The 144,179-nt window shown below is 44.8% G+C and overlaps 2 protein-coding genes and 1 non-coding gene across 6 annotated transcripts; all 3 read left to right on the top strand.

Moving 5' to 3' along the window:
* Window positions 1-28,114: 28,114 nt before the first annotated feature.
* LOC135400279 (syntaxin-binding protein 5-like) lies at window positions 28,115-108,414 on the top strand. Of its 4 annotated transcripts, none has more exons than XM_064632069.1 (29): window positions 28,115-28,417; window positions 38,872-38,969; window positions 40,223-40,304; window positions 41,247-41,347; window positions 41,422-41,556; window positions 42,797-42,860; window positions 43,982-44,065; window positions 45,006-45,129; window positions 45,220-45,295; window positions 48,451-48,605; window positions 52,552-52,624; window positions 55,074-55,224; window positions 55,661-55,728; window positions 57,677-57,717; window positions 61,109-61,314; window positions 62,136-62,258; window positions 62,604-62,758; window positions 66,936-67,024; window positions 69,098-69,213; window positions 76,869-77,019; window positions 80,615-80,683; window positions 84,621-84,737; window positions 86,936-87,052; window positions 90,029-90,358; window positions 93,518-93,626; window positions 94,666-94,761; window positions 94,844-94,968; window positions 98,308-98,432; window positions 102,548-108,414. In XM_064632069.1, exons 1-29 carry the CDS (start codon window positions 28,280-28,282, stop codon window positions 102,683-102,685), a joined length of 3,456 nt encoding a protein of 1,151 aa, XP_064488139.1. In that variant the 5' UTR covers window positions 28,115-28,279; the 3' UTR covers window positions 102,686-108,414. The 4 variants fall into 4 exon arrangements, with proteins under 4 accessions (XP_064488139.1, XP_064488140.1, XP_064488141.1 ...); XM_064632072.1 differs by lacking the exon at window positions 28,115-28,417 and adding an exon at window positions 28,483-28,569; XM_064632070.1 differs by lacking the exon at window positions 80,615-80,683 and having other exon boundaries at window positions 28,117-28,417.
* A 945-nt stretch (window positions 108,415-109,359) lies between these two features.
* On the top strand, window positions 109,360-140,687 carry LOC135400278 (molybdenum cofactor biosynthesis protein 1-like). Its single transcript, XM_064632068.1, has 9 exons — window positions 109,360-109,654; window positions 110,985-111,075; window positions 113,420-113,587; window positions 118,107-118,199; window positions 118,551-118,684; window positions 130,981-131,052; window positions 131,233-131,385; window positions 133,376-133,486; window positions 138,274-140,687. Exons 1-9 carry the CDS (start codon window positions 109,547-109,549, stop codon window positions 138,448-138,450), a joined length of 1,107 nt encoding a protein of 368 aa, XP_064488138.1. The 5' UTR covers window positions 109,360-109,546; the 3' UTR covers window positions 138,451-140,687.
* Window positions 119,814-119,885, top strand: Trnas-gga (transfer RNA serine (anticodon GGA)). The gene has a single exon. It is a non-coding gene; the product is annotated as a tRNA-Ser (tRNA).
* Window positions 140,688-144,179: the final 3,492 nt, after the last annotated feature.

Here is a 144,179-nt window from a genome sequence, read left to right as displayed (position 1 = left end):
TTCGTCTTGTTTTTATGACTTGTGTCTGACTCGGACACACGTCGGGCCTCGGGTCGTGCGGGCCCCTGAAGAGGCCCGGGGCTCTATCCTAGGCTGACCCGCCTCTCTAGCTGGCCCTGGCTAAAGCCCCCTGACTGCCCGCAAGGAGGGACGCTTCCTCGGGTTGCCAAACTGTAGGGATTGTACCGGACGTGTACCTACCTTCGTACGTCACGCCCTCTGCTCAGCATTATGCCGTGGGTCAAGTTGGTTGGAAAAAACGACAGAGAAATTAAAAAAAAGAGCTTCGAGGATTCTTCTAGATGTAAACAGGCAATAGCGCTGTGAGTTGCAGATTGCGAGAAAACCGTTACGAAATGTACCTGAATTTTATAATTAAGACCCACGAAACAACACTGTGCTGGAAGGGAAAGAAAGAACGAGTAAGCGACTGTAACGAGTAACCAATTTTCAATTCTCAGCTTACATTCCAGACTTGCTTCTTTCAAGGGATTGATGGTTCCCAAAGGACGTGCGACGTGACGGATGTCAAGTTCGCCCGGACAATGGACCTTCGCCACCGCCTTAGGGCCATCATAGGCATTTTTCGATGTTAAATTGGAGTTTTAGGCATCTACGCAAAAATAGGCAGTAACGCCGGAGTAGGCATGTATATAGGCACTATCAAATCGATACAGGAAGTTCCCTAGCGCCCAGTTCGTGCTCCTGAATTCAAAAAGCACTATTAGAACGACGCGAAAAAAAAATAGGCATTTGCCTAGGAATCCGCGCTCTAAGTATAACACTCTATTGAAGCCACTGACATATATCTGACATATATAAACTAACGCGTACAGCGCGTTGCACAGTTCGCGCGACGCCAAGCTTCCGATGGAAGTTCTAGTGCGAGGGCTTCCGATAGAGTAGTTATCGTCTGCTTCCTCGGGACGAAAAGTGCGTGCGGACACAGTGACGGGCACTACAGCTGCGGAGAAACAAAAAAACAGACGCACTGCACGGCAAAATATAATGGAGTGGAACCCTACAATGGAACCTCAAAATGGGAAATGCAGCCCCATTCTTCATTGCTGAAAACTGCAATTACAAGATCCCGTGCAAGCTAGCGCCAGCAGCCACGAAGCCAGAGCATGCGTAACCGGGATGTGACGTCACTCTGTTCTTGACCAATTGGAGAAAATGACTTCAGAACTTCTCTCCTCACAGCAGAGCATTGTTTCCGGAGTCTACGTTTCTACGGCTACGTGTCGAAGCCTACGTGTTTTGTCGTGAACGCCGCCATATTAAAAGCGCAGCGCCCTCTCACCGGGGAACACCTTGAGAATAGTTTATCGCACAAGCCAGAGAGAAGGAAAGCACACTGGCCGTGTGCCCCCTCACTGGTTGTGAGCTTTCCTGGTCTCTGGCTTGGCTGCAGAAGCGATTGGTGTGATCTTGGCTGGAAAACGGTGTCGCAACCGACTGAAGTGGTCCCATTACACTTCTTCTTTCCTGAACCCAAACCTTCCCAGCATGCGCAACATGGAATTTGTCCCCCCCCCCCCACACACACACACTTTCGAACGTGGAGCGTTGCAGAACCACAGCATTGCATGTTCAGTTTGACTGGTCATGGGTGTCTCATTCGCCTAGAAACATCCTTCAATTGCAGTTTCAGTTTGTCTGGTCTTGGGTGTCTTAGGTGTCGTGGATGTAGAAAAAAATATTAATTGTAGGCTTTTAGCGTTCTCTGGTAGGTGTCCCAGATGTCGTCCACTTAACGCTGGCTAACGTCGTCTGTGCTCTTCGAAGAAACGCATGGCTGTTCTAGTTTTAGTCCTAGTTTGTTGAGACAGCTATATGGGAGCCAGTCTATGTAACTGGACTTCCGCTTCGTCGCCAATACATACTAGGACTGTACAAAGGGGACTACCTCCATAGGTAGCTCTCCTGCTTGATGACAATACACACTATTGCAAAAAGGTCTATTGCAGTTCGCACATCTAGAAAAAATCTTAATTGTAGGCTCTTAGCGTCCTCTGGCAGGTGTCCCAGATGTCGTCGATGTCGTCGAAAGCTTTAAAGCTCAGCTCCGCCGATTTTCGACTGCGACAGAATGGAGCCATGCTTGGGCTGTGCGTTCGTTTCCGCACAGGGAGCATACATGTGAAAAATTTTCACCCATTTGTTTGTAGTTTTTAAGAAAATAATTTTTTAACTTTCCCTGGCACGGCGGTCCTGTGGTCGGCAAACCGTGACGGCTTCGTCCTGGCTTAGCCGCGCTCGTGGCTTGGCTAACGCCAAATCGTCGATGCGATGGCGGAGATCTATGGGCGAAGGTGAATGTTTTGGGTGTGTTCCGTGATAATTGCTGTCGTTAATAGCCTCAAAGATAGTTTTGCCGGTCTTCTCTAACAAGCCTTACAGGATGGCCTCGTTGTGCAACGACGGCCGTCGTGAGCGGACATTCTGTGCCCGCACTGTGCTTCATGCTACCAACAAGACCTAACACCTAACGTGTGACGTACAGTTACGCATTCTCAATAGCTTTGGCAGCGCACTATGCGCGGACTTGCTGCGCGTGCAGAAAGCACCACCAAAGCTATTGAGAACGAGAACGTGCTCGAAGACGAAGTATTCCTTATAAGAAACATGATAAAACGGTGCGGTGGTCCCCGATAGCTCGTGACAGCTATTTCAGCACGATACAGCGGCCATGACGGAGTGTAAACACAAACTGGTTGCCAGGCAGAGCTGGCTAGGTGTGGCTATCCAATCCGCGCAGTTCCAAGTATGACGTCAGAAGTGGAACCGCCGCCCGGTAGTTTTTCTCAAATTTCTCACGAAGGAGTATGGAAATTTGGAAAGTAATGTGCGTTTATGAATGAAGTTGGGACCACGGTTCTGAATATCACAACGTCTTCATACTTTCGGAACAGCAGCGGAGCTGCACTGCAGTCGATTTTAGAAAGACGAGCGCGCCACCAAACGCGCGGCGCAAAACGGCATGGGAAATTTGAGGGACACTGCTTCGTCGTCTGTTCAGGTAATGGTTTACCCCATCTCACGCTGCTGCTGCGCACTCCGGGAATGTTGTTCTTCTTCTACCTCCGCTTCTGGCCGTCTCGGTGGTGGTGGTGATGGTGAAAGGGCTTGCCGTTGTCGGCCTCACGTATGTGGGCAACGTCACGACTGACGCCCTGGGGAAATGTGCGTCCTGGGCCGACTTCATCTGGCCGTCTCGTAATGCTCAAAGGCGCTCTAATGACCACTTGCGTCTTGTTATCTAGCTTATACGACTATCTCCATAGATAGCTCTCTGGCTTGATGACAATACACACTTTTGTAAAAGAGGTCTATTGCAGTTCGTACATCTAGAAAAAATATTAATTGTATGTTCTTAGCGTCCTCTGGTAGGTGTCCCAGATGTCGTCGACTTATAGAAATACTGTAAATTGCAGTGTCAGTTTGACCGATCGTGGATGTCTCAGGTTGTAGTCCGCGTAGAAAAAATGTTCAATTGCAGTTTCAGTTTTTCAGGTCGTGGGTGTATCAGGTGTCGTGGATCCAGAAAAAAAAAAACTTAATTGTAAGTTCTTAGCGTCCTCTGGTAGGTGTCCAAGATGTCGTCCACGTATGCGACACCTTTATAAAGAGGTCTATTGCAGTTCGTACATCTAGGAATAATCTTAATTGTAGGTTCTTACCGTCCTCTGGTAGGTGTCCCAGTTGTCGTCGACTTCTAGGACTACCTCGATACGTAGCTCTCCTGCTTGGTGACAATACACACTTTTGTAAAAAGGTCCATTGCAGTTCGTACACCTAGGAAAAAACCTTCATTGTAGGTTATTAGCGTCCTCTGGTAGGTTTCCCAGATGTCGTCGACTTCTAGGACTACCTCGATACGTAGCTCTCCTGCTTGGTGACAATACACACTTTTGTAAAAAGGTCCATTGCAGTTCGTACACCTAGGAAAAAACCTTCATTGTAGGTTCTTTGCGTCCTCTGGTAGGTTTCCCAGATGTCGTCGACTTATAGAAATACAGTAAATTGCAGTTTCAGTTTGACCGGTCATGGGTGTCTCAGGTTGTCCTCACGCTCTGGGGAATGTGCGTCCTGGACCGAATTTTAAGGTAACTGCGTCGACATATGTCTGACGAAAAACTCAGGAATAGATGGTGGCAGTGGTGGTGACGAAAACCGGCTTGCCTTCCCTGGAACAGGAACAGGACTTCGCAGCATAGCACGCTCCTAGCCAACATCATCCCGAACGGCATCGTTCTCCTCCCTGATTTGTTGAAAACGGGAAGCGTACGCCCTTTTTGTTTTGACAATTAAGTACCGCGTTGCTTATGTGCCCCTTTAAACTGCAGGTGAATTTTGGTCGCCATTAGTGTCCTACGGGTCGTGGATGTCTCATGCGTCGTTGGTCTGAAACAACGATTAAATTGAAGGTGAACTTCGCTGGTTGTATATGCATTGCATTGTGGAATAGGATGGTGGTATAGGAAAACCTTTGATTGCAGAAGGTCATGGGTGTCTCAGGTATCGTAAGTCCAGAATAACTCTTAACTTGAAAAAAGGATATCGCTGGTCGGTTGTTATTGTGGGTATTGTGGGTCTAGAAAAACCTTAAATTACAGGTGGGCGGTCTGGTCGTGGTGTGTGCAGGTGTCATGGTCTATAAAAAGATCTTAAATTGCAGGTACATTTTTTCTTCTCGTATGTATCATAGGTGTGGTGGGTCTAACAAAAATCTTAGCAATTTTGCTGGCCGTGGATGTCTCCAGCGTTGTGATTCTAAAACAACTCTGAAGCTGTGGTTGACGTTGCTGACCGTGGGAGCCCCATGTGTCGTTGTTAGAGCACTGCACGAGCCGCGTTGTTAGGCCCAAGCCATCCTGCTGTCGAATGCTCCCGCCCAGCCCGGTGGCTCCGTACCGGGCCCCAGTCCGGGCCGGAGGAATACTAGATTTCCTGGCGAACGTACGGCTCACGCAATTTCTAGGCTGTCCGTGTCGGTTCGTCAACTACGAGTAGCGGGCAAAAAAAGTTGACTGCGGTTGAAGTTGAATAGATTAAAAGTTGAACAGAGTCGTAGCACGGGTCAGGGTCAGATCTCGGCCAGTCAATGTATGGCCACTGGCGCTCTTCAAGTACACAATGCCAATCCCGTGTCCGACTCAGGTCCGACAAAAGAAGGTTTTACACTGCCGGACTCGGTCCTCGTGTAAACCCGAGCCCCGTGCAGTGCTCTATCGCGGCCTTCAAAAAACTGAAGGAGACTTTGCTAATCATGGGTGGCCAGGATGAAGAGGTTCATGAGATTGCGTGTACAGCTGCGCATAATGTAACTCGCGCCCACACTCTTAAAAATGAATTTCACCACATAGCACGCTCCTAGCCAACCATCATCCCGAATGACAACGTTCTCGTCTCTGATTTGTTGAAAACGGGAGGAGGATCCTATTTTGTGCCGTGCATAATGGAACAAAATAGGCTCCTCCTCCCGTTTTCAACAAATCTAGGGCGAGAAAGTTGTCATTCGGGGTGATGGTTGGCTAGGAGCGTGCTATGTGGTGAAGTTCATTTTTAAGAGTGCACCCAGCCCTGTGTGCAAAGAATACAGACTACATTCAAACCTTTGTTCCAACCCATACTAAGTAAGCCCATTTTGCGTAACAACATTAAGCGTGACGTCACAGCTAATTCTGCAACTCTTCTTAAAACCGAGAAATAATCAAATTTCCACGTTCTGCAAGAAGCAACCTTCAACGAAAAGACCATTACAGCTATCTCTTGTGTTGTCAGACCTTATCATACCAATTTATATCTCTCAGAAAACGAAAAGTGCGTGATATATTGCATTCCCGCCACTTTAGCCCCTCCGCCATTTGTCGAACTTGATCGGTCACACTGGATTTCACACGTTCTCAATTAAATTTGCTGCAAAAGACCACAAGCAGGTCACCCGCTATCGTAATTGTCAACGAAAATTACTCTTGACAAAAAATCGTCCCCCTGGATGTATTAATCCCCGTCGCTCCCTCAGTCCAACTCGATAAGGGCAACTCTGAAGAGCTACTGGCGGACGTCGGGTCTTCCCGTTCACAAAGATATTTCTCGTATCGTCAGACATGAAAGAGCTTAATTGTTCCTCAACGCCCTAAGTCGCTTCAAAAGGATTTAGATACTTCTCAGACCAACGCAAGTATCTCGTTTTCCTCGTTTCTGGAATTAGGTAGTATTGGGCAAAGTACCAGGAAAAGTACTTCAAGCAAAACATTAAGTACTTGAAAAATATGTACTTTAAATACAGTAAAGAGTCCTGCCGGCGCCAAACACTTTAAGTAATTAAAGCACAAGATAGTGAGAAATGTACTTGGAGTAATTTTCTAAGTACCCTCAAAACCAACACGCTGTCTTCATGCCACGCCTTTTAGCAGAGTTCGAGGTAACTCGATACAAGTAACTCGTTACTGTAACGAAGTTCCTTTTTTGGTAACTTGTAACTTAACTCGGTACTTTTGCGCCGTCGTAACTTTCAGGGGAACTCGTTCCTTTTTTCAGCTAACTTTGCCAAAGTAACTGAAGTTAAGTTCCAAGTTACTTTTAACTCGCTTTTCGGTCACGTCAACATGTTTTCTTGCTTTCTCTCCGGTTCTTACGTGGCATTTTTTGTCATAAAACGTGATATTCAATCGATGACAGTATTTTATTCAGGAAGTAAGAACCGCTGCCATTGAAATGAAGCTGAACCATTGTGCGCCCACAGGAAGTAAGATGCAAAGTGTTCGAATATACCTCTACCAGAGAAACGTCACCATTGCATTGGTAGACAGACTGAAACCGAAACAAATCGGAGGGAAAGGGCTGCGTTCCACGAACGGGCACTTGTTCGCCGCCTCCCACTGAAAAAAAAAAGCAGGACCGAGGGTCGCGTCCCTTTAAGATACCATATCGTAATCCCCTCAAGACCGTGGCTTTAGGGCGCGAGCTTCTTCACCTCGAGCTTCGAGCGTAGTTCAATTCTACCAAATTTGTGGCGCTGTCACTATGACGTTATTTGTCTACAAACAGGGATAGGTCTATTGTTGGACATAAACGAAAACGATCTAAGCGTGTTGCATTCTTCCGCAGGCAATTCAAGGTCTAGCTCAACTGCTCACGCGCGCTGCACCTGCGTAATGCTATTTTGTGTCCGAAGTAACTTGGAAGTAACTCGTTCTTTTTTCTTAAGTAACTCAGTAACTGCGAGTTACATTTCAGGCTGAAGAACTTCGTTATTAACTTCGTTACATTTTGCACACGGTAACTTAACTTGTAACGAGTTCTTTTTGACCGGTAACTTCTCAATCTATGCCTTTCAGCCGTTGCACATACATACGTTCAGGTGTAACCTCTTAGACAAACCACGCACGGACGCTACACGCATGAGCAAACTAGAGTCACTAAATACGCTACGCTTCAGAGTATCGACACTTAGGCAAAAGGGCGAGTTGGAGCCGCCATGAAAGATGAAAGTCTCCGAAAAGGTAGGACAGCTGTAGGACTCGAACCCACATCTTCTGGATTGCCGGTCCAGGGCTCTACCAACTGAGCTAAGCTAAAGGGCGACCTCCATGGAGCGAATGTACAGCGAAAAAGCTGCGAACTTCGCTCAGCGTCGGACGCCTTGCGCGAGGCGTCAAAAACGTGAGCGTCCGCCGCCGATCTGTCCATGCTAGATATTTTCGCCCAGCGTCTGCGATTCCGGAAGCGTCAACTGCAGATGAACCAATCAAAGTGCTCTTCCGCTACGAATATACGCCAGATCGTCTGCACGTGGTTGTCTGCTCTCGTGAATCATCGTCATCCTCCTCTTCTTGCAACTGGGTGCTGTCGTCTGCTCGCGCTTTCGCCAACTGCAGCGCTAGAACTTGAGGCATTCTCTGACAAGAAGCATATTTTCCTTACGCAGTAGTGAATATGCCTTTCGGTACGTTACTGGGCGCATCTTTTCAGACAGTTGTTGTATTTAGTTGCAAAATTTGTGACATTAAATGCAATTTTTCGAGCAACTGATTTCACTAAGCTTTCACCTTATACCCTGGCAACAGTGACATCACAGCATGACTTCCCGACGCCGTCCGCTGGTTTTTCGCCCCATGGAGGTGGTGCCGGCGAACAACTGGCGGCGGAATGCGCGTGGCAGTCTGCCGCGCGAACTTCGTTGCAAAAATTCGCTCCATGGAGGTTGCCCTCGCCTTCTCAGCGACTTCCAGGGTGCGTCATCTGAAGGGACAAACCAGCCACTTTCTCTCACTCATCCTCCTTTCACTCTTACATTTTTGCTCACTCATACACACATTCATACGACGGGGTCAACGCAGGCGGCAACTGTTGAACATGAAAGAATTGATGTTCTGAGGCCTTGTATGTATTTGTTCCTTCTATGTTGTTCCAGCCTCAGAACATCAATTCTTTCATGGGGCCGCCATGTTGTTCCCGCTTGACCTCCAGCCCCACCTCTACTTGGGCAGTACAAGTAGATGAAGATGAAGCTAGGCAGTGGAAGAAGACAAGACTTCAAACAGAGCTTCGTGGGTTGCGTTGGAGGTCAAACGGGAACAACATGGCGGCTCCAACTCGCCCTTTTGCCTCAGTGTCGGTACTCTGAAGCATAGCTTATTTAGTGACTCTAGAGCAAACAAATCGTGAGACAACTTTGAGGCGTGCCAATTCATCGGCCCCGACAGGATTGCGAACTGGCTAAAATAGGCCGAGGTGCAGTGCTGTGAAACACCACAATGAACACTGCGGTATGGGTGCCGCCGACAGCTGTCATGCAACGAGCTGGCAAGGCTCACAGAAGGATAGGGTAAGGTGGTGCAAGATGAGACAGAAACTTGGAATTGAATGTGAAATTTGTATTTTTCGTGTTAAAAAAAAAGAACTAGCCGTAGGCACGTTCTCAGGGGTCTAGAGCTTCTGACCGGTAAATGCTGAGCGGACGTAGCCGGTCTAAAATAAACACAGAACCAGAAATTCAAAAATGCAGATTGTCTCATCTTGCCCCAACCCTCGGGGCAAGCCTGACTTTGTAATGTCACTACTTTTCGTAGTAATTGTAATGTAATTTCATTACGTTTCAGTTGCAGTAATGAGTAAAGTAATTTAATTCTAACTGGAGTAATGTAATTTAATTACAATTTAGAAGTAATTTACCCAGGTATGGTGGAGAGCAGTACCAGCCTGTGACTGCCTGGAACCTCGCGCCGACGCTATAAGGAGAACGCTCGCTGACTGGTCCAGAGCAATTTGTCTGCTACTCGGCTGTTCGGGGTTCTGAAAAAGCATTGCTCTTGGCTCGGTCATTATTCGGCCGCTCCTTCTATCCCCAATTCTCCGGGGGAACTGGCAAAACTGGTTTACGGCGGCAAAAGGACAGAGCGCTGACCCCCACTGACCAGCGAACCAGAACGAGCTGCCCCTGTAACGTCATCGGTGACGTGGCATCATGCCTTCTCCTCCTCGTTATACCTGGAGTGGCGAGTTAAGGGTGAACGCCCGGAGCCATGTTTATGTGAGTTCTTTTCTTGGAAACAAATTACACGCTTCAAAACCTTTCGCGCTAATCAGTAAAATGACACACACACTTTCATCGGACGTCTTAATCTGATTTCTTTTTCGATGGCCCTCTGTACCCCTTTAAGTACTACATAAGTATCGAGTACTTCAAGTACTACCCATCACTGCGCTGTACCCAGTCCATAGGGGTTGTTATAGGCTCTTCTACTGCCCCCCCCCCCATCTATCTTTCTATCAGTCACGACAGCGACACCAACGGCAGTTTGTGGTACTAACCGGCGTGACTATACGCTGCCCACTACAGGCATTCTCAAATGGACCTGCGCGTCAGCAGTGGCGACCGGGGTAATTACGAGGGAAATATCAACGATGTGGAACCTTTTAGGGGCGCGAATGAAGAGAAAGGAGGCAAACCGCGCAAGAAGGCAACCGTGTTATCTGATGGCGCATAACAAGATCAAGGTACACTATGTATATACAGACTCTTATGTCGGACTGTGTAGAAACCTGTACGAGACCAGTAGAGAGGATGATTCTCACATTAGGCACTTATTCCATGTATCACATAGTCCTAATTTGCTAACAATGGTGAGACACATTATTTTCTCGGACCCGTTTCCCCTCGCACTTTGGTTTCACTGTGCCATCATGTTTTTGGCTAAGTTTCGTATTCGTCCAGCCCGCTTTGCAAATTACCATGCACATTGCTTCGTCAGCGACCGAGGACGATGACCAAAAGCCTTTGGCCTTCTTTCTTGTTTGCTCTGAAGTCGACCTTATTTTACCGTGTGGTCATTAATAAATGCTCCAATTTTGTCAAATATGCATTCAATGCATTGCACTCATACCGAAAACACTAAAAAAATTGCATATATTCAGGGGTTTTAGTGCATATTTCGAAGATTTTTAGTGCATAGTTGCATGCGTATTTCAAGATCTTTTAGTGCATATTTACGCGCGCTCTGGTCATAACACGTTATCTATAACGTGTGTACTGAACGTGTGCTGCAGTATAAGGCTAACTGCTCAAACGTACCCAAAGAAGCAAATACACAGACGGGTGCTAGAGCACAAATATGAAACTCACCATTGGCAGTCGGAGTTTTTGTCCTCGGCTACCGCAGTCAGCTTGCGGTATATAGACTCTAAACGCTGTACCTCTTTAAAAAAAAATCTTTTAAGAGGTGTGTAAATGTAGGTAAAAGTAATAAGAAGTAAATATACCTTTTATTTTATACCGTACAGGAAATCTTATAAGGTGCAGCACTTACTACAAGGTACCCCGCTATAAGGTACAGCCCTTATAAGGCACAACTGTATCAAATACAGCCTATATCAGAAAACCGCCTATATACTAGAAACAGCCTATATATTAGAAAACCGCCGCTGCCTAGTCGGCTATACCTGTGTTTCAGCTCCTTTCCGTCAGATGGAGAAACGGTCGAACGCGGCATTGCAGACGACATCGAAATCTGAACAAGTGGAACTGAATGCAGAATCGTACCCTGCAACGCCGCGTTCGACCGTTTCGCCATCTGGCGAAAGAAGCTGAAACACAGGTATAGCCGTTTAGGCAGCGGCGATTTTTTAATTTTCACAATTTATCCGCAGAGAAACAGACCAAGCGGCGTTATCGACATAAACGTTTGGGGCATAATACGGCTTCTAACATCTACTTTGGCTTTCCGACACTGTTCTAATTTGTTTTATCTTCGTTACAAACCGCGAAGTTTATCTTGGCGAACCCTGTACATCAGTGCATGTGGGTTAATAAATGAATGGGATGACGATGAAAAAAATGAGACATACACGCACACACACATATGGCAGAACGCATCGCAAATGAGAGACTATACGTATAAGGGGGCGTCGTGACTGGCGATGTTAGCTGTTCGTGCATTTGGTCACATGTGATGTAGTGCGATGAGGTTAAACGCGATCAAGCAGGCCGGTAGACGTCAAGTATTGGAACACACACAAAGTCAACACTTCAGACTGTTGCAACTGAAAAGGTAAGTGGAAGCATGCTGTGAGTGTACTCAAACGTTTTATTATTTTTAATGGAACCAAAATGGTATCAAAAGCGAAAAGAATCGTATTGTCCTTGAATAAGAGACAAGTAAGCGGTGCATTCGTGCATTACATAAATACTCCGACCTTTCTGGACCATATTTGAACAAAAGTAGTGCTGATAGCAGAAGGGTGCAACAAAGGCCACACAAAGTTGCGCGTATATAACAGGTTCAGTTGTATACGGCACACCCACACGTTACTTTAAGAAAAGACTACCATGTACCTTATAATTTTCCTTGTACCTTATATATACGAGGCGGTCGGCTTTGTTGAGACCTGTAATGTAGTTGGGTAAAAAATCACCGGCGCACCTTATATTCATCGGGTACAGCTTGATATAAGGACCATGATATTTATGTATGTAAGTATGCGAGTATATGTACGTACACACTTTAGAGTGACGACGGTGAAATGAATAGGTCGGTGTATATGACGATGCAGGATTCACCAGAGGATCACCATTAAGAAAATCGCTAGAGCAAATTCTTGACCATTTCGTAACTCGTCATTGTGTCTAGTCGAAACTAAAAGAAACGCTATAAACCATAAAGTAAGGTCATAAATAGTCAATCCGACTATTTATGATAACGTTGTGCACATGCACCGTTATGAGGCGCCAAACCTGCCAACAAAGACCTACACTCTTAAAAATGAACTTCACCGCATAGCACGCTCCTAGCCAACCATAATCGCAAATGATATCGTTATCTGCCCTGGTTCGTTAAAAACGGGAGGCGTAAGCCTTTTTTGTGACAATTATGAACCGCATAAGTGTCACAAAAAAGGCGTACGCCTCCCGTTTTTAACAAATCAGGGCAGTAAACGATATCATTTGAGATAGTGGTTGGCTAGGAGCGTGCTATGAGGTGAAGTTCATTTTTAAGAGTGTACTTTATGCGACATACGCTGCGCATCCAGTGCTCCACACTCTTAAAAATGAACTTCACCGCATAGCACGCTCCTAGCCAACCATAATCTCGAATGATATCGTTATCTGCAGTGATTTGTTGAAAACGGGAGGCGTACGCCTTTTCTGTGACACTTATGCTGTTCATAATTGTCACAGAAAAGGCGTACGCCTCCCGTTTTCAACAAATCAGGGGTGTGAGCGATGTCACTCGGGATGATGGTTGGCTAGGAGCGTGCAATGAGGTGAAGTTCATTTTTAAGAGTGCAGTGGAGGTCGCATCGCGGGGGTACGCCTTGTCTCACGTTCCCAATAACCCATTACATTAGAGATATTTTCATCCTTGCGTAGATTCTGATTCTTTAGTTAGCTCGATAATCAGGCTCGACGCACTTGCACAGACCTGGTTTTCACGTCAAAAGAGCCCTCTTATGGCTCTCTCTTTCTCTCTCTCTCTGTTTCCTGGACGTAACGTTCTTCCCCGAGCCCAATCGTAAACCTTTGTTGGGAATACGATGGGCCTCATGCAAAACCCATTCTCTCGCGTCACAGTTGCCACCCTAAATGCGTTAAGTGCGGTATCGTAAAACGTGGCTCATCCTGAGTCATAAATAAATCATGCGGCCACATCACCTCTTTCGCTGTTTCACGTCGAATTCTCCGAATTAAAGGTCTTTTGAAACTATTTCCAAACTTTTGAAGAAATAATGTTCTAAATATGGATTTACGTCTAACACAGAGTTACTCGACAAAAGGAACTCGTTACCAGTTAAGTTACTGTACTAAAGTGTAACTAAGTTACAGGTAATAAAAATGAAATAGAGGTTCCTAAGCTATTTTGGAAAAGTGACGAGTTACTTTCAAGTTACTTGCTACCTAATATACACTCTTTAGTTCTTGACTTTGCTACAATGGGCGGAGCAAGACGTTTTATAATAGTTTTGATATACGAAAACTATATCAATATCTGATATGACGAAAGAAGCCTAGCTTTATGCGCTTCTTTAGGGAGGGATTTGAACATTTTGATCTGGTAATAAGGTTCTTGAACGGAGCGCAAAGCAGGCATTTAAAGTTTAGGTTCCTTGAGTTGTCCACACATTGTCTCCACACATGTCGTAGAACCGCGCCAAGTTTTAATCCTGCTACCACAGTGCCCTCTGTCATTATAAATACTCTGCTCTTCGCTATGACGAACATCACAAGCCTCCTATAACGTGTGCGGCCAAAACGGAATTTATAACGTGTACACCGCGTAACAACACGGGAGTCACACGCGGCGTGCACGCACTCTTAATTTTTTTACACCCTTTAGGGTGTATAAAGGGTGTAATCCAAAAGTGCGATAACTCCCTCCCTTTAGGGTGTAATATAACACCCTTTTCGACTGACTACACCCTCCAAAAAGAGTGTAGCCAGTGGAAAAGGGTGTTATATTACACCCTAAAGGGAGGGAGTTATCGCACTTTTGGATTACACCCTTTATACACCCTAAAGGGTGTAAAAAAATTAAGAGTGCGTGGTTGTCGTCTCACTAGGGAGAGTGGACGCAGCTCGCGATGTTTTTAGACGAGAATCGAACAAAAGGAACTTGGGTCTTTCCCCAATTTACTTGACAAAGCGATGAAAGATGGAGGTCACTGAAAAGGTTAACCAGCTGTATAGGACTCGATCCCACATTTTCTGGATTACGATGGGTTCTGAGTTCGAGTCCTACAGCTGGCTAACCTTTTCAGTGACTTCCATCTTTCATCATTACTTTTTTAGGCACTTGAGGCTTCGTAAGTATTTGTCCTTTCAATGTGTTCCAGCCTCAGAACATGAATTGTCTCATGTTACTTGACAAAGCTAGCTATAAAAGAAGAGAGTTCCACAAGGAGCTACAGGAGCTCAAAGGCAACGAGTTAAGTTAAATGTTACCGAAAAAAAAATGCTTAGTTACAGGAACGAGTTACTTGTCATGAGTTACACCCCAACACTGAGTAAACATGCACATCAAGACGCTCCGAACGTCGCGCGTACGGGCGAGCTCCTTCGTCGCTCTCAACTCTTCGCCTCCTCGCCTGTTTTTGGAGTGACGTTTTATCGTGGAGAAAGGAAGTGCATATTTTTCCCTTTCCTTGACGGCGCAGGCGGTTGTGAACAGGAGCCGGCCGTGCATGGATAAAACATCACTTCCCGTTTGACTGCCATGGTCCCTTAGCACTATAGGCGCCACCGTCGACGGTGGTTTAAAAAAAAAAACTCTTTTTTAAAAACCCAACAGTTAAAAAACTGCTCAAATGAGGAATGTGGGACTGTGCGTGTCGAATCCATGGACGCCAACGTACACCCTTAAAAAAAAGTGTGTACTTTACCTCCTTTTTTGCCACATATATAACACCCTTTTGGAGAGTACAATTACGCTCAAAAGGGTGTCTCCTCATTCCCTCAAGGGAGTAGCATAACACCTTTCTCCCTACTGGAGAGTAATATTACTCCCCGGCAGGGAGAAGGTGTTATGCTACTCCCTTGAGGGAGTGAGGAGACACCATTTTGATTATAATTGTACTCTCCAAGAGGGTGTTATATATGTGGCAAGGAAAGGAGTTAGAGTACATCCTTTTTTTTAAGAGTGTATGAAACGGAGCCATGGGAGCGGTGGATTGCATGTGGTTTCTCAAGCCCCCCAAAGAGAGACTCCGCACCAAAAACGTGTTGAGGTTATACAGTGCGACATCAATCCGTGCCGTATGATATTTCAGTGAATACAATTTCTCATCCCCAAGTGGCACAGATAATTAGACGAGGAATATTTCGCTTTGATTGATTAGGGGGCTCCTCCACGGAAAAGCAGTCCAGCAACACTGGGACTCACCTCACCGGTATTCCTCGTGTACGGCTTTCTGTATAGGTTTTGCCTTTACTGCTGGCGAATATTTTCGAACCAAATCGAGGAAGCAGATGACTGGTCATCCATGTGGCACGAAGAAGTTACAAAGCCCATGTCGGAAAAACAGTCGGTGGCCCACACGTGACTACTGGTGACGTCATGTAGGAGAGGGAACCTTCAAAGTTTCGGTTTCGTTGAGCTTCCCAGCTCTTTTTGCAACTAACGAGTCTCCGACTGCCAATCCAACTCTTTATTTCTCATTTCGGAAGAATATATTCCACTTATTTACACAGCCATTAATTTCGGATTGTCCCGGAGAAGCGGGCTGCCACATCCAAACCATGTACACTCTTATCTCGAGCATCATCTCGAATGATATGATTATCTGCCTTGATTTGTTGAAAACGGGACGCGTACGCCTTTTTGTGACACTTATGCTGTTCATAATTGTCACAAAAAAGGCGTACGCCTCCCGTTTTCAGCAAATCTGGGCAGATAACGATATCATTCGAGATTATGGTTGGCTAGGAGCGTGCTTTGCGGTGAGGTTCATTTCTAAGAGTGTAGGAGCGTGATATGTGGTGAAGCTCTCTCTTTCAACACCTCAATTTTCTTCCCCCCTTTTTTTGCTGTAGTCATGACGATGCCCACTCGTGTGCGGCCAACAACGGCAAGCTATTTCGGCATCACTCTCTCTCTCTCTGTCTTTCTTGTGTACACTCTTAAAAATGAACTTCGCCATATAGCACGCTCCTAGCCAACCACCATCCCGAATGATAACGTTCTCGCCCCTGATTTGTTGAAAACGGGAGGAGGAGCCTATTTTGTGCCATTATGCACGACACAAAATAGGCTCCTCCTCCCGTTTTCAACAAATCAGGGGCGAGAACGTTATCATTCGGGATGGTGGTTGGCTAGGAGCGTGCTATGTGGTGAAGTTCATTTTTAAGAGTGTAGGCAGCTTGAGGCTTCTGTTGTGTTTGTCTACACTCTAAAAACTGGACTTCACCACATAGCACGCTCTGCGCCAACCATTCCCGCGAATGATATGGTTATCGCTTCTGATTCGAAGAGAGAGGGGGGCGTACGCCTTTTTGTGTCAATTATCCTATATCGAAATTGACACAAAAAGGCGTACGCCCCCCTCTCTCTTCGAAACAGAAGCGATAACCCTATCATTCGTGGCAATGGTTGGCGTAGAGCGTGCTATGCGGTGAAGTTCAGTTTTTAGAGCGTACCTGTATGTTCCGGCCTCAGAACAATTACTTTCCGTCTTATCCTATCTTGATCGTTGAACACCACCTGCGAAATCTCCCTAATAACCCATAAGGTTGCGACGACCATTCGATTCCACGCGGTGATATTTAGGCCAAAAAAGGGCCCGAACGCTGGATGTACCGTGATCATTTTTCTGATCACCGTCTCCAATGCAAAATCGATGCGAGGTTGACGACACGCGCCGGTGAGTGCCGTGCATGGAAACGGCCCGATCATTTAGGTATGAAAAGCAGGTCCACTGAGCAGCCGTTCTAGTCCGCTGCTTTTGCGGACCCCGTGCACGCTCTTGAAACTATAGGCGATCAGCCGGAAGTGTCGAGCATCGGCCTATTAGAGTAAATGAATTAAATGGCTCGCAATGCGCAACAACGTTTGCGCTTCAACGAACGCTTCCGCGCGTTCAGGGCGCTCTGCAGAGAAGTGAGGTATATTTTTTCATTCTTTGATTCTTTTTCTTTGGGGCATTTTTAATACAATTATAACGTCGCATTTCTAATTAGCGATATTAATGAAAAGCCGTGTGCTACTGTTAGTCGTCTGTTCTAGTATTTCAACCTTCGGAATTATTGCGAGCTAATGCGACGTATTGTCACGAAATATACAAAATAATTGTCCCAAAGTATGTACGTGTGTTGAAAATGTAAGGCCCTTTTTTTTGTGAGCACAGCAGTACATATACTGGTTGCGCCACGGTTGTTTGGAATCTCCTGTCAGTAGTTCTGCAGCCCATATTTCCTTGGTTGCCCTCGGAAATGTTGCTCCAACATTGTACTAAAAAAAGACCATATGCTGCACGTGTTTGTTACTCAAAATAAATGATCTTGCAACACCTGGAGATTTGAGATGGGATAAAGCACGTGGTGCTGATTTCAGAAAATCGTGTCGCAAGCAGTACTTCATGTTTGCCTCTAAGGCCCTTTTGTGTATCTGTCTGTGTGTATGTGCGTGTTTCTTTTCTCTATTTTTTTGTTTTCTTTTTCCCTTTCGTTTTCTTTCCTTTTGGTTTTCTTTCCTTTTGTCGTTCTCTTTCGTTTTCTTTCCTGTTTTTTCGTTTTCTTTCCTTTTTTTCGTTTTATTTCTTTTTTTCGTTTCCTTTCTTTTTTTCTTTTTTTTTTTGTTTCTTTCCTTTTTTCGTTTTCTTTCTATCTTTTCGTTCCCTTTCCTCTTTTTTGTCGTCCCTTTTTATGAAAGGAATAGCAAGTCGGTCTTTGCCTGACTAACCTTTCCTTGCTTTTTTGTTTCTCTCAATAAACATATCCCCCCCCCCCCCCTGAAACACTTCGAAACTATTTTGTTCCTCTCAAGCCAGCCAGATTGGTACTCACGCGGAAACCAGTCCGTTTTGTTACTCCAATGCTTCGCGGCATGCTGGCCCCATTGTTTGCCTAAGGGGGACTCTTTTTTATCATTTGCAGATTTCTTACTGAAAAATCTGAGAGTAGCATCTGTAGTCGTTTTTGCAATCTAGTTATGGGCATCTTCTTGAAGAGAGTACGTAACTACAAGTTGACTGATTACCTAAAATTCATTAACTTTTCATTAGAGGATTTCTGCAAAAACAAGAGATCAAAATGGGAGACAACTCTCATTGAAAGCCATTCTATCGTTTTTAAGATCCTGAAACGAGCTCGTGCCGTGAAATATCCATCTCCGAATTAGGCTATGCAAATGAGCCGAAACCAGAACTGTCGCCTCAGGTGCGGAAAGGTTAGTCAGACGTACGCCGACTTGCTATTCCTTTAAAAAAGGAGAGAACAAAAACGAACAAAAAAAAACACACACACGTACACACAAAGGGCTGGTCTAGAGGCCGGAGGCATCAAGAAAGCTCAAGAGGGCAATCGTAACCGCTCCCTGGTTGTGCAGGACTGGGCCGAGCAGAGTGACCAGGGTACCCAAGTTGTCGCAAGTGGCGTTGGAGGACGAGTCGTTGAGAGAGATACCGGATGCAGTATAAGAGATGTCGCCCAATGCCGGCTTCCACGTGTAGAGGAGGTGGTGTCCCTCTACATGAGTCCTGACCGGCGATGATGGAATGTCCCAGCGGGCAGATGGACGTGTGGCCTCACGCTAGGACGGTGCAGGTAGAACTGGCTCGCAGGCGCAGTGGCGCGCGCCAGCAGAGGCAGGTCGTTGTCATCGTCGTCCACGGGCCGCCACATCACTCCCCCCCTCAGACGCGGAGCGGTGCGCAACAAGTTGTGCAATTGGGGGAATTCGTCTGGCACATTTTATACAGGAGTGGGGGTGTGAGGCTTACCTGGATCATAAAGCGGTTGATCTGGCCAGCAGGTCAGCACCTATGGGTTGTTTTCAAGTTGATGAGTGGCGCTTCGCGTGCTTGGACTTGGAACTTCCGGTCCGAAATTGCGCTCAATTGGAACAAAGCAAAACTTATAAGATCTGGATTAAACGACAACCAAGATGAGTTCGCCTGGGAACGCCTGCCCCCAAAGAAGTAACGTACTTTAAAAAATACTTTCACACGTACTTTTCATACGAGAAAGATAAGATTTCGTGACACGTCGTGCATCTTTCGGTTTCGTTTGGCGTGGGCTTTAAAATCGCGATCTTCTGGTGTGCGAAATGTTCAGTTACACTTTGACTATTCAAATAACAAAGATAACGAGCAACATTTTAAACATGGCATACCAAAATCTACAGGCAGTATTTCACGCCTGCAACCTTCGGCACTCTGACGATAGTACGCATATAGTCGTTTCCTTCTAGCTTTTTACGAAGCTGTGACTTCAGTGATAATCTTTTCAAATTTTGACTTGATAAAGTTATCACAGCCACACACAATTCAACATGATCAGTACACAGCACGACATTTGATGACAAATGCCTACACCCCGCGTTCCCCCCCCCCCCCCCCACACACACACCCCAGCTCAATTTTCCTTTGCGCAGATAACATTTTTCCAAAGGCCAGATCCAATTGTACGCGATACATAGTGCAGTTAAGTCCTGAACATCCGCTTATTTTTACGTTGAACACACGCTTACTCTATACGACTCAAGCAGAACTTCGGACCGGAAGCATAAATCCACGTGACATTCAACTTCTCTTACGTCATTTTGACACAAAGTTGCAAGCCACCCATTCCAATAATCTCCACCAGCGGCATGGCCGAGTGGGCTAAGGCGTCCGCTCTTTGTGGTAACTAAGGTCGTGCTGAAGACTGGGAGGTGGTGTGTTCGAATCCTACCTCCGGCTGTGCTGTTTGAGGTTTTCCCTGGGCTTTCCGAAGGCTGTCCAGACGAATGTCGGCACAGTTCCCCCTGAAGTCGGCCCAGGACGCATACTAATCCCCCTGTCCCCCACTCCTTCCTGCTGCTGTCCTCTCTCCGTCTGTCCACATCTGTACACTCTGACGTGGAATAAGCGCTGCGCTCCTTGCGCTCGCGATCGGCTCGGTTTCGGTTCCGGCTCATTTGCATAGCGAAATTCGACGATAGCGATAGGCATTCAACGCACGTGCGCATTACAGAATGAATGTATATAGAAATGAACTGGCTTCAAGCGAGTATTTTCTCCCATTCTGCTATCTTGTTTTTGGCCAAAATCCCCTAATTAAATAGCTAATTATTGAATTTTAGGTAATTAGTCATCGTGTAGTTACATACTCTCTTCAAGAGGATGTCCATCTGGCCGCATAACCCAAATCCCAACAACATCTATACTGCACTCATAGATATATTACAACAAAGAATATATACAGGGTGTCCCAGAAAACGTGTCATTGAATTATAATAAAAAAACTACGCAACCTAGAATCATGCGGTCAACAGCATTTGTTCTTATTAGGTTTTTGCCACCTCCTAATGTGAATGTCATGTACTCGAAGTTTAATTATGTAAATATTTGCGAACTGAACTCGGAAATTTGCCAAGTAAAGGTCACTTTTTTACCCCACCAATATGAAGAGCGTGCCGAATTCACTCAAATTCATGATAATTCACAGTGATATTCACGAGCTATCCCATCGAAAAAAATAGCCGAATATCATGCTTTTCGGAGCACCGGACCATAGCGCGAGATGACTTTTTGAGCGCAATCGCTCGCAGTGCGACGAAAGGAGGTTCCGAAGCCAGCCCACAGAGTGATAGTAGAAAAAGTAACAGTTCCTAAAATTGGGAGAGGGAAAGCATTATCCCAGCGAAAGTCGGACGTGATAAGCCGTGCTTGTTTTATCTCTTTCTGCGGTGTGGGGGAGGGCTGGGTTTCCAACCTCCTTTCGTCGGACTGACAAAGATTGCGCTGAAAAATTCATCGTGCGCTATTCTGTGCGACCTCCGTAGAGTATGATGTTCGGCTATTTTTTCCGATGGGATACCTCCTGAATATCCCTGTCAATTATCATTAATTTGACTAAATTAGACACGCTCTTCACATTGGTAGGGTAAAAAAGTGACCTTTACTAGGCAAATTTCCGACTTAAGCTCGCAAAAATTAACATAATTAAACTCACGTTACACGACATTCACATGAGGGGGTGGCAAAAAGCCAGTAAGAACAAATGTCATTTACCGCATGACTCTAGGTGGTGTAGTTTTTTTATTATAATTCAATGACACGTTTTCTGGGACACCCTGTAGAGGATAAAAGAAACGCCCTGTATACGTCCGTGTGTGCATGAGAGAGAGAGAGAGAGGGAGAGAGAGAGAGAACTGGGAGTGACGTCCATGGCCCTGAATACTGTTTCTTTTTTGTTTTCTTTTTGTTGGCATGTCATTGACCTTGTGGTCATCATCTTACTTTCAGACTCCCATTGATGATACGGTGCTTGTTGGAGTGGCCTTCCTATCACCGATATAGGACAATGTAGGGCTTCGTTCTTCTCGTTGAGTTTCATCATCATATTTTCACCCAATTACTTCCGAAAGCAATCAGGTATCGCCTGTCGCGGTAAAACAGCCTGATCATCATAATAAAAATAAGTGTCGTTCTCCGTCGGAGGCACCGCTGCCGAAGGGAGGTTCTTACTTCTCGGATCGCTGGGGAAGAATTTGTTGGGACCACAGAGCAGGAATAGGAGTGGGGAGAATCAACGGTCGACGCTGGTGCTGGCCAGTGTGTAAAGGCAGCTGAGCTGATGTCCAGATGAGGCGGCATTCGTAGGACATGTCCGCACCCGTGTATTCACAACAATCGTATTTACCAGAATACACCAGAGGAAGATGCGAAAAACGTCACAGCTTTTTGCTGTCACGTGACGCGAGCGCTTAACTTCTTGACGCGCGTCTTGACGTGCACCGTTAACCGTGGGGAATATCCTAGACACACGCAGAATATATTCTCTAGCAGACGACAGGAAAAGACGCTCGCGGTGTCATCTGCTAAGTGTCGTCTGCTAAGTGCGCAGTACACCATCCCAGATATTCCGGCACCTTGTGAACGCTCAACATAACACGGGGTGGAACTTCGGCTTCGTGAGCAAATTTTTTTTTCTTCTTCTTCTTTCACTAGAATCTTCCGTGAGGATGTTACTCGTGTGAATACACGGTACGTGTGTTGTCGGACGTACACCAATGCAGCAATATCACGTGTGCTCCCCAAGATAGCCGAGAAGAGACATCCTGGTTGGTCGCTTCTCCTGCGTACATCGCGGTAGTGCAGAGAAAGCACGCTTTACAGGAGACCACCACGGAGATCACTCTGCATTCTGCATGAAAAGGAGGGGGAGGGAAACTCGGTGAATTACGCTATACGAGTGGATCAGGGGGCTGCGCGTCTCTCAACCTTCCCCATAAAGGCCGCGCTCTCATTGGTTAGACTTTAGGCGAAAACAAGTTTGAGGTGGACCACTTGACGTTGCCCACCTCTATGAGGCCCACAACGGCGAGCCCTTTCACCATCACCACCACCACCGCGGTTGACCACTCCACTTCTGTTAACTTGCACTCATGCAGAGAGTCGTAACGCATGCGCATGAACACATTACATTATCACATTATAGCGTGAACATCCAATGCCTCGTATTTCAAGGTTGTACCTTTCTTTATACCAAGAAGAGCCAGGGGTGACCGTTTGATCACATCCCCTTCCGTGATATCTTAATTCTCAGGGTAGCCGGAGGGCCTCGAGTCTCAGTGTACGCACCTTTTGTCCACTCCCCATCTTGTTTTTTTTTTTTTAATCCCACGTCAGTGCCACGAAGCAATTGTGGCTATGGAGAGAAGACACCAGGGAGGAGTGGGAAACAGGGCGTTTAGTGTGTGCCCTGGGACGACTTCGATGGAGCCTGTGCCGACATTCATCTCGGAAACCTGCCAGGAAACCGAGGGTAAACCTCAAACCACACCTCCTCTTCCGTCTCCCTTCCCTCAAGAAGACCTCCATCTTCCCCCGGGGATCCAGGGCACCAGTGCCGTGTATGGGCAAAGGGGGTCTGGCCATTAGGAGGAGCCTAAAAAAGAGGCTCGACCCGTCAATCAAACTTAGGCGCATTTCATTGGTTACCGTCTTCCACGGGAGCTGCCATGACACCAAATTTTCTCCAAGATGGAGGATGGTGCTTGGAATGGCAAAGCGGAGATTTCGTGACAAAACATTTTCACGGACTACTTTAATTTCATACTGTGCGTATATATCCTTATGTACGCATCTGCAAAATCAGCTTCAACTTTCGCTCCGCCATCATCATATACGCGAAAATGGGATGTTTCGTCGCTAACGTTAGGCCTAGTTAAGACCGCGATACCAAGAAAATAGCAAGAAGGACGACCCTTATACGTAGGATTTTGCATTATATAATTGCATTTTATTTGTACATACATCTTTGCTCATTTTTGGTTCGATCTACTTACATTAGGTGATTTAAAACTTCATAGCGGCAGTCGTCTGCTACGAAGAAGCGGTTGTACCGCTCTCCTGGCCAATCACTTCTGCCAGCAACCAGTTCTGCAATTCTGAACCTTCCCAAACATGCCTCTCTCCATGCAGATGGCGTTGATAAAAGTGGGCGCAAAATCCGTCGTTCTGGTCTCTCACCGGTGGTATCCGTTTCAATCCGAATCAATCGAGTTTCTCCAAAATGGTGGCACCCAGTACATAAGGGTGAGGTGTAGGTGCTGGATGGATGTAATAATAGACAACTGTATTTCGACCTGTGATTGGCTAGATACGTTAAAAAGTGGGTGGAGCCTCAGCTATAGGCAGGTCCCATTAATGGCCAGACTCCCTTTGGCGTACACGGCACTGCAGGGCACGCAGTGGCAACGCCACCTAGGTACGCAAGGTTTCCTTAAAGGAGCAATGAGGTGACATTTAACGTCGCTCGAAATCCTGCCTCATCTGCCAAACTGTCCACCAGGAGTCACCATGCAAAATATTTTCGCTCTGCGGTGCGTTATAGCTGTGCAATCGAACTTACAAAAAACAGTGGGAGAAAGCAGCCGCAGACGGCCGACACGATTCTCGCGTGACGTATTGGAGGCTCTGTGCCTTGTTTCTTTGTTTTTCCTTCGCAGCACACGCGCCGCTTATACATGCTTAACAAACTGGAAATGATTCAGAATAGAGCAGCAAGGTTCGCAGTACGGGACTATTCCATGAAAACTAGCGTCGGTGAAGTAAAAAGTAGACTACACCTCTATTACTACGTATAGAAAAGCAGATGGGGTTTGTTTTTCTTTAAATTATTTCACCAGGCTGATCTCGGTCCTCGGTACTGCCTGTTTGTAGATACGAATAGATCGTCCTATCGAACTCGACATACTATCGCCTCTTGCGTCCTGGTAAAAGATTAAAAGAAAACAGAAAATGCAACCCAAGATAAGGGCAGTACCGATAGAGTAACCGGTACATTTGTGTTTTTGTTTTGTTTCCGCAAGTTAAAGCTCACCTTCGAAGCATGAGGCGGCATTGTGCTCTTTCACCCTCTCAGATTGGGGGTGAAGGAAAGACGCGTCTCCGAAGATGCGCAATGAACAACATAAAGAGAAAAAAAAGGTGTTCCTTCACGAATTTTTGGCAGACGACCTATCGAACGAATTTTTGTTCTGAAAACGGCTCCAGTGTCGGGTGACAGAAGGAACTAGATGTTCTCATTGGGACAACTTCGTAGCTTTTATAATTAAAAAGTTAATTAAGACATTGCCTTAGGAGTTTGCTAATGCCCTCTAAGGAGTGCCCTTCAGCATATGCTATATTGCAATTAATTTCATCTCGGAAAAAGTGATATATATATTTAAAAAAATATATGTTCGTATTTAGCTGGGACACGCTGTATATTAGACGAAACTAATATGGATACATTTCGTGGAAAGTGTGAAATACATGTCGCACGATACAGTTGGCTCTTGGTCTACTTTAATGAATTTACGTATATAGTTCATTTTAAATTCATATGTATAAGTGCACAATATACAGGGTGTTTCAAAAAACGTGTCATTCGGACTTTATAAAAAGACGGGGCGACGGAAAAATACGGGGTAAAGGGCACTTGTGTGGCAACTGAATTTGCCATCTTGCAAAGATATTTTAATTTGATTTTAATTAAAATAAATTGAATTTCTTTAATTGAACTCCAAAATTTCCCAAGTCAACCTAACGTTTTTTTTACAGAATTTGAGAGCCCGTAGCGAACTTAGTCAGATCCACCAAGAAATCGCTCGATATTGCAAATGGAACTGCCGAAAAAAAGTCCCGAAGTTGAGGCTTCAGAGTTTCGGGTATTCAACAGCGCACCAAATCAGTAGCAAAGATGCGCAAAGGGCAGGACATGTTCCTGCCCCCATGGAGCTAGAACAGTTTATCGCCGGACTGGCGTGCAGCACAAGACACACCGATAACAAGGCGGGTGACATTCCACCATACGTTGATAAGCGGCAAACAAAAATGATTCCGCCTCTTTTTTCCCGCCCTGCGTTTTTTTCGACCTTCTATCTTTCATGTGGGCAGGAGCAAGTCCTCCTCTCCACGAATCTTTGCGTCTGATTTCGTGCGCCGTTGAATACCCGAAACTCTGAAGCCTCAACTTCGGGACTTTTTTGGGGCAGTTCCCTTTGCAATATCGAGCGGATTTCTTGGTGGATATGACTAAGTTCGCTACGGGCTCTCTAATTCTGTAAAAAAAAAAAAAAAAAAGGCTAGGTTCACTTGGGAAATTTTGGAGTTCAATTAAAGAAATTCAATTTATTTGAATTAAAATCAGATGAAAATATTTTTGTAAGATGGCAAATTCAGTTGCCACACAAGTGCCGTTTACGCCGTATTTTTCCGTCGCCCAGTTTTTTTATAAAGTCCGAATGACACGTTTTTTGAAACACCCTGTATGTGTATAATGTAATACCCCGCAAGGGGTGCTTAAGGTAATAAAAATGAAATGAAACTCCGCATATATAGCTGTCGCTGTAAAAGACGTTCTTCTGCAAAATGGTGCTTGCAGTGACGAAAGCTTCGTTGCTTAAATTGAATTTTATTTGAATTGATAAATAGATATCACTGTCATCTGTTGAAGCTATAGGCGACGAAAATTGTGGAACGATTGCGCACGTATTTTAGATTTGGCGCCTTTTAGTGGCTTTTTAAACATAATTTGGCAAGTTCACGTCGAGAAACAGTGGCAAAACTGTGTGGTGGGCTTTATACGTCACGGGGTCACGTGAGCATCCATTCACTTACGATTATGAGCTCCTTAAAGCAGGGACGGGTTTATTTACCCTCACTTCTACACCTTCTGCATGACAGATATTTTTCCCGAGTCCTTTCAAGGCGTACAGTATGGTTCCTACGAAAACGGCATCGTGAATACTAAAACCCATCCAGCTGGAACATCACGCAGGCTTCTCTGCGAGTGGAGCCGCAGGGAGGTCACGTGTTTACGAGAACCAATAAGAACGGCCGAAGCTCTGGTCCCTCTGATGTCAGCGCTCGAGGGAGCGTCCTCAAGGGTTTCAATATCGACACACAGAAAAATAATTTTCTCCTTGTGCAGCACAACGCGTCGATGATGTAATGTAACGTAACGCATATATTCGATTGCCACAACTCGTTTAAGCAGGAATGTTCCCTGGAAATTTCATTTCCACGGGGTGTCAGCTGCTCTACCTCTAGATTCCGTGTTAGCACCGCGAAGCGGCTGTGGCTATGAGCTGCGTACAGATGTGGACAGCTGGAAGGAGTGGGGTAGGTGGGGAATAGTATGCGTCCTGGGCCGACTTCAAGGGGAACTGTGTCGACATTCATCTGGAAAGTCTTCGGAAAATCCAGGGAAAAACTCAGAGAGCACAGCCGGTGTTGTATCCCAGCTTTTCGGTATTGATATTCATGTGTGAACACAGTATACTGTGTGCCAGTGGTTTATCCAGAATCCCGAGCACGGGAGCATGTTGCAAAAAAAAAAAAAAAAAGAATGTTGAGGAGGGGTCATTATTTAAAAAGTCCTAACTTGACGTATCATTGCTAACATATGCCGAAAGCTGATATAGCGAGCCCCCCCCCCGGGAAGGGGCTGCACAGGTAAGAAAGTTGGGGGGGGATTTCGGGGGGGGGGGGGTCTGGATAAATCAGTGCTTGCGCCGATAGGTGGAGCACAGGAGGCAGTTTCTGTATATATATATCTGAAATTTCCGGCAGGAAATATCAGCCTTTTCTTGCAAATGCCGATAACGAGCAATCCTATTCATCCCGCACAGCAACAGCGGGTGCAAACGGCGCTTATTCTTGTGGAAATTACACATGCGAAGCACGTATACTTTATTTGATGAACATGAAAACAGGCAAACGGGTCACTGACTGCCAGCTAAGTTAACGAGAACCATAAACTGCAGTGGCAAACCCAGGTTGAATCAGTGAGTGACCGGGTACACCCCTGGTAAACACGATAGAGGTACTGGATAGCGAGGAATAGGAATTTGTCGGGTTCGAGAGAAATGCACTGAACGACACTCGTCGTCAGGGTACTTTCGAAGGATACCCTTTGCCTACAATCAGAAATTCCGAAATTGGACACAGTATGATGAGAGTTCTAAAACAGCTGCAGATCGCAAAATCACACTGATCGCGGAAACACAAGCCCATGCACTCACTTCCCAGATTGATACCGACTTTTTAAATACAATATTAAACGGCTGCTCTGGGTAGCGCATAATTAGAACACACGTCACGCCAGGAAACACGTATACACCATTACAATTGATGAGCAACGAAGAGGATCAAGTAAAACATTGAAAAACTATGTGCACTTCCCGTGGTCTCCACTGCAGCTCAATCCGTTTTCGAACACGCGGTTGACCTCCACATAACCACCTCAACACAAGATTACGGAATGGCAACACAGAACGAAACGCGAACGCACACATTGCACTTGACGAGAGCCGACGACAACGACACCATGTCACGTGATAAAAATCCGGGCACTTCGAGCTGGCCGACGATTGGTGGAAGCAGTTCTAGCAGCTGCCGGAACGAGCTCCCTCTGCCAGCGCTGCCGGGGGCCGATGTTATTTTTTTTTTTTTTTTTAGTAGCTGACGATACAGTGGGAGTTGTGATTGTGCACACATAGTACTTTTTTTGGAAACATTGCTAAAGCATGCGTTAAATACAGTGTACCGATGTCTCCAATAGGATAACAAAAGCGGCTTGTCGTCGGGGATGCCTCGATCGGATACGAAGAAGTCGGGATTTTTTAAGGGTGTGCTAGATGGACTACGGTCGTCGGTATCCCAGCCCGTCAAAGCAGAAGCCGACGTCGAGGAAGGTCTACGGCCGGACCACTTTCAGGTTGCCAAGGTAGGAAACCTGCTGCAGCTGGGAAGCAGCAATGTGTTGTGCAGTCACTTGCTTTTAGCAGTGGTTGAGTGCTGCATCTGCAAGCAAAAGGGGGTGTGATTTGTGTTACCTCAGCAGTCGCCATGTATGCTGCCTAACTTGGGCATTTTTGCGTACGTATGGAATCATGTTCAAAGTGAAATAATACCTCGAGCAACACAAGTGTGCGTTTACACAAGAGGCTCGTGTGGATTTTAAGCAATGTGTTCGCGCGGAGTTGTCCTAGGTTTCGTGGCGCGACATTGGCGAGCATATGACGGGCTCCGTTTACTCGTTCAGTGTGCCCGTCTTTAGTCACGTTTTACTCAGCTGGTGGGTTCACGGTTGTACTATGTAACCACGAGTTCATGCTATTCTGTTCGTCTCGGTGGTGGCACCGCCTATTATTCCGGCATGTAGCGTAGCGATCGATAAGGTAACAAAAATTAGACGCGCGTTGAAACGAAATCAAGGTGGTTATGACATATGCGTGTCGGTGTTTATAACTGACGCAGCAGGGCCTGAACTTAGTCGGCAGAGCGCACATGTCGTAAGAATGGAAGTAACACGTCTGCTGCAGTATCGTTCGACGTTGTAACAGCTTTCTGATAGCGCATCTTTCGGATCCACTAGACCTTATTCTGAACGTTACGGCTCGCGTTTATTTTATTTTATTTATTTTCACGTCGTACATACGCTTTGCGAATCGTATTTTACGAACACACGTCTATTACGCAAACGTGAAAGTGCGTTGTTCCCAGCCTGAACGCTATTATCGTTTCCAAAGCGGTTCGCACGATGCAGATAACGCGAACGTTTTATTTGGCCGGTATCGTTTCCGTGTGTTCCGGTTGTGAAACGCGCTGTCGCTGGCTGCTGTTGACGTGTTGCATTTGGAATGCGCCTGTTAAAGCTGCGTACGTACTGCAGAAATATTGCACTGTTACCGGCTTGGTTAGTGGCGGTCCCCCCCCCCCCTTTTTTTCGCTCTTTTTGTTTTCTTATTCCCCTTCACTCGTCCTTCGAGTAAAAAATCAAATATGAACCGGTGTCACAACACCAAACATATATATAAGCATAACAATAATAAAGAACGTCGTATATTTAATCTCAGTTCCAGTTCTCTCATTGTGCCGAAGAACAACGTGTAGAACTTGCTCAAGCGACTTCAGTTTGAAATTACTTCTGTGATGGTACAGCAAAGTTTGGTGGCTCGGGCTATGAACTGCAGCCAGGTAGAGAACATGAAAGATATCCAAATAATTTACAGGGGGGCCAGTGTTACTTCATTGCTGATTTTCATACGTCTTTACGTGCAACAAAAACGACCAGAACAAAAGACGTGCAAAAAATATGTTTTGGATTTCACTCCTATATGCTCCGTGGTACTTTTTCTTAGAAGCAGAACTTATCAGGGCACCCTCGTACAAAACGTTGAACGTGAATGTGCAGAGTTATTGGTATAGTCCCTGTGCTGCTCGCAGGAGTAATTCCCATGTTTCAGACTCGGGTGAGACCTCGTGAATAATAAACATCTACGTAACAGTACAGCAGAAATGTTTTCTACGAATGAAAGGAGCGTCACCTGCACCTGTTGCACCACATTGTAGACAACTGCGAGACTGGAAGTAATCGCGCAGGGTGGTTATAATTAAACATGCACTATGTAACAGACTGTTCACGGACGAATATTCATTGTGTACATAACAGGCTTGGTGCGCCTCGTGTGTAGACTACGACCTACTAGATTACACCAGCCATGTCATAGTATACGTAGGGCCTGACTTTTTCGGGTTTTATTTTTGGCCAAATTCGGGGGGTAAATATCGGGTGATATTTTTTATTTGAAAATTCGGGTGTATTCGGGTTAAATCACGTTACGGCATATTCTGTCGTCAGGAATTCGGGTGTATTCGGGTGATTTTTTTTGTTTAATAAAAATCTGTCTTAACATGGAACTAATGTTTAGCAATGTTATCAAACTTTATTTTAATGCACGCTTATGAGTGTGCCACGCGACCCGGATGTTTTCGTGTAGATTCGGGTTAAACCCGAATTTTACAGATTTCGTTCGGAGGGTAAATATCGGGCGGATACGGGTTTAACCCTAAAAAGTCGGGCCCTAAGTATACGAGACTCCAATAGCGGTTCTCGTCTGCATGACCCGCAGTTGAAATTTGAATTTTAAATGGTAGAAGCAGGTACACTGTCGTAGCAGACGACAGCGACGGTACAACTGCCAACAAAGTACGCAGAATGATGATGATGATTACAAGTTATAACTAACTGACCCCTGTGGGACATGCACTGCTCTTGGAAAATCCTAATGTAAGCTTGAGTACAAGGTATAGCAATTGAAGAAGCACTAAATGAGTCAATGACTAGCACTGCCACTAGCTTCGAAATTGCTGCGCTGGGGTGGGATGCAAGCGACATGGTTACTGTAGGTAGTGATCGTGGTGTAGACACCACACTCCATAGCCATGCAACTGTTTTTTTTAAATTTTTTTTTTATTGAACTGACAACATCGTAATGTACACGGTAAGGCACTGTAAACCAGTCGGATCATAGCTACAAGCTAGTGCGATCCGATGATATTTTTCAACATTTACTTGTTCAAAACGCGGCAGTTACATTAAGAAAGAGAATGGATGAGGAAACATAATTTATACAAGCGCTAAGATTACACAATAACAGCAATATAAGTATCGAAATATAAAAATTCCAAGGCTTATCATCAGTTTTTTTTTTCGTTTTTTTTTCACTTTCAAATGGAAAAACGTTACTGAGGGGAGTTGCCCCGGTGATTTAAAAATTGTGAAGAAATGAAAATGCAGCTAAAAGATGTCAGGATGGTTGGGAGCTTCAAAGGAATGTGATGCTACAGCTCTTAGCTCTTTCCTGTGTACGAAGAAGACTTCCAAAAATGTTTTGGACAATAGAAGTGTGCTGGGCTAGGTGTGGTTTCTGAAGGGAAATGCCGCAATTGAGCCTCTGTATGCAATAAGGGGATAAGTCGGAAAATCCCAAACCGAGAAAACTGCGAGTGAATATTTGGTCAAGTAATTGCAGATAAGTTTCCTCGAATAACACAAATGCAAAATGTGTAACACATATGCATGTGTCTACTCTACATGCATGTCCCATTCGCATCATTTCTGTGTGTGTGATTTAGCAGAAATTGAACAATATCCAGGAGCATGACATATCCCCTTTTTCTGTATAACAACGCACGCGCAGGGTTTTCGTGCAGGAAAAAAACAGTTTTCACCGGTCAGACTTTCATGGTGACGTCAGGATGGCCGAAGTTACCTTTGTGCAGTAGAGTAGCTTAGATTTTGATTATCGTGTTGCTGAATGAGCACAATCTTGAAAATAACGTTCTGCATGGCCAGCAAAATATGACTTATTAGCACAGTGTGCACGTTTTGGTAGTATACTGCTGGGCAAGAGTTTGCGGAGTATGTTCCGGCGCATTCCTTCCTCAGGGCGACACGCTACGAATGGTGAATGGTACCATACGGACTTGCAAACAGGAGGCTGGGTAAGGGGCGTACGCCATTTTTGTGGCATCGTGCAGTTCATCAGTGATGGCCAGTAGTTAACTACATGTAGTTAAACTACCAGATTGTAGTTAAAAAGTAGTTATCAACTACTTGCAGAAATGTAGTGGCAACTACTAGTTAAACTACTATTTTAAGTAGTTAACTACAGTAGTTAGGTTACTGAAGGCGCCAACTACTTCCGATTTTGCCGCAAGCTTTACGGCACGATTGTGCTTCCGACTTTTACCTCGAGCTACTTGTTTGATGAGAACGGAGGTGCAGAGCAATTGTGTCGTGCACGTGTACTAAATCTTCACTTTTAATGCTTGTCCAGTGAAGCCTCATTTGCTGTGAAGTAATTCTGCAACTTAGTTTGTCGCGTAGGCACAGAAAGAATCCCGCCGCAAGCTTTGTATTTGACTGCCGTAGCAGTGGCTTGAGCCAATGTTTATCATTCCGTGTGATTCATATTTAGGTGTCCAAGAACACTACAAGGGATTGGTGTTGATGGACAACGTTAAGTAGTTATAGATGTAGTTAAACCACATTGCAGTAGTTAAAGAAGTAGTTTTAACTACTCACCTGCAAAGTAGTTGAACTACTAGTTAAACTACTCCATCGTGAAGTAGTTAGTAGTTATGGTTAAACTACTGTAGAAGTAGTTAGTGGCCATCACTGCAGATCATAATTGCCACAAAAGTGGCATACACCCCTTACCTAGGCACACGTCTAAGTCTGTATGGTCCCATTCGCTGCTGGTCTGTCACTCTGAGGAAGGAATGCACCTGAGCATGTTCCGTAAACTTTTATCCAGGACTGCACGTTATACCTGTTTACTTAGGTTACGGATCAGGACATGTGCAATGGAAGGTTTAGGTCTGGGGCGACTCCTAGCATTCTGTGCTTGTGGAAATGTACCGTAATTTCACACGTATAAGCCGCACCGCAGATAAGCCGCAGGACGCGTTTTTAGGGACGTTATGAAAATTTTCTGGCAGATAAGCCGCACCCGCAGATAAGCCGCGGGCAATACGAGACGACTGATTTGTGCGACAAAGGAGACCATAGAGAAGGCCATAAACCCTGTGGTCCATACTCCGGGATCGGCACAGTGTACAACAGAGGAGGTCAGTTCTGGAGTTCTACCAAGATCGGATTGTGCCCTTGTCGGGTGTTTTTCGTGGACTGATAGGTCAGTGATCTTCCAGAAGACGTGAATCACTGTCACCACTTTCCTTAAAGCTGCTTGGGGGAATGCACCAGGAAGATCAATCTACTCGAATGTGAACCCGTCCCTGTCACGCACTGTTCGTGCATCGGCAGGGCAGTGCTGTTCCAGAGACACTGTCGGCCCTTTCGTTAAAATCGGCGTATGGGGAAAATACCAAGAAAGAATAGTCATCAGATAAGCCGCACCGGTGGATAAGCCGCAGGGCGCCCGTGAGAAAAAAAAATCGCGCATAAGCCGCGGCTAATACGCGTGAAAATACGGTAAATACTCATATTGGCATTAGTACCAGAACTGCTGTGATTCAGTTGCCCCACCTGCTGTTGTAGTATTTTATGACAACTGCTTATAATGGTGCCCTACAGTAGTTGAAGCAGAAATGGCTGCCCATCAACATCGGACAGAAGCAGTGTTGGCGTGTAATGTATTTATGTAGTTGAGCCAGGCATACATGCAAGGTCATGAGAAGGTACATCATATTTGCTTATAGCCGATCGGAACCCATACTGTTTCGGGACGCTGTGTTGTTGAACACATAGACCTGAAAGCACGCTTTACGAAGGGAGTTACCTCAAGACGAGAGCCGCCGATATTTCGAAGAGAGACTGTTCTTCTACTGGGCACCGTCCTCACCATTGGCACGGTATTTAAAGGGTTAGTAATGATGCGTTAAAGGTTCATGCGAATTGTGGGTCAACAGCCCGGAGGGAACAAAGGGCCCGTACAGGCTTTTATGGCCGGAGTGAATGGCCGCTTTGTTAGAGGGTGTAGAGGATTATGTGAATGGAGTGAGCTTGGCTCCAGATTGGTTACAGAAATGGGAGGTTCACGAACAAGGGGACGAAACGGGACAACAGGCAGGAATTGAACCTCCCATTTCTGTAACCGGTCTAGAGCCAAGATCACTTCATTCACATAATCCCCTTCACACTCTAACAAAGCAGCCATTCACTCCGGCCGTAAAAGCCCGTACGGACCCTTTCTTCCCTCCCGGCTGTTGACCCACAATTCGCGTGAACCTTTAACACGTCATTACTAACCCTTTACATACCGTGCCAATGATGAAGACGGTGCCCAGAAGAAGAACAGTCTCTGTTCAAAATGGGTCTTCCAGAAATGTTAACCGTAAAATGCATAGTTACATTGTTTGTCCCTAGATGTAGCTTACCGCTGCTCGTTTGCCAATCTTTTATACATTAACTCGTGTAATTTACCGTTCATGGAAGTTAATTATATCAAACTAGTAACTTTGTACATGTTGAAGGGGTTCAAGACAAAGGGGAAGGATAATTCCAGTAGTTCCAGTCTCGCCAAAAGAAAGATGCCAATGTTAGGGACAATGCAGGTATTGTAGACATACCGCATGTATGCTGACATGGTGCATGTATGCATGTATGACTGACATAATGTACAGTCAAACTCCTTTACAACGAACGCCTTTATAACGAAAAGGCCGTTATAACGAACGTTTTTTGCGGCCTGGTCAGGTGCCCATAGGATTCAATGAATACTTCGGACATTTATAACGAATTCCTTTATAACTAATATATACCGAAATAACGAGGGGGGGTAAAAAGGTCAAAACAGAGATAAGGTTCCATGTGTACTCTAGGTATTAGGTCTGAGGTGCGTTTTGATCAGAAACAAGTTGAAAGAAGACTAAGGCATTTTTCATTTGAAACATCCGTTTTAACGAAGTTACCTTTACAACGAAGATTTTCCGCGGTCTCCTGAAGTTCGTTATAAAGGAGTTTGACTGTATATATTTTGCTCTAAGCAGTCAACCCTCAATATACGAACCGTTAATGTTCCTGGAAAAATATGTTCATGAATCGAGGCTTGAAATGAGGAAGGGGAGGTGTCTTGCCCCAGAGGGGGACACTGTTTGCATAGTCAGGGAATTCGTAATGCGAGGGTCGACTGTAGTTTATTTTAAAGGAACAGTGAAAGCCCATCAATTATCTCTTCGTATTATCCCTCCATAAATTAGCAAGAGGGAGGTCGTCGATCTGCACGCCTTCGGAGGGCCCACAATTGAATGAATGCCATAGATGTCACTTTGTGATGTACAGGGCGCGCTCCAAGCAGTGTCGTACCACGTTCGTAGCAAACAAATTTTCAGTTGGAAATAATGACAGGTGATTCAGCGTCCTCCAACGTCACACTGCATCCATGGATGTTTTTCCCGGGTGTTTTTGTAAATGAATTTACAGGCACAACATACCATTGCATGGTGGATGCTGATGGTCTGACTCATTAATGCAATCTGATCTCAAGCAACGCTAAGGGTCGTTTCATTGCTCTCTTGAGAGCAAACAGGGATTGTTGTCGACTGCTGTCCTGTCCGTGTCAATGTACGTGTATAACTTGATTGCGACGAAAGAGTCGTGAACTGCTCCTTTACGGAGACACGCCTTTATACCCCTCGCACGGCAAATTGAATGTCATTCCCAGCTAATGACGTTCTCACTGAATGACATTCGTTCCATGTCACACGGTGAAAGCGAATGGCAATACATGCGAATGGCACTCGCAAAGCGAATCTGTTTGAGGAACTCATTCGCTCTTCCCTCTCTTACCGACTGCGTACCCTCATCAGTAGAGAGGCAGCAAAAAACAACAATGATAAACCGTTCAGAAAAATTAAACGTGAATGAAAAACTGTCCAGAGAAATTAAACATGGATGAAAAGTTGCACTACATTTTTTGTCACATTTAATTTCGTTTGACACGAAGGAAGGAAGGCTTAACACTTTTTCAGAGGACTACTCCCGTTCTCAGTCGACTCCCACGCCTGCATGATTGACACTTGTCTTGGCTTGTGACACTTTGCCAACTAAGCGTTGTCCAAAACGCAACGGTTCTGTCGAATAATGTAATGTGTCTGTAGTGTCGAGACGAAGAAACAAGAATATAACTAATGTACCTGTGTGTAATAGCGCCATATGTTCGGCCCTAGTGTCTGAATCGTCGACAGTGATGTAACTTGCGAATGACATTATGCGTCTTTGTTGTGTAGCTTGAAGCAATGCAAACAAATTATGTTCTGTGCGAATGTCATTTGCTGGGAATACCATTCAATATGTCGTGTGACAGGGATATTACTTTCTTGCGTTATGTTCGTTTCAGCCTACTTGGAAACACACAAAAAAAGAAAAACAAAAGTGGGATCTTACGCTGTTTTGTCATTTAGATACAAATTGTAGACATGACACCTTGGTCAAGATATTGCCGTTTCTTTGTTAGTCATTTTCAAACTTTAATGGGCCTACTAGAGATCTTCCAAAACATGTATCTCCTTGTCTGGTGGTCTGGTCATTTCCCCACCTGCAGGCATTTCCAACAGCGAAGGCGTAAGCCAGCCCTTGCCTTGTCCTTGCTGTTCTTTCTGTTCTGAGTAAATTGAGGTGTGGCTGACAGTTTATTTTGAAGTAGTTTATTATATTGAGGATGCATTGCATAAGCTCATGGGTAAACACATAATTGCACGTCCTGCTTCCAAATACTCGTAGTCTTCGACATTGCTAAGATATTCTGTAATGTCTGAGGAATTCAGTGTTCAAGTATGTCATGCGACAATTTTCCCTGCAACGAAATCACATTTTTTTGCGCAACTCGTTGCACAGCGAAAGAAAGAAAGAAAGGAAAAACTGAAAGAAATTAGATTGTATAAAAGCATATTTCTTTCTGGCTCAATACAATGCTGCAGCATTCAGACACTGCCCTAGCATGTGTAGTGCATTTCGATTCCACAGCTCTGTCATGGTTGTTCAGCATGCAGTGTGGCTGCTGTTCAAACAACACACTGACCAACAATACGCAGCAACACTACATCTGTGTTGCACACTTGTGGTATGGTCAGTTTATGCTCAAATCGCAGGAGTCTGACAATGCACAGTGCAGTATTTGGTGTAAGTGCAAGATAGTTGTACTGTACATTGATTACAAGCAAGGGGATCATGCAACAGGCATGTGTGAAAAGAGCTGTCGTTCTGTTCAAATCACGTACACATAAGACCCTGATAGTCTTGAGTCTGTGCAGAACATACAAACACAGTAAACAAACAGATCAAGTGTCTTGGCACTATTTGGCCTTAGTCACTCTTGTGCCATAAAGCACCAAAACAGGCATGTGAAATCTTCTAAGATGTAAGGTATTAAACAACTTTTCATTTTTAACTATCAAATCCATTCGGCATGCCACATTTGCAAACCCTACAGCTTCAATGAAGCAAGTGTGCGGAAAGGCAGCACAACGTCCTGAGAAGTACCGCAAGCCACAGGAATAGCAGAGAAAATATTTGCATCGTGGCTCTTCAGTGTTGAAAATGTAGTGCATCGACATGGGCCATTTTTAAATAGTGCGAAGACAGCTCCTAATGCCTATATCTGATTTTGTGTGGAATCATTCACTGGAAAATGGACTTCCGAATAATAAATTGTTGGTACATACAATAGCAGCTCATAAATATACATTTTAAGAGCAAACCACAAAAAAAGTAACTAAATTGGAAGATAAGTGTCGTTTCAATGTTCATGCATTATCGAACTTATGCTGTTTCCCCCACTACAATTAAATGGTGGCAGTTGAAGAAAAGGGTCATTCAGAGATGCTACCAATTACATCATGCTAGCCACCCCTCTCTTCAACGTACCAAGCCACGCTAGGAAACACGGTGTCACGCACTCACCCCTCGACACATTCTCTCTTACATTGTTGCCAGACACTCCCACATTCGCACAGACGGACACATTCGTGGTGTGCGGCATCTTGCAATGTTTCTCAAGAGAAAGATGCCACTCGCCACGAATGTGTTCATCTGTGTGAATGTATTGCCTTCCCATTGGTAGTTGTGAGCACCTGACCTTTCTCTCGCTGCCTCCCTGGGAGAGACGCCGGCATCGATGTCGCCTTAAAACTTTGAACGCAGGTTCACGTTGCTGCAGCGAGTTTTCTTTCACGTTTATTCGGTATTACGTGTGACAACGCGTTGCATCCTCCTGAACACACAGCCCTTGGTGTAGTGTGAGTTAGTGACGTAGCAGTTACAAAAATAATATGCTATGCACGTAGGTCAGCTGCCTGAGCAGCTCCCAAGTTTCCCTCTCTCCCTTATTGTCTGTGAAGCGACCTCATTGGTACATCTCCTGAGTGAGGGGGCAGCAGCTCAAGGTTGGGTGCACATGGTTTCTTCTGTGAACCCAAACGCAGTAACGTGCCAGACTATAGCTGCGTTTACATGAATGCGACCAAAGCGTATTGTATCGACTTGTTGCAACAAATCCTCTCCGACAGGGCCACGTTAACCAGTCCACCGGTCGGGATAGTTGCGAGGAGGTGCGATAAGTCGATATGATACGCTTATGTCATATTCATGTAACCGTGGCTTATGAACGCCCTCTTATTGCTCCCTTATCAGTGGACAGACACACTGTCACATGGTATCCCCAAGCTTTACCCTTTCCCCTGTGCAGAGACAAACTGTCGTAGTGTATTACTTGCATCTGCACCCACTTGAAACATATTTTGGATTTCATGTGGGGAGAGAGGTGAACCTGTGCTTGCTTTCTTACACTGCTATTTGAAGGTGCATTCGTAGTTGTCCATGAGATGGTTTGGTGTGCAATTCTGTGCTACAGTGTGCTGTTTGTTTTCTTGCAGACTGTGCGGCATGGCTTCCCTTTCCAACCAACGGCATTGGCCTTTGACCCTGTGCAGAGGGTGCTGGCCATCGGGACAAAGAATGGCTCCATGCGACTGTATCCTTTCTTCGAATGGGGCTGCAGTGCTATGATGAGTAACAGACATAAGTAGTGATGTACAATACAAAGAGAAAGGAAGGCCTGCCAGTCTCAGGCCAGCGTGGAGGCCATCCTATAGCTTGCATGTGTACAGTGAACCCTCGTTAATATGACCCCCGATAATCTGACATACGCGCTTTACGACCATACTCCTGGGGAACGATGCAGTGAAGCCACTGCAAACATCCCCCGTTAATATGACAGTTCCGCATTATGACCAAAATTTTCGGGAACGACCATGGTCATAATAACGAGGGTTCACTGTATACACTATTTATAAAGATGGAGACATATTGCCAGTTAGTGACATTGATTGTTGTAGTGCTGACCACATATCACTTGCATGCGACAAGTACTGAGATGAAGTGATTGGCACTCTTAAAGATACGTGGCAGTATACACTACATGGGGCGCTATGGTGGATGTTCTTGTGCTATCCGTTGAACGGCTTCAAGTGCAGCCAGTATTGCTACTGTTGTCTGGTACAAAGGGCGTTATCACAATGCAGGACCTGTGAGAAGGAATAACACTGATGTCCATGGCAATCTGAATTCATAGTGTAAAATCCTTTACTATCTGAATTCCTAAGGTTTTTGATAATCGTGTTTGTTCATTAGTACCACGTCTATTGTGGTGTTGCCTATTTTTTAGTTTTTGAGGAAAATTATACCAATACTTTGTAGAGTGATTATATTTTACACTTGCCTCGATGTTAGAGAGAGTGGTTCTGCTGTATTTCATCGGATTAAATATTTGTGCAACAGTTGCAATGCTTTTCCTACTTTCGGGGTAGAACATCGCCTGCCGCGATGAAGCAGCCCACTCGTCATCATAAAAATATCATAGTGTCAATTTATCAATACTACCCCCGTCATCAAATAATGTTGTTCCCGCTCATTCATTTCCTGCGTGCAACATATCCCTGTTTTCTGCGAATGTCCGAAAGGTTACCGCCATGTATCTAATTGTACCACATGACCTTCTGTATTGAACCCTGCACCAGCAAATCGTATATTCCTTGGCAGCACACTGGGCATGATTCAAGGAAAGTATACACCAAAAACTTTGTCAGCTTAGCGAAGCCCAGAAACATAATAGTGAATATGTGTGAAGTGTTGAGGCAGTGTCTTGTCTTTGCGTAAAGTTGAACACTTCATTTCGTTGGTTTTCATCTTCAAGTATTGTTTTTTAACCTTGACTGTGAGCCACAGTATTGGTAGGCCTGGGGTAGAATGCACAGTACAACATGTGCTGGAATATGCTGTGATACAGATTATGTTTCTAGTGAATGAGGTAAGACAAACACCATTGTTATGTGTGAACTATATGTGAGGAACAGTGTGCTTTGTTGCTTAGTAGCACAAATCTACGATCAGGTACATAAAATGTACACACTCATGTTTGTAGTCATACAATTCATAGTCATTCGAAGTCGTACAATCTTTAGTTCAAAAAGAAAAAAAAAAAACTTAGTGTCAAACAAACTAGTTATCTTTTACTCATTGCCACACACCCACTTTACCTGACTGGTTAAGTAGAACCCTTGTAATGCTGAGGTTTGCAGCGCCACACGCTGGTGCTCTCTGACGGCGCTTGGTGAAGAATAGACCGAACGCCTTCAGTTCCAAGCTCTAGTGAGCATCACATGTACAGATGGGTTGAGGATACATCATGCCTGTCAAATCAAACCTTTATTTTACAAAAAACATCTGGTATTTCAGAACAAAACGCTGTTAACGCTGACATAGGCTTCCTTTGACAGTGAGTCGTAGATGACTAGAAGTATTGAGACAAAAAATGGAGTGTGTACATGTACAAACAAGTGCAGTACTCAACTGCACTAAGAAGCTAAAATAGTGGGAGCAAACTACCCCAATATAATATATGGATCTGACTCGGAGAACATACTAGGTAGCAGAAGGATACAGAAGTATCCTTACTCTTGTGTATGCCCGCACATCGGTACTTCAGTACAAATTCGTGGCTAATGCAGTAAGGATAGCAGATAGCAGTAAGGAAACCAGAAAGAGAGACAGAGTGGTTGATAACTAATTATTTGATAGCCATCTTTAGTCCTGGCATTCAAATGGAGTTCTGTGTTCGTTCAGCAGCATGGAACGAAATTTAGGATGTGAAGCTTATCGCTCAGTGTGGACTAAGATTATTGACTTGACAGGATTTTGTGCAGCTCCAGTTAAGAAAGGCAGTTCCCCTAATGATGTGCTCTCTTGTTAGGGCGCGTTAATCAGTGTGTGTGCGGATGATACTCTTCATCTATGGAACTTGAGGCAGAAGAGGCCTGAAATAGTGCATACCCTAAAGTTTCAGAAAGAAAGGTGAGAGTCTTAAAAGTGGCAAAGTAGTAGCATGCTGTATGTGGCATTGTATGCTACGTGCTCTTCTCTTGCAGAATCACCTATTGCCACCTCCCATTCCAAAGCAAGTGGTTGTACATTGGGACGGAACGGGGAAACTTGCATGTAGTCAACATAGAAACATTTTCAGTGTCTGGTTATATAATCAACTGGAACAAGGCAATTGAGTTGTGAGTATTGCATATTTGCATCCATTGGCTCCATAATGAAGGTTTCCTGAGCGACGGGCAGAAGGCAGAGAAAACACAGCACGTAACGCTCAATCACCTTCATTATTAGAGCCCGAAGTTTCAGGGTTTAACCCGATTCTTCCCCGAATTTGCACCCCGAATTGAAGGTTGCCGATTTAGGGTGAAACCCGATTTTTACCCAGCAAATTGCCTTCGCTGGGACGTCTGTAGGAATGCACACTAACTTGTTTAGAAGGAAATGCAGTTACATCCAGTGATGGCCAGTAGTTAACTACATGTCGTTAAACTACTAGTTAAACTACTTGATTGTAGTTAAAAAGTAGTTATCAACTACTTGCAGAAATGTAGTGACAACTACTAGTTAAACTACTATTTCGAGTAGTTAACTACAGTAGTTAGGTTACTGCAGGCGCCAACTACGTCCGATTTTGCCGCAAGCTTTACGGCACGATTGTGCTTCGGACTTTTTCCTTGAGCTACTTGTTTGATGAGAACGGAGGTGCAGAGCAATTGTGTCGTGCATGTGTACTAAATCTTCATTTTTATCGCTGTTGTGATTCATATTTAGGTGTCCAAGAACACTATAGAATGTGATTGGTGTGAATCGACAATGTTAAGTTGTTATAGATACATATAGTTAAAATAGTAGATAGTTAATAGATAGTTAAAATACATTGCAGTAGTTAAAGAAGTAGTGTTAACTACCTCCCCTGAAAAGTAGTTGAACTACTAGTTAAACTACTTCATCGCGAAGTAGTTAGTAGTTATAGTTAAACTAATGTAGAAGTAGTTAGTGGCCATCACTGGTTACATCACTGTTTGTACCAAACCAGTACAGTTAGTTTGAGTAACTCAGCCCGATTTCTTCCCGAATTTAGCATACTGGAAGCTTTTCCACCCGAATTTGCACGAATTTAGAGCGCATGTTTATTTACCCGATTTTTACCCTCCGAATTTAGAAAAAAATAAAAATATTTCCCCGAAAACTTCAGGCTCAATTCATTATGGAGTTCATCCACCAGCTAGCCTGTGTCTACGCCATTTTATCTATTGGCTTCCATATTCTGGCGGAACACGTTGGCTTTTCTTCAGTGCTCGTCTTGCCATAGTGGTGACAACCTGTATGCCCATGGAGATGTTTTATTCACGCAACTAACTCTGTTTTTTTCTTTGTTTTTATTTTTTATTTTTTTTAATTTTTATTTTGTGTGTGTCGTAGGTCTCGGAAAACACACCCTGGAGCTGTGGTGCACGTCAGCGACAATCCTGTCGACTCAAACAAGGTGAGGAGAAATAGAATTTGAAAATGTCTTTAGGCTGGTACAACATAATTTTTTTCACTAGTTACTTAGAGTTGGATAACCTCTTACTGCTGGGTGGACCACTTGTCGTTATCCTCGCTAGTCTAATTAATTAATTTTATTTATTTATTGGTTATTGTTATGAGTATTTGTTTCTGGTTGAGTATTTGTCAACAATTGGTCGACAGTACCTACTAATTGTCTATAAACCACCGGATAAAAACGTTACATTTTGGAAACCAAAGATTGACAAATGTATAATATTTCTGTAACTTTTTAAATAGTCTACCACAAAAGGTGACTTTGCTCACATTTTTTTTTTTGTTCACATGTATTTTAAATGTTTTATGTCTGGCACAGGGAAGTTGCATTGCTGAAATTTTGAACCTGAGGGGTGTTTAAGCACCCTTTCTGTTCGTGGGCTGCAGTCATTATTCAAGAGATGATGTATACACAATTAACTTTGGATAACATTATCTTAAACTAAACACCGTCCCACCTGTGTTGATCCTACAGGGGTAGCAATTTTGCAAAGCAGGCTTCACCTCATGCGTGGAAGCATCAGGTGGAGCCCACTTTCGGGGTGATGTCATCAATATTAGGGAGGGAGTTGAATATTCGTGAATCGAGTAGTTTGAGCGTTTGATATTAGATTCAAATTCGAATTTGATGATCACTGGATTTAAAGGCACCATTATATTATTCATATTCGATTTGAAAGGAAAATCACTGTTCACCCAGTCACCGTCAAGCGTGAACATCTTATGTATGCCCACTGACTGTTGCTGTAAACTGCATATCCTTTGTGTTTGTGAAAGGTATCAATTTCAGATTGGTCTTGCGAGAGAGTAATTTACTGTGAAGTTCCTGAAGTATGTATTTAGTGACACCTGCCATGTGTGCAAACATTCTCTTTGTTATCGGGAACCATGTAAGGATTACATTTGGCAAAACAACCAAGATACTTGTTGTTTTTAAACCTAGTCAACCTTAACGTGACTGAGGCTATGAAAAGAAATGCTGTCCACATCTTAGCATAAAGTCTTACTTTTGTTTGGATATGTTCAGACTTGACTAATGGTATATCATTTCTTCACCTGCAGCTGCTAATCGGCTTTGACACAGGGGCCATGGTCTTGTGGGACCTCCGTAGTCGAATGGCAGAGATGAGGTATCAACACTCAGAAGTAAGTAGAATGTCTTCTACAAACATGAAGTGTTGTATGGCTGTACAGAAAAAATAATGTATGCAGTTTTATAGGAGCCCAGAAGGCCATCTCAAAGATTTTCAGTTTCTGACGTGTTATGAAAGGATGTGACTTGACAGCGAACACAAAAAAATTTCTGTATGCAATATTTTATGCAACATGCAAAAAAAAAAAAAAATTAACGCACCCGAAGATCGATGCACACGTTCCCGCTCAACTCGCTCTGGAGGGCGAAACGCAGAGGAGGAAGAAAAACGTCACTGATGATGTCATTACGGTTACAAGAGTGACAGTGCTCTAATCGGGGGCGGCATTTTCCACACATTTTTTTAACAACGCACCAGACGACACATGTGGTGGATGACATTTCCCTAAGCCAATCAGCAAGCTGTACAGTAATGACGGCATGACGCTATCTTTGTGCATGATCTCTACTTTTAAAATATGATTCTGCTATATTTATGCGTATGTCAAGTGAATAGTGCATTTGAATAGGTAGGTTAATGACTTCATTTAAAGAAAGGGTAGTGACAAGTGCTTTCTGGTACAGTCGAGCCCGTTAATCACGATCTTTGGTATAAGGATAATGCTAATATCATGATCAAATTGCTAGTTCCCTTCAGCTCACCCATTGAAGTACATCAAGACACCGATATAACGATCGCCATGAAAGCGTTTGCTCACGTATAGCGATGTGTAAAATGTGTGAAATTGAGTCGAACGTGTGAAAATCGAGAAGCAAAATTCGATAGAGAAAATGCACGTAACATCACCCAGATATAGTATACAGTTCTCGCTTGAGACACCCTCGTCTGTCACTGTGTGGGTGGTTTCGGTGTCTGGCAAGAAATCGACGTATTTTTTTCTCATAGATCGTTGATCTTGTTTTTGTGTATTGACTCGGAGCTTTCGTTTCCAGCCCTTACACTCAGTAACGTGGCATCATGAAGGAAAGCAGTTCATGTGCAGTCATGCTGACGGTAGCTTAACAACGTGGAACATCCGTGGACCCAATAAACCGTGCAACGTCATGTTTCCACATGGTAAAGCTGTTTCTCTATGCTTGTCGTTGAAAGGTGGCTTGGTGGAAATGGTGGTGATAACAACCACGAACTCTACTTTTCTTTTTCCAGCAAGGACCACAAAGGACGGGAAGCCTGACCCTTGTAAATCAATCTACAAGGTTGAGTGGAAGACTATGAGAGGAACGTGAGTGCCGTGTTAACCATTCGTAGGGCCCTTTGTTTTGGGGGTTTTTATCTTTTTTCGAAAATCGGGGGAGGGAATCTGGTTTTATTTCAGGAGCGGTAAACCAGGTGAGATCTGGTGATATTGGTAGGGCCTGACTTTTTCGGGTTTTATTTTTGGCCAAATTCGGGGGGTAAATATCGGGTGATATTTTTCATTTGAAAATTCGGGTGTATTGGGGTTAAATCCCGTTACGGCATATTCTGTCGTCAGGAATTCGGGTGTATTCGGGTGATTTTTTTTTGTTTAATAAAAATTTGTCTTAACATGGAACTAATGTTTACCAATGTTATCAAACTTTATTTTAATGCACGCTTATGAGTGTGCCACGCGACCCGGATGTTTTCGGGTAGATTCGGGTTAAGCCCGAATTTTACAGATTTCGTTCGGGGGGTAAATATCGGGCGGATACGGGTTTAACCCTAAAAAGTCAGGCCCTAGATATTGGGTGCAAAAGTAGATTTTCTGGTGAAAAATAATAAAGGGCTCTGCTCGCATTCAGATCGACGTAAGAAGTGGAACAGCTGCTCTGAATGTCTAATGCGTAACGTTCGCCAGTGCCCATATGGGTGTCTGGATTGGCACTGTGCCAAGTTTGTTTTCAGGTTTTTTTCGTGTTTAAGTGATGCTGATGCAAATCGGGGGGTGGAAATGGGGCTGTTTACCCTTAAAAACACAGGGCCCTAAGCATTCATGAGCTGTAGTGCTAGTTAGAGTAACGTAGAGTGGAACCTCTTTATAGTAACTCCTCTTGTAGTAAAACTCTGCTTATAGTAAACGAGAACTGCGGTCCCGATAGAATCCCATACATTCAATGGCACACCTGATATTAAAACTCCTGATCTAGTAAAATTTCATCATGGTCCCAGAGAGTTTACTACAACAGGGTTCTACTGTAGTCACATTTTACATTGTCACATAGTCTCACATGAAGTCAAACTCCTTTATAACGAAATTAATGAGACCGCAAAAACACTTCATTTGTAACTGTAACTTCGTTAAACAAAATTTGCAACAGTTCCACATTGTACATAAACATGCACAGGGCAGAAACTATGTTACAGAGGTAGTCTCACCAAAGAGCATGGCTGCACACGAAGGCCGGAACACCGAATAAGGGACAACAACACACAAAGCCTCAAGTGCCTAAGAATAATGAAAGAAGGAAGTCACCCAGCTGCGGGGCTCAAATCCAGGGCTCTGTAATCCAGATGATGTGGGTTCGAGCCTTGCAGCTTGCTAAGCTTTGCAGTAATTTCCTTCTTTCACAGTTCCTATTACACCTGTATTGTGAACATAATTATTTTGTCTGAAAAGAAATTACTGCGTCTACAATGTATGAGAATTTGGGTAAATGACCTATTTCAACGTGTCTGTGCACGTGGTTTGTATTGCGCAATGCAGACGACGAGCGTGGGTTGTAAAGAGCATAACTGGGTTTAGCCTTATAGTACAAGGCTCTATACATAGAGCCTGAAGTTTTCGGGAAATATTTTTTTCTAAATACGGGGGGTAAAAATCGGGTAAATAAACATGTGCACTAAATTCATGCGAATTCATGTGCAAAAACTTCCAGTATGCTAAATTCGGGGAGAAATCGGGGCTCAGTTACTCAAACTAAATGTAGTGGTTTGGTACAAACAGTGATGTAACTGAATTTTTCTGGCAAACAAGTAAGTTAGTGCATTCCTACAGACATCCCAGTGAGGGGAATTTGCCGGGTAAAAATCTGGTTTCGCCCTAAAGAGTGAACCTTCAATTCGGGGTGCAAATTTGGGGAAGAATCGGGGTAAAAACCCTAAAACTTCAGGCTCTATCTATGCATAAATAGCAGTGCTGAACGACGCTGTGTTCACCTCGTCCCATATAGAGGCCGATATCTGCACAGTGGCGATTTTGGTTTTTGGAGTTTTCAAGGTTTTACCCGATGTAACGATGCAAAAAGGGGGGTGGGTGCTGGTAGGCGCAGGTTTTCCAGCGCAAAAGAAGGCTCTGTATGTGAGTAGTATTAATACTGAACACTGTGTTCACCAACACACATATGAACACCTGCGCCTGCACTTTGTTGAGTTCGGTTCCTGGGGCTTTCAGGAGTTTGCCCAAGGTGACGAAGATTCAAATCGGGGGTAAACGGGGGGCTCTGCGGAGTTTAATCCGGTTTGTCCTGAAAACAGAAGGCCATATCACATATTCAGTAGTTCTGGGGTCGGATTCACAAACGCGATCGTAAGTTACACTAAGATGCGCTAAGACGTCGTAGCCTGCGACGCGCGTACGACGGCGTCATAAGCGCGATTCACAAAGCTATCGTAGTGGAGAGGGTACACCCTTTGATGAGAAAGAGGAAATTGTCACATGCAACCAGGAGAGAAACACGCAACGGGTGCGAGACTATGTTTTCACTATGGTAACGATGACGAAAATTTGTAGTCGCACCAATAAGAGTCGTCCCGTTAGAAGAAGACGAAGTTGTTCGCCCCCAAATGTTTTGTTACTGCACGTGCTCTTGGTCCTTCGGTAGCCATAATGGATACCATGCAATCACAGGCGAAACGCGTTCGATGACACAGCAAATATATCCCCAGTATGTTCGTCTCGGGGAGGGGGTGGGTGAGGGTGTTTCGTAAGCGGTGTGTGGCACTAAGTTTTGCAGCTTTAATGGCTTCGTTTGCCTTTCTTGCAGACAATTTGGAGGGGTGTTGGGGGTGTCTTAGCGGGGTGTAGGTGATGCTTGAAAAATACCTGTGACCCGATTTTACGGAGCACAAAGTTGAAGCATTTGTTGAAGGTTACCAAGCGAAAAAGTGCCTCAATGTCACTTCGGGGATGGTCTCGAAGGTTCTGTGGCAAAGTGCAATGCGTCGACGCGTATTATGGAGTCTTTGTTTGCCATCTCCAAATCCACCGCTGCCAAATAACGCCGCCATTTTTCTTCGTAAAACCGCTCGGGAGCTCTCGCATGATTCCGCCGTAAGCTGCGAAGATTTTGCGACGCGCGCCCTTCATGAATCTACACTTCGTCGTAACTTTCCCGTACGACGGAGTTACGACAGATTCCGTCGCACGAGTTCTTTGTGAATCCGACCCCTGAATGCTGTTGCAACTTTTCATTCTAGGGATTCCTTCATAATTTTCTCTGGTGGTCTTCCTTACGACAAGAGTTCTCAGACGCAAGCTCTGACAGTGATTCATGCAAAAACCACGACCGTTCTCGAGATGGAGCACAACATTGTTGACTTTGTAACACTTTGCGAGACTCCCTTTCAGAGTGGTAAGTGCACTAACACTCTCTAGGGTACTGCCTCGATTACTTACTCTCTCTCCCTCTAAAGATGCAGTGTTTTCTAAGAAAAATCAGCGTACATCTTACCTATGCGTAGGGCCTGACTTTTTCGGGTTTTATTTTTGGCCAAATGTGGGGGGTAAATATTGAGTGATATTTTTCATTTGAAAATTCGGGTGTATTCGGGTTAAATCCCTGTTACAGCATATTGTGTCGTCATGAATTCGGGTGTATTCGGGTGATTTTTTTTTTGTTTAATAAAAATTTGTGGAACTAATGTTTAGCAATGTTATCAAACTTTATTTTAATGCACACTTATGAGTGTGCCACGCGACCCGGACGTTTTCGGGTAGATTCGGGTTAAACCGGAATTTTACAGATTTCGTTGGGGGGGTAAATATCGGGCAGATACGGGTTTAACCCTAAAAAGTCAGGCCCTACCTATGGGCAAACTAGATTCCTGCTGCAACATTCCGTGAGGGTCTGTGCCAGGCAGGCCGTTACTTGCCACCAGAAATGTAACCGCCGTTGCCCTCAGCACTATACAGAGCATTTGACTGGATAACCTGTAATGATGGCTACGTTTGAATTTTAAAATAAAAGAAAAGAAAATAAGAAATAAAAATACAGAAGAAAATGATGACTACCATCTCATGAACATGATGGAAAGTACTAACTGTTATGAGGCTGTAACATACAAACACAACACAAGCCACAAGTTTCCTGGCTACACTTCCTGGCTGAAGTGCATAATAATGTGTGGTTCAACTTCTGCCACATTCTAGCTTTTTTGATGGCCGCTGTACTTCTACCATCTCAGTTTGCCAATTTGAGGAATTACTTGAGAAGCTGGATTGCACTAGCACTGGACTCACTAGGATATCTGACCCCGTAATAACATGTAGCATCAGAGGCAAGAATAAATAATTAGCCTCAAATGTATGTCATATCCTGCTTGGAGACATGGGAAATGGCTCATGGTCTCTGTAACGTATTGATTAGTGTTGTGTGACAAGATCTTCAGGAGGATCTTTGCGCGTTTAACACAAGAGCTATAAATTACGTAATAGAAAAATTTTCTCATGATGTTGCTACCCATGGTTCCTTCTCATAAATGTGACAGCGCTGATGCTTCAAGGAATTGGCCCTCAGAGTCTGTTGTACAGCTTGGGACAAAAGTTCACGGAACACGGTACTGGTGTGTTTCTTTATTGGAGCAGCCTCCTGCTAGGTATCAGGAAGAGATGATTTAAGAAAGGGATGACTGTCTATTCTCTCCATCTCTCAGGATGTGTGTTCGCTCCTGCTTCCTGCCAGGGTGTCGCTCCAATGAAGAAATGTGACATCCCGGTGTTCCGTAAACTATTGTCCCAAGCCGTACTTGCCTTTTCCTGCTGTTATATTTTGTGCCAGTCACAGCCTGTCTGCGCTACTGGGATGTGGCCACGCGTGATAGCGTTAGAATACACAGTTGCGTCTTACCACATACAGTCGCCATCAGATTTTTCGGACTCGGTGGGGATCGCGCAAAAGTCCGAATAATCGATCAAAGGGAGGAAGAGGGGGAGTTGGTGATAGTTCATGTCGCTTCAATGCAGCACTGAGACGGGACGAAGGGCGGTTAAGACAAGGAGACAAACGTATCTGCAAACTCACAACTGACAGGAATTTATTTGCGCAGACAAATTTAAACAATCACGAAGGAAAATAGGTGGCGCACTAGCTACACAAAATTCTATGCCCCTAGTGTGGTCCACGTGGGCCCGCAAGGTCAACCCCACACTCCACGTTTAGACTCTTTTTCTAGGTCAGTCAACGCAAGGGACGGGGCACTGATACAATGTGTCCCTTTTCTGTGAATACAGAAGGCTTCAATTATCTCGCGTACAGTCTTATCAGAGTTCTTGCACAAAACAGATGTTTTATCGAAGCATGGTATGCACTCGCAGTCCCTACAGTGCAGGCCAAGGTGGCCTGATGGGGTGCGGCGTATAGTCGATGCATGTTCCATAAGTCGGACGTTCAAGCACCGCCCCGACTGACCAATATAACACGCACCACAATCTAGAGGAATAGAATATATGGTGCCTAAGTCGCAGGCAACAAAAGGCTTTTTGTGGCGAATGCCACACCCCCGAACACTACGCTCTTTATTAATGTGTGAGCAAAGGCTTTGCAACTTGCACGGAGCAGAGAATATAACCAGAATATTATTTGTCAATATCATCAAGGACATTTGTCATGCCCCTTGCCAGGCCAGTGGTCATACCCTATGTACATAGGGTATCTCACAATATAAAAAGAATTGCGGGCAGGTTTGATATTCCGGTTATATTCTCTGCTCCACACAAGTTGCAAAGTCTTTGCTCACACATTAATAAAGAGCGTAATGTTCGGGGGTGTGGCATTCGCCACAAAAAGCCTTTTGTTGCCTGCGACTTAGGCACCATATATTCTATTCCTCTAGATTGTGGTGCGTGTTATATTGGTCAGTCGGGGCGGTGCTTGAACGTCCGACTTATGGAACATGCATCGACTATACGCCGCACCCCATCAGGCCACCTTGGCCTGCACTGTAGGGACTGCGAGTGCATACCATGCTTCGATAAAACATCTGTTTTGTGCAAGAACTCTGATAAGACTGTACGCGAGATAATTGAAGCCTTCTGTATTCACAGAAAAGGGACACATTGTATCAGTGCCCCGTCCCTTGCGTTGACTGACCTAGAAAAAGAGTTTCTAAACGTGGAGTGTGGGGTTGACCTTGCGGGTCCACGTGGACCACACTAGGGGCATAGAATTTTGTGTAGCTAGTGCGCCACCTATTTTCCTTCGTGATTGTTTAAATTTGTCTGCGCAAATAAATTCCTGTCAGTTGTGAGTTTGCAGATACGTTTGTCTCCTTGTCTTAACCGCCCTTCGTCCCGTCTCAGTGCTGCATTGAAGCGACACGAATAATCGAGCAGTCCGAAAAAACGAATTTTGCTTCAAAATAAACTTTACTAAGCCCTAATAGGCTGGAAAATTTGTCGATGCTTTCCTAATGCGCTTCCAGCTCTTCCTGATGACATCAGCTTCTATTTTCCGAAGCGACATTTCGTCAATGTACACTGTCAGAGGCACCGCCGTCATCAAGTCGGCTTCACCTAACGCATGCGTGCTGTAGGTGAAGCTCGCTTTACAGCGCTGTCGCGAGACTCGCGGGCGGACAGCACGTGCTGGGCTGTTGGCCAAAAACGAACACGCAAAAGCGTTACGACAGACCTCTTCTACTAAGAGGAATGGAAAATGAACAATCAACACTGCCTATTTTTTTGACTCAATATTTTAGTTGGTTGATTTCTTTGGATACGAATTTCGGATGATGCCAATATTTTCCGTCACCCCAAGAGAGAAATTTGCTGGTTGGGCAAACAGAGTCCGAAATATCGAGCGACGGAGCTGCACGGCGTCGGAAAAATTGGACGTTCTTATACATGAACTCTATGGGACCCGCGGCCGTTCCACGAACGAGTCCGAACAATCGAGCATGTCCGAACAATCGAGCATGTCCGAACAATCGAGCATGTCCGAACAATCGAGCATGTCCGAACAATCGGGCATGTCCGAATAATCGAGCATGTCGGAAAAATCGGTCGGCGACTGTAATTCTTCATTTCTAAGATGTTATTGCCAAGGTTTATAAACACATTCGTAGGATTCTTGCAGTAGGGTAGCACGACCCTTTGATTCAGATTTTCGAACCATGTCGCACAGTATACAAAGCTATAAGATGCTGTGAAGATGACAGTGGAAAGTTTTTCCTGGTGGTCTACCGTTAAACATATTATATTAACATATTTGTGTTCTACTATACCGCCCTTTACATGTGTAGCCATGCCAGCTTCTCTCTCATGCCCGTAACTTTATCTATCTCGTATGTTCCTCTCATCAGATTTCCATGAACCCTATGCCATTGTGGTACTCCTGCAGAATGATTTGGTAGTTGTTGACCTAACAAGTCCAGGGTAAGTCTTCCGCTCCTTCTCTGCTGTGGGAGGGGAAAGGGAATCAGCCATTGCATACTTCACACATTCATAGACAACAGTCAAACTTGTTTATTGCGATCGAGGGAACAGTTTAGAGATCAGAGTTTAAGAAAGAATTGTTGCACTTACGGATATGCAGTTGACACTGGATGCTAGGCATGGTGTTTATGGCTTGACTTTGGACATTAAAATACAACAACACCTGATTAATTCAGATCTCGCCGGTCCTACGATCAACATCCGAATTATCCGAATGTTGAAATAACGAAAGGACACCAATACATCAGTTATATCTGCCTACGTGAATGCAGGTTTAGAGAAAAAATGCGCGAAAAGCTGGTTTAGAAAAAACTCGTTTGCCTCCGGGACAAAATCTGCGCGTTGAAAACACCTGTCACAGATAGGTGCTCATGCACCTGAACGCTGTCGGCTATGCCATTGCAAAAGTCCTTGAGGACAGCAAAAGCCTCTGCGGCTTCTTTGACGGTGCGATGGGGTGGAACGTTCTGTATCTCCCACTCACATTTGTCGTCCTATGCAGCACCTGACGCATTGATGCCCAGGGCGTCATCGATGATTTCGTCCTCCGTAAATAGTCCGGCTATGGTGACACCCTCGTCGATTGCAAAGTAGTCCCAAAGTAGTCCTATCAAAATGGTCGTGGCTATCGTTGTCCTCGTCCACGCTGGCCTTTTCGCCTCGCTGCTCACTTTGTACACAAAACCGCAGTGCCAAAAGTGTTCCACGAGACTGCAGAGACCAAACACGCAAAGACGTGCAAACACACGTTAATGGTCTTTACGCCGGAGGACAGACAGGATGTGACGCCAAGGATCATAGTGATGGCGATTGGTGCTCTGTTGGTTCACTCTGCTGCTGTTTACTGGTGCCACCACTTGAATAGCCTTGTCAGGTTTTGCGCAACTTGACTCTGTGGCCCCGTGAGCGAATGACGGGAGTGCCGAATTATCCATAATCGCTTGAAATGCTTCCGAATTAGCGAGTGTCCATTCCTATACTTTTGTATGAATGATTGCCGGCACCGCGCGGGCAGTCCGAATTTCCAAATTAATGGAGGTCGAAGTAACAAGGTTTTACTGGGTAACTACTTTTAGTGCAGAACTTTGAATTCTGGTGTTGTGCCCTCACTGGAATTTTTCCCATTGTCTGTTCAAAACCTCCGTGGACTGAACGGCACTTTGGATTTTTTAGTCAAATGCCTCGCAACATAGCACTGTCAAAGCCAATGCCACGTACTTCAATTATCGCAAGTCACTAGTGTGCATAAGAAGTGTGAGTGAGACACCGCAGCGGATGGCGAACCACACAAGGCTGACGACTTAAGCAATGATAATGGAGACTGTGCATTTAATGGGTGACACAGTCATGCTGTACAGCGATTGCAATACAGTGGCGTGGCGAAACGAGATAATGCATTCTGCGCTCACGCAGGTTATAGGGCCAACGGCTCTCTTCAAAAATTTTTAGGGGTGTGCGAATATTCGAATTCTGGAATCGAATCGAATATCAAACGCTCGAACTATTCGATTCGCGAATCGAATATTCAATATTCGATTTTTCGAATATTCGACTATTCCACGAATATGAACGACACAACCCGAAAGTGGGCTTCACCCGATGCTTCCGTGTATGAGGTGAAGCCTCCTTTACGAAACTGCATGCCCTTGCTGCATGACCAACACAGGCTGGACGGTATTTAGTTTAAGATAACGTTATCCAAAGTTAGTTTTGTAGACATTTTATGTGGAAAGGGCGGCGCCCCTCCCACATGCAGTTTAGCGGTGCCGACGCGGGACTTTGATTTGATGTCTGTGAGGTTGCCTTTAAAAAGTTAGGACTCTCGAATAATGACTACAGCCCATGAACAAGAAGGGTGTCTTAAAGGTGTCCTTTACATCTAAAATTTCAGTAGTGCAACTTCCTAGGACGAGTGCAAAGAAACTAAAGGGTGTTCATGGCAAAACTGAGGCAGGATGCCAATTCGTTTGTTTCACGAATGGCCTGTGGTTGTCTGAAACAATTACAGCCTCATCCGTATAACATGCTACTGCCTGACATAAAATTTTGAAATGAAGGTAACCACTCCAGTACTCCAGTAAGTGTAGGCTCACCTGAAAAGCAGGAAGCACTCTCATGTAAAATTAAGGAGTAGGGGCTTTAAACAGAAGAATTGCATGTCTCTCCCGTGACAGTTAATGCCAGAAAAATTACGCTAAAGCCATGGGCTACAAAATGGAAACTTTTAGTGCGAAAGTCACATATTGTAAATTTTGCACAAATATTCGATATTCGATTCGACTTGAAATATTCGGATTCGCACACCCCTAAAATTTTTTTCCGACATTTCTTCATTCTCTAGACACATGCTGATGCTGTTACTGACAAGAATTTTTCTGTGTGTCTTTAGATACCCCCTGTTCCAGAACCCATATCCCATGGACCTGCATGAGTCACCAGTTACATTCTGCACCTACCTGGCCGACTGCCCAACAGATCTCATCCCCGCGTTTTATTCCTGCGGCTGCAAGAGCAGCAAAAGGACAGGCTTTTCTGACAAGGCAAGTATCACCCATGTGTAGGGCCTGACTTTTTCGGGTTTTATTTTTGGCCAAATTCGGGGGGTAAATATCGGGTGATATTTTTTATTTGAAAATTCGGGTGTATTCGGGTTAAATCCCGTTACGGCACATTCTGTCGTCAGGAATTCGGGTGTATTCGGGTGATTTTTTTTGTTTAATAAAAATTTGTCTTAACATGGAACTAATGTTTAGCAATGTTATCAAACTTTATTTTAATGCACGCTTATGAGTGTGCCACGCGACCTGGATGTTTTCGGGTAGATTCGGGTTAAACCCGAATTTTACAGATTTCGTTCGGGGGATAAATATCGGGCGGATACGGGTTTAACCCTAAAAAGTCAGGCCCTACCCATGTGCATGCACATATTTCTGCTGCTTGTTTGTATCCTACTGTAATGTCCCGGAAACACTGCAGGAGTGGCCAATCAACGGTGGAGAGTGGGGCACCTCGACTGTTAGCTACCCTGAGATCATCCTGACTGGGTACGTACAGCAGTTTTTCTGCACTTGCTCAAGTGATGTGTTCACTAAAATATAGTCCAGTACAGTGGACTCGTTAATTCAAACTTCCTGTTAGTTCAAACACATTTGGAATTTTTCTTTTGGCCTGCTATGCTCGCAGTACTATATTGAAAAGCTGCTTAATTCAAACTGTTTACCCCATTTTAAAACATTCCTGACAGCATGAAACAGCCAACACAATGTTGTGTTCACTAAGCGGCACTGCATTGACACTAAACTCACAAAAAATGGGAAATTAGAAAATGCTGAAAAGGCACTCGTTCTGTGGCTACAGTGACTTCAGACAGTTTAAAACATCCATTAAGTGGCTCACTCTTGCAAGGAAAGTCAAAATGAGCTTTACGTTTTGGGGTAAAATGTCTTCATTCACAGTGACACTCCAGTTATCTGGTGTGAGTAACAGTATAGTTAGGGCCTGACTTTTTCGGGTTTTATTTTTGGCCAAATTCGGGGGGTAAATATCGGGTGATATTTTTCATTCGAAAATTCGGGTGTATTCGGGTTAAATCCCGTTACGGCATATTCTGTCGTCAGGAATTCGGGTGCATTCGGGTGATTTTTTTTTTGTTTAATAAAAATTTGTCTTAACATGGAACTAATGTTTAGCAATGTTATCAAACTTTATTTTAATGCACGCTTATGAGTGTGCCACGCGACCCGGATGTTTTCGGGTAGGTTCGGGTTAAACCCGAATTTTACAGATTTTGTTCGGGGGGTAAATATCGGGCGGATACGGGTTTAACCCTAAAAAGTCAGGCCCTAAGTATAGTCTAGTTTTAAAGGTGATCAACAGTGCCCATAAGCAATGTCCCTATCCTGCACTGTACAAGACTGTAGACCCTACCAGAAAATTATGCCACCATGACACAATATTCTCTTGTAGCATGCATTTAAATGCAGGTTTGATAATGTGAACGTCTGATAATTCAAAGGGAAATCACTGGTCCCCCAGAGCTTGAATTAATGACAGTCTACTGTACTTCAGTTAGTTCATTGTAGTTCAGTTTATAGTTTAATTCGATAGTTCAATCCATTAGTCCAGTGATTCTCAAATAGGGGTCTGCGAAGACATCTCTAGGGGTCCGTGAGACTCTTGCTCATCAGTGAAATGAATGCAACCAAAACATATATAATAAGCTGACCGCATGCGCGCAGAGTACGTACCAGCGGCCGCGTGTGAAGAGCAGTGGATGCATTGTCAGCATGTTAGAAGCAGAGGGGCAATCTCTAAAACGCCGTGATTGGTCATGGTTAAGGCCCCCTGGTTTTCTGCTGCGTCAAGTTCAAAATTCCGTGGCACTGACTTCTGAATTCCGCGATTTTCCGCGGCAAGGAGTCAATGGCTGCTTGAAGCGGGAAACACTATTTTCTTGGATGATGTGGGTGCAAAAAGTATTTATAAACTTCAGCATTACATGATACCTTGTGCTCTTCCCTGACAGCGAATGCTGTTGTCAGCTACAATCATTTTATACCTGCTGAAAGATATTTCAGCATCTGCAAAGTTTATAGGAATTGACAAATAATTGATCGAAATAGACGCTAAAATCGGAGCAAGCACCCGAGTTCCGATTTGGTGCATTCATGTTTCTCATAAATTCACATATCCCGCCCCCCGTCGCCTCTGTGGGCGTCCCCGACACATGCATTTGTGTTTCGGTTTGCGGCTTTCTGGTTCTTCGCAAAAGGGAGTTGCTTGCATGCTGAGTGGGTGTTAGAACACGTAATTCAGTAGTGGAGTGCTTGTTGCATACTGACTTTTATGGTCTGTACTGTGTATGGATGGAGATTAAGCTGGGGACACACCTAACTCATTATGTAAATGCTATCAAATGTATTTACACATGCTGATTTACATGCAGTTTTTACAGTAGAGTGGTACTCTATGTCATGCTCTGCTGGGTTTCAGACATGCGGATGGCTCTCTGAAATTCTGGGATGCTTCCTCTGGTGAGTTCACGATGTTCTTAGTGGAATACAGACAGTGTTTAGGATAACTGATTGCGGTCAGTTATTGGCTTCTCAGGCGCCTCCCTTTGTACCTGGTATATAGTGCAGGCCTGGGCAAAAGTTTACGGAACAGGGGAACTTTCTGCAGTGAAACACTCTTGGCGGCAGACAGAAGCGACGTGTTTTCCGTACATTTTTGTTAAAGTAGCACAGAACTCATTTTTAACACCCAGTTTTCTTCCTATAAAACTGTTAAGTAGGCCAGTAGGATGCACCATGCGAAGCAATTTACACCACAGAGTCATAATTATCGCAGAAATTGAATTTAAAATAAGCCGCAAAAAGCGACCGTGCGCAACGGTGGTGAAGAGCAGTACCAGCCTGTGATCTGCCTGGAACCTCGCGCTGACGCTATAAGAAGAACGCTCGCTGATTGGCCTAGAGAAATGTTGTCTGCTACTCCGCTGTCGTCTGCTACTCGGCTGTTCGGGGTTCTGATAAAGCCTTTCTCCTTGCTCGGTAATGCTTCGGCCGCTCCTTCTATCCCCAATTCTCCGGGAAAACTGGCAAAACAGGTTTACAGAGGCAAAGGGACAAGGCGCTGACCCCCACTGACCGGCAAACCAGAACGAGTCTCCTTATGCCGTCATCGGTGACGTGCCATCATACCTCCTCATCCTCGTTATAGCTGGAGTGGCGAGTTAAGGGTGAACGCGCGGAGCTACGTTTATGTGAGTTTTTTTCTGGGAAACAAATTGCACACATCAAAACCTTTCACGCTATTCTGTCACGCTATAATGACACACACACTTTCATCAGATGTCTTCATCTAAAATTTTTTTGGATGGCCCTCTGTACTCCTTTAAGGCCTGTACAGGTGGCCTCACTTATACTAAGAAAAAGCGAACTTTTTAGGGTTATACCCGATCACGCCTGATGTTCACACCACGATCAAGATGTCAAACCAAAAGCTTTTTCAATTCCGTATTTCGTTTCGGTTCAGAGAAAATGGCTCAGTTCCGATTCAGCTCTGTGGTGAAGAAAATAGTGTAGTTTCCAGAAATGCTTGCAACAGCAACACGCACGTGCTGCAAAGTTAAGGTCCAACAAAATATTCCCCAAATGTGCCGCCATCTGAATTTGCAAGTCATTAACGCTGCACAATTAATCGCTTTTACTTGTTGCTCCCTTGTCCTGTAGTTTCGTTTCAAGATGTCTCGTAGATTGCTTTAAAGGAGCTCTGAAAGCCATCTAAAAAATTTTCCGTTCCGAACGCGGAATTGTGGAAGCAGGTAACTTAACTTGATTATTGACACGAAAATTTTCTCTGTACGCGATGTTTTTCCTAGAAAAAAAGACACTTGAACATCGCCACGCGCGTTCCCACTCGACTCGCTCCTCAGGGTCAAACGAGGAGGAGAATGAAACAAACTTCATTGGTGACGTAATAAAAGTTGAAAACGGCGACCGCGCTTCTATCCGGGTCAGCGCTGACTGGTTTTCTTTTCTTTCTTTCCGTTTTCTTTCCCCCCTGCTCTCTCCCTGTCAAGGGATGAATAAGGGATGACCTCGATATTCCTGGTCGTGAAACCCCCGTTCTCGAAATTCATGTTCTGGAAACGAGGAAAACCAGGGGAAATGCTGCTTCGTAAGATGATATGCCGCGATTAAGAACATAACCTCGCTATTTAACCACTCAAATTCAGGGGTTTTCTATATGTGTCCAAGTCGTCTTAGCGAACGAAAGACACATTTTAGCAGCCATTTGGCTTGGCAAGGCGGCATGTTGGTTAGTTAGTTCTGTGCTTGCAGTATTATGGCTGTGTTAGTCACAGTTTGCCGTTGCCAGTTTTCCGTGTGCGACATGTGCATTTTATAGTTAGGGCCTGACTTTTTCGGGTTTTATTTTTGGCCAAATTCGGGGGTAAATATCGGGTGATATTTTTCATTTGAAAATTCGGGTGTATTCGGGTTAAATCCCGTTACGGCATATTCTGTCGTCAGGAATTCGGGTGTATTCGGGTGATTTTGTTTTGTTTAACAAAAATTTGTCTTAACATGGAACTAATGTTTAGCAATGTTATCAAACTTTATTTTAATGCACGCTTATGAGTGTGCCACGCGACCCGGATGTTTTCGGGTAGATTCGGGTTAAACCCAAATTTTACAGATTTCGTTCGGGGGGTAAATATCGGGCGGATACGGGTTTAACCCTAAAAAGTCAGGCCCTATTTATAGTCAGGTAAAATTTACGCTAGTCACGTGTTGTTTCAGTGCACGCCGATATGTCGGCTGACGTAAACTTAACCGGCGTTGTCGGTCACTATATGGTGACAAAACAAATGGCGCCGAGCACGGATGAACTCAGACTTGCCTGTCTGCATCGGCCAATTCTCGTTTAGCTCTATGATTGGTAAATTGTGGTGGTCTTATGACACTGCTTGGCTATGTTGGTGTCTAACTCAGGCAATGAATGTTCAACTCCCGATGGCACGATGTGCCGGCGACGGCATATTGCGATAGGCTTCACTGGATTGTATCTGACAATGTATGGGCAAGGACACTCGTCCAGCTAAATAAGGAGTTAACTGAATGGCTAACAAAGTTGCTAGTCGAGTTGAAGGGCACTAGTGATCATAGAGAATTAGCGATATAGCGAATATTGATATAGTGACATAGCGAACGGAATTAGTGGTCATAGCGATGCTGCGATCATTTTGAGGCGCGAACTGAAGCAGCGCTTAGTGCTGCACTGTGTTTATACGTATTTCCACCAACAACACAACAAGAAACAGTCACCACGATAACAAACATCATACAAAACACAGACAGACAGAACAGCGTTTAACTGGCACCGAAGTTTATTTTCATAATCCACCTACTCCGGAAGGTCGCTTTAGGGAAAGCAAGGTCAAGCGGGGAGAGGTTGACCGATTTTTGGTTGACTTCTCTCGGGGAGTTCAATGAGGATAGCCTCTACAATCTCACGTCCTAACCTTGAATAGTGTCTGTAGACCAATCTTCGTTTACTGTATCTGATAAACCAAAGAAAAAGGAAAAAGAAACTTCTTCCACCGTTGCAGTGGGGTTCCGAGTGAAAAATAGCAGACGACGTTCTTCGAAACCAATCAGCGGCTCCACTTTTCCAACGTCAAAATAACGCAAGCGGTTCGACGGCTCGTTCCGGGTATTGCCACCGTTGCGCATGGTCGCGATTTTCAAAATCGAATTCTGCGATACTTGTGCGCCTGTTGATAGAATTACTTCGCATGGTGCATTTTAATAAGCTTACGAACCACTTGGTTAAAAAAATTGTAGTGCCTAAAGTGCTCTCAGAGCTCCTTTAATAGAGTTTGTGATCTACAAGAAACGTACAATTTGCTATCTGCAGTGACGCTGCAAGTGCTGTACCGACTAAAGACATCGAAAGTGTTTGAGAAACCAAAGAGAAGCAGCCGAGAGATGGCAGATGACGACCCTTTTGCAGTTGAGAAAGTTGCCTTCTGTGCTGAGAGCCGTGTCCTGGTGGTTGCTGGCTCAAGCTTCTACGTTCTAGTTTTCAATTTCAAGAAGTCCGAAGCATCCATCGAGGTGGAGGTAAGAGGTGTTATTGTTGTGGTATGCATCGCAGGGAATCGGACTAAGGGCTAAGTTAGTAAGTGTCGGGGAAAAGTAAGCGGAACGTGCCTATTGGACAGCGACGACTGCAGTGCTCCCCGCTGACCAATAAACTCGTCAAGTATTTCGACACAGAGTGAATTTATCGCTTCCAGGAATTGTCAGGAAGGCCAGTGAACAGTTGGTTAGGTCAGCGTGATCGCACCTACAACGAATAGGTGCAAGGTGGACATCATTTGGAAGAGAGTATGTGACTACCAGGTGCTTGACTGTATATCCAGATTGCTGCAAAAGGCACATGCCTCCCATTCTCAACCAACCAACCAATCAAGAAAGAGAACGATGTTCCGAATGATGGTCGCTTCTGAGCGTGTTGTGCGGTGAAGTTTCGTTTTAGAGTGCACGGCTAGTCCTACTTATGTCTTTCTTTGTTTCTTTTCTGTTGTTTGTTTCTTTTTCCTGCACATATACTAAACAGGTTGCTCACCACCAATGTTTGTTTGCTTGCTTGCTTGAATGCTTGTTTTAAGACTCCTACAGCAAGCACTTCAGTGCATTTCCAAGGTTACTGACACTGTTTTTGTTTTTTTGTTTCGTGGCACTTCCAGTTCTATAGAATTCCCGCTTAAATAGTATTTTTTTCTGGTTCTGCTGAACTTGTGGTAACGAGGGTCCAGCGTATTTCTTCCACCCATTAAAACCTTCTTCGATGATCATTTGTGCAACACGCGAACATTTAAGTGCGAGATAGATGTGATATGAACTCAAGCCCGTGCAAACATTGCCACATCTTCTTGTAGGTCTTGGAGACTCCCATACTGTACGAGGTGGATGATGAGGGGGACTGCTCTCCTGAGTGTGAATACCGTCAGGCATCACAGCAAGGTTCCTGCCATAGTGCCTTGGATGAAGCAGCTAAAAAGGTGACGTCATCCACCTTATCAGATGGTGGCTTGCTCAGTGTTTGAAAATCTTGAGGTCATTCATACGCTAAAGAATGGTCAGAACGGCCAGGAACCGTCAGGGGGTTCCGATATTTTCTTATCCATTTATTTCACTTTGCGACACCTTGTGGGAAAGAAAGCAGCTATTTCTTTTCCTCTACATAATAGGATAAAGATTGTTTGTCTCTAAATATATCTCTCCATGCAATCTATGAACGTAAATTGAGCTTTTACACTTGGCTACATCTTACCTACCTCCAGAGCATATAAAAAAAAAAATATGTGTAAAATAATTTCTGAGCTGACTTCTTTGTGATTTTCTAGGCTGGTTCTGAGCATTACACTTCTTTGACTGTGAAGTCTGGTGCCCAGAAATGGAGTGCGGGTTTTCAACCCTCGCTGGCGTGTATGCTTCCTTGGGTCCGTGGAGAAACGCCTGGACACATCACCGCTCTCTGTGTCAACTCAACATACAATCTGTAAGCTATGGTGTTGATGTTGACGTTGATGATGGTGATCATGCCCGCAGTAAAGAGAGACATGTTATGTGTAGACCCTCGTGTTTTAATATCTTATGTGTTTACCAAGTCTGAGGGGATACACAAATCAATCCTTATTTGCCCAACGTTGTGTGAAAGAGGAGTTTTTTTTTCTTGGAAATATTGAGAAAGCCAGGGTATCTACCAGCCTGGAAAACTGGGAATTGTCAGGGAATTTTGATGCGACTTGGGAAGTCAGGGGATTGTCAGGGAAGTTGCCACAAAGCAACTGAAGTCGGGAAAAATTGCAGACAGGTGCAGTGACAATACACAGTGAATTGTGAGCGATGAGTGCGGTTGAGCGACCACACCGCAGCAACGTTGCTGCAAGCAACAGTTCACCAATATGACGACCCCTAGAGGCTGAAAAGTAGGGTAGCCTCACTAATTAACAGAGGTGTGCGAATATTCGAAGTTTCTGAATACAGTTGAACCTCTATATAACGAATTTGTAAATGCTGACTCTTTGTTTCGTTAAATCGAGATATTCGTTAAATGGAACACACCTAGTTAAACTTAGATGGCCGCCGCACTACCAGCGTCGCGCGTTCCGCAAAACGTCATTTGTCATGAAACAGGTACTAAGGTAAGAAGGGCACAAAATATCAAGCTTTATTCATTACATAATGCTAGGTAACACGTAATTTGTGCACAGTGTCGCTCTGAGCGTTCATTACCTTCGTAACTCCGGATGAACCTCGACTGCTTTTTCCTACGCGCTCGCGTATCGAAGTTTCTTTGGTTCACTTTCACTCATGACGTCCGGAAAGAACAATAGTACGCCGCCGAAAAGAACGAGAAATGGGTACATGTCGCGTAGACGCCTGCGCCGATGGAACGTTGAACGGCAGCGGCATCATGCCCATTTTACCACCGTCAGCATTAGCGGCGCGAACAAAAAAAAAGTAATGAAAAGGCACAAAACCACAATGTACTGTCGTCGTCATCAACACAAGCAGATAAGACTTCGCGAGGCGTGAGCAAAAAATGTCAGCAATGCGTGTTTTCTTGTCCGAAAACGGGTGCGAAGAGAGCCTCGCGCCGGCGCGACGCACCGTCGCGGCGCACAGCATCGGCGCACCGATTACCGGCAGAGGCGAAACACACGTCGGCACGTTCGCGCCCCCAGCACGTGACAACCGAAGTAACCAACGAAAACTCGCGTAAAACCAACGGAGAAGGAAAGTTTCTCCTCCTTTTCTTTGTGGTTAAGGGGTAAAGACACGCGCAGGAGAGCCCGGGGACTTCGTTAAATAGAGGTGACCAAACGAACGTATTTCATTAAGTCGAGCTCAAAAATACATTGGCGTCTATGGGGACACGCTCGTGCAACGGAAATTTTTCGTTAAACGGAGGATTTCGTTAAATGGACGTTCGTTATTGAGAGGTTCAACTGTATTTGGAAAAGTTCGAATATTAGATTTCTTTAGAATATCGTAGCTGCTTATTACAAAGCTGTTGCAGGCTGCTCGCAAGCGAGGGAGCGATTTTGAGGTGCGTGCACAGATTTTTGCCATGAAATGAAAGAAGCGCTGAACACGAAAGTTTGAAGTGAAGCTCTGAACACGAAGCTCCACCTTTCCACAAGCGCGTGTCATGTCGGAAATTGCAGTCATAGTCAGTATGAAATACAGTGGACTCCTCTTAAACGGAACTCCAAGGGAATGGAAATATCGTTCCATCTATCAGAAGTTTCATTTAGGCAAAGTACACGGATTTTATGAAATGCAACTTTGTTTCAAGGTAATCAGCATCCACTACTGCAGGTAACAAGGAAAAAAAGGACTAACAGCTGTTCTCTTCGCATTTTTCTATTTGTTTACAAAATATACCTGCATGCCTAAGGCTTGGAAAAAATTTCATGCACATCTTAATCGCCTACAATGAGGTTTATCATTCTGTTCTGCCGGGCAAACTGCGCATCCTCTTCCCGCATCAAGGTTTCCGATATTACCTGTCAGTATCATGTGGCATCATCCACATCACCTTTCAATGCATGGCCTGCTATGACGACATCGTTGACTTTGGCATATCAAATTTCACGGTTTCTATTTTTGATTTGCTCTCGCGATCATGTCCCCAAATTATCCGCAACATTGACGCAAGCGAAGCCCCTTCATGTGGCTGTTTCTAGACAGACTTCATGAAGACACATGGGACGCGAGCTACGCCCACGACCTACTAGATTATAACCACCATGTCACAATCAGCAACCCCTATGAGGAGCCTGTCCGCATGATTGGCCAGGGGGGCTTCTCATCGGCACGCCACAATTGTACGATGGAAATTTGAGTTCTGAACGCGCAGAAGCGTATGTACGACTACCGTAGCAGACGACAGCGATAGCTCCTATGAAAACGCGTAGAATTATGATGATAATCAACCTCTGAATGAAACATCTGTGGAACGCCCACCGCTTCTACAGAAATACTAAGGTAAGCTGAAGTACAAAGTATTGTAGAAGTTGAGGAAGCAATAACTGGGACGATGGGAAGCGCCACCGCTAGCTTCCAAAAATGCGGCGCTGGGAAGGGGTACGCACGACATGGTCGTTATAATCTAGTAGGTTGTGGCTACGCTTAACATTGTATGAGATTGACTGATGGATTGGATTGCACTGGCTATGACTTCCGCCCGGGTTGCCAGACGTGAATGGTAATCTTCTAGGTTCGGCGGCATCTTGGTACCCCCACTTTGTTCCGTTTACCCGAAGTACATAAAACGTGTTGTTACAATTATCCAAAGGTTTTTATCATTGTACAGTCGCCCTCCGATTTTTCGGACTCGGTGGGGATCGCGCAAGAGTCTGAATAATCGAGCAGTCCAAGAAAATGAATTTCGCTTCAAAATAAACTTTACTAAGCCCTAGTAGGCTGGAAAAATTTGTCGATGCTTTCCTAACGCGTCGATGCTTTCCAGCTCTGCCTGATAACATCAGCTTCTATTTCCGGAAGCGACATTCCGTCACTGTAACTACACTCACAGAGGCACCGCCGTCATCAAGTCCGCAAGCCGGCTTCACCTAACGCATGCGTGTTTTAGGTGAAGCTCCCTTTACAGCGTTGCCGCGCGACTCGCGGGCGGACAACACGTGCTGGGCCGTTCCCCAAAAACGAAGATGCAAAAGTGCTACGACAGACCTCTTCTACTCAGAGGAATGGAAAATCAACAATCATCACTGCCTATTTTTTGCCTCAATATTTTAGTTGGTTGATTTTTTTTAAATACGAATTTTAGATGATACCAATGTTTTCAGTCACCCCATGAGAGAAATTTGCGGGTTGGGCAAACAGAGTCCGAAATATCGAGCGACGGAGCTGCATGGTGTCCGAAATTTTGGATGTTCTTATACATCACCTCTATGGGACCCGCGGCCGTTCCGCGAACGAGTCTGAATAATCGAGCATGTCCGAAAAATCGGTCGGCAACTGTATATATAGGAAACCAACCAATGGTGACCCTATCGTTCCGTTTATCCGTAATTTCCGTTTAACCGAGTTTCGTTTAGTGGGAGTCCACTGTATGTGGCGTGTGTGCACGTTGTTTTATTTCTGGCGCTCTGGTGCTGCAAGTCCCAAAAATGCAGTTTTGAAATCGGAGGAATAATCAAGAAGGCCTTCAGAGGAACTGTCTCAATTATTGGACATGGAAATATGTTGATTCTATGCGACGTTTTACGGTGTCAACAGTTTTATCCAAAAAATGGAAAAGTCGGTTTTGTGTTTAGTCCGAATTATCGCTCGGCTACTGTAGTGCAGTCACAACACAACGGGCGATACAGGATAAGAGTGATGCAGAACCTTCAGATTTTTTATAATCCCCATGGACCATTGGGCATTTTGTTGTGGTGACCTTACTGACACTGTTGATGCTGAACTGGCAAACATTGAGGTTGCGGTAGACTCGATTGCAAGCAAAGTCATCGTCTGCACCTAGCACATTTACTGAAATAACTTCACCACTTGAGGCAGAAGCACAGTGTTATGATGTAAGGGAGGATATGAACGCTGTAGAATACACAGATATGCTTTTTCATTGTTTTACTTGTGCTCAGTTACGTGTAATGACAAGTAACAATCAGTTCTGTAATGCCTTTGCAACTGTTTCATACTTACAGATTAGCTTACGGAAATGAGTGTGGCCTAGTCATTGTAGATCTCACCATGAAGACTTGCGTGCTAAACCTTGGAACGCCAGATTTGTATGGTGAGTCTTTCCGATATAAAACCATCTACGGGGGAAACTTAACTTGAAGGAACTTCGAGAGGCATCATGAAAGTGTTCACTTAAAGGGACTATCGCATCCTGGGAACGTATGTATGGGACCGAGACGTTAAGTTTCGTTACCGCTTCACAGTCAACTTGGTCAACTCTTCCGAAAACAGCTTACATATTAAATAAACGAGTTTTAAAGATTCCTGCTCCCACTGCAGCTTAGACCATGATGATGTAAGCAAGGCACACGAATGGGAGTGCAGCACAACCGTTTGTCTCCAAGGTCGTCTGCTTGGCATTTGCATCACAATATACAGTCGAGCCCGTTTATAACGATAGTGACGGGAACGTGAAATCTGATCGTTATATCAGAGTATCGTTAGAAACGAGCTTTTGAGAAATTGCCGCTCGGGTTCGCGAAGTAGATCGCCACAAGTAGAACGCCGCTGAACATGCGCGTTTGTTTGGACCACAGAAGCATTTTATCTAGCTGACTCAGCTGTGCGTCGAAAGCTTTTGATAACACAACCGCCGATATCGTGTGAGGCGCCGCACCTTTTGAGATCGACGACCTCATCCATTGCTTGTCATCCAATGCCGTAGTCATCATCGTTCTCATGATCGGGACTGCGAGGTCCATCAGAACGCACCTCCGCCATGGGTAATCCGTCGACGCGTGTTTGGGTGGTGACACGCAACTGTCTGCCAATACACGTTTTCGAAGCCGCGGTACTTCGCAACGTAGTTTTGCACCAGTACGAAACCCGTAGAGCGCATGTAACTTAGGGTCGAGCCACGCGTCTTTCCTCATCAAAAAGCGTCTCGGAACCGCAGACGCCATCGTAGCAAGCACGCAGCAAAAGAAGATAAAAAGCTTGAAGATGAGAGAACGATGTGGAGAGGGAGCAACCTCCTCTACTTCTCGCGAGCTCCTTCCACCCTTTCGAAGTCGCATGCCTTGCAACGCACTCATCTAATCCCCGGCAGTCATGCGTGGATAAACGCACTGCATTCTCACTTTAGTGGGCACGGAGGCGAAGGCTCTTGAAAATGCCAATGTAATTTGTTTTCAGTGAAATGGTGCAATCTTGCTTTCTAATTTTTCCGCGTTTTACCGGCCGCCGGGACGATTCCGATCGCTATATGCGAGCAAGCGCTTTCGCGGCGATCGTTATATCGATGTTTTGTTTACACCTAGTTCAATGGGAGAGCTGACGGGAACCAACAATTCGATCGCAATATCGGAGTTATCGTTCTATCGAAGATAATAAAGAAGTAATAAACGGGCTCGACCGTCCTAAGTTAAAAGTCTGCAGTAAATACGCCGACTTTTGCTTACCAGTGTGAGTTCTGATGTGACAATGTTGCGTGGAACACTGTGTCACGCTCCTTGCTGTGCAAACATGTTTGACGCTAACCACAAACAACATTCTGCAAGCTGATCACACAGCAGACGTTGTCCCCCAGTATCCCCGCTCGCCCACAGGTCGGTCACCAAGGCTGCGAATGTTCCTCCAGCCACTCCCTGATTGGTCTCGTCTGCGCCAGAAGTCGCTCACTGATTGGCCTTGTCCTGGTAACGTTTCCATAGAGCGAATCCTAGAATACGCTCAATGGGTGTATCCCGTTTGAAACCCCTAAAAAATAACCTTTCAAGAATAAACTCATAAGTAACACTAGTCACTATTCACTAGTCACTAAACACAGTAGTCACTGTTGCGAATAAATCTCCCAGAATATATGCTTAAAAATCAACGCACAAGAATAATCGCTGAAATATCCCCGTGTAAGTAAAAATGCTAAGGAATTCCTTATTAAGAATATACTGTTAAAAATAAAGCATTTCAGAATCCCCCCCCCCCTCAAAATTCAACCTACGGTTGCTACAACCACATGGTATGGCCGTGAGGAAATGGACAATTACTAGCTTCAAGAAATAGTCCCAAGCTCGGTGAATTTCATTGGATGCCTATCATGAATAATCTTCGTACTTCGGTACTTCGTAAACCAGCATTCTATCACTTGAGCTTCACTGAGAAACTAAAAGGTGCAAATTTATTGCAGGTTCATCTGACCCATACCAGAGGGTGCCACGATCACCCAAACGCAATGCAATACTACAAGCAAACGACAGCACTGCTGTGGAACAGGAGAGGTGTCGATCTCCCAGCTCAGACCAGGTCAGGTCACTTCAAGTATTCTTGCACTCTCTTTTTTCAACTCTTTCTTGCTGACGTACAGACTCATGGCAGTGTTTGTTGGAAAATCCAGATTACCATACTGATACTAAAAATTTGAAGATGTCATGGAAAGTAAAAAAAGTTGTTGTTAATAATCATCATAGAAAGGTGTTTTTTTTTTTGGAATCTGAAGGCTAATGCCAACCAGTTTGGATATGATTTTGATGGCACAGCTCAGTGTGTCTTGTGAGAGTGCTTTTTTTGTGGAGCAAGTCAAGCAACCCTGCGGTTTACCGAATTGCTGGATTGCTTTACCCAGAGGAAGCAACTTTGAAGCATCTGCAAAAATACTGTGTTCTGTGTTCTTAATTTAATGTGTTTTCGTTTTGTTCGAGCTAACAAAGCATGCTTATACCTCGAATTTGTACTGTAAACTTCCGTTAATTCGACCCTGACGGGAACGCGAAATTTGATCGAATTAAAGAATAGGCGGAAAAATTTTAGAGGTCAATGGCACCTTTGTGCATTCCTCTGCCGTCGTTCGCGCTTGAAACGCGCATCTGGAAACATTGCACATAGAGCTTTCTCTCACGCGCTACAACATTGTTGTCGGACGCATCCTGCCCGCGCAATATGGCTGAAGCAAAACTGAAGACGATTTCGTGGAGAGCTCGCAGTGTGCGTGCATGCGTGCGCACACACACACACACACACACACACTGAATGCTCTTAGAGAAATCGTCTTCAGTTTCGCTTCCGCCATCTTACCCGGGCAGGACATGTCCGACAACGATGTTGTTAACTTCAACGAAGTCATCGAAACTCGCCGAGCGCACGTTGTGGATCGGACTTTTGTTGCACTGACAGTTCCCGAACGAAAGCCCAGTGAAATTATGAAACAAAAAAATACGGACAGAAAAAAAGGAGGCGTTTTCTCCTCGCCCGGCACTCGTCAGAACCGCGAACCACCACCAGGTGGACTGAGGTTTAGTGCATCGTACGCCATCGGCTTTGCGTGTGCAAGGGATGCGTGACTGTTCTGCACAATGCGCAAAGCTCTGTTTTGTGCGTGCGCAGAACTACAAACACAATCGCTTACGCATGCAAATACGATAACATACGGTGCACAAAAACTCGTGGTTATCATAACGGATCGATACTGTTCAGTCGCCATCTGTCAATGTACCACCTGAACTTTAGGGTGAACTTTCCGTTGTTATGTGCTGTGCGGGCGACGCTGGTGCCTGGTTTGCAGACGCATCGATCGAATTATACGATGTGCGCTGATTTCACGTTCGAAATAACAAACTTTTTTATCAATAGAAACATACGGGTATTTGACTGAACCTTCGAATTCGATCGAATTAAGCGGAAAAACGAATTATCGGAAGTCGCATGAACGGAAGTCTACCGTACACTTCAACTTGACTATGATCTTACAATTAATTAATTTACTGATCCTCGCACGTGAGAAATAAATAGGCAAAAATTGTGTCTGTACACTAACGTGTCATGACACCCGAAAGTTGTGCACGAGATTCGGTGTACAAAATTCACCGTAAAGCTGTGTGATCTCTAACACATCATGATCAACCAGCTAAGGAAATTTGTTGCTTGTGTGAAGATAACTTTATGTGCCTAATTTTCAGTATGCAGACGTACTTGCATTGAAGGTACATTGCCATCACAATAGAATAGATAGTATTTTAGATTCCATCACGGTGCACTTTCTTTTTTATTTTTGAATACTTTGTCACTTCTCAGACACTTGGCAGTACAGCTGCTTCTAAAAGCTAGTACAGGATGGCACATTCCTTCAGTGCAGATACATCTGTTCCCTACATCATCACGAGTGATTGCCAATGAGAGTCACTCATGCCTATATGTTTTACAAGTTTCATTCTCTTGCACACCAACAGTGACTCATCCAACACAACGAGTCATTAATAATGAGCGCATATTGAACATGACGAGTACTTTGCTTCAAACTTTATAGCACACCTGAAGTCTTGGGACAGCATAGCAACTTCAGCAATGACACACCAGGGCACAATACTTTTCAGAAAGCAATGTTGTAAAACCTCTTTCTTGGTCTCTGCATTATCATCTTTGTCTCCTACTAATGTGGTTGCGATGGAACGGCAGTTGGCAGTGGCATTTCTTAAAATCTAATGGTTAATACATAATTGTTACATAACCATATGATTAACAAAAGAGGATTTACAACATTACTTCGTATGGACGTTGCATCAAAGTTGGAGGGAGTCCCATGTGTTGGTGATTTGCTGGTGTTGGTAACACCCTTTCATACCCTTCCCCTTCCTGTCCCAATGCTGCATGCAGACACTGTTCTCACTCATGGCATCCTTTTGCATGCTCTGCTGAACATGCACGCTTTCTCTGCTTACCTGTGCCTTGAGAATGGCTTGAGCCTGGTATTTGATACGTTCCATAGAGGTTTTACACCGGGTGCCACTTTTAAAGACTAGTAAGCAACATTCTTTTGTAAGCACTGAATTGTGTGGAATATGCTCACAACACATATGTTAGTATTTGTGGCTTTTATTTAAGTGTGTAAACCTCACACCACTGGACCACACGTCTACGAACCCAACTGCCAGCATACCAGTCGTGCAAAGTTTATTTTAAAATGGCTGCACCTTAGCTGTAAGCTCTCACTGTTGTCACACCACCAAAACCGGTAAAGTAGTTATCACATTTTGAATCAACCTGTCTGATGAATTGGCTCACATTTCTTCTAAATTCGCTGCATGGTTGCTGCGAGTACCAGTGTTGCCATTGAACGCATGTGTCACTTCTGATGTTAAGGTAGTCACTGGATTGCTTTCGTGTTGTAGCATACGATGGAGTGATACCCCAAGCCCGATGCCTTTCACTGTGAGAACAAAAGCCTCTACCAGAGAGTAAACTTTTTCTTTATGAAACACTCAAATATGTTATTTATAAGTAGAGCCTGAAGTTTTCGGATAATATTTTTTTCTAAATTTTGGAGTAGAAATCGGGTAAATAAAAGTGTGCAATGAATTCATGCAAATTCGGGTGAAAAAACTTCCAGTGTGCTAAATTTGGGGAGAAATCGGGCTCAGTTACTCAAACTAACTGTGGTGGTTTGGTACAAACGGTGATGTAACTGAATTTTTCTGCCAAAAAAGTAAGTTAGTGCATTCCTACAGACATCCCAGTGAGGGCAATTTGCCGGGTAAAAATCTTGGTTTCACCCTAAAGAGGCAACCTTCAATTCGGGGTGCAAATTCGGGGAACAATTGGGTAAAACCCTAAAACTTCAGGCTCTATTTATAAGTAGACCCTGATGTTTTAAGGTTAAACCCGATTTTTCCCCGAATTTGCACCTCGAATTGAGGTTCACCTATCTAGGGTTAAACCCGATTTTTCCCCGAATTTGCACCCCGAATTGAGGTTCACCTATCTCGGGTTAAACCCGATTTCTACCTGCAAAACTGCACCTAGGCTAGGCACCTCAAGGCATTGACATACTAGTTTCTCACAAAATATGCGACTGCCCGTTACTTCTGGCACTCTGGATAAACGGTACAGTGAACGGTTATTCTACAATAATGCCCGATTTCTCCCCGAACTCAGTCTGATGGTAATTTTTCTGCCCGAATTTGCATGCATTTTCAACATCAATGTAATGACCCGATTTCTACCCCCCGAATTTGGAAAAATATAAAACCCGAAAACTTCGGGGTCTATTTATAAGTTATGATAAGATATGCGACGATCCTTGCCTAAGCGCATCATCCTTGGGATGTCACTCACTGTAGCGCACTCTTCACGGACTGCATGCCGTTCTTACTTCTCAATGTGTAGTTGAAGGGGACGAGAACTCTCTGGAAGAAACTTGTTTGCCGGAAAGTTTATGTGAGTAGCACCCAATTGGAGTTTGGTTGCTCGGGGTACTAACGTGTTCACACTAGAGTGCCACTAACGACCATGCGTGTTACCTATTGAAGAACATGATAACAATGTGACGAGATGTAAATGACAAAGTCAGCTACAGCTTTGCTGCGACTTTTTCTAAGGCTTAACTGCATTCTAGCGGTCTCACTTATGCTGCGCTACTTTCCAAATGAAGATTCACACGTTTAGGGTCGCTATGTCGACCGGTTTAGGGCAAACATCTACAATCAGTTTAAAAATGTCGTGGCTGGAAAGCATTTTTGCCAGCAAGAAAAAGTTTGTGTGACATCAAATCAGTTTGTTACAGTCAGTTGGTTTTTGTAGACAACATCAGTTTGATAAAGTTCAGGTGGCTGGGTGTTTTTCAGGCTTTCCCTGTTGTAATCTCCAGCGATTCCATAAATGAAGTTCGAGGCTACAAAAATTATGTGAGGCATGATCTTGGTAACATGTAACGCTGCACTATTGCCCAGTGTGGTCGACTTCGGTGCATGCACCAAATTCCAGTGCATCACAGGAGTGATATTGTTTGATAGTTTGATGGCATGACAGAACTTCTATGCCATGAAAGGCTTTCGACAACACTGAGGGACACATGGAAATGACATGTTCCATGTAATGCCTGAACATGTGAAACAAAGAATTCAGCACTTGCTTCGTAACACACATTATAATTAGACCCTGAAGTTTTCGGGTTTTATTTTTTTCTAAATTCGGAGGGTAAAAATCGGGTGAATAAACACGTGCACTAAATTCATGCGAATTCGGGTGAAAAAACTCCCAATATGTTAAATTCGGGGAGAAGGCTCAGCTACTCAAACTAACTATAGTGGTGTGGTACAAATGGTGATGTGACTGCATTTGCTGCCAAACAAGTAAGTTAGCGCATTCCTACAGACATCCCAGTAAGAGCAATTTGCGGGGTAAAAATCGGGTTTCACCCTTAAGAGGCAACCTTCAATTCGGGGTGCAAATTTGGGGAAGAATCGGGTAAAACCCTAAAACTTCAGGCTCTAATTATAATGCTCCCTAGCATTTTTGGGGTTAAAGCTTGATGCTGGGCCTGCTGGTACAGATTTGTAATTAAAGGCGCCAAATGAGACTAGAACAAACATGAAACAGATGCACCACATGCACCGTCATGTGTGGTGTGTCCTGTTGTGTGTCTTGGTGTGTCTTGTGTTTGTTTGGTGCTTTTAATTATGAATTTGTGTGGTGTAAGTTCAACCATAGGATGTGGGGTACTTTTGTAAAACTATCATACCATTTGCCACGCAAAGCTTGTTCTTCATAGAAAAAAAGGGTACTCGCGTCTTGAGGTGTAACGCCCTTCCCTTTTGTGAGGCGAAGGATCGTCGCAGTTTCGGATCGTACTGTGTACCGAAGTAAGCTTACCGTTGTGCATGCTGGCTGCTAAAGCATGATGTTTGGCTGGACTTCCTCTCACATGCATGTAAGGGGCACGGGGTACAGTTGCATGCCGTGATGGACAGCAGCACATGAAAACACTGGTTCCTTTGACTAGTAAGCATGACTCCACTTACTCTGTTCACAACAGAACATACGAAAAGCTTGTTTATGCTTCCACCCTGCAGACGGCATCCTCATAGCTGCACACTGCGTGCATCCAGAGTTTGCAGAGAAAGGGAACTTTGTGGCTCTGTGAGACAATGGTACAGTACCGATCCAGTCGTGGACCAGTACCTGTACCACCGGTACCAGTGCAATTGTCTGTACCGGTACCGTAATTGTGTGTACCAGTACCGGTTCAGTACACTGGTGAAGAAAGCTTTGTATGCGTAACAATGTGTAGCATTCACTTAAAGGTTCGACACCCTGTGGAACAATTGCTTCATTGGTTGCGGCCAACGAAGTTACTAGCCTACATGGGCACATTGTACTTTCCTTACGCAAATGCAAATTTTGCTATTCGCGCAGCTTTAATAAAATCGATCAGCTATGGTAGACGATTGAAAGAAAGCAGTATTGTTTGAATATATTAGGGTTCAGAATTCAGTTATATGTTTCTAGAAAGCTTGAGATTTTGGGGGATGCGTTTATGGTTTTCGAGAGCAACACGCCTTGAAATAAACTGGGTGCTTCGATTTTTTTAATTCCCTTTCTGTCTTACGAATCTTATAAATACAGGTGTCTCAAACAAGACTGATTAAATTTGTGTCAGGACGCCATCCAAGACCATTATTATGTACCTGTCTTGCAAATGTATCTATAACTTCCTTGTTTCCTTTTCCTTTTGCCCTTTACTTCGTCGTTATACTATGTCATAACGTGGCTTTTATAGTTACAGTTAAGTTTTATAGTTTATAGTTACACTCGAAAAGATGGATTGCACAAAGTACCGTAATTTACGTCTCACGAGCTCGCAAGCTCTCCGTCTTCGAAGAAACTCTGGGTGCACCGTCTGTCGATTCTGTTACTTATTCACTCATTCATTGAACCTTATGTTGCCCATTCCACCCCACGATTGTACTTACCCGTGTTTTTTTGTGTGTTTACCTTTTTCTCCCTCCCCTTCGAAAACAATTGAAAACAATGTCGCACCCTGCCCTGTTGTGCACACCTGCCTCCTGCCAACCCATCCACCCCATTGCTATTTGCATCTTCCCGTATTCCCCGGAGCAGAAGTCTGTAGGTAGGTAGCCAAAAAGTATTCTACATTCAGGAGGGCAATGTGTGACGTGAACTGCATGGCACTCGCTGGAAGCTGTTCTGATGGGTTCCTCTCGTGACACTGAAAGACATCTTCTATTCCGGGAAGCACGTTTCAAGATACAGTGTTTTTTTGCGAAATTCAATACATGTACCTTGTATTCACAAGAGCGACATTCCCCGGAATACTCCCTGAGAAGACGAGCAGAACATCATAACTAGGGCCTGACTTTTTAGGGTTAAACCCGTATCAGCCCGATATTTACCCCCCGAACGAAATCTGTAAAATTTGGGTTTAACCCGAATCTACCCGAAAACATCCGGGTCGCGTGGCACACTCATAAGCGTGCATTAAAATAAAGTTTGATAACATTGCTAAACATTAGTTCCATGTTAAGACAAATTTTTATTAAACAAGAAAAAATCACCCGAATACACCCGAATTCCTGACGACAGAATATGCCGTAACGGGATTTAACCCGAATACACCCGAATTTTCAAATGAAAAATATCACCCGATATTTATCCCCCGAATTTGGCCAGAAATAAAACCCGAAAAAGTCAGGCCCTAACATAACTTTCTGGCGCCACGCGAGACCCCCCAACGTCACGTCCTTTCGTGCTCTTGTAATCACGAGGAGCTTGCGGCGCATCCACAAGATCTTCTGTAGCAGACGACAGATCCGGTGTCGTCTGCTACGTGTGCAGTGCACTTCCTCTGATATTCTGGCGCCGTGCCAATGCTCAATTCGAGGCCTCGCAAACCTTCCGCCCCATGAGCAGTTTTCTTGCCTCTCGTCCACTAGAATGTTCCGTGAGGATGTTTCTCATGTGAATATATATGCTCACCACTTCCAAGTTTAATCTGAAGTCACATTCCATTCAGCATCCAGTTCGTGCCATGCTGTACACTGTACCTGTGCATACGTTATCTTGCGAGTGCAATGTGTGTGTGTATGTGCCACATGAAGGGGGGGGTGATCGTTTGGGTACATGGCAGATCTGTGGTGAGTGAGTTGACGCTCAGGTTTTATCCCCCTCAGATTAATGGTCTTTGCGTTAGTCCCACGACCGCTGCCCAGTCGGCACAGTCTCGGAAGCAGACAGAAACACGCCGCACTAAGACGCGCAAACTTCAGAAACTTCCCACCATGGTTTCCACAGATGAACCGCCCTGTTTCAACACTCTCCAAGGTGGCTGACACAACTCTCTTATGATCCACACACACGTTCCTTTTTTTTTCGTGCACACCCACATGCACATTGCGGCAGAAATCCCCCAAAAAGATTGCAGAAGCCCCGTAGCAAAAAATCCTTACTCGTGGCTCAAAAGTAGGGGGCTACACTAAACCTCACCTTATTTACTTTTATTTAGTATCAATTCCAGAAGGTTCGAGGTATAAAACTCGGTCCTTCCCCCCCGAGTCTGTTCCTCTTATTGCACATGACTCATGACGAGCAGAGGGAGAACGCTGGATGGCCAAGGATGCGTTTTCTGTCCATATCTGCGTCTTGTCACGTTTGTATGCGTGTGCCATTATTCGTGTTAAGCTGGAGCAGTGTGCATCCCCTGTCAACCAGGGAATGGTGGCCTTCTCAAAAATGGCAACTTGCATCTAGTAAAAGTGACCGGTTTATGAATGAAATCAAGGAATTGAATCTTTTTTTAATTTGAATCTTAGTAATGAAACATTCACTCGACCGTGACGCTTAGCTACATCTTGTGTTACGACTATTACTCCGTGGTCATGTCATATGCAGAGTGATCGGTGAGAAAGTGTTATTTAACTCTTAAAGAGAGGCTGCACTACATAAAAATTTGTAATCTCTTTGGTGATGCTTATAATAAATTTTCCCACATACTATGGTAGTTATTGTTAGCGTCATGCATTAATCAAGCTAATTTCGTTAATTGAACTCAAAGATTAACCACATACAGGTAGCACTAGTTAAAAACGATAAAACCCTCAGCCCAGCCCAAGTTTAACCCCTTTTTCAGGTAGCACTATTCTTTGTGAAGAAACATGCTTCTTTTGCTTGGCAAATTTTTGAGTTAATGAACAAAATTAGCTTAATTCATGTGTCGCAGAAACTGTCAGTGTGTGGCAAAATTTTTGTGTGCCTCCCAGTAGATTAGGAATTTTCACGTGATTTTATGAATTAAGAAATACCAAGGATTTTTTATTTTTAATAATTAACACTGTCTCACCGTACACCCTGTGCGTGCACAAGTAAGAAAATTTCATTTACCCTACAGCTTGTTCAAATTAATACATTGTGTAATTTAGTAACTGGTATATTCTTTATAACAACTCATAGGTTACATTTATTCACTTACACTGCTTGAAATTTTGAAGCCATCACTTGTTGCTGCATCCACCCACGCACACCTTGGAGGAAATGATACATGTACTCACATACCACTATGGCACATCTTGACGCTGCTATTGCTTAAAAACATGCCACCACACTGCTTCCTGCACTGAATCAGAAAATGTTAGGGTGCACTTTATGTGCTTAGATTAGAGAAAATTTCCATACCATTGGTGGAAATGGTGTAGCACTCTCCTGCTCAAGCATAAAGACAGTCTTGGGTAGTACTGATTAAGTTAGAAGCAGTTTGCAACTGTAACTAGTTACAGGTCTGTTAGGGCCTATGGGAAATCCTCTGTTTATAACATGGTATATCTATGCTTGCACAGTACAAATGCCAAAACAATTTTGTTTAGAGTTACATTTACTGAACCTTCTTTTTTCTTAAAATGCAACTATAAAGTAACTAAGTACACTTTAATGGTATAACTGTATCTGTAACTAGTTACATTTCAAAAGGAGTAGCCCTGTAACTCACTTAGGTACTATTTGTGCAGACTAACTGTAATGTATAGTTCGCTTTAGTTAATGTAGTTAGTTAATTAGTTAATGTGTAATGTAGTTACTGCAGTTACTTATAGTTACCTTTTTTGGTAACTTACCCACGACTGCATAAAGGTACCCTTGTGTTACGCCTTTAAAGGGACGGTCTCGTACACTCTGGCTGATTCCGAAGCCGAAGAGAACTTCCAAAAGGCCCCAGAGGTGTCTGTCGGTGAGCTTGATCATGCTGGATGTTAGTGCACTCACCAGATAACATCACACCTGCTCTGTTTACAAGTGTGATGTTATCTGGTGAGTACACTAATATGTGCATGATCGAGCTCACCGATACGCCATGTCGGCCTTCACGTGAGTTCGTAACAGGGCCCGAACTCACGCCTTATCAGATGGTTGTGATCGTGAGTTTCGAAGGCCTGAAACGCCGACGGAATGGTGTCTGGTATAACAGTTTTTCCCCCTATCTTTCCTTCGACTAGACCAGGTGATTTAGAGGATGTTTTGGCCAGTACAATTTCTAGTAAAACTGCTCAACTGTCAGTAATTTAACTCTTTATTTAATAATCCTGGCATCTGTGACAAAGTGGGCACACGCTGTTGTTGCATCGTCGACAACAGAGAATGGTAGGCGCAGTGATGGCCAGTAGTTAACTACATGTAGTTAAACTACTAGTTAAACTACCTGATTGTAGTTAAAAAGTAGTTATCAACTGCTTGCAGAAATGTAGTGGCAACTACTAGTTAAACTACTATTTCGAATAGTTAACTAGAGTAGTTAGGTTACTGCAGGCGCTAACTACTTCCAATTTTGCCGCAGGCTTTACGTCACGACTGTGCCTCCGACTTTTGTCTTGAGCTACTTGTTTGATGAGAACGGAGGTGCAGAGCGATTGTGCTGTGCATGCTTACTAAATCTTCACTTTTATCACTGCTTGTGATTCATATTTAGGTGTCCGAGAACACTAAAGAATGAGATTGGTGTTGATGGACAACGTTAATAAGTAGTTATAGATGTAGTTAAAATACATCGCAGTAGTTCCAGAAGTAGTTTTAACTACCTCAACTGAAAAGTAGTTGAACTACTAGTTAAACTACTCCATCATGAAGTAGTTAGTAGTTATAGTTAAACTACTGTAGAAGTAGTTGGTGGCCATCACTGGGTAGGCGTTTCGAGCAGGCCACAGTGTGGGAAGCCGACCCTTTCATGTGGAATGGTGACGCGTATTGAATGCGAAAAATAATGGAAGACTTCTCGGCAGCTTAAATATAGTACTTCAGCGCTCTACTGTGTAGTCGTGCATCATTATGTTATGGTACGCCTCGTAAGCGATGCTGAACTTTCTTGAGGTGCGTGCCGACTGTTTTAGCATACTTATTTTAGCTCCATCACAAACTTTTTCAGTGCGTGCTGTCGAAGTTGTAATCTTAAAAAATGAGTTTTCCGTTATTCATTGTTCCATTCGTCTAGCGGCAACCCTGTACAACCCTTCGATTGGCGAGTTCTGGGCCAATCCGTGCTTTTGTATGAATCAAAAATAACAAAGACGGTTAAGAGCATCAGCTGTTTACTATATACATTAAAAACAAGACTTTGGTGCAGTAGGCTGCACTTCTTCAGGTTTTTTCAGGTTTTTTCAGGTTTCGTTTTCAGGTAAACCTGAAGAAGTGCAGCCTACTGCACGAAAGTCTTGTTTTTAATGTATATAGTAAACAGCTGATGCTCTTAACCGTCTTTGTTATTTTTGATTCTGCATCGCCGGAAACTTGCACATTGTTTTTTCTTTTGTATGAATGCGGATAAACTGGCAAATTAACTGCCTCGGTTGAGAGAAGCATGGCCTGTAGTAGTCGTAGTCGTAGCTTTGGAGAGTGCCAAACAGCAAGACTCTAGTAGTCTGCATTGGTCTCTTGGTAGGAAACCCTCAAACACCTAGAAATGAACGACAAGGTCTCAAGTCTCCGAGCGTGGCTTACCAGCGAGATGGTATGCCTGCAGCTTGATGTTTGTCTGTGCCTTATACCCGTGCCACACAGACACGAAAAATGATATCGCCTGGTGTCATGCGGATCTCGATTATCTCGATCTCGCATTATCTACTCGGTTTGTGCCACACATTTTTTCTTGATGACACTTAATGATGATGTGGCCCACTGACACTGATAAAATGTGTGTGATACTAATTTTAAAATTTTTAATATTTTTTGTTTAATATTTTGAAATTAATATAATTAAGCTGATGCCTACGGGGATAAGTCTTAATAACCAGGTTTGGTTATCAGTTTCAACAGCCATTGTTTGAATAACCAGCCGCATTCATCATAGCTTGACAGCTCACAGTTTGTAACAGTTGCGTCTGCTTTTGGTGGTTGTGGTATGTCTTTTGGCTTTGTCGGTGAAAATTCCTATGAACTCGACTGTTGCTTTCGTGAAAGGATACCTTTTCATAAGCTTTCACGAAAAATGTAAGAAACTGTCTTGTTTTGAACAGTACAAACTGGTTGTATGCAACCTAATATTGTTACTCAGTCAAACAATGGGAGTTTTGTAAACAGTAGGCATTCCATGGGCAAATTTGGCAAACTCAGTAAACAAGAATAGGATTAATGCAGATTCTATTCCATGTGGCACCATACAAGTACTTTTAAAACTTAACTGTAATGCATGAAGCATTTTTTCGTGGCCATGTGGCAAGGGTATAAGAATATGTGAGGTACTGTTCTAGAAATCCCGGGCAGTGTTCAGTACCTCTGCTATTTCCCTGTGGCTGGGATTCCCAAAAAGTGTTGCCCAATCCGTCACTGCACGGCACTCCACAGGTGCGGCTGTGTCAAATAAGCATATACCTGTACTCGGCCTGGCTGGTATCTCGTGCTAGTGTACGCACGGACACTTAGGGCCCCCGAGAACGCTGTCTGCCCTCAATACACGAACAGACAAAATTTCTGAGAAATCATTCATACATCGGGGGTTTGCTCCATGGAACTTGGTAAGCTGCACATTCATTGTTATGCCATCGAGGAAACATGGGCTGAATTCAACGAAATGAGTGAGGATTAGTAAACAGAGCGTACTCTACCATTCCTAATAAGCTACAAACATGGTTCCCACTGGTCCTTCTCACCCCCGAGTACCCTGGAATTGGAACATGCTGTTTTCAAGGGCGGGAATAATCTGGAATTTTCCACGCTCCTTTGAAACGCTCGATTTTTCTTATTGTTGTAGAGTTGCAAGTGCAAATTCTGCTTATCCTGAAGTTTCGAAACCACAAGAATTAGCACTCGTTGCAATAGCAATCAGGAGCAGAAACCAGAAGTGAACAAGAAATGAACGGCACCCTTCGTTGTAATTCATTAACCTTTCTTTCGATCCTACGGTCTTTAAGATTCGGGAACCCTCAGTCATGTATTCGGTCATTCGATAAATGTAGCTCGTAAATATTTTCGTGAAATACTGAGGTCCCGGCAATAAACAGTGTTTTACATCCTCAGGCAAAGTGATGACCGAGCCTTATCAGGTCCTCGAAAGACCCTTGAATTCTTTTTCTGAAACTGAGTGGGAACCATGTAACCTTCGTAGGTTCATTCCAGCAGAACATGTTTGCCGTTTGGCGATTCAGAGTTCATAGAATGAGGGAGTTCATAAACCGTGGGTTGACCGTACCACTCCTTTGCAGTAAAAGAAAATAGGAACAGAGCTAATTAGTTGCGAGGCAGGTCAGCGCACGAGAAGCAACTGTAGCACTGCTCTTGCCACTGCAGCCCATCTGGCACTATGAAAAAGAGGAAGTACACTTTGTAATCATAAATGCGCACGGGTAGTTGCACCAATGACAAATTTAGCCTAGTGATGCTTTTCTCCTGCTGTGCAAATTACATGAAGCCAACACCATGCCAAATATTCTGGGAGACATTTTGAATGTAGCATAAATATAACCCAGTCAGTTTGTGCAAACCGTTGCCTTGTCCACTATCCGATTCCTTAATGTGAGGCTGTTTCAGCTAAGCTTCATAAATCTTGACTCAGCCATACTGGATTGCATGATCAACGATGTACCACACTGAAAACTTTGCACGCGCATCTGAGCTCGTCTCTGTGACATTAAGGTCTTTCCATATTCAGTGTGTGTGTACTAGGTTGCCTCTGATTTGCTCAGATCCCCCTCCGATACAGTTTGGGAGACCCTGCCTTGAGCTTTGTTGCTTATTATCCTACCGCAGGGTCCAGGCATTAGCACCACTCCAGAAAGTACTTCGCATGCTAAAGTGTTGGCAGAAATAAAAGTTATCATTCAGCATCGTCTAGACTAAGACACAGAGGTCTCACCTGGATCCTATGGTTTTTGCATGCTAGGTGTCTACCATGTACTGATGACACACATAGCATGTTGTGCAACAAAATTTCATTAAAGGGGCACTAAAATGCAAAAACAACTTGCTCTCAAATGAAAGTCCGTGTTTCAATTAGTATAATGCAAGCAAAATTAGTTCACACAGCGCTACCCTTTAGCAGAAAACCGCAATGAAATCAGGTGTCAACAAATCTTTGGCAGCAACGAATTGGATCCCCAGAAGGCAAAAATTGGCGGCATCCAACGAGACAGCAGGAGGAGCGCGCGCATACTTATAGTGACCGTGTGGATTTGAAATGGTGATCCAATCGTGGTGTTCCGTATATGCGCGGCATGATGCGCACTGCTGCATTGTTCAATACCGATTCACTGAATTGTAGCCCACAACAGTTCTCGCAAATGTTACACTGACAGCATTTACCTTCACGTCCTTTGGACAGCGACGCCAGCTTGCTTCGCAACGCGCACTATGTTTTTCACCGGAACTGCTCCATGACATGACACGCACGTGCACATGCAGCATGGACTAAAAAACAGCGATGCACGAGCTGAAACTATGTTCGCTGCTTAGTGCCTAAGCAAGAAAGAGTCCGGTATAGTTTCGATTGTAGCTCCGTAACGGAATCAAAGTTTGGAATTATGATAACAAGTACGAAATTAACTTAGCGTGTAACGTAATTTGAAGTGAACTTGTTTTTGCATTTTAGTGCCCCTTTAATATGTATGAAATTAAAGATGATATAGAGCCCCTCCTCTCTTTTTTGTGCATTTGCTTAACTGTGTTTTGCCAACAAAGGTGCACATAACACAAGGTACATTCCCCGCATAGTAGTAGTAGTAGTAGTATTAGTAGTAGTAATTATAGTCATGCACAATGCTGATTCAGAAATGGCATCATGTCCAGTACGCCACCTGCGTTCTTGTTCTACTAATTGCCTTTATCAAGCAACCTTGTCATTCTTGTACCTTTCCAATTGTAATTATCCCTGGTTCCCCACCAGTTAGTTAGTTGTTAATTCAGTTAAGCCAACCTGCTTTTTGACACAGCTTGTTTCAGAAGTAGCACTGTGTATTTGTATTATTTTACTTTGCTCGATATAGTAAATGGAACCAACGGCTGCGAGAGTAGTGTTCATACGTTGGATCTCATGAACACGTGCATATAACCTTGCACCAAAAGTGTAAACAGTATAATAATTTATGTACTCTTTTTCTTTATTATTACATCGTAGTGCTTGTGCCCATCTAGATATAAGCCACCACTTATGGTTTTAGGCATTGTTTCCGGCAACCTAAAACATATAAACCAAGTTGGAGTCTCTCCCAGTCTGGTTTAATGTCTGTATAAAATCTACATCAACATATGAAAAACAGTACAGGTGTGCACGTTCCCCTATTGAGTTCCCTCCACTGGCCTAGCCCCCATGGAGGGCATGACGCTTTCAGTTGAACTTGTTGTTGTGATGTCACTGTGCATGTCGTAATGTTGTGCAACACGTAGGTCTTATCCCAAGTTGTGTGGACCGTGTCTCATTGAACAGGGTGTAATGCTCGGGTCTTGGTGCCTTTCAGACAAGATCGACAGCTCCTTCTCACGTTCGAGAAGTTCAAGCATGTCTAGTTTAGACAACGTCAGCTCCGAGGCCATTCTCTGCTTGAGCTTCGCAGAAGCCTTCTGTAGGAAAAGTGGTGAGTAGCTTTCCATCGCAAGTGTCGACACGCTAGCTTCAAAGGTTTCCAAATTCATGGTCTAACCACCACCTGCAGTGTTTTCTGACATCACACGGAAGCGGGCAAAAGGTCTCCTTCACCCTGAATGCTTCTGCTTGTCCCTTCTGTCCAGACTTGCCATAGTCGCTTCATTTATGGCATAAAAGTATCAGGTGGACTACTACATATGCCACACCTTATACACATGTAACTTGTTCTAGATTTTGGTGGAATTCACTTTACTTTAAGGATGTAACAACGTTGTCAAGAAGTATGAGCGTAGAATGTGTTACACAAGTTGCTGTTGCAGGGAGATCAGTTAGATTCCTGTCCGGCCCCCTGTTTTAGGGTTAAACCTGGTAAAACCTGTTTTTACCACCGCATTACTGTCATCGTCATCACTTCAGGTGAACTCAGAAGGCGAGCTTGCTAAAGTACAATGTCTGCCACCAATACAGTCAGGAGAACAATGGAATGATTGATCAATGGAGAGCGATGTTCACTGCACATTGAGCACAGCTGCCAGTGCTCATCTGAAATGCGACACACGATTTTTTTACCCATTTGTTTGTTCATATCGCTATCGTCTGATTTTACCCAGTTTTGTAGCATCCTAAAGTAAAACCCAGTTTCTGTGCTCCAATTTTCAAAAAATCATAAATCCTGAAGATACAAGAGTTAATTTTCATTTAGAAAACTAAATTGCAGTCTCATATATTATCCGTAACCTATTGCAAAAATGAACCATATGCTTGTGTTTGCTCATCAAGAAGTAAATTCCATTTCTAACAAAAATTCGGCTTACATGCATCATAAGTTGAAATGCCCTAAAAGAAATTTAAAAAAACTAAAACCGTGTTTCCAACAACTCCACAAAAAATTGGTTTGGATTTAAATAATGACTGCCTCCAACTCTACCATCTCGCATTTGATTGAAATCCTGCAGTAAAAATGTTAGATATAATTAGTTCCTTAATAGTTAAATACTCGCTTGAACAGGGTGTCTGCCTGGCCATACCCACCTTCACAAACGGTACATGTACAGGGTGTGGGCAGAAGTAGTAGTAGTCCCACATTTTATGCACCTAGTGCGTTCCCTGCTTACTCACACACCCTGATGCACACACCCTGTACTGCTCTCATGGCTTTTTATTAGGGGTGTGCGAATCCGAATATTTTAAGTCGAATCGAATATCGAATCGAATGGGGGAAAAAATTCCGAATACCGAATCGAATATCGAATATTCGTGCAAAATTTACAATATGTGGCTTTCGCACTAACTTTTCCATTTTGTACCCCATGGTTTTAGTGTAATTTTTCTGGCATTAACTGTCACTACAGAGACATGCAATTCTTCTGTTTATAGCCCCTACTCTTTAATTTTACATGAGAGTGCTTCCTGCTTTTCAGGTGAGCCTACACTTACTGGAGTACTGGAGTGGTTACCTCCATTTCAAAATTTTATGTCAGGCAGTAGCATGTTAGATGGATGAGGCTGTAATTGTTTCAGACAACCACAGGCCATTTGTGAAACAAACGAATTGGCATCCTGCCTCAGCTTTGCCATGAACACCCTTTAGTTTCTTTGCACTCACCCTAGGAAGTTGCATTACTGAAATTTTAGACATAAAGGACATCTTTAAGACACCCTTCTTGTTCGTGGGCTGTAGTCATTATTCGAGAGTCCTAACTTTTTAAACCTCAACCTCACACACATCAAATAAAAGTCCCTCGTCGGCACCGCTAAACTGCATGCAGGAGGGGCGCCGCCACTTCCACAGACGGTGTCTACAAAACTAACTTAACTAACTTTGGATAACGTTATCTTAAACTAAACACCGTCCCGCCTGTGTTGGTCCTGCAGCAAGGGCAATTTCGTAAGCAGGCTTCACCTCATGCACGGAAGCATCAGGTGAAGCCCACTCTCGGGTTGTGTCGTTCATATTTGTGGAATAGTCGAATATTCGAAAAATCGAATATTGAATATTCGATTCGCGAATCGAATAGTTCGAGCGTTTGATATTCGATTCGAATTCGAGAATTCGAATATTCGCACACCCCTACTTTTTATGTCAAAATCTGTGCTCGTTAACGGGGGAGAGGGGGGGCTGTACATGTTTGATAAAATTCACTCTCGGGTTGCGTGAACCAACCTGCACGTGCATTCCTCTTTCAGACTCAATGACATTTCCCAGCCTGTGGGTTGGCACCAGTCTGGGATCAGTGCTCGCAGTTTCCCTCACTCTTCCAAGCGAGTCTCGGCAGTCTCAGCCTGTGATAGCCTCCCCAAGTGGTATGTCTTTGGCCCGAATCCCATAACAAGCGACACGCGGCAGATACACGCGAGAAGCGACAAAATCGACGTCACTGCCGCCACACGAGCGTCAAAAAAGCTTTGTCGCGGCTCAATATTTCTGCATCTACTCCCAGTAGATATTTGTAGCATGTCGCTGAGTTCGTTGCCTGTTGTTTGACAAAACCAGCTAGATTTGGCGGCGTGAAACAAGAACTGAACGTGTGGGCAGGGGAGAGGGTGGAGAGGGCAACCAACAAAACTAGCAGACGAAGAAGTGGGCGGGGCGTTGGGTACTTCAACCGCAGCGCCACTGCGTTACGGCGAATATTACATAGCAACTTCATTACAATTTCTCCTCGTTTTGACGAATGAAATACTATTTTTGGTATATTTATGGCAATTTACAACTTAGCTCGAATAAAATAAGCATTGATTCTCCAAAAAGCATCATTTCTCGGTGACGAAATGTCGCTGCTCAAATGGACCAGGAAGTCGCGCCATGACCAGACGCGACAGCGACAAATTCTGCAGCGCGTCGCGTGTCGCTTGTTATGGGGTCCGCGCTTTATATGAGAATTTTCCCGCATAGTTTTTCTACATGAATTTATGCTATCAGCATTCCCGCCGTAAAGATGTAAGATTCCTCTCGTGTGATGGCACTGTCCTTGTCGAGTTTTGAAATAACGCTCGTTGGGTGCTGTAAGTGACATTCACTCTCGTAACATGTCCCTTAGTTATGCCTGATTACAGGTAGAAGCGGCAGTAAAATAATGACAGTGGGACCAGGGTAGGACGAGAGCACCGTTTCAGATTATCCGTAATCCAGTATCCGTAAAATTATTATCCAGTTCAAATTAACGGGATTACACTGTGTAAGGATTGCATTCAATTAGAACCAAAACTGACCATTTTGGGGCTTAGGCACTGGATAAGTGCAAGTTATGCTGCACAAGCAAGTATACCTACTTGAGTGACTAACTAAAAAAAGAAAAAAGAGCAGATATCGGTAGAGTCCTACACCAGGGTCAGAGTTGTTTGACCTGCGTTCCATTACAAAATGAGAACCGCAACTGCAAACCAGCACAGTGCCGCCTCATGCGTCGAAGATTACCTTTAACTTGCGGAAACAAAACAAATGTGTCGGGTGACGCTATCTGAGCTGCCCTTATCTTATGTTGCATTTGCTGTTTTCTTTCAATCTTTTTCTGGGACGCAAGAGGCGATAGTGTGCTCTCACCCTCTCACATTGGGGGTGAAGGAAAGACGCGTCTCCAAAGATGCACAATTAACGAAATTGCGGACGATCTACCGAACGGATTTTTGTTCTGAAAATGGCTATGATATCAGGTCACTGAAAGGAACAGATGTTATCATTGGGACAACTTCGTAGCTTTTATGATTAAAAAGTTAATTAACGATTTTGGGCTAATTAGACATTTGACGGTAGAGCAACATATGGCCGAGAACGTCTGCCGGCCCAGAGATGATAAAAGTGAAAACAGCATGTCTATAGCCATTATAGTTTTTTAATGAAAAATCTGTATCGCCTAAAAAAAGACACCCTGTATATGCGCATGCTTGTTCACTGCGCTACAAACATTCTCTGATAGTTTATTTCTAAATGTGGGCCACAAAAGTAATGAAATGTGGTCCCCCATACCAAGTAAAAAACATTTTATTTTGGGTAAGTGTGCTTGGAAGGGGACGACAACTTGATTGCATTTATTCTGTTGGCAGTCTTGAGTAAAGGCATTGCTGCCCCAGTAGCATCAGTAAGGGAATCAACACTGCCAGAAAGAGCATCAGCAAAAACATCTGATGGATAGGGGGAGATTATAGAAGATCAGAAAGCACCGATCTTGCCTCCTATTGCAAGTTGTGTTAGTATTACAGAAATGCAACTACAGTAAATCTCGGTTATAACGAACTCGACGGTCGCGCGCAACCCGTTCATTATATCCGAAGTTCGCTATAAATGGAATGGGCAAAAAATTTGATCCAAGAGGCCAGCAGTGTAAGAAACATGAGTCATGTATGCCGTTCATTGAAAATACATCGTTTATGGCGCCTGTTTATACACAGTTGCGGAGATCACGGCGTTTTCTAAGTCATCAAGGTGGTCCAGGTGGGCCGCGGCGAGCGCCTTCGCGTACACAAAATCGCTGAGCGAAGCAACGTACTTGAGTGCCTCCGCTGTAGTTAAAATGTAAGGAGGGGAAGACACTGTGTCATCATCATCGTCATCGGAAAGTTCGTTTGGCGGCGGGCGCACGTCGGCAATGATGTCCGAATCACTGAAGTCCGCGACGGCCTGTGCGTCGTCATCTGCTGTCGCGAACTCCTCGAAAGACTGACAGCCGTCAGTCAGATTCGCAGCCGTTGCTCTGTCCCAAAGTTCTGTGTCGGTATCACGCACACCAAAGTCCACTTCACGATCGGCGTCTGTAGCCAGTGCCTGATGAACAAATCCAGCTTTTCTGAAGCAGTTTCGCAAAGTTTCCCGCTTCACCAGCATCCATGACGCCTTAATCATCGGCCAAACGGGTGCACGTGCAGCGCGCGCTGATGGTGACAGCGCTTTGGCTGCAAAGCGAGGTCACGTGCAAGCGGCGCCTGACAAATCCGCGGGCGTCTGACGTCGCGCGCTCGCCTTCTCCAGTGGTCGAGGGAGCTCTTTCGGTCGCAGTAACCGAAGGCTCCCCGGCAATTCGTTCATAATAGGGGGGGGGGGGGGCAATTTCCATAGACTCAATACAAATTTTGATGGTCGTTCGTGAGGCATTGGTTATAACCGAAGATTCGTTATAAGTGGGGCTGTTATAACCGAGATTTACTGTAACTACAATATGACTTTTGGCTGCACTACATATCCTTCCGTGTTTGTTGCAGCCGTCGTCGTCCTTCAATTCTGATTCTTATTTTTTATTTTTTTTTGTCATAACCGCAAGTGTAAGTATTTTCTGCATCCCACAGGCACCATATTCCGGCTGAAGGGATCAATCCTGTCCATCTCCTTCTTGGACGCCAATGGAGTTCTAATGCTGCCCCTCAGTGAGCAGTGGAAGGACCGAACAGACTCTCGCGAGCGAGACGACAGGCGCACTCGTTCGTACAGTGCTCGTGCACGGGTTTCTCCCACCACATCGTTGTCGTCTGAGCCCCGGGACGCCCAATTTGCTGTGCTGGCCAGCGAGAAGCAGGCACGCATCTTTGCTCTGCCATCACAGACCTGCCTCTCCAAAGCAACCCTCACAGAAACCTCCTTTGTTGTCTGTACAGAAGTCCTCTCCATCAGGACCGTTGGTGAGCAATCTCTCATTCATCTGTCCCGAGAGGGGGTGCACTTCTGTGACGCCACCCTTCCTGTGCTGCGAGAGAGAGCATGAAAGGACTGAGGTTCTGAGGCTGGAACAACATAGAAGGGACAAATACATACAAAGCCTCAATTTGCCTAAGAAATTAACGATGAAAGACAGAGAGAGCAAATTGCCGACTGTGAACTTCCTTGGGTCTGGTTCTTTGGGGTTTACACACTATTCACGGTGCCTGCCTGCCTGTTCTTTCCCAACAATTAAAAGCTTGATATTCCTTGCGTGCAGTAACAATGTTCGTGAGGTTATGCTCACAGCGATCTTCTGGATTTCAGCGAGTCAGTCTGGAGAATAGGTCAAAGGGATTGTGGCGCTTTGATATACTGTAAACGTATTTTTAATCGCGATGTATTAATTTTCGCACACTTCGCGACCGCTAAAAAATTGCGAAAAATTGTCAAGCTGTGTTCGCGAGTACAATTTTTCGCAATTTTTTAGCGGTCGCGAAGTTTGTGAAAATTAATACATCGCGAATAAAAATACGTTTACAGTATATGTGGTTCATTACGTCGTCTATGCATAGGGCCTTGTTAGAGCTATTTACATGCCAATTTGTATCATGGCCAATTTGGCTAAAGCCTGGATAACCCTGAGGCCTGAACCAGTCGAAGTGCAGACTCGACCACTCATACAGGCAGTAGAGGACGCTAAACCCTGCACATTGGTGCTCGACACTGCATGTTTGCCCTGAGCTCCTCAGCCCCTGAAATAACCCCTTTCCCTGAATTTGAGCAGAAAGAAGTAAATAAACCCTGCAAAGGAAAAAAATACAAGCTAAGTACAGTCAAACCTCCATGTAGCAGACTCTCCATATAGCGAATTTCTCGATGCAACAAAGTTTTCTAGCACCCACATTTTGCTTCCATTGAATGCCTTGTATAAAATTGATCCATATAGCGAAGTTGTTTTCTCTGAGCTCTCTCAACGAAGAATTCCGCATGGAACAAAAGCACGGAAACGTGCTGTTGCCGGCAGGGAGGGCAACACAGCGACCTCAGAAAATGAAGGAGGGGAAAGGAGGAGATCGCGCATGCTTTCCTGCCCTTCCTTTTCATGTCTGTCTCTCCTCCCACATCAGCTTCCTTTCGCCACATTTGCTTTGAGACACCGTGGCATCTGGATCTGCTTACCACATTCGGATTTGCAAGGCCCTCCATTGATGCAAAACGCTGTTGCTAACTGCGAAAAGAAGGACTTCGCAGCCAGATTTGGCACCCCCAGGGAATTCGTTATGAAGTTGAAAGAGAAGTTGAGAAGAAGTAGTTGAGTTATTCGTTCGTTGAGAAGTCAAAGGACGGAATCTTCGCAGCTGTTGCCACGTGAACTAGTGCCACACGAAAGCAGCTCAATCAGGCCGTTTACAGCGAGGTCGACAAAGTCACGTTCGCGTGGTTCATAGAAATGCTGTCGGTGAAAATTGCGATAACTGGAGCCTTTGTGCAGCACCAGGCAATCAGTTTCTCCAACATGCTGAGGTGTGACATCTTCAGAGCGAGCAGCAGCATGTTAGAGAAGCTCTGTGCTGACGGTTCGGGTGGGGTTGAACGCAATTGACGTTCGCCGTCGGTGCGCAGGGGACAACGAAAACTACGAGGCAGCACCAGAGGCCATCGTAGCATACGAATGGAATGCCGTGCCTACATTTCCCACTGAGCAAGAACAAATGAAACTCGCCGACCCTTTCAAGAAAAAACTAAAATTCTGATATCATTCATTATTTTCTGTCTTGTACGCGTACCTGGTCGTTTGGCAGATTAACAAAAGTGGTAAGCCACAGTGTGGTTGCTGACGATCGATACATAGAGCCTGAAGTTTTAGGGTCTAACCCGATCCTTCCCCGAATTTTCAACCCGAATTGCAGGTTGCGTCTTCGGGTTGAAACCCGATTTCTACCCGTTAAATTGCCCTCGCTGAGACGTCTTTAGGGATGCACGTTAACTTGTTTGGCAGAAAAAGCAGTTACATCACCGTTTGTACCAAACCAGTACAGTTAGTTGGAGTAACTGAGCCAGATTTCTCCACAAATATAGTGCACTGGAAGTTTTTCCCACCTGAATTCACATGAATTTAGAGCAAGTGTTTATTTACCCGATTTTTACCCCCCAAGTTTAGAAAAAATATTTCCCCCAAAACTTCAAGCTCTGTACAGCGAAGTTTTCCCTGATCGAAGTTTTGCAACGAGTTTATTGATTTTTTGTTATATGGAGGTTAGACTGTAAACACTAAACAGGTTTCATATCTGCTCCTGCAGAGAGGGCAAAGCTGCGTTGCCTTCCCATTCCTTGTCTGTTTACGTTATACAGTCAAACTCCTTTACAACGAAACTCAGGGGACAGCAAAAAAAAATTAGCAGTAGAGGTATTTTCGTTAAAAAGGATGTCCATTATTGGACCTATAGGGCTCAAGCGGGACCGCAAAAAAATTTGCTGTAGTGGTATTTTCGTTAAAAAGGTGTTCGCTATAAAGGAGTTTGACTGTATATTTGTACATGCTGTACAAATTTCAAATTAAAACTTTCATTGCTGGTTTGAGCCTTGTCTTGTGCTGCTCGTTTTGTGTTCTGTCTGTTAGTCTTTTCCCTAAGCACACTGGTGTGTATATCTACTTGCATATTACCGTACTTTTATGTTCAACTATGTGTATAATATACAAACAAACTTCAGCATTAAGTTCTGGTGTCAGAGGAGCTATGTAGAGTGTCGGCCATTCCTATTGGTTCTTGTAAGCACATGACCTCTCCTGTGGCTGCCTCTCTGGCAGAGGTTGGTTGTGTTTTGGCCTTTGTGGTGCCAATTTTCTCAGAATCTCTTGCCCTCTTTGCTGTAAAACATAAATGCTCATTCACATTGATGCAAATAACTATATCTTGTATTCGTGCAGCATAACTTCAGGGGATGGATTTTTATCTACATGAACTGACAACTTATTGAGCGTAGTTTTAAGTGCAAGTAACAGAATGCTATATCATCGTGGTGCATTTGTGACATGGTCTACCGATGTCGGAGTTGATGCCAGCACCCTGATTTTTGTGTTAGCTTGCGAGGCTTGTCCACTGTGATCCATTAACACCTGACCCCCTTTTCAATTGCAGACACTGCGTGCCTGGTGTGTTATATAGCGAATGGAAATATTGTTGTGTACAGCCTTCCAAGCCTTAAACCACTTTATGAAACCGACTTCCTGCCATTAGTAGATATGCGGTGGGTACTGCTTTCTTCTTTCTTTGAGCCAAAATAGGATGTAGTGTTATGCGGTAAGTGCTTTGGGGGGTACGTGACCACCACTTTCACAAGAGGATGTCATGTCATAAGAGGAAGAACGTAAGACTTACTTTGCGGGTAACCCATCACTGTAATATGCATTCATTGTTGAGAAACATTGAAGCCGAGTAAAGCCAGGTATTCTGGGATGCTGTTTTTGCGTACGTCCTCTGAGAACGAGCAGTGTCATAACTAAAGAGGAGAAGAAGAAATGGCAAGTACCGTAATTTCACGCGTATTAGCCGCTGCTGATGCGCGATTTTTTTTTTCTCACGGGCGCTCTGCGGCTTATCTGATGGCTATTTTGTCCTGGCATTTTTCCCACACGCCGGTTTTAACGAAAGGGCCGACAGTGTCTCTGGAACAGCACTGCCCTGCCGATGCACAAACAGTGCGTAACAGGGACGGGTCCACATTCGAGTAGATTGATCTTCTTGGGTCATTTCCCCAAGCAGCTTTAACGACAGTGGTGACAGTGATTCAAGTCTACTGGAAGAAGTCTACATCAATCCATGAAAAACGCCAAACAAGGGCACAATCCGATATTGGTAGAACTCTAGAGCTGACCTCCTTTGTTGTACACTATGCCGACCCCAGAGTATGGACTTATGGCCTTCTCTACGGTCTCCTTTGTCGCACAAATCAGTCGTCTCGTATTGCCCGCGGCTTATCTACCAGAAAATTTTCAAAACGTACGTTCCTAAAAATGCGTCCTGCGGCTTATCTGCGGTGCGGCTTATACGCGTGAAATTATGGTAGCTTTATGGCTACGTAGACAATGGTCCACAGGGTGTACCTGCTACAGCATAAGTAGTATGTTCACTGGAGCAGCTCACGACGTTGGAAGCGATTGTTGCTGCGACTTCCTAGCTATCTCCACCCTCTCCTGCCCTCAATACAGCGATTCAGTGTCTTCATTCTTACCATGCTGAACCTGACATGAGATTTCAATCATTGTTTTTCCTCCTCTTTTTTTCAGAATTGCCAGAACGTTTTGTTTTAGTAAAAATGGCCACGGCATGTTTTTGTGTTCCCCGTCTGAGCTGCAGAAATTCACCATTTCGTCTGATTTCTGGTACGTGCAGGCTGTGCTCTGTGTGAAGGCACATTGACATAATACGTAATCTTTCTCTCTCTCTCTTTTTCTGTCCCGATAGTGCCAATTTGCAGGAGATGCTGGGAACAATATTTTTAACAAAGGAAATGCCTGAGGCGCCCAAGCAGAGCTTCTTCCGTGGCTTGTTTGGAGGCGGTACTAGTGTTCTAGACCGCGAAGAACTTTGTAAGTTGAGGTTTCTCTGACTGACATAGGCTTAGCATGATGCTTATCATTGTGGTGTTCCAGGAGTAGCAACCGTGATACCTTATTTCTACTTATAGAGGCTTTTCAGTAGTAGAGTACTAGTTCAAAATCATCCCTGTGGATTATGCACCTCGTTCGCCCTTAGAAAACGAGCTTGCCAAGGCACAAATTCAGCCACCCATATGGGCACTGGAGAACGCATTCAGCACGGTTGCGAAAAAGAACTCCTTTTTTCATTTTCCACCCAATAACTCTATTTAACCGTATTTTAGAGCAGCTGAAATAAAACCTGATTTCTGCCCTCCCCCCCCCCCCCCCCCCCCCCCCCCCCACACACACATTTTTTTTTAAATCATGGAACCTGAAAACAGCAGGGTCTAATGATGAACGTGGTATATTCTCTTCAACCATAAGAGGTTTCGCCACATATTTCTGCACCCACGCGGTGAAGAATCCATTGTACAGCAGAAATTCTGTCTGCAGTGGGGCCAGCCATTACTTGCGCCAGCACCAAGACCCTTGTGGCCGTTCTTGGGCACAAAATGAGCAGCATACTGCCCCTGCAGTGTCCATTGATCTTATTATTCTTATTATTAGTCATTGATGATTGAAACCAATGTTCATTGAGCCAGTGCTATGTGTTAAAAGGGAGTCTGGCCATTAGGAGGAGCCTAAACAAGAGGCTCGAGCTGTCAGTCAAAGTTAAGCGCATTTCATTGGTTGCTGTTTTTCGATAGGGGCAGCCATGACACCAAAATTTCCTCAACATGGAGGGGTTGCTTTGAACAGTGAAGCAGGCATTTTGCGACAAAATTTTTGCATAACTAGTCTAATTTCATTCTGTAAGTATATATCCTCCTGTATCTACCTGCAAAATCAAGTTCAACTTTTGCTCCGCCATCATTATTTACACGAAACTGGCATTTCGTTGCCAACGTTAAGTCTAGTGGAGACGGCTAGCCCAAGAGAATGGCAGGAAAGATATCACTGATCCGTGAGATTTTTAATTATATAATTGAATTTTATTTATGCATGCATTTTTGTCCACTTTTGATCCCATCTGCTTATATTACGTGATTAAAAGCTCATACCGGCAGCCGTCCGTGTACGGTGGAACGGTCCTTCCCCTCTCCTGGTCAATCAGTTCTGCCAGCAACCATTTCTGCTACACTTATGCAGTTCTGAGTCTTCCCGACATGCCTCTCTCCATGCAGATGGCGTTGATAAAAGTGAGCGCAAAATCCATTGTTTGGGAACTCCCCAGGGATATCCGTTTCAATCCAAACCAATCCAGTTCCCCAACATGGTGGCCCCCAGTAAATAAGGGTGAGATGTAACTACTGGATGACCTGTAGTAATGGGAAACTGTATTTCGTTCTGTGATTGGCCACACAACTCAAAAACTGTGTGGAACTTCAGGTATATGCAGGTCCCATTAATGGCCAGACTCCCTATTAATACACAGCACAGCATCGAACATGTTTGTAATAGCATCAACCATGTAACATGGCAACTTCTCAAGGGGCATTGTATCCAATGCCCCCTGACAGGTTGATATGTTACATGCTTGGTGGCGCTACGCACATGTCATGTTCAATGGCCATTAGGTCCAATGATCGTTGACAGGGGTATATTTAGTAAGATGCTGAAGTGGGGTAGTTGGTATGACATGATGTAACAGATGCAGCCAAAATGACGACCAAGACGAGAGAATAGACACTGACAACGCTTGCAGTAGTATTGCCCGTGTCTATTCCCTTGTCTTAGTTGTCATATTGGCTGCGTATGTTACATCGTACTAGTAAGACTGCGCAATACTTGGCTGAAAGGAATGAAAATTTGTCTTGAAGTCAAAGCATGATCATAGCTGCACTGGAAATAGTCCCCGAGCACTGGAGGAATGCTTGGTGGGAGTGCGGGAAAAGTGCATAAAAAGTGGTAGTATGGCTTAACAGAAAGCAAGTAATACACACTCTTATATGTGTCCTCTACTACATATACACTACAGATATGCACGTGTGTCTGGGCACGTTTTACCACGACCTACTAGATTATAATTTATAATGACCATGTCGTAGGCACCCCTTCCCAGCGCCGCATTTTTGGAAGGCAGCGGTCAAGTTTGAGGGACTACTAGGGGTGTGCGAATGCTCGAATTCTCGAGTTAGGATCGAATATCAAACGCTCGAACTATTCGATTCGCGAATCGAATATCCAATATTCGATTTTTCGAATATTCGACTATTCCACGAATATGAACCCGAAAGTGGGCTTCACCTGATGCTTTCATGCATGAGGTGAAGCCTGCTTTACGAAATTGCCCTTGCTGCAGGACCAACACAGGCGGGACGGTGTTTAGTTTAAGATAACGTTATACAAAGTTAGTTTTGTAGACATCGTCTGTGGAAGGGGTGGTGCCACTCCCACATGCAGTTTAGCGGTGTCAATGAGGGACTTTGATTTGATGTCTGTGAGGTTGCCTTTAAAAAGTTAGGACTCTAGAATAATGACTACAGCCCACGAACAGGAAGAGTGTCTTCAAGATGTCCTTTACGTCTAAAATTTCAGTAGTGCAACTTCCTAGGGCGAGTGCAAAGAAACTAAAAGGTATTCATGGCAAAGCTGAGGCAGGATGCCAATTCGTTTGTTTCACAAATGGCCTGTGGTTGTCCGAAACAATTGCAGCCTCATCCGTATAACATGCTACTGCCTAGCATAAAATTTTGAAATGAAGGTAACCACTCCAGTAAGTGTAGGCTCACCTGAAAAGCAGGAAGCACTCTCATGTAAAATTAAAGAGTAGAGGCTTTAAACAGAAGAATTGCATGTCTCTCTTGTGACAGTTAATTCCAGAAAAATTACACTAAGGCCATGGGCTACAAAATGGAAACTTTTAGAGTTATCGAAGGGACCAAGTAATACCATCGGTGGGCAACTCTTCAAAAACTTTCAAAGACCATTGCCCGATTACACCTTCAGTAATTCATATTTAACTACGGTATGTTTATATGTAGTTTCTCCTTGCAAGCGCACCATGAGGAAACTTGAATACATATATACTACAAAAAATTCCTGTCTGTTGGATCCCTCAGATTTTGTTTTAGAGGAGCTTGACCATACAACAGAGTCCCCTATTGGTGCCAGAGCATTTTTCTGTACACCATCTTGTAATTTGGGAGACCATGTACTTGCGATTTCATTTCGGGTGAAATATCTGCAAAGTGAATGGAGTGTGAAGCATTTCATATGAGCTTTCGTTCCAGACAAGGGCCTTGAAGCCCTAAGATGTGCTACACTTGTTTGTGTTTGGCATTGTAGTTGGAGAAGCTAGCGGCAAAGCGTCTAAAGCCTTGGCCCGCCACATACCAGGCAATGCTGCAAATGTTGATGCAATCAGGGCTCAAGCTGGTACTCTAAGTGGTGAACTCCTGCGGGCACGACAGGTACGGTACAGTATCTTTCAGTGGATTCATGTGCTGTAGTGATGTAACCCTGCATGAAACAAGTCTTCTGGTTCGCAGAAACCTGTAGCTGTCAATGTGCAACAAATGCATATACAGTCGTGCCCGTTTATAACGATCTTCGATATGGCGGTAACGTCGATATTATGATCAACTTGCTGGTACCCATCAGCTCACTCATTGAAATACAGTTGAACCTCTATATAACGAATTTGTAAATGCTGGCTCTTTGTTTCGTTAAATCGAGATATTCGTTAAATGGAACACGCCAAGTTAAACAAAGATGGCCGCCGCACTACCAGCGCCGCGCGTACCGCAAAACGTCATTTGTCATAAAACAGGTACTAAGGTAAGAAGGGCACAAAATATCAAGCTTTATTCATTATATTTAGGGCCTGACTTTTTAGGGTTAAACCCGTATCCACCCGATATTTACCCCCCGAACGAAATCTGTAAAATTCGGGTTTAACCCGAATCTACCCGAAAACATCCGGGTCGCGTGGCACACTCATAAGCGTGCATTAAAATAAAGTTTGATAACATTGCTAAACATTAGTTCCATGTTAAGACAAATTTTTATTAAACAAAAAAAAATCACCCGAATTCCTGACGACAGAATATGCCGTAACGGGATTTAACCCGAATACACCCGAATTTGGCCAAAAATAAAACCCGAAAAAGTCAGGCCCTAATTATATTACGCTAGGTAACGCGTAATTTGTGCACAATATCGTTCTGAGCATTCATAACCTTCGTAACTCCGGATGACCTCGACTGCTTTCTCCTACGCGATCGCATATCGAAGTTTCTTGGTTGGTTCACTTGCACTCATGACGTCCGGAAAGAACAACCGTACACCGCCGAAAAGAACGAGAAACGGGTACATGCCACGTAGACGTCTGCGCCGATGGAACCTTGAACGGCAGCGTAATGAAAAGGCACAAAACCACAACGTACTGTCGTCTTCATCAACACAAGCAAATTAGACTTCGCGAGATGTCAGCAATGCGTGTTTTCTTGTCCGAAAACAGGTGCGAAGAGACCCTCGCGCCGGTTTCGAAACAGCGTCGGCGCAACGATTACCGGCGGCGGAGACGCACATGTCGGCACGCTCGTGCCTACAGCACGTGACAACCGAAGTAACCAATGAAAACTCGCGTAAGGACAACAGAGAGGGAAGGTTTCTCCTCCTTTTCTTCGTGGTGAAGGGGAAAGACACGCGCAGAAGAGCCCAGAGATTTCGTTAAATAGAGGTGACCAAACGAATGTATTTCGTTAAATCGAATGCAAAAATACATTGGCGTCTATAGGGATGCGTTCGTGCAACGGAAATTTTTCGTTAAACAGAGGATTTCGTTAAATCGACGTTCCTTATTGAGAGGTTCAACTGTACGTGTAAACAAACATGGAAGTGTTTGCTCGCGTATAGCGATCAGAACTTTCCTGGCAGCCAGTAAAACGCGTGAAAATCGAGAAGCAAGATTCCATTTTTACATTGAAAGCAAATATAGGTTGCATGTTCAAGAGCCTTAGCCTGCGTGAGCACGAAGTGAGAATGCGGTGCGTTTATCCACGCATAACAGACTGGGATTAGATGTGCACGTTGCAAGGTGTGCGACTTCAAAGGGGTGGAAGGGGCTTGTGGGGGGAGGGGAGAGGAAAGTTCTCTTTGATTTGCTGCGTGCGGCGGTGACTACGGCGCCGCATGACAAGCAATGGATAAAGCCGTCAATCACAAAGTGCAGAGCCTCTCATGGTATTGGCGGGGTATGTTGTCCTTGGAAAAGCTTTTTGCACTAAGCTGTGTCAATTTAGAGCTAGATAAAATGCTTTTATGCACCCAACAAAATTCCATGTTTCATGTTCAGCGGCGTTCTACTTCACTGACGCGATCCCGAGGGGCAATGTTGCAAAAGCTCGCGTATAACGGTAGCTCTCTTGTTCCGATTGGATTTCGCGTTCCCGTCAATATTGTTATAAATGGGCTCGACTGGATTTCCTAATCATCAATTGCACAAGTTGTAAAAGTGCCCTGTTTTCAAAAAGGAAATATAAGGCAAATGTAGACTGTAGGCTGGAGTCTGGCATTCCAATTCTTGCATACTTCAACAAGTGTTGCCAAGAGGTTGAAAATCTGCTCTCTGAATGTTTTCATTTTGCATTCTTCAACTTTTGATCTAGCATTGCATTAAGGCATGAATACTAAGAAAAGTGAAGCCATTAACTTTATGATGACAAAGGTAGAGTATGAACTATCAATATTCACCCAAAATATGTACCAGCTGGTACATATTTTGCATAGTAGCATAAGACAGCACTTGACTTGCAGGCATAATTAACACAACTGAGCTGTCATATTGTATCAGTTCTTTTTTGTGTGTTGCAAATGCTTCCTTACATTGCTTTACAGCAATCAACATTATCTGCTGTCTTACACATTGATGGTATGAGTACTAGGGTTGTATGAATAGTTATGTTGCATCCGAAACAAACGTAACTTAATCGAATACATATGCTACTGTGCAGCATATATACAGATATGCAACACATGTATGGCATGTATGTGTGGCACGTAGTATGCACTGATCTCCATATAAAGCCGCATTCACTTTGTTGGATACATTCCTGTAGAAATATTTGGGCTTATGCGTGCAGTTTCGGAACTATTAGAATACATGATACACGATTGTGAAAGATACGTCAGATACAAACTTCAAAGTCTATATTCAATTCAGAATTTTAATCTAATACACAGTTCTTTACTTCAGTATTTCAAAATCCTGAATATTTGCACACCCTTAAAGGGAGGCTTCGCAAGGATTTGAAAAAAAATTAGGTGAACCTCATACTGAACACGAACCACCCCCTCGATACTGAATACAACATTTGCATTCATTTTGCACGAGTAATTAATTCGTAAATGATGACAATAGCAAATCGAAACCAAATGCGACGAGCAGAAAACAGAGCTCCATACTACGGCAGTTCACCACCCGGAGGAGGATTCCGTGACGTAACCCAGCATCATCGTCTGCTTCCAAGCCTGCATTCTTTCTCCCTTGTCGTATGCTGGATGTCAGCAGTGTGTCGTTTTCAGCGCCCTCTCACTTCACAGGGGTGAAGCGCTCGCTTCCTAATGCTTCGTTCAAGTAAAATCTGCGCAGTTTTGGACAGAGATATTTCGTACGCATGTTCCTGACATCCCAAAGATTACGGATACAGTCAACCCTCAATTTATGAACCTTCAATTTATGAATTCCCTCGTTTTATGAACACGAGCACAGGAAACCAAACTTTTTCCATTCATTTTTCCCTCGTTTTATGAACCTCGATATTCGAATAATGAACGGAATTTCTGGGAACCAACTAGGAGTTGCCCAGCCAAAAGCCCTCAATTTATGAACGAATCGTTCCGAGGTCAACAGAACCCTTCAAAGGGATAATTCCGTGGTCTTATGAATGACGCCTGAACGGACAAAACGTTTTCCAGGTATTGCACCCTCGGTTCTTAATCCCTCGAAATCCGAACAACAAACTGGTTTTCCGGGGTCGCACAAGGTGCAACCAAGTGTTCCTGACCTCAGTTGATGAATAAGGTGGTCGCTGTCACCCGAAGATTAATAAACGGAGGTTAAAAATCCCGGAGGAAATCCGAGACCAGTCCAGTGCGAATGTGGTGACATCTCTTATTTCCAAGATTGACACAGCGGAAGGCATGGTCCAAAGCAAAATTAAACAATTTAGTATTGCATAGTAAACAGAGTGTGAATGCGCTAACGTCTGTTCTTTGTGAGATTGATACAGCAGAAGGCATGGTCAAAAGCAAAATTACACAATATATGGCATTATAAACACAATCCCAACTCGGAAATACTGTTGCATTTGCTCGATAGTACTCAGTTAACTGAATTTTCGATTTATGAATCCCTCGATTTATTAACGATTTTTCGGGGAACCGAGGGTGTTCATAAATCGAGGGCTGACTGTATATATATCACAACCTTTGTGGTGATTTTGTTGTGGAGTCCCACTTTGATGGCTTCTAAAGATAGTACAGGCAGACACTGGTTTGCATCATTTGATGTGGTTGTTTCTAGGGCCTAACGGAGCGTGGCGAAGCTCTGTCCCAACTGGAGGAGCGCACAGGACGAATGATGACAGAGGCGGAGAGCTTTGCCAACACCACCCACCAGCTCATGAATAAGTACAAGGATAAGAAGTGGTACCAGTTCTAGGAGATTCTCTGTTCGTCGTCGTGCCTCCACACTGTGATTCGCCCTCGTTTTTTTTTTTTTTTTTTTGCCATCCCTGATTTGTCTTGCATAGGAAGAAAAGCATCGATATTTGTCACACTGTTAAACCCTGTGTATATACATATATGTAGCATCAGAACACAGCTTGTCTCAGGACTCCCATGTTTTTGGCTGTTTCCTCTAATGTACTATCTTTGTAAAATGCTCAGAAGCCGTCAAGGCATTCCTCTGTTGACCAAAATCCCGGGCCTAAATTTGTTGCCTTGCCGGCTGGGATGTTTGGAATGCCTGTTGGTTTTTGCGGGAGGAATGATTGCATGTGTATCACTGTTTTAGCCACTAACTGTGCTTAGGAATATTTGTATAGCGTCGACCAGCATTTTTGCTGTCTCTATTTTGCTGCGTGATGTTGTCGAGGGCTAGCACTCTGTTTTCTCTCGTTACGGTAGATTCACGTGCGTATTTACGTCAAACTTTTGATGGGCAGCAAATTTTAGATATTTAATCTCCTTCTGAATTTCAACTCGCAGCTGCAGTTTGGATAGAGATCTTAAATGCATTCAGTACCAATGGTTATAGCTTCTGTTTCCTCTTTGCTGTTGAACCACAGAACCAACATCTGGGGCTGAATCCCAATGGGCGAAGTCCCAAGTTTCAATATAGAAGAATGTTTTGTAACATAACAGTATGAAACGGACAGTGAAATATCTCTGATTTCCGAGCATATTGTACCAGTCTAGTACAGAAAGCCGTTTTATGAGTAATTTGTCACGAGACCCATAGGATGACTAGTGTTTTGTAACAGCATCAATACACTATCTTACACTGTGTCAGTATGAAATGATGACGTCTGACTCACTGCAAACCATGCATTATGTGCTTAATTTTTTACCTTCTACTTTTTATCCTCTATGGTGGGTGGGACTTTTTCGGTGTGTATCTGGGCAGAGTTTAGAGCTTGTAGCATGTATGGTCTCAGCACACATGTACGAGAAGGATGTGCCTGGTCTTCAGAAGGAGTGCATTATGGTAGCTGTGTGCCACATTGGAGGGCAAGCTTAGTTTACGGGCACTATGAAAAGATGGGTTGAGTGCAATGTCAAGCGAACTGAGATTCACAGAAATAAAAAGGAAAATTAAAGCATAAAGACCCACCTCTCATCTTGGTTCCGTTGCTGCTCTTTCTGTTGCAGATTTGAGTTGACCTAACCCCTAGCAAAGACTCTCTAAACTACATTTCATGAATTGCACCGATGAAGTGTAGACTGCTACACGAAAGTCTCGCTCAAACAATTTTTTTAAAAGTGTTCCTAACCGTTACTAGTTCCTTCTAAACTAGTTAAGTTAACTTTATGTTTACAACATGTTCTTTTCTTGGCTCATATCAACTCTGCTTTTGGAAGCCGGTTCATCTGCCAGATGGACATGGACCAGCTGATTTTATTGAACCAGCCTCGATTTCACACAGCATCTGTTGAAATTACCCAAGCAGCGCAATGCCTTGGCCCAATATTGGCAGCACATCGGCAATCCCGGCCCAATATGGGACCAGTGTTGCCAATATCGAGCCAGCATTGGGTCAAGATGTTGTGCTGCCCAGGTAAAATGCATACATACATCTTGATGCACAGGGCCACACGTTAACATTTGTAGCTGGCAGGGCGACACACCCTTCCCTTTCTTTTTTCCCTCCATTTCTTTCTTTTTCTCCTTCGACCAGCGTTTTTGGGCTCTTTTTCTAGGACAGAGACCGTCGCAACCCACATATGCAATTTTGTTTGGGGTCTGTTCGTGCACCCAAGGCGTTCTGTTTCAACATGTAGACTACAAGGAAAGAACAGTTTTTAGAAGTCCTCAAACCACCACCACACGCACACACACACAAACACATAGAGATCTTCCACACGATGGGCGTTTTTCCACTGTTTACTCTTGAGTAGCTTGTTAGGTGTTTTTATGGTATTGTGAGTATCCCCCCGTTGAGCTGCGACTCCTTTGCAGACGAACAGATCGTGGTTGGATCGTATGTGCCATGGTGTGCATACTGTTGCTGGACACCCTGATTTGTAGCGACGTAAACGAGAAAAGAAAATAGTGTTCCTGCGATGGGTGGTGACATCAAGTACAATTGTAAATAAATGAGAGAAGGCTATACATATAGTATCTGTCGCATGAAACGCTGTCACCTGTGCAAAGAGGGTCACTCCTGTTGTTATGTCGATCTTTCGCTATATATTCTAAGTATAGAGACTATTTCTTCAAAGATTATGAAAAGTGGTTGATGCTCTTGAAGATGTTATGCAGGCTTTTGCTTTGAGCTGCACGTTATTTTTGTCAGGTTTGTAGCGTTAACCTGTATCGTGCACTACGCCCTTGGCCACCTACGTGCCCTTGGCAGTGTCCTAACAATGTGGAAAAAGTATGCACATGCGCGCAACTAGCAAAATACCAACAACGACACATATGTCTTATTCTTTTTTTTCTTCTTCTTCTTGGTGACTGTCAGGTCTGCGGAACTTGTGTGTAGTGTTGTTGGCCTGCTGATCTGAAACTGGCACGTTCCATTTCACTACAGTCGCAATGTTTATGCTTTGGACAACATCAGTGCAGACCGCTATAAATGTGAGGCACAATACATTCCAGTGCTCTTATATCGTTCAATTATATTTGAGCAGGAAGTATATATGCATGTTAAGGTGAGTTCCTTTTTTTCCAATTATATTACGTGAATAAATTATGCGATGCTGCTTGTTTTGTACTTATCACATGTTAAGAATATTGAGGTTTACACATTATTTTATTGCTGAAGTGGTAATACAAAAAGCTATCTGTGTACTCTTATGTAAAATGCTACGTGTAGTGTGTTCGTAAATGAGTTCCCATATGAGGCATGTAGGGTGTCCCACATGGAGCAGTCTACATGAATCAGAATAGAAACAGTGCAATATCCACCTTTCAATATTATGCTAATATAGCTTATAATTATACGAAACAGATATAGCTCTCTTCTTTTGATTTTGTACCTGTGTGGTCCCACTTAGTTGGCATTGTTCATGTACAGCAGAAACGAGTGATTAATCAATTGAATGATTAATTAATCAAATTATTATTTTACCCCAGTGTAGGATATTCACTTAAATTTTTCTTTTTTTTTAATATGTATAATATATTTTGAGACTTATTTTTGTACATATATTTAGTAAATCACTATAGAAGTGTTGTTTTTAATCCTTGCTGCAAAAAATCAAACTGTATCAGGAACTTCAGCTCATGACGGCAACGAGTGACTTTCTGTTATGTTCAGTTGTAGGTGCTCGAGAGTCTGTGGTACCTCAGCTTAGAGTATGAAAAGGGCTTTACACAAATTATCCGACATTTCTCAGCACAATTAATTAGTTTGCACCAATTAGTTACCTTACTTCTACTGAGTGGCACATGAGAAATTGATTCTTGGAAAGTCCTGTCGCTTTCGGTTGTGCAGACTGGATTAGCTCGATAGCTTAGTGTGCCCACTCTGCGGATGCTTATACCAAAGACGAGATACTGTGATACTTTATTTTTTTGCCCACATGGTTTGCTCGATATGGGGCATCCTGCATGCTATCATTATATCATCTGGAATCAAGAGATCATCTAAACAAATCCAGTCGTGATCAACTTTCTTCTGTCGAATCTGCTGTGGTAGCCATGATTTGCTCTGTCAAGCAAGTGCCAACAAGTGACGTACGTATGTTGCGGCTTTAAAGGAAAATTTTCCTTTTTTTTTTTCACCTTTTGATGTTTCACTGTTGGGTGTCATCGCTGTTGTCGTCATTGATGTACCACGTGTGTCAAAATTTGTGCGTTAGAGAACTTTGTAGGAGTGTTCCACATGCTAAAGGCTTTGTCTGCTGACACACAACAGCCGGAAAATTCTGAATCGGAAATGTGTGTCTGGTTTGTGGTCTGTTACTGTATGTGCTACCGTTTTTAGTGGCAGATGTAATAGATAGCTGGAGCCAGATGAGAAATTTACAGCGAGAGCTGCTGCAATAATCGAAGCTTTTTCTTAATTGCACACTCGGAAAAGTTGTTTTTTCTGTTTTGCTTGTTTGCTTTTTTTTTTCAGTGCAGTCGACAAGTCCAGTGTGGGCAGCCGAGCAACTGCATATTTTAATGAAAATTTTCAAAAACGAAAGTAATATGTGCAAACGATACAGGACATAAAAAAAAATCTTGGGTGAGCTATTCACAGTGTTGAACCATGGAAGATGATGGCGGAGAGACGGTGATTCATCTGGGTTTATGTATACGCTCCCAATACAGCTGTCTATAAAATTTAGGCAGATGGAAACAGAAATAGGCACGTAAATGTTATTTTGGATCGCTCCACGTTGATGATTTGTAACCATGATGCACCGTGTGTGCAAGGTGGAGAGGGGATTTGGATTTCCAGAATTCCTTTTGCTGCTGTGGCTTTTTTCGTAATTAAAAAAATATAATTTTTCGTGCTTCTTGACGACTGCCGTGATGTTTGCCAAGATAGCAGTTTGTGAGGACATTGGTCTACGCTGTGGTACGCTAAACAAGATCAAATTAGAGGGCATGGTCTATGAACACCTGCGGATTCAATTTAAGACCTATCATCAGACAACTAGATTCAAGAAAAGCAGTCGTGTGACCTTTTATCTAACATCGCCTACTTTTCGGAGTGAAAGTCTCTTTGTAATCAACATCCAATGTGTGTACTCAATTCGCAGTTAAAATTCGGGCTGGTTGGTACGACTTAAACGATTGTTCATCTATCCAGTACTGGCGGTCCTTATCGCTTTTGTTTGATTCACAGTGCATACTCATGTTTTGGTGCAAAATGACAATCCTCCCCTTGGTTTTGTGATTGAAACAGTTTAAGCTTGCCTTGTTAATTGTTACTGTAGCGAAAACTTTGTGTACATTAATGCATTGCCTCATCCGCTTGGCTTGCTTGGTTTTTGTGCCAACCTACTAATCTTTTGGTCTTGCACTTTTTTCTCAAAGTGGATGGCACAGGTTTAGCTTTTCATGCAGTCGTTGTTCAGTTTAATTACTCTGCAGAAAGCCTTTGTAGAAACAGTCCCTTAGCTCAATTAAACTAGACCACTTTTTATTGACAAATTGTACACCTTTCTTCATTCCTAGAAAGGTAACACTTATGTAGTCTGAAGCACAAATCTTCTACCAGACACTATATTACGAAGTGCAATGAATGACACCTTGCCTAGCGAACAATGTACTTCACTTTGTCTCGCTGTTAAAGTTTGAGATCGAGGATTCTGATGGTGTGAACATTGATACGCTTTTGTGTTCCTTGTGTGGAATTATTTGGTTGCTGTAGAACGAAAAAAAAATTTTTTTTTCACACCGGTGATTTGAAAGGGGAAATTTTCAACTGTTGCTTGACCAAGAATGTTCTTTAAGAAATATGTTATATTTTTCCTTCGTTTTGTATTTGAGTTTATACTGTAATATATATTTGTTATATTGACACTACAATGTTGTAAATAGTTGTGGAAACAAAGAGTGTATAAAAGCTGTACCCCCATGGTGTTTTGTTCACTAATGCACATTTACTGAAGCGACAAGCTCCGGAAAGCGGTGTGTTCTCTCTTAGAGATATTCCCTCACACGTGCAAATAACGGGAAAGATTCTGTACATTTGTTTCAGAATAAAATATCGGTGGCAGTAAAGCATACCAGTCCTTGTCCGCGTCTTGCTTTCACAATACATTCAAAGCTATAGATCACCCGTGAATCCGTAAAAGAGCCTGTAAATGTCAGCAAGGGTGCACAACTGTGGAAGGAGTTAGAGTAGTTACAGGAATCGTCAAGCTGTGCATCAGGAGCCCCCATGCAAAATGTTTACGCTCTGCGGTGTATTATAACTGTGCAATCAAATTTACTAATGCAGGCTGAGAAAACGACCGCGGACGGCCGACACGTACGGTCCCTGCATGACGTAGGGAAGTCCCCGTACCTTTTTCTTTGTTGCTTTCTTCTCAGCTGTGCCGTTTACGTCACGAGTCACGTGCCGGGGACCACGTTACGGCACGAACGGAGGTCTCGCGTGCCCTGTGGGTCATCTGCACGCGTCGTTCTTTCGCAGGAGCTCATTTTATTCGTTGTGGAGTACGCCGCACCAAAGAAAAAAGTGGGGTCGCCTCGCGCTCCTTTGAAGTGCCGTTCCGGACTAAAAAAAGTATATTCATCATTGCAGCAAGCCTGCAATTATTAGCATTTAGCGTCTTATACTAAATAGCTAATGAAACATATAAAAGATGCACTACAAATTGAACGTACGGTCAGTACTTCTGTGTAGAAAATGGGGAAATAAAGAGGCAAGCTTGAGCATCCCGGCGGTTCTCCAGTGTTCACACAGCAGCAAATTTTTCATCTTATGAAGCAACGAACTGTTATAAACTTCTGGTGAAACTGGGTTCAGGGGAAAACTGAACAAAAACATGCTCGTTGATACCATTCTTTGGAATTTGATCGACATATGAAGTTTTATTTTTATGTACCAAAATTTAGACCACTTGGAAGTGTGTTCCCCTCTGGCAAACTGAAACCGAAACCACAAAGAGCAACCTCAGAGCCATCTGGCCTTGTTTTCTTGAAACTGGCGTCGGCGTGTTGTGAAACTGGCAGACGCGACCGACACGCTTGCACACACACGTGCCTTTGATGTTGCGCCGTTATATCAGCACGTGGGTGTACTGATGCTTTCGGTCGCGTTGATGAACATTTATGAGTAAGTGAGACCTCCTCGACCTTCACGGTTCTTAATTCACGCATGACACGATTGTCAGAGGACAGGAGGTGAACGGTATGTATGTCAGTCAAGCTCTGCGTCGAAGTGTTCGTCTGCTCGCACGGGGCCGTTGCACACCGCAAGCGAGGAAGCTTCATGATTCAAAAGCTGCATTTGAAGTTGAGGTAAGTAGCTGTTTGTGTTGACACGATTATAATTTAAACACAGTCCAAGAGGTATATATATCAAGGGTAATCCAGCTTTCAAGTTCGTACATGTCTTCACGCATGATGTATCTAGACTAGTATCTGTTACTTTTCAGAGACTGGACAGGGGGACGCATTTGCCTTGCATGTTTTCTCCTCAGTCCTTACACATGATTTTGCACTTCCCACATATAGTGCATTCTGGAATAATATGCCCATGCAGTAGTGACGTAACCAAACAAACAACTTTATTTTTGGCTTTGGAGAGTGGGGAGGTTCATCGCTACAGGCGATACTCTACCGCATTGCTGGTGGGAACGTGGGAAATAAAATAACGAGCCCCTTCACAATAACGATCGAGGTCCGATGGTGTCCAGAAATGTCAGAAGAGCTTTGAGCGCAGAGCGTTGCTGGGCTGGATTAGGAGTCCAGAAGTAACCAGAGTAACCAGAAAACTATTTAAGTAAGGGTTCTGTGGGGGGCTTTCCATGGGGGAGGAGGATTTCACCTTCTCTTCCCTCTCCCAAATGGACTATCAAAGGATTAAAGGTACACCTTTTTTTTTTTTTTTGACAGGGGAAAAAGGTGGAACCGCCCCCCCCCCCTCCACTTTCCCATTCTTGCTATGCCACTGCCAGTGTGAAAAGCCAAGGAAGTGTTTGCACTGCAGGCCCCAGTTCCATTGAGCAACTTTTTCTCTTGCTAATAATAAAAATTAAAAAAAAGAAAGAAAAAGAAAATTACATCGTACATACTGGCTGTATCTTACAGACTCGTTCATTGCTCTGTTCTTTGTTACTAGCTCTGTCCTTTGTTACTTAGGCAAGCCATATCACTGCCTGCATGCCTTATAAGGGAGAGGGGACACCCCTGGTAAACACTTCTGCTATGTATGTACTATGGACCCTGCAGGAGGTGCAAGTACCACCTTTATCCTTCCAATGGGGAAAGGGGATGTTATAATGGGAGGAAGAGGGGTCATGCCTTCACCCTCCGACACTCCTAGTTTGCGGTGCCCACAAAACCTGCATGTGGTGGTGAACAGTTTTAGCTTGGTCCTTTGATGTCAAAGGACCGGGGTTTTAGTGTTGGGTACAAGCAGCGGCATAGCCAGAAAAATATTTCGTTAGGGGTTCCATGGGGGTGTTACATGGGAGAGGATGATTTCACCTCATTTCCCTCTCCCAAATGCAATACCAAAGGTGCCATTCAGAACACCATTGCACAACCAGAACCTCCCTCTGGCTATGCCAGTGGGTGTACACGATTAAGTTCACTCGTAAAATACATATGGTGTTGTATCCCTCAGGAATCACTTGAAAACCATCCACTTGTGGACACGTTTGGACGGCAACATACATATCTCAGAATTTCTCTGACCGAAAAGTGCAGTTTAAGATGTGAGTATATCGCATCCTCAATAAGGTTTGTGTCAGTTGTGTCATCCTTCAGATTCCTTTGCTTATACTTGGACAATGTGTGTGTATATTTCTCAAATTGTCACGAATAAATAAATAAACAAATTAATCGGGGCCCTGTAAGAACGTGTTTGGATATTAGCTTTGAGTTCGTTGACTGTGCCTGCTGTGTTGTATGGGGGGATATACGTTTATTTCGGAACGGTCAGCCTGACTGAAGGTCGGCTTGCTATTCCTATGGCTGTGTTGTATTTATGCAGATGTTCTACCAGCCAGTGATGGGCAAAGTACCGTACCTCTAAATTGTACTTAAAGTAAAGTACCAAGTACCTGGCATCATTAGTACTTCAAGTGCAGTACAAAGTACCCAATTCCAAATGTACTTCAAGTAAAGTACAAAGTCCTAGGCAAAGTACTTCAAGTACTCCATCAAGTACACTGCTAATTGAATTTGTATCACTTTGCATTTCACTGTTTAGTAGTCTCGCTTTTTTAGCCAGCATTCTTGACAAATGCTATGAAGCCATAAAGTCCTAGGTTAAGTGCTAAGCCGTGAATATGAACTTAATCAGGTGACATAATTTGCAGCTACATGTAGAGATGCAGTCAGTCAGCTGGGCTGTGATTATGAAAAATACTATTATACCTCTCTGACTGACCCAAGGTCACCCGCCTAGTGTGATGTTCCGGAACTAGTCTTCAGCTATACCAGGCTAGGAAAAATTCAGGGGAAAAGAGCACAAGCTAACAGAGGAGGAGGAGGAGGAGGAGGAGTGTCGTTGGGAGGAACCCGAGAGGTCTGCCTGCCTGATTAGGCGGCATGCTTCTCGGGAAGGGAAAGGTGGTGGAGAGGAGGAGAGGAAAGGGTGAAGTGGAAGACCGAGCGGAATCCGCTCGGGGGGAGGATAGCTGCGTCCATGGGTGAACTGTGCCGGCATACGCCTATTACACATCTGCGGGAAACCCAGGAAAAACCCCAGACGGCACAGCCGGCCCGCGGATTCGAACCGCGGACCTCCCAGTCTCCAAGCGCACGCGTTACCGCTGCGCCACCGGAGCTGGTCAAGCTAACAGAGATTACACATTTCTGGGCATTCCTTGCTACTTTCTGAAATACCACATATTTAAAAAAAAGGAAAGAACAAACGATGAAGCACAATGTAAGCCTTCATTTTTATATGGCTGTTGTCTGCGCAGCAGTGTAACCCATTTGACGAATTAAAGCAATGTAAAATGTAAAACTGAAAGCATGTGTGGCTTTGCAGGCTGTTACTTTACTTCATCATGTAATCCAATCATTTTATATCACACACTGTGATATAAAATGATTATTATAATGGCCAATGAGGGTAACAATATCAAAAAACACTAGAACCAAGCATTGGGAGAACTGAAATGACAATTGACCAAGTCATCGTGCTGCAAGTTTACATTGTCATAATGTGTGTGTGTATATTTGCATTCTATTCGTTTTACATAAACATGGAAGTGCTGGTACCTTTTCAACATTTCAAGCCTCTCAACAATGGATATGCTTCAACAAATATGCTCTTTCAAGGCACAAAAATCGTTTTTGGTAAAATGTTAGAATGGGACTGTTGGTACTGCGTCCCACTAAGAGCGCTAAAATGATGGCAAGAAGACGACAACACACATATCTGTGCGTTTTCGTTTTCGTGTTATTATTGTAGCACTATTAGTAGGGTGCACCTTTTATACTTTTTTGTGATTTTTCGTGTGGGGTCCAAGTTTGGGTACTTGAGTGCTTGGTGGGGAAGTACTGGGAGAAAGTACTTTATGTACAGTACAAAGTACTCAGAAATGTACTTGAAGTACTGCTTGGGTACTTGGTACTTCAAGTACTGCCCATCACTGCTACCAACAAAAATGAAATTTTGATGTTACATCTTGTCCCACCTAAAGTCGTGAAGCGCAATGTCCCGTCTCTAGCATGTTACATAATCGGGGCCACTAAATTGGAGGGTGTGACATTTTCTCTCCCATATATACAATATTAAAGCACAAAGACCTCATATTTATTTGTCAAACATATTCTACTGCATATTCAAACTGCTACCCCTTAAACACCATGCCAATGATGAGGACGGTGACCAGAAGAAGAACATTCTCTGTTCGAAATATTGTCAGCTCTTGTCCTGAGGCACTTCCCTACATATTCTACTGAAGGTTGATTACGTAGGTTTGTTGGACTACTGGCAAACATTTATACCTTTTTGCAAAAGTACTTGGGAAATACTGTACACTTTAGAATGTGAATAATAACTCAAAAGCAAGTAAAAAAGCAGTTTCGTGTTATTGCTTTCAGGTCTCTACTGCATGCCCGAGGAGGGTGTAGACTTGACACCAAAGCAGGAGCTGCTCACATCTGACGAGATTGTGCGATTAGCGCATCTTTTTGTCTCCAGTGGGGTGCGAAAGATTCGTCTAACGGGAGGTGAACCTCTTGTGAGACACGACACAGTCAACATTGTGGGTAAGTACCATTCCAGAGAGGTAACTGCATTGACAATCGCAGTTGGTAGAACTAGCAGAAGTGTAAGCAAAGATTTTCAGTCAATTCGAAACAAAGACAAATGTGGTAGTTCAATGGGATTTTGATTACTCCACAAATAAAAAAAATTGAGGCTGCCATTTGCCTTTGTACAAAAGCGTAGTTTCCAACACATGCATGTGCAAGAATTGCTGTTTTATACCTGGTGAATTCAAACGTGCAGAAATGTGCACAAGGGCAGTGTTCTTGACATAGCATCTTTGTCTTCCAACACCCCCACCAGTTTCAGTGTGTGTACCCAAAGATGACTAATTAGAAAGTGCCTCTTGCACATGGTACCAGGCATAATGAATGCTGACATCACGAGCATGCACTGCCCTTCACCACAGCTCTTATGCTGCAGACGCCTCTGTAGATGGTTTTCCTAGCATACAGCACTCTCACAACCTTCCGCTCCACAGCATGCTGGAAGAGACACTGAGTGGTTCCAACACCACCTGCAGTAAATAAATCCTAATTGCTGAAACAAAATGACACAGCCATTAAGTGTCTGCCAACCACGACACACTTTCAGTGGCCGTAGCCAGGAGATGAGCCGATGGTATCCACAGAAAGCCTGTGTTTGAAATCATCTGTAGCAATTGACTGAAGCAGACGACATCACGACTCGATATGTCCAAGTGCCGAAGGAGTGAGAGGAGGCATTAAGCAGACTTTGTATATCACGGTGGCATTGGTGGTACCCACTAAGACTACATGGCACGAAGTCCACGGCACGGTGACCCTGACCATACATCACATCACACTCAAATTGTATCACAGTCCTGTTAGAATGCATTCTACATTAAAATATGTGCATAAGGATGATGTGTTGTCCCATTTCATCCATGAGATATCTTGTTCATATCATATAACGGTGCTCAAAATAACTCGGGGGCAAACGTTTATTCTGCCGGTCTTTGCTAAAGGCATTTCTTCCATAAAGGTAGTGCCCGCAAAAAGAAAAGTTTTTCGAACTTTGCATGATGTTGACTTTGGAACGCTTTCCATCAACATAGAACAATCACAGCTACACACAATATGTTTGTGTTTCGTCATACAGACTTCTACTTCGGGTTCAAGCCATCTTCTCCCACTTCGCTTTTCCTGTGTCTTCCGGTGACGTCACCAGCATTTCGCTGTTCGTGGTTGGGATTGCCATTGGCTCACTGACATCGCCACATTCGAGAGCATTTCAAACTATGCCTATTTGGACATGCCTACTGGCTACAGGATATTGGCACCTCATTGCAAATTCAGTGAGGAAATTGCTATATCAGATGGACAGTCTTCTTACCATCTCAAAAAAATTTTTTTTTAAGGACAGGCAAAATTTCATTGTTTCAGTTCATGCAAGTAACAGGCTTGTGAGTGTTTGTCTCCCAGCCTTGGCACTGTTGTGGTGTGTCTCTTGCCACATATTGCTAGAAAAGGGGTAAATTGTGCACTCATTTATTTATTTATTTATTTCAATATACCTCCAGAGGTCCCTTGAGGGACATTACATGAGGGTGTGGGTTACAGCAGTAGTGTAATGCATCACGAGTCTACATAACTTCGAGTACAGAAAAATACAAAGCCATGATGACGTGACCTAATAAGGTATCATACAACAAACTTCATGCATAAATAATCAGTATTGTGGTACACCATCAGCTATGATATACTTTAATGGATGTGTAAGTGGTCCTAGACACAAGGATAACCCATATGAAGGTAATCAGATAGCGACTATGACAACACAACTAAGATGGCATGATGAAATTCTTGAGTTTGTATTATTGTAGTGATGTTGCTTGGAAGGTCATCCCATTCTAGGACGGTGCGAAAAAAAAAATATTTTGAAAAAAACATTATAATGACATAAAAAGCAGCCGATTTTATTTGTGTGATCAAGGCGGGGAAAGATAGCACTGGATCGGCGAATTGGACGCTGTTGAGAGAGAATGTGAAGTTGGAATTTATGAAAGAGAGATAGACATGAGATAAGACAGCGCTGTGTTATAATACATATATATGTTAATAAATAATGTTTATAAGTCCCAAACGTCGCCACACCAGCATTGGACAGCTGTTTCGGCCTTATTGGGCCTTCATCAGCAATGCTTAGGTGGGTGACGTTTGAGTGAGTGGCGTCGGAAGGTCACGTGGAACGTGATGTCCTCCCGTCAGGGTGAGTGACTCACCTCTGAAAGCCCAGTGCGAAGCCAGTAAAGTATTAAATGAAGAAAAATAGCATACGCTCTTTGGCTGCACGTTGAACATATGTTTATAAGTCCCAAACGTCGCCACACCAGCATTTGACAGCTGTTTCGGCCTTATTGGGCCTTCATCAGCAATGCTTAGGTGGGTGACGTTTGAGTGAGTGGCGTCGGAAGGTCACGTGGAACGTGATGTCCTCCCGTCAGGGTGAGTGACTCACCTCTGAAAGCCCAGTGCGAAGCCAGTAAAGTATTAAATGAAGAAAAATAGCATACGCTCTTTGGCTGCACGTTGAACATATGTTTATAAGTCCCAAACGTCGCCACACCAGCATTTGACAGCTGTTTCGGCCTTATTGGGCCTTCATCAGCAATGCTTAGGTGGGTGACGTTTGAGTGAGTGGCGTCGGAAGGTCACGTGGAACGTGATGTCCTCCCGTCAGGGTGAGTGACTCACCTCTGAAAGCCCAGTGCGAAGCCAGTAAAGTATTAAATGAAGAAAAATAGCATACGCTCTTTGGCTGCACGTTGAACATATGTTTATAAGTCCCAAACGTCGCCACACCAGCATTTGACAGCTGTTTCGGCCTTATTGGGCCTTCATCAGCAATGCTTAGGTGGGTGACGTTTGAGTGAGTGGCGTCGGAAGGTCACGTGGAACGTGATGTCCTCCCGTCAGGGTGAGTGACTCACCTCTGAAAGCCCAGTGCGAAGCCAGTAAAGTATTAAATGAAGAAAAATAGCATACGCTCTTTGGCTGCACGTTGAACATATGTTTATAAGTCCCAAACGTCGCCACACCAGCATTTGACAGCTGTTTCGGCCTTATTGGGCCTTCATCAGCAATGCTTAGGTGGGTGACGTTTGAGTGAGTGGCGTCGGAAGGTCACGTGGAACGTGATGTCCTCCCGTCAGGGTGAGTGACCCACCTCTGAAAGCCCAGTGCGAAGCCAGTAAAGTATTAAATGAAGAAAAATAGCATACGCTCTTTGGCTGCACGTTGAACATATGTTTATAAGTCCCAAACGTCGCCACACCAGCATTTGACAGCTGTTTCGGCCTTATTGGGCCTTCATCAGCAATGCTTAGGTGGGTGACGTTTGAGTGAGTGGCGTCGGAAGGTCACGTGGAACGTGATGTCCTCCCGTCAGGGTGAGTGACCCACCTCTGAAAGCCCAGTGCGAAGCCAGTAAAGTATTAAATGAAGAAAAATAGCATACGCTCTTTGGCTGCACGTTGAACATATGTTTATAAGTCCCAAACGTCGCCACACCAGCATTTGACAGCTGTTTCGGCCTTATTGGGCCTTCATCATACTGTTGTGAGGATGATGAGGAGCTACGGAAGATGATGAGCAACGCGCCCCGCGCGCCTGCCCCTTGCCGCAGAATAAACTAGTCACTGACCCGTGAACACGTATCTGCTTCCTTCGCGCTAACATAATTGGTGGAGGTGCGAGAGCTTTCTCCCGTCCCCGGCCGCTCTACGAAACTCCTCAGGAGATACATTGGACCCTACCGGGTAACACGCAGGCTCTCCGCTCTAAATTATGAAGTGTCGCCTCTCGTCCCACCGCCGGACCGCCGCTTCCGGGGAACGGAAGTCGTGCACGTACTCCGCATGAAACCGTTTGTTCGACCACCCACTCCCTTACCCACCCCTTCCGAAGGAGGGGGGTGATGTTGTGAAGATGATGAGGAGCTACGGAAGATGATGAGCAACGCGCCTCGCGCGCCTGCCCCTTGCCGCAGAATAAACTAGTCACTGACCCGTGAACACGTATCTGCTTCCTTCGCGCTAACAATACATATGTTATAATACTTCTCAAAATCCGAAACGAATCACACGTTACTTCCGAGTTACATGTAGAAACAATATTTTGTTTGAACACAATGTGGCATATGTTGGTTCCAAAAGCATAAAGTGGATAGAATTAGACAGAGGCAAGCCTCTGTCTAGAGTGGCACTCTAATGTCTTACTTCTTCCCATGTGTCTATATGGAGTGCTATAAGTATGTTACTGGCCACATAAATGAAACTGGCCATTAGAAAACCACAGGGAGTTAAATATGGCAAGAGAAGAAGAGAAATCCGAGCAGCTGGCTATCAAACTTTCTTATAAACCTGTAGGCTGAACAGAGATGATTTTGTTTGTACTTTATCATGCTTGACTGAAGATATGGCCGAACTTGGCGGTTGATAACTGCTTTCACTCTGTTTATGGTGGAGCTCTTTATGAATCTCTTATCTGATTTTGGCAGCCAGTTTATCGAAGATACCTGACCTGGAGGCTGTGGCTATGACAACGAATGGCCTGGTGCTGTCAAAAAAAATTGCGGCCTTGAAAACTGCAGGTATGAATTCATACGCACATATGTATGCATGTATTATGCTATAGAAAACTGAGCTTTTTTGCCAATATCTAATTCTACGATGTAAAGTTAACCGCTGATATATTCGCTGTTAGTGTTTCTGGAAGAATTATAAGTTGAGGTTTGGAAGAGTTTGAATGATTGGGAATGCACTGTGATGTAAGATTAAGTTTGTCTTTGAATACTTTGTAATACTGCCCTGCGCCGTAGTTTCTCCGACGTTGTTCAGGAGCAACATGCGTAATGTAGTGCTCGATGTTGCTCAATAATGTTGTGAATGCTCAACATCATTAGTTCTGTTATTAATGCGGGCATTGTATTGTCCTTTTTCAGGATTGACTCATTTGAACATCAGTTTGGACACTTTGGTTCCAGCAAAGTTTGAATTCATAACACGACGTCGGGGGTGGCATCTTGTACGAGACAGCATCGACAGAGCCCTGGAGGTGGGATTCGCAGCTGTCAAGGTTATTATAGCATATTTCATTCCATCTTACGTGTTCATTCAAGCCCGCGTTTAACATCACAGTGACCGCGTCAAGTGAAGCGGTAGTCAGCAAATCAACATACTGATCAGGAAATTAAGTTAGGAAGATCATTGACATAGATCGGATAGAGAAGCGGTCCAGTTAAGAGCAGCTCCTTGTGGCACACCAGATGTACCAGGTAGGTAGTTTGAGTCATGACCATTAACACTCACATAAGTACTGTGAGCAGCTACATACTTAGGAAGGATTTTAATCAGGTCAAATGTCCATGGTCGATGTTAAGGCTGTGTAGCCTCAGGAGAAGAACGAAATAACGTACTTTATCAAATGTTTTTGAGAAAAGTAAGAAAATTAGAGTCTGCCTGCGAACCATGATGTTGGGGTGGGGTATCTGTTTAATCGTATCTGTTTTACAGCCTTGGTCCACTAAATCTAAAACTTGTGTTATACCAAACCCTCGTGCTTCTGAAGCTTGAATAAGCTGCTTCTGTGTGGGACCCGGGACAGGCGACACTCATTGCTCAAATGGAAAGTGTACAAAACTGTGCGGCACGGTTCATTCTCGGTAATTATGCCAGGACAACCAGTGTTGTTACTCGTGTTTGTCTATTGCACAAAATTATTTATCACAAAGATTTTCCACCGACACTCTTTAATTAAAAACTACAAACTTGTGAGAGTTCTTTCAAAAACCTGTGGAAGCACGGGATGTTCAGTGTCGTCGTTTATGTCTTACGTAGCGAGTTTATAATGCGAAGCAAAATAAATATCAATCAAACCCAGTTGCAGCGAAACGCGATACAACGAAATTCATGATATAACGAAAAAAAAATTTTCCATAGCGTACAATGAGTAGAGTTCCAGGTCGAAATATCGATGCAACAAAAGAGAAGTTCCCGAAATAGCGAATGCAAACAACTCAGGGAAAAGAGGTGCTGACGCCAGGAATCGAACCTGGGTCTTCGTTGTTTACGTCGTTTACAATCGCCCTGCCTCGTGTCTGAATGAGAGGGTGAGTGAGAAAGATGTTAGAGAGAATGGGAATAGCGTGGTTGGTTGTCCGTCCCCCCCGTACTTGAGGCACTCAATGGCTCAAGGGAAACGGCGTGCTGGTGTGGTGTAGCGGTTAGCATATCTGACAGGAAATCAGAAGACCCAGGTTCGATTCCTGGCGTCAGCACCTCTTTTCCTTGAGTTGTTTGCATTCGTTAATTTCTGGGCGTTTGAGGCTTATTTGTCTGTGTCGTCCCTAATTGTTGGTCTGCCTCGGCCAAATCTCGTTGTTGTTCCCGAAATAGTGTTTGCTCAACACGTGCCCAAAGGTAGAAGAAAAGCAAATGTCACAGCGACAGGCGCGTGCCCCTTTGTGCCTTGCTTGTGTTCCGTCTCTCTCTCCTCGTACCATCTTTGTAGGCAAGGCAAAAACTCGTCGCCTGCGCTGATCGCAACTGATGGGGCTCGCGTTGCCCGCGCCTCGTGTCGTCGTCTAGTTAGGGGCTTTTGCCGGTTGTGGTGTACTCGAAGAGGGAGGCGACGGACTCCGAAGTTCCGAGTGACGCACAAGCGTATTCATAGCGACCTGGAAAAGCGTTCATACAACGTTTATTAGGGCGACTTTCGTAGCGATAGGCGCGCGCTGGCGTGACGAAGTTCTGACGCGCGCGCGCGCGCAGATTTTCGCCGCGTATCCGGTATCAAGGCGAGCTAGAAAAAAACGCTTGCCGTCGCGACGCTGCCGGAAGTTTGGCGTGACTTTCGCCAATGAGAACTAAGAGGGCGATCGTGAGAGCTTCCGTCTTTTCTGGTAGCCCTACCTGCACGTCGGTGATTGGGGACGAATGGATGGATATATGAAGAAAAACACGTCTGTTCTCGGCCGGCGATTGCGTTCCCTGTTCTTGTGTTTTTCTTCTTTATTCTCGTCGTGTCAAAACGAGTGGTAGGATATCGCGCAACGACAGACTACACCGCGTTCATGTGTCCATTCCAACGAGCACGAAAATGAGACCCAGGGACTTGGTCAGGCTTGGTTCATCCGTTGAACACGCCAGTCTACACTCCTTATTATGACATCCTCGCTTTGTGACTGTTTTTCCAAGGAACCGTATTATGTAAGCACCGTGTATTTGTCCCTAATTATTATGACAACTCGTTAATCGGCCTATGCGTCAACTTCTGAGGAGGGATCGCGTCGAACACGTGTATTCTGCCCCCGTTATTATGACCACCGACTGTTGACGCCACAGACTACGAAGGGAGTTTCGAGGACGAACGGCCACCCACCTTGCAACGCATCTGTTCCACAAAGTACAATGGCCGCTGGTGATGGATGTGTGGACGATGTCGTTCAAAGGACAACCCCGTTTTCAGGTGAATTCATTGGGAGTCATAGTTCTTGCACAGAAAGCAGTTCTTAAAAGGACAGCCACTAAATCCTCTGCTTCTCAGAACATGTAGTAGATTCACACGCGGTGTATGTGTGGGGGATGGGGATGGGGGGGGGGGGGGAGGAACGATGTTTTCCGGGTGTTTCTCGTTAGTATGGCAATTCGCTTTATGACCAAACCCGGCGGGAACGGACTGTGTCAAATTACCGAGTTTAGACGATATAAAGACACTGATGTTGTAGACGAGGTGGAGTTCCTCTACATGAGTCCCGACCGGCGATGATGGTATGCCACGGAGAGGCGATGACGGTGGCCTATCTCCATGGCCGCGCCGTTGGAACTGAGGCCAGTGCTCCAGGCGCGTGGCCATCTTCGTCGTCGTCCACGGCCCGCTACAGTGCTCCCCCCCCCCCCCCCTCAGACGCGGAGCGGCGATAAGAAAGATCGAAGAATCACGTCGACACAGGAGGGAGAGAGCAAGCGCGACCGCGGATGAGGCGCGCTAGTGTACATGTCCATGGCACGGCACAGCACCCGTGGCAGGAAGAGGTCGATGAGAGGCGAAGTCGTTGAAGTCGTGGACGGGCGCTGGAGTCGTCTGGGGTGCCGCGACCGGCACGGGAGCGAGAGCTCGTAGGGTCCCAGGAATGAGGCTGCGTAGCCGTGAGGAGTGCTGAGACGCCGGCTGTAGCGTGCCGTGGCGTCGGCTGCCGCGACTGCCGAAACCGGCAGGGGAGCACGTTGCTCAGGTGTCGCGGCCGGCAGCGGATGAGAGTTGAGATGCAGAAATGAATAAGAGGGTGGTGAGTGTGCCGGGGGCCGTGGACAGCGCAACAGCGCAAGTCGGTCCCTGGAAGCCGCGAAGCGATGGTCGGTGGGCGGATGCGATGAACAGCGAGCGGTCGGGTCGAGCGGTGCGGGTCGGTCGGGTCGGCAGCGGATCGAAAGCGTGGACGGGAGCGGTCGGCGTGTTAGTCGAGAGGCGAACAGCGGTCGTGATGTCGTCGTGATGAGTCGAGTAATGGCGGGGAGAGCGTGCCGTGGTAGTGCTAGTCGATGTTGTCGTCAGAAATTTGGGACGGTGAAGGGTCGAATCGCTCCGAACTTGATGTTCATTGTTCGGGTCACCAAATGTAGAGGAGGTGGAGTTCCTCTAAATGAGTCCCGACCGGCGATGATGGTATGCCACGGAGAGGCGATGACGGTGGCCTATCTCCATGGCCGCGCCGGTGGAACTGAGGCCGGTGCTCCAGGCGCGTGGCCATCTTCGTCGTTGTCCACGGCCCGCTACAATGTATAGCTCACTGAGACCCTAATAGTCAACCCCAAATTAGGTGATGAGTCGACTATCAAGTACAGTTCACTTCATTTCTTTAGCGATCGTCTTGTTATACTTACAGAAATAACATCGGTGCATACGGACGTCCCTGTGTTTGGACAGTTTCGCTCGCGTTGGATCGCGTGAGGTCATGCCGAGTCGTGCTTTCTGTGCAAAAATCGCTCCATGCGGGCCAGCCTTTAAGACCTGTTCCGACATATAGCGATTTGCTATAGTGCTAGAAAATAGCGCAATATTTTCCTCCTCGCTGTGTTTCAAACCGCTAAAAATTAGAGCTTGCTTGAATAAACCTCTACCCGAGAAACGTCATCATGACGTTGGTACTTGGTAGACAGACTGAAATCGAAACAAATCGCAATGGGAGGGCTGGGTTCCACGAATGGGCACTTGTTAGCTGCCTCCTTTTGAAACAAAAGTAGGACGGAAGGTCGCGTCCCTTTCAGGGGCCATCGTAGTCCTCAAGGCTATGGCTTTCGGGCGCGACCTTGTTCGCCGCAGGCACCAGCGGCATGGCCGAGTGGGCTCAGGCGTCCGCTTGTTGGTGGTAACCAAGGTCGTGCTGAAGACTGGGAGGTGGTGGGTTCGAATCCCACCTACGGCTGTGCTGTCTGAGGTTTTCCTTGGGTTTTCCGAAGACTTTCCAGACGAATGTCGGCACAGTTCCCCCTGAAGTCGGCCCAGGACGCATACTAATCCCGCTGTCCCCCACTCCTTCCTGCTGTCCTCTCTCCGTCCGTCCACATCTGTACGCCGCTCATAGCCACTGTTGCTTCGCGGCGCTAACACCCAATCAATAAAAAAAATAATAATTGTTCGCCGCTAGCTTCGAGCGTAGTTAAACTCTACCAAATTGGTGGCGCTGTCGAACACTGACGTCATTTATTTACAAGCAGGGAGGGGTCTATTGAGCCCGTGTCAACTTTTTCAGTGCTAATAATAGCATGCATACTGTCGAACTCCGGATGTGCCATGATGGGAGAGACCGGAACTGGGCACGGAACTTCCGCTAAATTATAGTGCTAGTGCCGTCTTGCAAGTGCGATACCAATGAGCGCTGTTTTGTAGCGCTATATTAGCGCCTGCTATAGCTGCATGCGCCTGTCGGAGCATGCCTTTACTCTTTCTCCAGTGCTCGGAGTTTCGTGCTCCTGGAGCAGCTATTAAACGGCACTTGAATGCTTGAACATGCTCGCTGTGCTACCTTTTCTCCCTTTCCTTTTCCCCCCTCTCTCTCTGCTTTGATGCCGTCCTGCGTTGTTTTTCTTCGCTTTCCTGGAGAGGAGGGAAGAGGTCACGTGACGGAGCATTCTACCTTTTTTCGTGCACCATACAAAAGCAGGCGCGTGAAGAACTACTACTTAACGCGCCGGAAGCGCGGACTTTAAAAAAATTCCGTGATCGTATAATCGCAATATTACTGCATGTACACGTTTACGTTGCTTGCCTCTTCACCGTTCGCGGGATATATCATTTTAGATTTCACCACCACCACCAACAACAACTTTATTGCGATATGATGAATGGGGAGTTCCAACGCCTGGGGCGACACTCTACCCCATTGCTGGTGGTGACGCGGAGAATGAAATAATGAGCCCCTTCATATAAATATCGAAGTCCTATGGTATCCAGAAAGGTGAAGAGAGCTTTGAGGGCAGAGCGCTGGTGGGCGGGATGTGGCCAGGGACCAAGCAATTTTGTGCTCGTTAGGGGATCCGGAGAGTACGGTTCGGGAAGGTTGGTAGTGTGGGCAATGGCGAAGAATGGGCTCTAAATCTTCAACAGCACCGCAGTGACTGCATCGGGGAGAGTCAACTTGCTTCAAGCGGTAGAGCTACTGCGCTGTAAAAGCCACATCGAATCACATTTGATGAACTAATGTGGCATCTTAGCGAGAGGTAGGTCGAGGATTTCTCCAATTTCGGTATAACGTAATATATTTAGCATGTTGTTCATCGACTGCAAGAAATGCATACATTCTCTAGTGTGCATTATTTTCATAAAACGAAGCACCATCACAAGCAAAACCAGGTTACTTTTAAAGGTACTGTAAAGCAGCAGAGGCAGGATTTCATTTAGCGTGGCTATTCGATAGTCCAAGCCATCAGTACAAAAACTGTGCAAATTTCATTCCAATCGGTGGTACAGTTAATTAGAAAATTAAAACCAAAGATTACGGGCAACACTGTACTAGTATTCGGAAGGGATCCGTACTCTCAGCCGCATACGGCGGCAACCATGTTGTATGCGCATAACACTGGGCCCGACAGCCGAACAGCACTGCGTTACTTTTTAATTTTATTTCTCAAAAAACACACCAAAAAGGGGTCTCTGCATTCCTATTGGAATATGATACGAAATAATATAGCCACCAAAAGAACAAAACGCGACAAAATAGTGCTGCATACATAATACATATTCGGCAGTGTTGCCCGCTGCACGGGGTGTCGTTCGACACCAGGCGTCGCGCCGCTGCACAATGCCGGATTTTTAATGATAAAGTAAAAATATTTAGAAAGCGTTGTCGGTCGTATGGTTCCGCATATGGGATTTACAAGCAACAAAGTCTCAAGCCACGTCGCCAGCATATCCTGCTTGTCTACTGCTTTACAGTACCTTTAAACTTTTAATGGAACAGTTCCTGCCTGAACTCTGTCAGTCCAGTGCAATGTAAACAAGAAAACATCTCTCGGCCAATGAGGCTTTCGGCGTTCTCCGGAAGCGCCATTTTGAAAAGGAAACAAACAAACGTGGTTGGCGGATTCGAAAGATTCGATTCACCGTTTCGGGCACTGGGATTCGGATTCGCGGATTCGGTTGACACATCCCTACTTGTAACACAGTTTCTCGTAAAAGTAGTACTTCTGCCAAAGAGGAGCAGGGAACGAATCACCATACTGGTATACGCGAGCGGCACGCGGTACGACACCGCTTACTCGTCGTCGGCAACACAAGCAAACCTCGTTGTTTTTTAGGGGATCGAGAGCCCCTCCTGCTGACTACAAAGCCAACAAAAAGGCAGCGTTCGGTATTTTGTCGAATTGGGTTGGCGATATTCGTGCACTGTAGTTTCGGAATCGACAGCGACGGATGCGATAGTCCGTTTAAAGGCGCACTAAAATGCAAAAACAAGTTCACTTAAAGTTACGTTACATATACTATGTTACTTTCGTATCTGTTATCGTAATGCAAAACTGATTCCGTTACGGAGCTACAATCGAAATTATACCGGACTCTTTCTTGGTTCGGCGCTAAGGAGTGAACGTCGTTTCAACCCGTGCATCGGTGTTTTCAGTCCATGCTGCGCGTGCCATGTCATGTAGCAGTCCAGGTGAAAACCATAGTGCAGTTGCGAAACCGACTGGCGTCGCTGTCCGAAGGACGTGAAGATAGATGTTGTTAGTGGAACATTCGCGAGAACTGTTATGGGCTACAATTCATTGGATCGGCATTGAAAAATGCAGCAGTACGCATCATGCCGCGCATATACGGTACGCTACTATCGGACCCGTTCCAAATCCACTCGGCCACGATAGGTACGCGCAGGCTTCTTCTGCTGTCTCATTGGGTGCCGCCAGTCTTTGCCTCCTGCCCATTCGTTACCGCCAAAGACGGCTCTGTTTTCATTGCGTTTTTCTTCGAAACTGTAGCGTTGTGTGAACTAATTTGTTTGGTTTGGTATGGGTTTGTCATAAACGCGCTTGCATTCATGCGGGGTACGCGACGCTTTCGATGCATCACACAGCCTCCCTTTCTCGCCTGCTCTCACTTGTGCACGAGGGCCAAAATCAGTGTCGTGTGGTCCACTCACTCCGCGAAGGGGGTCGTCTATATTTTTATGGGTCGCGGGGCGCCGCAGTTTGGGAACCACTGCCATTCGGACCAAACAGCCAAACACGGACGAAAACGGACAAGACACGCACAGATCCTCGGACACAGTAAATAAATTTATTAAGGCCCCTCCCTTGCTTGTCACTTTTTGCCTATGCCTCTTGGTTTTTCCTACGTCATCACGGCAGTACCTGTACTTGCCGCTGCACCCTATCTATACTCTTACGTGGTGAAGTGGTGACTCTTTGCATCATATAATGCATATAGTTTGGGATTCATTTAATGGCAGTACATAGGTTATCCGAGAAGATAGTTTTATTCTGTTGGTCTCTTTCGTCAAGACATGACATAATAACTGGATGACGCCGTTTTTTTTCTCTTTTTTTTGCATCGTCAACGTTCCTGAGAAATTTATGCGTTCCTCCTCTAGTGTGAGGCATGCGTGACTGTACGTCACAAATTCTCCCAGTGGTACAACGTACAGTATTGACATGCATTGTGACGTCATCAGATGGTAGGGTGCAGATTTCCGGCCCAGCCGTACGTTCACAGTGAGCCGGATAACGGAGACACTTCTTCGAGGACGCTTAGTTGACGTTAGCGAGTGCCGGGAATCGAACTCACAACTTTCTCATTGCCTGTCCGGTGTGCTGCCCAGTGATGGCCACTAACTACTTCTACTAGTAGTTTAACTATAACTACTAACCACTTCACGATGGAGTAGTTTAACTAGTAGTTCAACTACTTTTGAGGGGAGCAGTTAAAACTACTTCTCGAACTACTGCATGTAGTTTAACTGCATCTATAACTACTTAACGTTGTCCGTCAACACCAATCCCTTGTAGTGTTCTTGGACACCTAAATATGAATCACAAGCAGTGATAAAATATACTCTTGTGCCTACGTCGCTTAATTCACATACTGTCGTAAAATCCACTGCCTGTCTGTTGAATATTATGCGCTGACAAAAGAGCTTGCTGCGGAAATATTTTATATGGAGCGAAAGCTTCCGCTATAAAGGTATGTACAACATACGACAGACCATGTACGAGATTTACACTTGCTCCTTGGTCACAGATCAATGCGCCACGCACAAGTATTGTGGTGGGTGCCGATTGCGCCACTGTGGATCGTAAAATTTTTTCGCTTAGCCTCGATGACATAGCCATCCTGTAGGGTTATGTGCACACCAGTACGGTAACCAAGGTCGTCAAATACAAAGCTTGCGGTGGGATTCTTTCTGTGCCTACGTGATAAACCCAGTTGCAGAGTTATTTCACAGCAAATGAGGCTTCATTAAAAGTGAAGATTTAGTACACATGCACGGCACAATTTCTCTGCAATTCCGTTCTCACTCGGAAGCACAATTGTGCCGTAAAGCTTGCGGCAAAATCGGAAGTAGTTGGAGCCTGCAGTAACCTAACTACTGTAGTTAACTACTCGAAATAGTAGTTTAACTAGTAGTTGCCACTACATTTCAGCAAGTAGTTGATAACTACTTTTTAACTACAATCAGGTAGTTTAACTACATGTAGTTAACTACTTGCCGTCACTGGTGCTGCCATTACTTAAAGGGGCACTGGAGTGCAAACATTTATCCACGCGAAGTAAAAGATGCCGTTACGTTGACACCAACACAGAAGGAACGGGGTTAATCTCTACGTCGTTCGTGATTTATGAGTGAAAGGAACTGAAATGATACGCTTTTCCTCTCCCGCTCCTTCTCAAGAAGCCCGACAATGCAGAGAGCTCTCGGATTCGTCCCCTCGAACGGACTCTCGCGATGATTGGACAAATCGTTTGGAGGAGACCAATGAGAGCCCCTCGGTCTACCTGACAAGGAGACTGGAGAGTGTAAATCTGGCTTCTTTCGCTCATAAATCACAAGCGAAGCAACGTACTAGTTGCGTTCCTTTTGCATTTATGTGAGGGTAATGATATCTTTAATTCATTTAAGGAGAAAGTTTTGCGCTTTAATGTGTCTTTAAGTTAGACATACTAGCAATGCATTGCAGACGAGAACGCAAGGCAAGATAGAAGAACATCTTGCTGCTGTCTATCTTTCTTCAGTGGTGTTAGCGCTTGGATTACAGCACTCTCCGGGTCTCTTAATCATCTGGACTCTCGTCCGCCCTCTCACTCAGAATTGCTTGGTCCCTGGTCAAACCTAGCTCACCGACGCTCTGCCCTCAAAGCTCTTTTCACCTTTTTGGACACCATAGTATTTCGACAGGTCGTTATTTCATTCCCCACATCACCCCCAGCAATGGGGTAGCATTGTTCCGAGCAATGAAACTCCCCATTCATCATCTCAAAATAAAGTTGTTGGTAGCATTGTTCCGAGCAATGAAACTCCCCATTCATCATCTCAAAATAAAGTTGTTGGTGGTGGTGGTGCTGTTCCTTGTGTCTTCGTGTTTAGTGCGCTGCTATTGCGACGCAAGAGAGCTCCCTCAACGGGAGACGCACACTGCAAAAGTGCTTTTGTTGTTGTTTTTCTTTCTTTGTTTTTTTGTGGAAGGATTTTCCCCGTTTTTCACGAGCACAAAGAATTCGCGCATTTAAGTACCCGCGAAGTAAATACAGTGACGTCACCGAGAAACATGAGCCCGCGAATTTAAGTTTGCGCGTCAGCTATGACCTCCACCGAAACGCGCAAATATTTTCCACTCGAAATCAACGACTTTTACAGTACCCTTGTTCCCCAGTGACGCCACTGTGTGACAGTTGCACTGTCATTTTGGAAGACGATCTCTTCGTCCAGATACATTTGCTTCGCGGAGGGAATATTCCTGCTTCGAGTATTGTGATGTCCTTGGACGCATTAACCATTCCTTCAAGTTCAATACATCCAGCACAATCAGCTGACATACATTTCCGGACCATGACTTTTACTGGATTCTAAGAGCGATAATAACCCCGAGTGCGAGGGGACTACGAAATGGACAAAGGACGAGACCAACGCAGCACTGTAGCACAAACACAACACAGCTATCACTTTTAGAGTGGATCACCAACCCGCCCGGATTTTAACTTCATTTCAGTTTCCACTGGATGCTTCACAGTTAGGCTGTCATACTGTCAACAGAATTCGCAAGTTCCGCAGAGTCGTTTATAGGGAGAGTTTGGCCATTAGGAGGAGCCCAACGTGAAGCGCGTCATGCGACGTCACGGCTAAGTGACCTCCCTCTCCGTGCTCTATTGTTGTCCCGTCGTCAACCGGTCGCCGACGCCATATTGATGCTGATCGTTGTTTACGATGCAAGGCGGCAAGACACGTGCGTACATTGTCCTTCGAATGCCCTTCGTCCTTGAACTCTTTCCGTTTGGCAACAAAGCCCCCCTTATCACATAGGCGGCTGTGGGTCATAAGCCGGTTGTTCCTGTAGATTACATTCAACGCGACCATGAAGCTGTCGACCAGCTGGCAGACAGCATCAATATGGCGCGGACTAGATGGCTGAAAAGCGGATTCTGCTCGGATTCAGGCTTTTTGGGCGGTGCAACGACGACTCTGACGTCAAAATAAGCTCCTCCCATGAGGCGGCAAAAGATCAAAGAATGGCCAAACTCTCCCTATAAATGCCACCGATTCCGTAGACGCAGGCGCCGCATCGCGGCCAAAATGAAAAGCACTACAGATATTATCGCGGGCGCCTGCCCTGTTTGGTGGGAATCTGCGTAATCCATGTACGTGCATTCATCGTGTCTGTGAGTTTGTGTGCTCGTTGTTTCCGTTATTTCGATACGATGTGCAAACGATTTAAAAGCAATCGAACATCTCTCGGACAGCCATATTGTATTTCTAGGCGCGCCACCTATAAGCCGCGGAACTTGCGAATTGTTCGTGTGGTAGTTGCCCCGCATTTTGATTTTGTCTTATCGCCGTTAACGGCAGAAGTGACGTATGGCAGTAAAATGAGATTGCATAACTGTCAGTCCAGGATCGATGTTCCTTCACCCTGGTCACTCGATGAGTCATTTGAGGCTGTCAGCGGTGGCTGGCGTTCTTGTCGGCGTCCGCCCATTGATTCCAATCTCCTGAATACTTCTACGAACCGTTCGCGTTAACGCATTCGAAATATCCAAGTTTACTCTCACGGGCTATTCGGGATGTACGTCCTGAGACGTCAAGGGAGGATTCTTTAGGCGAACACACAGCAAGACTTGACGTGCCGACGTCGGCCTTGGCCTTTCAGTCCTGGTGACCAGCAGACCGGGTTCTCGTATGTCTTGCAAGTATATCTTGGTAGCGGTTTCTGCCTGTTAGAAATGTGCCTTGCAGAATACGCTTCTTCAGCTGCTACGATGGCTCGAACGTGATCATACTTGTCGACGGCAAAGGCTTTATTGCTCAAGACACATTAATGTGTCAAAACAAGCATGTGCTGATTGTGCCCGCATACCGGCGCTATCTGGTTCAACATCGTCGTCGTCAGTGTGTTGATGGACGTTGGTCGGTTGGTTAAATGGTCGGTTTGTGACATTTCAATTCTATGCGGAACAGTTTGTGACATCATATCCTAAATTTCTAAACAGATTGCACAAAATGCCTCCTAAAGGTACCAATATGCATTCCCAGCGCTGGTGATTTATTTCTGTAAGATGTTAAGGTCGTGTGCCCTTGATGCATTCTTTTTCCTCCCACAGCTTGTCTATGCTCAGGAATTCGAGCCATTATGGTCCTACAAGTCCTCATTCGTTCTCTCTTCCTTCTACAGGTCAACTGTGTCGTGATGAAGGGCTTCAATGAGGAAGAAATAAATGACTTTGTTTCCCTCACAGAACATAGAGTGAGTGCACCTTGTTGTTTTATGGGTGTCATATCTTGCACAGTACATCTGAAAAATGTTACGTCTTAGTGGAGGGCTGTGGGGAGACTCAAAATCCATTGCTCCTTGCACTGTATTGCTGTTTTTACCTTTCGCAGATTTCTTTTTTTTTTTACACGGGAACATATATTTTCTTTGTAGGACCTCCAAGTGCGTTTCATCGAATACATGCCATTTGAAGGGAACAAGTGGAAAACCAGCAAACTCTTTCCGTTTAAAGACATGTTATCGGTGGTGCAGATGAGGTGGCCAGAGATTCAGCGCGTCGATAGTGACCCAAACGACACAGCAAAGGTAAAAACGTACTTACCTTAGAATATATCTCCTCCTTCACGGTGCAGTAGTGAATATATATTTCAACTTTGTAACTACCTTGAAGTGTCTCTCAGTCCTGTATATCAAACGATGGCTGAACAAACAACATACACACTTCTTCAGATATTAGTTTATCTAAGGACATGACATGGAAACAGGCCATAAAATGGGAAAAGCCACATGTCTGACAGTTATCTTGGAGATGAATGCTGCTGCCAGAGGAACGTTGAGCCGACTCTTAAGAAGGTTCTAATGATTCTAGAAGTGATGTTTGCTGTAAGTTATACTCGTGCAGGAAGCATTGCGTGTCACCCCGACCTGCTCCTTTCGTCGACCTCCTTAGGCTTCTGCTGCCCCAAAGGTGTCCTTTTCTTTTCTTTTCACTTTGCTGGCGTCCCGCGCTACCAGCCTGCCTGTGCAGAGTGCCACGTGATTCGTGATCCATAGCTGGACATTATGCCATTTAAACGTAGCTTAATGCCAATAGGGCTCTTACGAATCACTTAAACACGCCCTGTACCATGTCCCGTACTACTGCTTGGGCGAGAAGGCAACGAAAGCGCGCAAGACCCTTTCCGCACGGGGAACCTCCAGACCGCTTCCTGCCGTCAATCGGATCGCTCGATCGTTCTCCTTCGGGATCTCCCAAGCGAAGCCTACTCCGCTGAAAATCTGAAATGCCATAAACTCTACGTGAACGATCTCGTGTGTGGTGTCACTTATTTGACCTCTTGTTGTCCTTGTGCCACAAAATACCAAAAAGCCTATTTACACATCCGCGGCCAGAGGTGGGCGTTTGTCCTCATTAGCCTCGCCCTCACCTCAATTTTCTGGGAGAAAAATTTTCCTCACCTCACCTCACCTCAAAAAAATTTTGAAAATGTTTCCTCACCTCGCCTCGCCTCAATTTTTTATTGAAAATTTTTCCTCACTTCACCTCAAAGGAATTTTTGAGACTTTTCCTCACCTCACCTCAAAATGTTTCCTCACCTCACCTCAAATTTTTAAAGCTATTTGTGTATTCGATGTGAAGATTGTGTATTCGATGCGCGTTGGCTTTGATTCACTGCCAATGTAAATGCATATACCTCAAGCGTGAATGCATACAGGGTGCGGAGCGAAACGTGTCATTTGACCATTGTAAGAAAACGGCTTAACGGAAAAATATGGGGTAAACAACTTTCTTCTGGACATTTAGTTTCTCACCAAATACAAATAGTTTCATCATTTTGCCATTGAAATACATTTTCGAAATCGAACTCATGAAATTGCTTAGTTAATGTAACGTTGTTCTTTTTCTTTCTTTTTTTCTTGCTGGAGGATTTGGCCTAGTCAATCACAGAAAACGCTTCGTGGAACGATTGTTATACCCGTAAAAGTTGCGCGGAAATTGAGGTTCAGTTGCGGGTATGCGAATGACGCGCAAAGTCGGGCGTCAGATCAGCGGCGAGAGAGGAGGGCAGTCCCCGCCCAGATGAGAGACAGAAGCTGTGGAAAGAAAGAAAGATATCCCGTGTACGCGCGGGAAAAGTCTTCATAAAGTGCGCGTTCATAAATTTTTCCTCGCCTCACCTCAAAAAATTTTCCCATAGTTTTCCTCACCTCAAAATGTTTTTGAAATTTTTCCGCACCTCACCTAAAAAATTGAAAATTTCCTCACCTCACCTCAAAAATATTTTAAAAGATTTTCCTCACCTCACCTCAATTTTTTAAAAATTTCTCACCTCACCTCAAATATTTTTTTTGAAAATTTTCCTCACCTCACCTCAAATATCGTGAGGTGTGAGGGTGAGGAAATTCTCACCCTCGCACGCCTTCGTGAGGGTGCCCACCTCTGTCCGCGGCTGAACAACTCCTGGGTTGTGCATGTGTTTCCGCACCGTCTGGACAGTTTGGAAGGAACTACTACCATGTTGTGTCTTGCTCAGTTGTTTATAGTTTTGCCTGATTGTATCCCCGTCAAATTTAGGTGTACAAGATACCAGGCTGGCGGGGACAGGTTGGTTTTATAACATCAATGACGGAACATTTCTGCGGATCGTGCAATAGACTTCGCATAACTGCCGATGGCAACCTAAAGGTAAGACCCTGGCCACATATACGTTTTCACTAGTAGGCAGATGAGTGACCTTGATTGACCGTGATGCGGCGGGAACTGAAAGTGGTGACTCTATGTCTCGTGCGAGCAGTTTGCTGGTCATGTCTTAAAGGGGCTCAGAAAGTCATTCAAAATATTTTGTGTTTCTGGCGAATTACGAAAGGACGTAACTTGACGTGACAACTAACAAAAAAAAGCTCTGTGCGCAGTATTTATTTATTTTTATTTTTTTGAATAAAACGCCCCCGAACATCGACGAGCCCGTTCCCTCTCCACTCGCTCTGCAGGCCGAAACGAGGAGGAGGGCGACTATGATGTCATCGTGCTTACAAGAGAAACAGCGCTCCAATCAGGGCCAGCGCTCTTCGCTCTGTTTTTCTTTTCTATTTCTACTCCCAGTTCTCTCTTTCTGTAGCAGACAACGCTCTCCAAAAAAGCAAACCAGTTAGCGGGTTGCACCGCGATGACGTCAAAACGACTCTGGCGGCTAGTTGTGGGCATCGCCGCCGTTGCGCGCTCTCGCGATTTTCAAAATCGAATTCCGCGATATGTATGCATCTGTCGAGTGAATCACTTTGCATGGTGCGGTTTAGCAGTCAGGTTAACGACTTGGTTTGTAGATATGGTCTTGACTGAAGCGCTTTCTGTGCTCCTTTAAATGGGTTGTGAATCCAATCCGGAATATGACGCGAAATGATGGTTGAGATGTAGATTTATGGCTGCCAAACAACTCTTCACTCAGCGTTCCCGTACTACGGAGGTATGGTACTTTGAATATGAGGAGATCCTTTCACTCTTGGTTCGCCTCCTCCTCGCCCAATCTCGGTATGACGTGGTACCGAGCACGCAACGGAAGTGCGTAGGTCCCGTCCTCAAGGCGGCGCCAGAGCCCTTTATAGGGAGAGTTTGGCCATTGGGAGGAGCCTAACTTAAAGCGCGTCATGCGACGTTAACCGGTCGCAGACGCCATATTGATGCTGATCGTTGTTTACAATCCAAGGAGAGAAGACACGTGCGTACTTCTTGCTTCGAAAGCCTTTCGTCCTTGCATTTTTTCTGTTCGGCAACAAAGCCCCCCTTATCACTGGCGCCAGTGGGTCATAAGCCGGTTATTCCTGTAGATTACATTCAACACGGCCACGAAGGTGTCGACCAGCTGGCGGACAGCATCAATATGGCGCGGACTAGATGGCTGATAAGCGGATTCCACTCGGATTCAGGCTTTTCGGGCGGCGCAACGACGACTCTGACGTCAAAATAAGCTCCTCCAATGAGGCGGCAAAAGATCAAAGAATGGCCAAACTCTCCCTATAAATGGCTCTGGGCGGCGCCTGTAAGCAGAGACGCGGCACGGCGATGTTCCAAAAATGAGCGGAAGTGCTGTGACGTGAGCCATAGAGCAACCAGTCAGAGCGTCACTTCCCGCCTATTTCATGGAGCTGCTCGGCACCTTTTGGCGCCACGGTCGGCGGGGGTCTCGACCGAGGGAGATTTTTAAAACTCGGTGGCATAAAATAGGATGTGGAAGGTGGGACTTTGCGTACGAAGTGCGTGATCTTTCGTGTTCCCTAGTGTCGGGGAAATGAGCTGCGAAAGAACGACGCAAGCAGATGACCTACAGAGCGAGCGCCAAGCCTCTGTTCCTCACACCTTTAAAAAAAAATCATGTACTCGTGAAAAGAGCGTATTGGAGAACGCGGGAACGTCGTGACGTAACGTGGTCCCCGGCCACGTGACTCGTGATGTAGAGGGGACAGCTCAAGCAGGTATAAGTGGCGCGTGAGCTGAGAAGGAAGAATGAAAAAGGAAGAAAGACACGGGGACTTCCCTACGTGTCGGCCGTCCGCGGCTGCTCTCTCAGGCTGCTTTTGTAAATTTGAATGGGCAGTTATAATACACCGCAGAGCTCCTGATGACCAGTGAGACAGGGTTTCGTGTGATGGTAAATCGCACCTCATTGTTCCATTAAGCAATAGCCGCCTCAAGGGCCAGGTACAAAGGTAGAAAATTGAGTGAACCGGTGAGGAAATGGTAAGGGAAGGGCCTCAGGACGAGAGCCGCCGAGATTTCGTGCAGAGACTATTCCATGATAGGCAAGCCTGAGCGATGGGCAACGTTTAATTGATAACAACGAACTTCATGAACATGTAGACGGTGCGAGGGAAGACAGAGAGAGGGGAATGAGGAATTGAAGACAAATGAGTTGAAGGAAGATCAGAGGAGGCGCTTGAAGGCCGGGCCCTATTCCCCTCTCTCTGTCTTCCCTCGCACCGTCTACCCAAGCAGCAAAATGCACTGAAAGTCGAGTGCAATAGGGGTGGACGGGTAGGTGAAAGGCCTTGAACAGATTCGTGAAACCAAAGAACATTGATAAGACACATACCGTCCACCCCCTATTGCACTCGACTTTCAGTACATTGTGCTGCTTGGGTACATGTTCATGAAGTTCGTTGTTATCAATTCAACGTCTTGCTGGTTTTGAGCCTTCCTGTTTGTGTTTGTTTACGTGTCTTGCCCATCGTTCAGGCTTGCCTATCATGGGATTTATTCACCAGCTAGCCTGCATTTACGCCATTCTGTCAGAGACTATTCCTCCTCGGGGCCCAGAAGAAGAACAGCCTGTGTTCGAAATGTGGGTGGCTCTCGTCCTGAGCCCCTTCCCTCTAGGTCCAATGTTGCTTTTGAAGTGCCAAAAGTTGGGGCTCATGTTGCCCTTGTTCTTATCGTTTTTCGTGCTCAGCGCTTCGACACGCGAAGGCAAACGCACGCAAGGCTTAACAACCACAAGTTTATTTCGGCTGTTGTGCCTTGCGCTATGTTTTTAAACATATTTTTCGCAATTCCTGTTGTGTAATATGGCTCGTCGCAAATGGACTTTGGCTGTCCTAATATTAGCTGTAACGGTTGTTCACGCTCGGGTGGGAGCTCCTTTGCCTGTCTTGACACCATAGTGTGAACTTAAAACGGAACTTCAGCACATAACAAGCCGGTCATCATTCTAAATTACACCGTTCTCTCTCGTGATCTGTTGAAAATATAGGAAGCACACGCGACCGCTGTTAACGGCTCAGTTTCGTGAAGATGTTGTCCCGTATGTCGCTTCGCCGAAACACAGAAGAGAAGAAACGAAGAGAAGAAAGTTGCATGACGCACATCGATCATTTCGGAGAGTCACGTTGGCCATGGCGCAATTGTTGTGGTGAATCCACCTCATGCCATCGTTATTTGTGTTGTAGTTGCTGTGGCGTTGGCCTCATTATGGTTCATCTTAAGAAGTGGTTCGTCTCCTGAAGAGCTTCGGGCACATCGCCCTGCACAAGCATGGGCAAGACGCGCCAAAGCTGCGACGATCAGGACCCCACTGGACACTGAGGCAGCTCTGTCGCTGTCGTTGGTTTTATATAACTTGCATCATAACTGCTAGTTCATTTTTTTTACGGGTTACATTTTGCATTAATTGTAAAAAATAAAAAAAAAGGCGTACACCTCCCGTTTTTAACGAGTCAGGACATAGAACGTTACCATTCCAAATGTGACAGTGTTTCGTTTTAACTGTCAGTAGTCTCTCTCCCCACCCTTGCTGCTGTCTCACCGGTGCTTTCGCCCTCTCTCTCGTCTGTGTTGTACGCCATGGTGTTCTACTGCTTTGTACCCAAAAACCTCTGTCGCCCGGTCAGTCTTCAAGATCATTAAAGCCAATGGCGATTGAATGTGGGCGTTGCGCCACCAAGCGTGTAACCCGTCAACCTGTCAGGGAACAGTGGATCCAATGCCCTGTGAGAGGTTAACGCGTGATACACTTTGCGTCGCCACGCACTTGTTTAATGTAGGGTGCCTCAATACTAGCTCCCTCTGCATAGGATGAGGACAACCGCGTTGTCTGCGACGAATTTCCGTCATCTGTACGCCCACGCGCAGCTCGTGATGCGCTCGCAAAAGTGTACCTATACGCACAGCTACGCACTACTTTTTGGAGTTGAGTAAATAAATAGCAGAGGAGGTTTGAAAAAGTGGGTGAAATCGATACACAGCATTCAACCATTCATGCATGGTAAGCGTGAGCGTAAACATGATGCCTTTGCGGCATTCGCTTCTACAAAGGGTGACTCCACCCTACACAGAGGGCGCTTGTATTCAAACACCCTAGTTTAATGACCATTGGTTTCGATGATCATTGGAGACACTCCGTGTGTACTGTGTTATAAGATTCGGCTGGATAGGATGCGGCTAGGCTGTACAGCCAAGGCGAGGAGAGAACCTGCAGGTCCCCAACACAGCTCTTAGACTCTTAAAACAGAACTTCACGCCCTAACACGTTCCTAGCCAATCATAATCCCGAAAGACATCGTCCGCGCTCCTGATTTGTTGAAAACGGATGTGTGTGTGTGGCGGGGGGTGGGTGTACACCTTTTTGTTACACTCATACTAATAGTCGCGAAAAGGCGTACCCCTGGCGCTTTGCCTAGATAAGCCGCCAACGGTAGTAGCCACAGTTGCTTCGAGGGCTCGCTAACACGGAATTTAAAAAAAAAAATAACGCTAGCATTCTATGGAGTGTTTCTGCTTGAGCGTGTCGAGTGGTGAAGCTCCGTTTCTAAGAGTGCAGAGCTTCCAGCGGTAGTGCGGAAGCAGAAGTGACAAGCTTCAACGCAGCAAGGCGCGTCACAAAGTTTATCGTTCGTGCCTTATGTTCAGCATGCTTTGTGCATGCTTTGGCTCATGCAGCCATCGTCAAACATTGGTTCAATCATTGTACCGTTGCTTCTCAGGTGTGCCTTTTCGGTGCCAATGAAGTATCGCTCCGGGATGCATTACGTGGCGGCTGTAGCACCGAAGAGCTCATGGACGTTGTGGGGCGAGCGGTGAAGAAGAAGAAGTTCATGCACGCGGGGATGGATGAACTCTTCAAAATGAAGAACAGGCCGATGATCCTTATCGGAGGATGAATCATCATCTCGTTATTCATGTAATCAAATTAATTACGGAAGAAGCCGTGTGCTGTTGATCCTCGTGTCGCAATGTACAAAGATTTTGAAACCACTAATGACCGAAGGAGTCGCATGAGCTTGTAAGGGAATATTTTCTTTCCTTCTTACTAATGACCTTCAATGATATCTTGAATGATCTTAAATGATCTTGGTTCTCTATTCCAAGCACGTAGAGAATGTAAAAGTAGTGCTCTTTCCGCTATAACAGCTACGCAGTGGCGGATCGGCGTTGCTCCTCTTCGTGTGCAGGTTTGTAAAGGAAACGCCCGATCATAACATCGTTTGTCTTCTAGAGGTCGTGACCTGTCGCATTGTCCACTTAAACCAACACTACTTCATGTCTCGTTCGGATGTACCGGTACTTGCGTGCCCTCGCTTCATGTAGGTTCACAGAAGATCGTGAGTCCTTCTGTGAAAGAACTCCTTAATCCCTTTTTTGAAGGACTGTCTAAATATGGGCGCCGAGCGTAGGTTATAATGCAACAATGAAGACGCAAAACGGTGCATTCATTACTATATATGGTAGTGTTGATAGCAGACACCGGAAACATTTAGTGTTGTGTGCCAGAGTTGGTTCCCAACAATTACGTTGTCAGGTACGCGAGTGAACTACCTTACGCACCTGTCGCGTAAACGCTCAACGCTGGTCAACTGGTCTTCCGCCTCGATGCCAATACACGCTCAACGCTCAAGGGACTGATAGGTTCAATGAACCGAAATAATTCTACGAAATACGTAAGATACCAACATGTGTTCTGCTGCTAACGTGACGGCCATCCGAGATATTCCATGTCTCATGTGTTGTGTAGTACGTTTTCCCCGTCGGAAATACAATACAGTGAACCCTCGTTATTATGACCATGGTCGTTCCCGAAAATTTTGGACATAATGCGGAATTGTCATATTAACGGGGGATTTGCAGAGGTTTCACTGCATTGTTCCCCAGGAGTATGGTCGTAAAGCGCGTATGTCAGATTATCGGGGGTCATATTAACGAGGGTTCACTGTATTCGTTTATGCAAAGTCCTTGTTCATTCCGGGAGTATACAGATCCGGCATAGTGCCGTGGTGACGAAGTGTTTAGCGTAACAGGAGACAGACACGGAGGAGACGGCGTCTCGTCCGCACAGTGTGTCACTCCTCCTCCTCCTGTTGTTCGATCATGTGCCGCCGACTCGCTCAAATTATTTCCATTGTCAGTCCCACTGTTTAGTGTAAGTACGAGTAACGTGTAGCCTAATCGTCGTTTGTTTTCCGCTATGCCTACGGTGCACGTGCACGGGGATGTTGACTTGCATGCTGAGCATTTTCTGTTGCAAAAAATCAGCGCTGTTGTAAGCTCCTATGGTCTACCGGATATAATGTACGTAGTGCTCATTGTTAGATACAAGGTTCTTCCGGGACTTGTTTTACTGCTCGAAGTTTGAAGCTGTCTTTTCCTTTTTTTTTTTTTTTTCTTTTTTGGAGATAACGGACTCAGAACTTGAACGGCGTCGTTCCCTTTTATTATTCAGCGGAGCGTGTTCTGCGGTGAAGTTGAGTGTGCTGAACGTTGACTGAACTGGACTATCCTCTAGCAAACACTCGTAGATTGCTGGGATTATTCCAAACACCAGAATCAATCGATATATACTCATTCTGGTACAGCGATGACGTCATGCTAGATAACCACGCAGCTCCGTATGTAGGTCGCAACGTTACTTCCGAGTTGACATGTGTATGATGTGTGTGTGTGTACGAGGGGGGCGGGGAAGGGAAAATATTTTTAGCAATCAGAGTTGGAGCTCGGCAAACCCTTCGTGCGCACCATGCAATTTTATTGGCGTATAAGGCACAGAAGCTATGCTATACCCTCTGCGGAAGCAGAGCACAGAGGCGGTGCGCGCCACCGTATACCTATATTGTCACTTTATCTTGTGCTTCGTGCTAATGTATGACTTTCTGAGCACACTTTCGTTTGTTGTTATTTGTTAATGTTGGCTTACTGCGAAAATTACCTGCATACACTTTTGAAGTGTGTAACTTTTGTTTCGTAGTGAACACAAACGTTCAAGAAAAGTTTATATCAGGTATATGGCTTCGAGGTGGCCCTGTATTCTGTCTCAGCATGTTTAAAAAACAATGTATTTTTTTAAATGAATTTCGATGTGTTTGAAAATTCGCGGAAGAAATATAGACGCAACTTATCTTTGTTACCTTGTGTGTCTGCGTTGTTGTCTCTCTTCGGCCTACAGAGGGCTGATGCTGTTTGTTGCACCAAACACACCAAAGGAAACAAAAAGAGAGGCAGCCGAGGGCAAATAATCTTTAAAAAATTCGGTTGAACTTGATCATTTCTGTAATGGAGCGTATGTCTACAAGTAGCACTGCTTTTCTTTTTCTTTTTTGTCCTCGCATGATTGTACTCTGCTCCGCTTGATCACAGTGTTACTACTACTCCCACTCCGTGACAAGTAGTGGGAGAGAAGCACCGCATGGAGCAGAACGGAAAAGAGTACTTAGTATTACTTCTTCCGAACTTTTATAAACATTTATAGCTATGAACCGCGCGTTCAGACGTGCCGGTGTTCTTTCCCTAAGGAAGTAACGCATCCGTAATCTTGAACAGCGATGTTTGCGTTAGCGAACGCAAACGACTGGAGGCGGCGGTGATTGGGCTTGCCGTCGTCGGCCTCACGTATGTGGGCAACGTCACGACTCACGCCCTGGGGGAATGTGCGTCCTGGGCCAACTTCTAAGGGAACTGCGCCGACATATGTCTGAAAGCGTCTGAGGAAAACCCAGGAAAAACCCCGGACAGCACAGCCGGCACCGGGATTCGAACCCGGGTACCTCCCAGTCTCGACGTGACATGGCCAGCACGCTAACCACTGAGCCACGGGAGCTGGTGACTGGAGGCGGCCCTGTTCAAAGCCCGTCGACTCTTTCAGCAAAGTTTGCACAGTGCCATTTCGGGCCCAAGCGGCCACGTATCCAAGCAGTAGGGAGTTTCATCAGCGGGTTCCGCGTGGTGTTTCAAGTGGTATGCGTCAAGGAGAGCTACAAAACCTGTAGGAAATCCACAGAAAAAGCGGTGCGTCTTGCCAAGTGCGAACAACTCGAGACCATGGATTTGACAGTGCCACGTCGTCCTCTAAACTACCGCGTGCTGCATATTTTGGGGCGCTGACGTTGCTGCTCACTCGCGCCACCTGGCCCACAGAAACAGGTCTATTAAAAGGGAGTCTTGCCATTAATGGGACCTGCATATACCTGAGGCTTCGTCTACTTTTTGAGGTATATACCCAATCACATGTCGAAATACAATTCCCTATTGTTACTGGGCCATCCTGTACTTATACCTCAGCCTTATTTACTGTGCTACCATTTTGGAGAAACCGGATTGATTTGGATTGAAACGGATATCAATGGTGACAGACTAAAACGACGGTTTCTGCGCCCACTTTCATCAACGCCATCTGCGTGGGGAGAGGCACGATGGGAAGACTCGGAACTGCAGAAATCGTTGCTGGCAGAAGCGACTGGCCAGGAGAGCGGCAGAACCGCTTCTTCGTACACACGGCTGCCGGTATGAACTTTTAAATCACGTAACGAAAGTAGATGGAGACAAAAATGCGTAAAGACGTATGTATCAATAAAACTCAATGATATGATCCAAAATCTTGCTATTTTCTTGGGATCGCGGTCTTAACTAGGCCTAACGTTAGCGAGGCAACATCTAATTTTCGCGTAAATAATGGCGGCGGAGCGAAACGTTGAAGCCGTTTTTGCAGATCGATACAAGAGTATATATACTCACCGAATGAAATTATAGTCGTTTATGAAAAAAAAAAAAAAGTCACGAAATATCCGCTTCTCTGTTCCAAGCACCATCCTCCTTTTCGCAGAGATGTGCTGTAACTACTTTTTTACTAGTTGAACTATAACTCCTCACTACTGCGCCAAATTGTAGTTTAACTACTAGTGTAACTACGTCACAGGCGGACTAGTTAAAACTACTTTTCAGCTGCTAGGATGTAATTATGTTTAACTACATTTGTAACTACTCTTATATTTTGTACGCGTTGTTATACCCATGGTCACTGAGGCGTTGAAATAGCGCGTTGGTGCATGGGGAGCGAGAAGACGGGGATCTCCCACACTCGCAACAATCATAGCACAGAACGCGCCCCTCCATCCATAAAATACTGATGCAACGATATGTCATGCAATGATACAGTCATGGCCTCCAATCTGACGAAGGGAGGGGGAGTAAGTTTTTTGAATGTGCTCTGTGTGTCGATCGTTATGTACCGTGATTAAAACAAAAGACATACTTTCTGCTCATGTACCATAGCATGTCTGTACGGAAACTTGACAACGAATGTGTCCATTCCGCGTCTAACCAGTTTACTCCAACCTGTTTGACCTATGCTCCGACAGTTGACGTTCCTGTCGCAGCACGTTGGATACTCTCCTGATTCCCCGTCGAAACCCCCTTCTCGCCCTACGCGCTCTGGCGCCTGGCAGGGCATGCGTCTCTGTACACCTGCGTTGAGCATTGCAGTGCGTTATGCAATTCTCTCCCTGAATGACAATGCTGAATGAGCTTTTCCTGTCCGCATCAGGTGCACACTGTGTGTTATTCACGAGATGAAGAAATCCTCAGAGTTTTCGCTAACAAGCACAAAGAAAGAAGGCCGTGAGTCACACGGAAGGCTGAGTGAAAAAATGCGAAGTAGTTGTAGCCCTCTGTGACCTAACTATACTGTAGTTAACTAGAAAAAAATAAGTTGAACTAGTAGTTGTAACTACCATATATGCAAGTAGTTTCTAGCTACTTTGTAACTACCACGCGGTAGTTTTAACTAGTGCACTCTAAAAACAGAACTTCACCGCATAGCACGTTTGCGCCAACCATTGCCAAGAATGATAGGGTTATCGCTTCTGATTCGAAGAGAGAGGTGGGCGTATGCTCTTTGTGGCAATTATTATTTATCCAAATTGCCACAAAAGGGCGTACGCCCACCTCTCTCTTCGAATCAGAAGCGATAACCCTATCATTCTTGGCAGTGGTTGGCGTACAGCATAGAAGTTCTGTTTTCAGAGTGTAGTTTAGCTACAAGAAGTTAACTACTGGACATCCCTGCCATTTGGGAGAAATTTTTGGTGTAATGGCGGCCGCCATGGAAAACAGCAACCAATGAAATGCGCCCAAGTTTGATTCACAGTCGGTAGCGTGTTCGCCTTCTGATCACGAGATCGCGGGTTCGAACCCTTCCGAGGATGTCGAGGATGGTACAGCTTGGGACATAAGTTTACGGAACACCAGGTTGGCGCCTTTCTCCATTGCAGTGACACTCTAGCAGCGAACAGGAGCGGACAGACATACTGAGGGTTGGATAGAATAGGTGGTCACCCGTTTCTTATTCGATATCTTCCTTATATCTAGCAGGAGGCCCCTCCGATGAAGAAATACGCCAGTGCCGTGTTCCGTAAACTTTTGTCCCAAGCTGTACAAGTTGCTTATAGCGTCTTCCGCGAAGGACGTTAACTACGGGGTGCCGTGTGATGAGCTTTCATCGCACGTTAAGGAACCCTCAGGTGGGCAAAAGCAATCCACAGACCGACCGCTGTGGCGTCGCTCATGGTCTCAGTTGTCTCGCGACGTAAACCCCCAAATATATATATCCTACAATGACCAAACC

Source organism: Ornithodoros turicata, chromosome 7, assembly GCF_037126465.1.
Source record: "Ornithodoros turicata isolate Travis chromosome 7, ASM3712646v1, whole genome shotgun sequence".
NCBI lineage: Eukaryota > Metazoa > Arthropoda > Arachnida > Ixodida > Argasidae > Ornithodoros > Ornithodoros turicata.
This window is presented reverse-complemented; position numbering and strand designations above follow the sequence as displayed.

What these genes read in the sequence shown, in the direction of transcription:
- LOC135400279 (XM_064632069.1), top strand. Translation starts at nt 28,280, where the DNA reads ATGCCTCGATCGGATACGAAGAAGTCGGGATTTTTTAAGGGTGTGCTA. An exon ending in GTTGACCTAACAAGTCCAGG is followed by an intron (nt 52,625 to 55,073) that starts GTAAGTCTTCCG and finishes GTGTGTCTTTAG; the next exon opens with ATACCCCCTGTTCCAGAACC. An exon ending in GATCTCCCAGCTCAGACCAG is followed by an intron (nt 69,214 to 76,868) that starts GTCAGGTCACTT and finishes TATCCCCCTCAG; the next exon opens with ATTAATGGTCTTTGCGTTAG.
- LOC135400278 (XM_064632068.1), top strand. Translation starts at nt 109,547, where the DNA reads ATGTATGTCAGTCAAGCTCTGCGTCGAAGTGTTCGTCTGCTCGCACGG. An exon ending in AAGCTGCATTTGAAGTTGAG is followed by an intron (nt 109,655 to 110,984) that starts GTAAGTAGCTGT and finishes TGTATCCCTCAG; the next exon opens with GAATCACTTGAAAACCATCC. An exon ending in TTTCCCTCACAGAACATAGA is followed by an intron (nt 131,053 to 131,232) that starts GTGAGTGCACCT and finishes TTTTCTTTGTAG; the next exon opens with GACCTCCAAGTGCGTTTCAT.